Source organism: Mustela putorius, unplaced genomic scaffold (assembly GCF_011764305.1).
Source record: "Mustela putorius furo isolate JIRA1106 unplaced genomic scaffold, ASM1176430v1.1 tig00003845_pilon_pilon_pilon, whole genome shotgun sequence".
NCBI lineage: Eukaryota > Metazoa > Chordata > Mammalia > Carnivora > Mustelidae > Mustela > Mustela putorius.
Genome location: NW_025421998.1, coordinates 72,443,690 through 72,587,868, shown reverse-complemented (window position 1 = coordinate 72,587,868; position 144,179 = coordinate 72,443,690). Strand labels below are relative to the sequence as shown.

Genomic DNA, 144,179 nt, shown 5'->3' with positions numbered 1-144,179 from the left:
TATTCCTTTCCATTAGTTCTTATTTTAATTTAGTTGAAATATTCCATCTGCACAGGGCTGCCAAACATGAAAGGAAGAAATGTGAGAGGAAAAAATATTAGTTACAGTATTGAAGATACCTGAAATAGCCATAAGACAAATTTGAAACCCAGAAAATAAGAGAATTGGTGTGTAAAGCAAAATATGTTTTTAGCATTGGAGTGATGCAAAATGGTCAAACTTGATTTAAGACAGAGATAAAAATACTTACATTCTTAACTTTGTCAATCACTAATACTTTGGAATTGGTAATAAAACCTTCAGCTAATTGTGGTTTCTTTATTCTTTCATATATTCAGCAACTCTTGAGTTAGTGCCTATCATGAGCTAAAGACCATGCCAGACATGACAGAATTCTCTCTGTAGGGTGGGTAAGGGAATAGGAAAAAGGGCAATAATTTTCCTTATCCTTAATTCATACAACAAAATACTTCAGGGTATCTATTATGTACCAGGTAACTCTGGGAGTCTGTAAGCACAGCAATGAATAAAACAAATGATTTTGACTCATGGTGGTTATATTCTAGTGCCTCAGGAAATGTGAAAATTGTTATGTCCACAGTTAAAATGTTTGAATTTATGTTTTTATGTGACTAGCATTGGGATCATATAATTATTTTATGTATCATCAAATTTTATTTTATTTTGGGGGGGTTTTGTTTCCTTTATTTTTTTTCCTGAATTTTATCTTCTTGAGAACTTCCACCTCAGGTCTAGGGAAGTACCTGACACAGAGTAGTAACTCAATGAAGTTTGCTAAACAAGCGAAGTATTCAACTTCTGTGAAAATGGTGATTATAATGATGATAATAACAGTATTACTAATGTTTATATGTTTGTTAAGAATAACATATACTGTCTTTGAAAATCTTCATGTGATGCCAGGTGTAAGAAACTCAATTTGCCAATTTCATTTAAACCTGTATTTTAAAGCACTATTATAAGTGAAAATCTTGTGATGATGAACCCTGAATAGGAGAGAGTGTACTTTTAGTAGATCTTTCTTATGGTCTCTTGCATGTGCTCCCTGAGGAGCATCTGGGACGGTGCTCCCACCGTCTCTTATCATTTAAAAAGATCTAAATGTAGTTTTATTCCTGATGGTCAGATTCCAGTGTTCATATTTCCTTCCATCTCTGAGTAAATGTATTTATCTAATTTGTCTTACCTGCTTTTCTGTATAATGAATAGATCATCAATTTTGATATTAACAACCATGCCAGCTAGAATTTTTCTTTAATTAAATTTTTTTTCTACTGTACAGTAGTGAAATTCTTTAGCCATTCTCTTCTTTTTGAAAACAAACCACATTTCAGGGGGGAAAAAACGTGTTACACTCAGAATTTATACATGATAAGAAATTCATTCCACAAGTGGAGTAAGACCTTTAAGAGACCTTTATCTACCTCACAGAATAAATTTGATATGCCTTACAGACCATTATGCGAACTCACCCTCACTGTGCATGCAGATAGAACCATCTCTTGAAAGCACTAACACTATAATTTCCATTCAGATGATGAAATTGTAATAAAAACAGTTTATTATGCTACATTTGTATATGATTACACATTAGATTGTAGAAAGTTAACGTTTATTTTTCTTCTAATAATAATCAGTTTTTTCAAGATCTAATAAATCCAAGAAGCCTAAAAACATGTTTAATCCAAAAGATCTATTCCATAGAGAAGTATGCCCTGCTGGTGGTGCTACTGAAACTGCTTAGGAGCTAAGCAAAATACTTGTATGCTTCTATGCCACATATACAGGTTTCCTATATACTTTCCATTGTATAAGAATTGTTTGCTTATTAATAACTTAATATTTGGATTTGGATCCAGATCTTAATTCATTTAAAATGCTATCTGAGGGGCGCCTGGGTGGCTCAGTGGGTTAAAGCCTCTGCCTTCGGCTCAGGTCATGATCCCAGGGTCCTGGGATTGAGCCCCACGTCGGGCTCTCTGCTTGGCAGGGAGCCTGCTTCCCTTCCTCTCTTTCTCTGCCTGCCTCTCTGCCTACTTGTGATCTCTGTCAAATAAATAAATAAAATCTTTAAAAAAAATTTAAAAAAAATGCTATCTGATTCTAATTTATCCATTTTTTTATTCATTTGTGTGTTTATAACAAATAAGTATTTTCAAGACTTTATAAAACAATAAAGAAATATTATAAGATTAACCTGATTAGAATTCATGTCCTCTACCTCTTAACATGAGCAACTTAACAAGAGCTGTGAGGTACTTGAATTTGGTGAAGTCAGAGCTCTGATGAAGTAGTCCGGCTTGTTCTGTGATGGAATCTACAAAAACAACTTGTTAAATTATTATATTTAGAGATAAAAAGGAATAGGAATTTTCTTGTTTAATTCATTGATTTTTAGAGATGAGAAAACATCTAATTAAGGAACACATCAGTAGGGACGGACTTGAAATTTAGAACCCAGATGACTTTTCCCTAATTTAAATGGTCTCTGTACTGTTGTTCTTTACCTGATCATATTGTCTTATCTTTAATTAAAAGTCACATCTGACTTGTTAGAAAATGTTTTTGTGCCAAACATCTGAAGGAATTGGGCATCCAAAAAGCTGTTAAATCGTGAAAAATTACATAAGCTCTCAGTCAGAGGAACATGTTATATTACATTGTATGTGCCTTAATATCAATGAGAATTCAACACCAAGATCAAATGCACAATATGCTGTCAAATGTTTAATAATTCTTCAGTGTCTAATTAAGTCTAAGAAAGCTGCACTTATGAGTGAGTCATTGTGATTTCATATTAAGTACAATATAATGAACTGGTATAAATAGGATAACACTGAAGAGCCAATGACTTAAGCTGATTGTCTGAAAGCAGGTTTCATGCTACCACAACCTTTCAATATCAACTTGGGCTTCTGTATAAGGAGAAAGAAAAGAGAAATGCTATACTTGGTGCCGCATGAAGTGGAGCTGGATATTCATGGGCCTTAAGTGATCAATATCTTTATCAGATCTGTGTAAATGTTGTGGGCAAGTACAATTAAAGAGCAAATCCCTGGATCAGCTGCCTAAGCTAAATTTCAGCTCCAGAAGCAGATGATTTCACTAGAGGGCACTTGTTAGGGAACACAGGAAACAACACAGAAGACAGATGTTTTAAAGACAACATATAGATTACTCATAAGTATTCTGCAGTCAGAGTGGCTGGGTTCCAAACTCCATCGCAACATCGTCATTGTGTGATCTTGTACAAGTCACTGAACCTCTCTGAGCAGGAGTTTCCCCATTTGTGAAAGAGAATATCTTTTTCATAGGGCTATTATGAGTATTAAAATAAACTATACATGTTAAAATCCTGGGAGAATGTCTGGCTTATGGCATTCTAAGTGTTATATAAGTGTTATAGCATTCTTACTCATGGAAGAACATTTTCAAAGTAGCATTTAGACAAGGAGATTCCCATTTAAAAATCACAAAGATCTGTGCATTTACATTAGAAGGGAGCTCTATAGAATTTTACTGATCATTCTAATTTGCATAGGTTCTCAGAATATCAATTATGAACAGAAATAGAAAAAAACAAGAACAGTTAGTTAAAACAGAAAGGTAAAATTTTATTTGATGCAAAAAATAAATGTCAGCTTATATTCTATAAATGAAACCACGACCATTTGAAGACAGAGTAGATACGTGTACTTTGTAATTAATTTATCAATAATGATTTTAGAAAACAACCAGACCATTGTGGAGCCTAGAGGGGAGTGTAAACACAAACAAGAAGGCTGAAAGGAGGTCCAGACCTGGACCAGAAAAGAAGCATCTACCATTTCTAGAGAAGGGCTTGCCATTCCTTGGTGAGGAGGGGCTCATAACACCAGAAGTACTGGAACCATATGCATGTATTTATTGTTTTTCATACAGCATTTGTGGAGACAATAGCTATTAGTAATAATGTATAATTTATTTTACTGCATGAATTTTCAAGTTACTGTAAATTTATAATATAAATGGAAAGAACCTCTTCAAGTACTGAAAAGGGATGCTTTCTTAATATTTCCTTCCCAAGGAAATGCATGGCTCTCCTGATAGCTCAGCAGGGTAGGTTACTACCCTTGAACTCAAAGACTACTTCCAGGAAGATGTCTCATCTTGTTTGGATTAGTCAGCCTTTTCAGGCAGTTAAGCATCTGGCTCTTGATTTCAGCTCAGGTCATCATCTCAGGGGTCATGGGATTGAGACCCGTGTCAGGCTCCATGCTCAATATTGAGTATGCTTGAGATTCTCTCTCCCTTTCCCTCTGCCCCTCCCCTGCTCTGTATGCACACTCTCCCTCTTCCCCTTCTGAAATAAATATATATATATATATATATTTTTTTTTTTTTAAAGAAAAGGTAATTAGGCCCATGGTAAACAAGTATAAATAAATCTCCCAGAGGAAACCAGAATACAATGGAAGAGGAACACTCATGTAAATTCTTTTATAAGAATTCTGAGTTATTATATTGCTTAACCATACAGTTTTCCAGGATGTAGGAATTCTCATTTTAAAGCAGAGTAAAACACCTGCTCATTAGAGAGATTCTGTTTTGTTTTTGTTTTTCCCCAGATAGAACATTCATGGGCTCTCTCTAGGTACAGCTTCTAGTCACCATGATAACAGAGAACCCTCTTTTTTTGGTCTTGTAACTGAGTGATGGTGATAACTGAGATACCAGCAAATCATTGAAAAGTTCTCAGTGATGCTTACATCATGTTCTAATTATCATTCCTTATATTTCCAAAATGTTTTACATTTTCTAAAGTTAAATATAACAGCTTTCTTACTGTAATATCAATGGCTGTCAACTCTATGTGTATGAGCTGACTGATTCCAGCTGATGAATTGATTAAACTTGATTTCTCTCCCATAGGGATCTTTTTTGGAGCTGTTGCTCGAACATTCCCAGACAGAGGAGGACCATTTTTTTGGCCAAGGTTTTTTCAGTAGCTGAGACATACTTTGGAATAACTAAGTCTTCAAACAAGTTTCTGGGTTTCCTAAGAGTTCTTATCATTCAGAGCATCACCAAACAGAAACAGTCCATTCACTAGATGAGGTTTTTTACTGCCGTCTATGCAACTGGGGGTTCCAGTACCCTAACTAGAAGTCTAAGGTAGAGTCTTAGATATTCCAGTTAGATATTACAACAACATCCAGAGAATTCTTTAAGTAACTCAGATTTGGGATGGAAGGATAACATAATAGATAAGATGAACTGAACCCTGGAATGAAACCTGTGTACCTTTTTCTATACAATAAATCACAAACAAATCATATATATATATATATATATATATATATATATATATATTCACACACATACACACACACATATGTGTGTGTATGTGTGTGTGTGTATGTCTGTGTGTAAAAATAAAAGAAATAAATTTTATTTCTGATATGGTATGTAATTCTTATCTTTCAAATCCACCTAATTCTCACTTGCTATAATCATGTTCTTGTTCCATATATATCAAGGATTATTGTCTTTATTCACAGTACTTAATATTTATAAATTATTTCAGTCTTTTTTGTTGCCATTGTCCATAATTTACTTCTAACACCCATTCTTTTATAAGGTTATTTCTATAGTAGTTTATTCCTTCCCATCTATGCTGGATTATGTCTGCTATATTAATTTAATGCTTCAGGACTGGTGTTTCTTTTTTTTCTCCAGTTAGGCGAAAAGGTGCTCTGTTTTATGTCTGTATTCATCTCTCATCCACAGTGTTCTCTCTACCACACTGAGGCATGGGGAGGATTATTTTGTACTCTCTTGGGCTGAAAAGTAACTTTCTTTTTGAGGTTGAAGTTGAAAACTGATTCCTCCTTTATTCTGCACTATGATACTCCTGTGTGATGCTGTTAAACACTTTCCCTGGTTGCGGTAGCACAGAGGACAGCCTTTTGACCATTTCATGCCTACTGTTGGGTGGAATAGACATTCACAGACATTACCCCATTTTATCCCCACAAGAGGTATGCACAGCAAGAAACACATTCAGCTAGATTAAATCAGTTGCCTCAGGTCACATATCTAGTAAATTGCAGAGCCAGGACTCAAACAAAGGTCTTTTGACTTTAAATCCCTTGGTCCTTTCATTATGCCATATTGCTTTCTGTTGAGTTAGTAATTCATCATGATACATACATTCTAGTAGAAATAAAATGAAGCAGAATAATTGTTTACATGTTTTGCTATTAAAGGGCAAGATGTCCTATTTTGTCTGATGCTGATTAAAAACCACCAGAATTTTACAAATTATAGATCCTTAGCTGTTTAGCTCCTGATCAGTTCCTTAAAATAGCAGAGTGGAATGGTCTACATAATTTAAATATTTTTATCTTGGACAAACAATATTATTTAGACTATATGGCAAGGTAATAGTGTGGAGGGGGTGCAGTGGGGTTCAAAGTGTTAATGTTTTAAAAATCCTTTGGCTGTGGATTTTAAAAATTACTTTCAAAATAAAAGTAACATCACAAATTTATGACTTATAGTTAAGTAAACTTCTGAAATGTATTTTATTGGGTGAAAATACCTTCTATCCTCTTTTGTAAATAAAGTTTATAGTAACATCATCTGAATAAAATGTTACTTGTGAGAAGAATCAATTGTTCTTAAAACTAGTCATTGTTCTTCTACTTTAATAGAAAATGCCATTGCTGCTTTAAAAAAAAAAATGGACCCTGACTTTTACTTCAAATTAATTTTTGTATTTTGTTACAATTAATATTTGTATTGAAACAATATATGTGATAAAGTAGAAGGCCCCTGAGAAATTATGTTAGCTTTTACAGTGGCTGACTATCAGCCTACAAAATGCAGAATTAAGAGTGACTAGCAAAGCATGTGTGAGAGAATCCCTTTCATTTCTCAAGCCTGATTAGATCTTTTAAAATATTTGGATCCAATTTTAAAGAAAGACAAATATGGATGTAAATATTATATAGACATTCCCAATAAAGCCATTTCAAATGATCAGGAAATTCTGTGTTGTCATCTCTATTCACATTACATTCAGAATTTCAAGTTTGAGTGAGGATTGGAGAGAGCTATGATATCTTTTTCCTCCTTTTGCTCAGCACACTTTCTGTTTGGGGGTTCTTCATATTTCCATTTTGTGAAGTAAGATAATCCTTTTCAAATCTCAAAGGCTCTGTTCTTTCTGCTACATGGAAATGGCTGTTCATGGCAGTATTGCGTATAAAAACCTTCTATTTGAAAACTCAGATGATAGTCTAGATTTTACCTTTTTTCTGGTCAAATTGTTCCCTGTTTCTGTTTTCTCTGATGGGCTGTTTTAACAAACAGACTCTAAATTATCTTTCCCTTCTCCACACCCTGACTGTATCACCCTGGGGAGTGTCTGCATGTAGCCTTTGCCTCTTATGCTCAAGTATTTTATGCTGGCACAAATCAAGATACATTGCAGAATCTATGGTTTGAATTTGGTATTGCTGTCCCAAACTTAGAACATCCTGCCGATGAGATAGCACTTACAGGCTCCCGATGGCTGACCAGTTATGTGTGATTTCCTTGCAATTTGCTGCCAAGAAGTTGTGTACTGTTAGAGAAAAAATATATTGATTCAAGGTAGGCCAGTTGTTTCCTGAGACATAAAAATGGTCACACTGAGCTTTGGGAAAGATTTATATATCAGTCATTATAATCATCACCAGCTTCAAGAAGAAAAAGGCAAAAATGACAAATTCTCGCTTTTCTTATATTGCCATGACAGAGTCTGAGATCCCAGAGCACTACTGAACCATTATTTGATTCCTTCTTGTAATATTCTCTTCAGGTCAAGGACAAACATTGCCAACTTAATTTTACAAGTCATGGGTTCTTGGCAAGGAGGAGTCTTGGCAAAAAGAGTCAAAATTATGCCGGGTCCTATTAGAAACATAGTTGGGGATACCTCAATGCAGGAAAAATTATTCTGTCGTTAAAACTTCTCACTAGAAATGAATTCAAGTTTTAATGACTGATATGAATGGAGCTATCATTTTACATTGGATAAACAAATACATACTCTTCATCTATTATGCACAAAGTTCTGTAGTAACTCATATTCAGATTTTATTTCCAAACATTCAAAGAGACTGGCATTTTACTGTTTGCATTTTGCAGTTAAACATTTTCTCTGTATGGCTTTGTTTGGGCAATAATTTTATAGCTTATGTTTTTCCTCTATTTGGGATCATTGATAGTATTCTATTAAGGTTACTTGAATGAAACTTGTATTTCAAATAAAATATTATACTTCTTTTATATTTTAATGAAACTATTCATATTTTATTTTCACTTTTTTCCCTATACTGAAAGTAAGTAATGACTATTGAGATTCAAGGAAAATATGAACCATGAGACAATGTTCCCTATACACTCCTAAAACAATTTTATTTTAAATCGATTTTAGATTGAACAACTTATATAGTAGAGTTCTATATACCCATTATCCAGTCTCCCCTAATGTTAATACCTTACATAACCATTGTGCATTTATAAAACTAATAAATTAACATAAGGATTGGATTTTATGGGTTTTTCTATTCCAACCAATACAAAATATCTACCTTGCATTTGTCAAGCCTCCTACTTTCCTACAATCTTTGACACTCTTATTCTTTCCTTGTTTGTCATGACTTTGCTATTTTTGAAGCATATGCAAACCTTATGAATTGAGAAAAAAACATGGCTTTTATCTATGGGCTAAATGATGAAATATGTTATATTGGGGCACGTGGGTGGCTCAGTGGGTTAAAGCCTCTGCCTTCGGCTCAGATCATGATTCCAGGATCCTGGGATCGAGCCCCACATTGGGCTCTCTGCTTGGCAGGGAGCCTGCTTCCCTCTCTCTCTCTCTGCCTGCCTCTCTGCCTACTTGTAATCTCTCTGTCAAATAAATAAAATATTTTTAAAAAAAAGAAAAAGAAAAAAAAAAGAAATATGTTATATTTACATAAAGAACTTAATGCTTAACTCTTTTCCTCTCTTTTCAATGTTTATATTCATTTTCATCCTTGTTTCGGTTCACTTTTGTTACAATAGGTTTATAAGAAAAATGTTGGACTAAGAAATGCCAAAATTATACTTAGTCATGGCATTTCTATACTAGAATGGACTTCAGTTTTCAGGACTCACATTTAAAAGAGAAAAGATTTTTTAAAAAGACTCTTAGGTATAAAGAACAAACTGGTGGTTGCTAGAGGGGAGGTGGGTGGAGGGATGAGTGAAATAGGTAAAAGGGATTCAGAGTACACTTATCATGGTGAGCACTGAGTAATGTATAGAATTGTTGAATCATGATAGTGTACACCTGGAACTAATATAACACTGTATGTTAATTATACTTGAGTTTTAAAAATGGTAGATATAGAGAAATGAGAAAATGGAGCCAAGAGAAGGTTAACTTGCCTAAGTTGTTATGGGTATTTGTTGATATTGTAGGACTAATTATGGCACCATCTACTTTAATATATTACTTGGCAGCTGATAAATTGCCCACATAGACATGACTTCCTTTGTTTTTTCACAAAGATTCTTTGTTCCTAGAATAAACTAGGCAAGCTCCTTCCTCACACATTTTGCTCTAGCTATTTCCTCTGTCTAGAATACTTTTCCTGTTGATCGTTCTTGGCTGATTCATCACCGTTTTCAAATACTTAGTTCAATCTCAGCCACTCCTTGACACTTACCCAGATGGTCTACTTAGTGTTCAATCTGTTTTGGCTACTTTATATTCCATAAATATACTGGCTATCCTTATATCCATATCAGACTCTACTATTAACACCTATTAACCACCTCCTATATGATAGGCATTTTGTTAAGTGTTAGAAATACAAACATAATTAAGAAATGATAATAGTGCAGTATGGTTATAGAAATACGTATGAACATATAATATTACAATATGGTGGGAAATATAATAAAAGTAGACACAGAGAGCTTTAGAAGCAAATTACCTAGGAGGTTGTGGAATACTTCCTGGGTGAAATGGTCCGAGTTAACTACTTCAGACAGTGTCTCATTTCCACTGTCTCTCCCAGTTCCTCATAACTGGATCCATTGATGCTCTTCTTTGTTTTAATGATCTCTAAGCTGTTGATATTGTATTAACTATGTTTAGGAGTACTGATATTGTTCCAGCTTATTCCTTGGCATGCTCTGTCTAAAGGCCTAAAGCCAGCACTGTGGAGTTTAACATTGTGTCTTCCTCTTCATAGACTACACAAACAAGGAGTACATGGGTCTTTTTTTCCTTGGGATAGTGTCCCATTTCCTACATCCTAAATTCTTTTTTTTTTTTTTTAAGATTTATTTATTTGAGAGAGAGAGAACACAAGTGTGCGTATGTGACGTGGGTACAGAGGGAGAGAGAGAGAGAGAGAGGGAATTCAAGTAGCCTCCTTACTGAGCATGGAGCCAGACTTGGAGCTTAATCTCACAACCCTGAGATCATTACATGAGCCAAAATCAAGAGTCAGACATTTAACGGACTGAACCAACCCAGATGCCCCCTAAATCCTGAATTCTTGTATTGTAACATCTCTATTTGGATAACTGGAGTTGGAACCTATATCTTGTCTCTAGGAGGCCTTGATATAGTCCAGTTTATGGAAGGCTTATGGTAAAAAGGGAAAGAAAATGATATTTAGATTGAGGCAAATATAGATGTTAATTTTGTCTTTGCCATCTACTCTCATTTTTTCATATAGAGATAATTTGTTGAGAACTCAGTAAGTTCCAATCACCTTGTCAGTCACTGGGAATATTATTGTCAATAAGAGTCTTTGAATCTGGGGTTTTATTTTCTAGAAATAAGGCAAAGTCAATGACTATGATAGTGCTATTAGTTTTCTAGCCATAAAAAAGTACCACAGACTATGTGACTTAAACAACAACAGTTTATTTCCTCACAGTTTTAGAGGCTAGAAGGAGTCCAAGATAAAGATGTTGGCAGGATTGCTTTCTCTGAGGGTCTTTCTACTTGACTTGTAGTTGGCCATCTTCTTCTGGTAGTCTTCTTGCATATGTCTGTGGGCTAATTTTCTCTTTTTATAAAGACACCAGTCATACTAGATTAGGGCCTACCCATATGACCTCATTTTAATATAATTACTGCTTTAAGAGCCTTATCTCAAGTATAGTCACATTTTGAGGTATGGGTTTAGGACTTTGATATATGAATTTGGGGAGTGGAACATAATAAAGCCCGTAACAGAGAGTCAGAGATGTCTCTAAAATCAGTATTCATAGTCATATTCCTAAGAAATGGAGTAGGCTGGTGGACTGATTCAAATAGCATGGTCAAAGTGGTCCTCTCTAGGGAGATGAGAATTTAAATAAGACCTTAAATCTAAGAATGAGCCTGTTGTACTATTATCTAGGGGAAGGGTATGCCAGGCAGGGGAAAATGTAATGCCCATGAGTGAGCACTTAGGGTATTTGGGGGAACTGGAGAGTAGAAGTTGTGGTATTACAAGCATTGTGAATTAGGAAAAGAATCGTGTAAATGAGGTCTGTAATTTGTGTAAATTTCTATATTTTTCTCTTTGAGTTTCTATAAGCTATAAAATTCATACAATAGAACCAGCCACAAGAAATTGTTGAAAGAATTAAACTACGTAATAATGAACAATTCTAGCATCTAATTGATGCTCCATTTAAAAAAAAAAAAAAAAAAGAAAGAAAAGTAAGCTGAAAAAAAGAAGAAGCATTTTCTTTTTTTCATACATCATTCATTACATTTGAAATTACACTCCAGGACATTCATTACTGTAACTAATTCTGACCTAACTCTAGCAAAATGGAGGTGGCGTATTCACACGTTTTCCATCACCTGACCAGCTTCAATCACTTTACAGCTGCCATCAGAATCTGACAAGCCCATGATCACTATTCTAAAATACCTTCATTAAAAATATCCTTATCAAATATACTGTCAAAAAATCAGGATTTGATTTGCTGTGTAGTTAACCTCCAATTAGTTTTGGAAAAGAAAGTACATTATAATCACTCTTCAACTATTAAAATAATTTCAAATTTGGTAAATTTCTACTTGTAATTATATAAAAACAATGGCAAGTGTCTTTTTAGATAATTATATCTAATCAATTATAATATAATCTATTTTAAATGCTCTAAGAGATATTTCAAAATACCAAATATGCTATTCACTCACTTATATCACATGTATTTGGAAGTAAAATACAAGGTGTAACATTATCTGCAAATTGAAACTTTATTAACAAGGGTGGTAAATTAATGATGTTTTAGAAGATGTAATTTTTGTTTCAAAAGAGAGGGTAGACAGGTTAAACTGGATTCAGATATTATTTTTCTCACAAACTGTGATACCTCAAATTACCCTTCATTTCCTTCAATTATGACACTCTTTTATTCTAGTAGTGCTTTACCTTTCTAAAGCTGCCTTCAACAGAACATTCAATACCACACTGGATTGTCGGCATTGTTCCTGGGCTGTTTAGATAAGAATGAAATGCTGAAACTATGTTTTGGACTTACATGCAGTGTTGTCCACATAGATTCTGTAGTTCTCTGGGAAGTATTCCCACATACAGTCAGCACTTCTGAAGCCACATCCTTCTTTTCTTCCTTTCTACAAAATCATGTCAAAGATTCCAAAGAAGTTCCTTCCAAGAAGTATATTGACAATTTCATTATATTTTTAGAATCACAGTGGCTTATACAAAATAGGTTTCCAATAATTTTTTTGGATTGATAAATATATCCCAGAATGCCTCATAGTGTGACTTGCAGTGTTATTGTCAGGATGATTTTGCAACAAATTCTGAGTTATTCGCTGACAGAAGAATTCTAGAGATTAACTAATAGAGCAAGACAGGCAAATACAGTAACTGTGACTTAATTTTAAATTTTAAATTTGTTTCATAGCTTTTTATCCCCAGTTTATGTACATTCTTTATCTAGATTTTTAGTTTTTGTTAGGGCCTATTTGAAACTCTAAGATTAGAAATCTGAGATCATGCCTAAGCTCATTAGGCCTATGATGGTTACTGATGTCAACCACGGAAGCTGGAAGGGGGTGTTAATACAGCATTTGCTATTGCAAATTTAAGGAATGTTTTGTAGCAGATTAGATTTTTCATACTCTACAATTGTTTTGTCCTCTGATGGGATTCCTTTTCTTTATCATCCAGCACTCTTATATTTGTACTCATATTTTCCAATTCCGCTCTCAGGAAGGAATAAAAAACTCATAAAGTAAAATCAATAACAATAATTATTCTCACTTTAAATCTGTATTTTATGCCAGGAATTGTGCTAGATACCTTATGTGTATTTATGTGAATACCCAATAAAATGATCATGAAGTAGGAATTACTCCTATTTGACAGAAAAAGCTTGGGTAGTTGTGTAATCTCAGAGGTAATATGTACCCAGTTCAGAATTCGAGCCCAGATTTACCGACTTCAAAGCCCACAGTCATAATCACTACCTTTACCAAGAGTATAAATGACATTGAATCTGTTAAATAAGAAATTCAAGTGAGTAAAATTTAAAGATCTAATTGGTTTTATTGAACAGTCCACGAATCGAGCAGCATCCCATCCAGAAAGTAAGGGTGCTCTGAGGAGCTGTACAAAATGGAAGGATTTTGTAGGAGAGTGGGGCAAGAAAATTATTAGCAGAAGGAAAGGATTGTTTCAGGTAAGATGGCTTTCCTTTAGGAGAAGAGCAAAGGGTTTGACCATGTAGATTGCTTAGAGGAATGGAGAGGATCAATGTGGCAGACTCTTTGGCATGATAGAAAAATTCTTGACTGACTGGTTTAAGATTACTTTTCTGGAGGAAGTTGAAACTTTAGATTATGATTTAAGCCCTGGTTTGGGAACTTAGTCTAAATGACCCCATTTGAGGCCTGTGGTTTCCTTCTCAACAAAGCTTGGGACATATGAATATTAATGTGGTTTAAGGTTATCAGTAGAGTGGGCAGTGCTATGTATGAGATCTCACTTATTCTCAATAAATAAACAGTTATATTATATCCAATATATGACATTTCTCCAGATCAAAGCCAGTCCATACAGTACAGCAGTGCTTGGGTTATAGAATCAGAAGGCTTTAGCTCATTGAAAAATCTTAGGAATCATTCCTTTCAATAACCTCATTTTTCAGATGAAGTGACAGGGCTTGGGAAGGTAGATAGCTACTTGCCTTGGTTCATAAAGACTAGTACACATGTGGTCTAACTCTACATTCTGGATTCATTCTATCATCTCAGTTTACTTTTCTTGAGCACATGCAAAGTAATGTCAGAAAGGAAACCCATGATCAGGGCAGAAGAACAAACCTAGTGTTGGGGATAAAGTATTTTCCCTCCAATCTTCAAGGTCCTTAGCTGGACTAAGAATCAAATTGACATGAAGCAGATTAACAGAAGAAAATCATATTTAATCATGTTAGGTATGGGGAATCCACTCAGACGTGGGAATTCCAAAGACTGTGAGGAGATATGATGCTTATACAGCTAAGAAGATGGGAAGGGGTCTTACTAAACAAAGGGAAGAAAAACTATTGAAGGTTATAGATGTTTGGAAAACAAATTTACCTATTATGAAGATAAATTTTTTTTTGTAAAGAGGAATCTGTTAATAGCTCTTTTCCTGGTATAAGTAGGCAGTTGAAGGGGAGGTAAAGAGCTTTTTCTGAATTTGCTGGGTTTTAGTTTTTAATTAAATTTTTTCATTTAGCTCTTAATTCAAAATGTTTCTTATGCCAAAGTAGCCCATCATGGGACTGCCTGCCTTTGGCCCCAACACTAGTATTAAAATTATGTCATGGAATAAAGAAATAAAAGGCAAGGGAAGGGAAGACAAGAGAAAGTAAGGACTAAGATAGCTAACAAAGAAAAAAAATTCTCACCATATCCACTGTCTAAAATTTTACCTGCCTTTGATATGTATGATTTTATTACTCCAGATAACATTTTAAAGAAAGGAGCAGTATAAATTATAATCCCTCTTTTAAAAAATAGACCTAACATAACTTGCTTCAAGTGTCTCTTCACTCTACATAGTAGATATCCTAAAGGTTTATTATAGTGCAATTTGAGATCAGTGGATGTGCTATGTGGTCTCAACAAAGCCAGAGAGGAGTCATGTTGACCACTGAAAATCCCAAGAGTGTGACAACAGCACTTCTGAGTCTGTTGGAGAGAGTTCCCTGTAGTCCTGAGATGTTAAGATAGTTACTGAGTCAGATTTTAGGTGCTAGAACAATACCCAGTGCCCCGTAGTGCCTGCTGACATTTAAGGGAATCTAGTTCTTAGGATTCAAATGTAATGATCAAATGGACTTCTCATTCTGTTAATAGGAAGACAGATTGCCAAACTGCTGTCTTGCTAGTCTAGAAAAAGAACACCATAACATATCATGAAACTCCACTGTCTTAGAAAGAATTATACATAGCATATTCAATGTCAGGCTTCATCCTGAGTTAAAAAATTTGTAAAAATATACCTATGTCATTTACCATCTTCTTTGTTTTAAACCCACTACCCATAGGTATTCAACTTCATCCTTGGAAATGACTGACCACAGGACTCAGAGTTTTATTTAAAATAATGTGTGCATGTGCATACACACGTATGCATGTGAGTTATTATGGTGTGTTTTGACTACTTAAAAGTAACAGGCACTCATGTAATTCAGTTGCCATCAATTAGATGAGGCTGAACCAATCATAGATCTTTAGTTTTCAGGTTACTTTTCAGTAAAAAACTATAAATTACTTCGTGTTTTAGTCAAGAACTATAAATCTTAAGAGGTGAAGTGTCAGGTCACCTGGGTGGCTCAGCGGGTTAAGCCTCTGCCTTCAGCTCAGGTCATGATCTCAGGGTCCTGGGATCGAGCCCCACATCAGGCTCTCTGCTCAGCAAGGAGCCTGCTTCCTCCTCTCTCTGCCTGCCTCTCTGCCTACTTGTGATCTCTCTCTCTCTGTCAAATAAATAAAAAATCTTAAAAAAAAAAAAGGGGGGGGGTGAAGTGTCAAGTTTGTGAGGAAAAGCATCCCCTCAGGTGGAAAATTCTCTATAGTAAGTTAATGTTCAGTGATATTTAGGTACCCATTTTGGTAAATCTGTAGAGGCCACTCCTCATTGGGAAATTAAGAGTTAAGTGACTAGAAGGAAATGTTTTTAAATACAATTGAAGTTTTGTTTATTTGTTTGTTTTTTCAGAAGACCACACAAAATTAACCTATTTAGCAATATCTATGTCACATGGTAATGTTTAAAGCACATTGTATTTTGAATTCTCAAGTGGTGAGTATTCAGAAATGTACCATTGCACACAGCTAAACAAAAATAAATGAGTTTTCTAAAGGCGGCAAGAGATCAGTTTGGATATCAGAAAAATTGTGTATTTCTGTGGGGTCCCATTAATTTTACCTTCCAAAAGATAAAATTTCTAGCTTACCCTGTTTTTTTACCCAGATAATTTTGAAACTTTCCTTGTTAGTCTGAATATAATATTGTGGTAAATTTTTTAAGTTAATGTACTAACATTATATATGTCACAGATGAAACATTACTTTGCCATGAGATTCTGAATTGATGACTGAAATAATAGGCAAAGTCTTATAATTTCTACATAAGTTTAACTACAACAAAAGTATTTTCACTTCATACATTTTAGTATGTAAAGTGTTTTCATAAACAGCATACAGGCAACAAATTGCAAAGAGACAGAAAAGATCAGATAGCCTAGAAAAAATATTCCTGAACCTGACCAGCTTAAATTAGGTGTGGGTAGGTTAGACTTGATTTTATTTGTTTGTTTGTTTGTTCATTGATCTATAGTAACAAAGAAAATCTTACCTCACTGACAGCGATTCACTAACATATTTAAAAGATGCAAATAGATCTTTCAGACTTTTCCTACCTTAATTCTACATTAAATGCCTTGAATGCACAATGATATAACTTCATTGACTCATTCTGAGGACAATATATTATGCCTTCTTTACCATAATTAATACAGATTTCTTCTTTCAACCTTATGCCCAAATGATGATCATTTATCACAAGTGAACTTGTACACACATACACTAACTAAGCCTTTATGTGGTAAAAAGAATTTAATTCCAGTGTTAAAGTCTAACAGCAAATAGCAGAAACTTTCTTAGGGGTTTTGAGACATGGTTAAAAAGTGAGGAAATGGTATTGGGATTTTGTTAGCTGATAGGAAAAGAAATCTTTCAGCTATCACAAGTGATGTCAGGAAGATATTTCTGTGAACAGAGAACACAGCAGGATTTACTTACAGGTTGTCAGGGGCAGGGCTGGCGAAGCTGTTCCCTGTGGTATTCATTCATTTCTTGAGTGCTGTTACAATTATTTGCTTCAGCCAACATGATCTGAAATGCATACAAAAAAGCATACAAGTATTCAAATTTTCAATGAAAATCTCAATCCTAATTAACTATAAATCAGTAAAGCTGGGTAGCCTGAGGTAGGTTAAAATGAGAACTTTGTACATGAAAGGCTACATATGCCCCTCAATCTAAGAATTTCCTAGTTGCAAACCTCCAAACACTACATGCAACTTCCTTGACTTCAGTTATCTTCCTAAGGGAAGTGAGAATAGGTTAACCAAGCCAAACAAAAGTTCATGTCATCAGCAGTAACTTTTTTGGGTGTTTTTTTGGTGGGTTGTTTTTTGGGTTTTGGAGGGGTTTTTGTTTGGTTGGTATTTGTTTTATTTTGTCCATGTAGCAGAAGCCATAGATCTCAATGGGAGTAGACTACTGGCCCTGTCATTTGAGAATGTGCAGTGAACAGTTAGAATTTATGCCCTCCTGGTTTAGCTGAATTATACCCCTGGGGTGTAATTAGACCTAGAGGGAGCAGTGTTCCTTTAGCACTTTGTGCCATGCTTAAGAGACTAAGCATGTATGGCTTCATCAAGTTATTAGTATGATTCTATTATTTTCCCTTGTAATGCTTTAAGTGTTTTAAAGACAATGACTATGACTTATACTTCTTTTTTTTTTTTTTTTTTTTTTTTTAGGATTTTATTTATTTATTTGACAGAGAGAGAGATCACAGTAGGCAGAGAGAGAGGGGGAGGCAGACTCCCCACTGAGCAGAGAGCCTGATGTGGGGCTTGATCCCAGGACCCTGAGATCATGACCTGAGCCGAAGGCAGAGGCTTTAACCCACTGAGCCACCCAGTTGCCCTGTGACTTATACTTCTTATGCAATCGTGTTTTAGTCAAGAACTATAGATCTTAAGAGGTGAAGTGTCAGGGCACCTGGGTGGCTCATTAGGTTAAAGCCTCTGCCTTCGACTCAGGTGGGCCGAGCCCCGCATCAGGCTCTCTGCCCGATGGGGAGACTCTTCCTTCCTCTCTCTCTGTCTGCTTCTCTGCCTACTTGGGATCTCTGTCAAATATATAAATAAAATCTTTAAAAAAAATTTAAAAAGAGATAAGTTATGCTATTGAAGAACAGACAGGAGGGAAGAAATTCTCAAACACTTGACAATGAGAGACTATTTCGAACATTCACAAAGATTCCTGTCTTGAGCCTCATGTCCTAAATGGACTTTCGATTAGTTTCACTGGTTTTGTTTATTTTCATTTCTGCTCAAGTCAGAGGTAAGTTAACACTGGCAAATGAATAATCATATGTACATTTCCAGTGGGAAGCATAACACCTGGATATCCGAAGTTATATTCACCTCTTTTCAAATTGGAAGATAGTCATCAAGGCCATAATATAAATAGCAGCTTCCCAAACAGGACTGCGTGCACATTTGGGAAGACCATGGAAGTCAGGGGCTGGCCAGACCTCAGCCCCTTCTTGCTAATCTGATGTAACAGTCACATTGTTTTAACCAAGCCAGATGCTGTATCTGAACATTTCCCCTTTTTTGATTATTTTATTTAATTCTACATAGAAGTTTGAATAAGGTCTCATAATCCATATTACCATGTTTATATAAAAACTGAGGAGTTAAATAAAACAACTGAGTATGATTTGGCTCTGTACAATTTAATATGAAATCTTCTCTTCTCAAAATAGAAAGCTCTTTTGGTATTTGATAAATACCAGACATAACAGTTCACTATTTATTCACCCTTCTTTGAAAAGCAACTCAATGAAGAAAAGATTGACCATTTAGAATCTTTCTTTTTCTTTATCTCTCCAGTGAATTGACTGTGTTGAGTTTGAACCAAAACTACATACTATAGGCAAGTAATGGAGGAGTCTGCAAGTCTTCACTTTCTGACATCTTTTTGAGAGAAAAATATGATCCTGTCTTTCTGATTTTCTCCTTTTATGTTACGATATTATGGTAGTTTCTGCACACTGAACTACAGGATCCTAACATTACATTAGTAAAGGTATTTACTATAATATTTACAAGATTACCTTTATTGCCTATTGTGCAGAGAGTAGATTGGGGTATGTGGTTTCATCTCTTAAGCTTATTAAATGATAATATAGATATCAATCATACTTCAAATAAAATATGACTGGGAGATTAAAATATATGTAGCCTGGGGTTAACCTGTAGGACAATCTCAATCATGTTCTTCAATAGCTACTCTTGCCTGTATATTCAATAAATAAAAATAACATCTCTGAGCTTGTCTGGTGATTCCGTGATATGGTTATGCAGAGAAATTGATGTTCTACTTGGTAAAATGTTAGTTTCCTTGGAAATTACTTGTCTTAATTATTCTGTATTATTTCATCTCTCAACTATATAACCATCTCGTTTTCTTAAAGTTAACCTTTAACTTCTTTTTATTTTTAACAAAATATTTTAATAAAGTATTTGAATAAATTGGCTTTTATGAGTCTTTTATTCACAAAACAACTTTTGAAGATTGTATATCAGAATGTCGTAAAAAATTTTGGCAGCACATATTGAGTAAATCTTGCTCAAGATATCTGTGGTATAACCTGTGTTAGCTCAGGGTGCCATAACTACATACCATAGACTGGATAATTTGAACAACAGAAGTTTATTTCTCAGAGTTCTAGAGGCTGGAGGTCCAAATTCAGGATGCCAGCCTTAACTGTTTCTGATAAGGACTTTCTTCCTGGCTTGCAGATGGCCACCTTATCACTATGTGCTGACATAGCCTTTCACTACTACATGTGCATGGACAGAGCATGAGAGAAAGGTCTCTTCCTCTTACAAACCTTCCAGTCCTGCTGAATAAGGATCCTACTCTTAGCACCTTACTTAACTTTACCTACTAAAAGCACTGTGTCCAAATACAATCACATTGAGTTTAGGGCTTCAGCATATGAATTTGAGAGAGACACAATTCAGTCCATAGCATTCTGATTTCTACACATTTCTAATTTGTATTCTACTACTGACAAGTGTTTTCATAATTGACTGTTTAACTGAAAAATCTTTTGAGTGTGTTTTTATCAAACACTTGTAGAAAACTTCTTATATATCTGGCAGTATACTCGTATACTCGTATACTCGTACTGAAGTTATGAAGATTAAAAAGCATTATTTTGTCCACTAGGAGTCCAAGTATAGTAGGAAATAAGTCAAGTACAAAGAATCAATGCACTGTATCATTAATTGCTATAATCTAGAGACTTGATGAACAGTAGAATTCAGATAAATGAAAAAATGGAAGAGGGAAAAAAAGGTGTAAATCCATAAGGATGTAGAAGGCAACTTGAGACAATTGATGTTTATAGAATACTCCAACCAACAATAGCAGAATACTCATTCTTTATATGCTCAAATGTAGCATTTATTAAGCTATATTTATGCTGATATAAAAAGCAAGTCTGAAAGAATTTAAAAGGATTGGAAGTCATAAAGAGTATTTCTGTGATAAACCAGAACTAAATTAGAAGTCTATGACAGAAAATATCTGAAAAACCTCCAAATATAAGAAGAAATAATAACAGATATTAAAAATATTTTAATCCAAATAAAAAATTTTTTCAATATATTGAAATTTGCCTCATGCAAGCTAAATCAGTGTTTGGCCTCGGTCTTTTTCCAGGGTTATATTAGTTCAAATCCTTGGATGACCAAGGATTAGGGAGAAGTCAAGCACTTCTGTTTTTCAGGGAACCATTGGGGAGGAAGCTGATGTGTAAATTGTAAGATGGCTGAGTATAATTATCTTCACTGCTTTATTGGAAAATAATTTTCATCTGAAAAAAATGTACCCATTTTAAACATAGAGTTTGATAAGTTTTGGCAAATGAACAGGGTGATGAAACCATCATCACATCAAGATATGGGACATTTTTGTCATGTGAAAAATCCATCCTGGGTCACTTTGAACTTGATCACAACCCCCCATTCCCAGCCCTTGACACCCATGGACCTGCATTCTGTTCCTATAGTTTTGCCTTTTCTAGGATTTCTTATAAAAGTAATCATTGAGTATGTAGTCTTTGTGGTTGGCTTTTTATACTTAGCATCGTGTTGTAGATTTTCATCCATGTTCTATATATTCATATCTCCCTCTTTTTATTCCTGAACAGTGTTCATTTTTGAAGACCTATACAATTTATTTTGCTTGTCAGACATTTGAGTTGATTCTAGTTTGAATAATGCTCCAACATACATTTGTTTACAAGTCTTGGCATGGATATAAGTTTTCATGTCTTTTGAATGTGTTGCTGCTGGGCCCAGTGGTAAGTGTAAATTGCCCAGTCTCTTTTCCTGTCCTGAATTCTACCCTTGGACCCTGAATGGGCTGGGGAATGCATTCAGTCAAAAGTGAGAGTACTCAGAAATCTCACCGGGAGTTGGTTTCTCTTTCAAAGGTAGATCCCCTTTTAGTCTCTGTCTGCTTTTTCATAGACTTCAGGGAGCTCCCATGTCCATGGGTAGTTTATAGACAGCCAAGACTTTGGCAGCATTTGTATTTAGATGTCTAAATATCAGTTCTTCTGTGGCTATTTTGCTTATAGGATTTCCCCCTTAAATATCCAACTCGTCTGCTGCCTTTTACTTAATTATCAGCCACCTTGAGCTGCTAAGGCCATATTTCTTCACCTGGTTGGAGGAGGTGTGGTAACTTGTGAAGTTACTTGTGAAGTTCACAAATAGTAACTTGTGAAGTTACTACTCAGGATGAGAAAACTACAGACTCACAATTCTTACCCAGTATAGCAGTCATAGTTGAAAGTAAGCTATTCCCAAGATTTTTCACAACTTCATATTTTCCAGTGCCTTCAAGTAGTTTCTTTTTAAAATAATTTTGTTTAGATTCATAATTTTTATCTGTAGGAAGGATTTCCCATCATTAGCAGAAAAGTTTAATTTCTTTTTTTAATTTATAGTACTTAACAAAGAAGTGTCTAGAAAATATTCACCAAATAGTAAGTAGTAGTTATTTTATATTGGAAGAATTTTAGATAATTCGGATAATTTTTCTTTTTTATGCTTTTCTATATTTTTTGATCTTTCAATTATACTGTTACAATCAGGAAAAAAAAGAACATTCCATTTTATTGCTTTCATTTTGTAATAGTCTGCAAGAACAAGAACACTGGAAGTTGGAGCTGAGATATAATTTTAGAGACTGCTTAAGTGCTTTAACAAACAGGAGAGAATTATTTTGTAATTAGTATAGTTTTATGTCTAATGCAAAACCTCCTGTTAAGGTGGTACTTGAAAAGATTTGTTGGGCTTTCACACCTAAGTAGTTTAAAATTTTGTCTTATTTATGCTATTAATTTGTATTAGTATAACACATTTTTAATAATAGAAAATAATGTAGGTTCGTGTTGTCTGATTAATTTTAGTTATTAATATAATTTAATAGCTTCTGTAAAGGTCACAGTATTATATTATATCTATGGGAGCATCTCTGACCTGAGAAAAAATACAAGGAGATTTAATAGCTATTACTCTTTGAGAATTGACCAACTACCAGCCATTGCTCTAAACACTTTACACATTTCTAAACCATTAAATTTAAGAATAAAATCCTTATCATGTGGCTTCAAACCTGATTCTCTTTTTATAGATTAAAAAATAGATTTAGGGAGACTGAGTATTGTTCTAGGGTCACCAACTTGGTACATGGCAGAGTGGCAGTTCCCTAGATTTGAAACCAGGCAGACCGGCTCTGTGTCCACCATCTTTACACCCCACCACATATACGTGGAAAAATGTAGATTTGTGGATGGGGAATGGGATCTCATGGTCCTTCTCTCTCAGAATTAAATGGGAGAAATTTTCCATATTTCCAAAGGAAGGTAGAGATTTCCTTCTTTAGAGATCTCAGAAGGCTAAATTGGGCTAACATTTTCTCAGGATGCTTTGGATAGGTCCAAATTAAAGGCAATATGATTTTGAAAAATTCTTCCAGATCTATATAATTCAGTATCTTTGTTCACAGCTCTTCTGGCCCAAGTAAAAATTTAGAAGTAAATATTTTCTAACACCCTGCACCCCAGAAGCTACTTTTTTTTTCTTTTAACCTTGGCAACTCAATTCTCCCTTAATTTAGATTTTATTATGTCTTAAGGTCGATTTAGTGGAAAGAGCACAGTTGTAGTGTATAGCAGTGTACAGAAGCCTCTCCTTTTTCTCCATTAACCATTCTTTTCTCTCTTACTAATAAAATCTTTTGAGTTTTAACCACATAAATGACTGCCTGGCCAAATTACATTTTCTTGCTTCCCTTTTGGATGAATATGTCAGTATGACTAACTTCTGACTGAAGTAGTGTAAACATAAATGAGATAGTCAATCGAAGTCACATCTTTTAAAAGAAAAGTGCTTATTTTCCCCATTACCGCCCTTTTTTTCCCTGTTCTGCATGCTCAAAAAATGGATGTAAGTGGTTCAATTGCCTTGGACCTAAGATCAAAACCATATAATGAGAATGTCAGGGTCAACCTATCTGCCCTGGATAATTTTCTGTACAGCTAAATGAGAAAAAAAAATATGTCCTTCTATGTTATTTAAATGACATATTTTAAGTCTATATTATTTCAACTGTGTATTTTGTTATGTCTTTGTTACAGCAGTGTAACCAGTATCCTAATGTAAAAGTTAGTACCTGAAAGTGGGGTATCATTCCAATAAATCCAACACCATGTGGCTTTGCCAGCAGGTGGTGGAAGCCAAGGGGACATGTATTGTAATCCAGAAGGCTGGTGGCTGTTGTCATACTAGGGCAAAACATTTAGTAAAGAGTTACCTGTGATAGTTTTAGAGGTTGGCCACATCTTTATTAGAGCTGCAGCTCCAGTGAGAGTGGCTAGAAAAAGTAAAAGTGTTGGTGTACTTTAGCAGATGATTTCTGCTTTTAGTAACTAGGAGAGAAATGGATTTAGTCAATTAACCAATTGGCAAGCAAAAATTGAAAGTAACAAAACCATTCTAATGGAGTATTCTCTGCCCTATTAATCAAAATAAGCACTGATCCTAAAGTATAAGGATATGATATTTTTTTCACAGGAAGGTGTTTTTGGTCATGAAACCAGTGTCAGTGTCACTAAAGAGGCCACAATAATGATCTTTTGAAGTCAAGATTGTATCTGGATTAGAAATAGAGAGGCCATCTCCAGTTGAGAGAAAAGACTGATTGGAAGCTTAATTTTTATTCATTCTTCCACCTGCCAGCTCTTTTGGTAATTTAATTGTCAAAGGGTGAATTTATTGGAAAGAAAAGGGTGAAAAATCAAACTGATTTTAAAAAAAGAAATGTTAGTGTCTGTGTATGAAAACCATTGTTAAATCACTAAAATTTTAAATAACACAAATACCTTCTATTACCAAAAAAAAAAAAAAAAAAAAATTTTCAAAGAGTGCCTGGGTGGTTCAGTTGGTTTAGCATCCAACTCTTTCTTTTTTCTTTCTCTTTTCTTTTCTCTTTTTTTTTTTTTTAAGGTTTTATTTATTTATTTGAGAGAGAGAGCATGAGCTAGGAGAAAGTCAGAGGGAGAAACAGACTCCCCATGGAGCTTGGAGCCCAATGCGGGCCTCAATCCCAGCACTCTGGGATCATGACCTGAGCTGAAGGCAGTTGTTTAACCAGCTGAGCCACCCAGGAGCCCATAGCATCCAACTCTTGATTTCAACTCAGGTCCTGATCTCAGGATCATGGGATCGAGCCCCATGTCAGGCTCTACACTGGGCATGGAGCCTGCTTGAGATTCTCCCTCTCCTTCTCGTTCTGCCTATCCCTGTGCGTGCGCTCCCCTCTCACCCCAAAAATCAATCTAACTCAACTGAGTTCAGTAATTTGGACCTTAGGAGGTTTGAAAGCCAAATACATCTGAACCCCAAATAGCAGAAGAGAAGGTGGTTGCTGGGAGCCTTTCTAGAAATTTCCATATTAAGTGTTCTTTGTCAGAAAATCGGAGCAGCTGGCAACCAAGGGCAGTTTAAACATACTGTCCTTCCATCCAAGCTACTGTTTCAGATGGCCTCAAGGTAAATGCCGTTAAATTGAGGTGAGTGAGAGAGTAGTCTGAGCCCAGAAACTAGTATATGAATGAAAGCCTAGAGTCCTAAAAGCTACAACCAGAGAAGATAACATTCATTTTGGTTACTTCAGATGGAAGTCACCAGAATCAAAGTGATGAAATCATTGCTAACCGCCAGTCCTGACACAAATCTGGCCTATGCTTGCTGAACTTCTAAAACAACCTGTATTCCAGAGTCTGCACCAGCAGTATAAGGCTACAAGGACATATACCTCAGCCCCACTTTCATTTGAGACCCCAGAGAAAAACTCTAAGAAGACAAAGGAAGGGACTAAAGAGGACAAAGGACAAAGGCGTTATTTCTAGAACCTGGCAACCTGAGCTAACCAAGGAATTTACACAGCATGAAGTCTTCCAGATCCATGGCCAGTGGGATTTGTGACTTGTTTTTCCTTCTTCTGAATTCGAGTATTTGTTGTAGTTAGATTGTTTCTACCCCCCACCCCATCGTATATCAAGTATGTATGTGGAGGGCACATGCCTTTTAGTTTATAAGTCAAGGATCACAGGTGGCCACTTCTCATGCTGGAAAGCACTGTGCTTCACCCAGTTATATGGACTTCTTGTTGGCTATAACTGGATTCTCTCCATTGAAGTAAGCATGAGAATGTTTATATCACAATAAAGATGTGTATTGACGTGTGGGTGGTATAACACGATGGAAGTGACTGCTAGTTATCCTTTCTACCCTCCTCCTTTATTAATAAACCTTCACTGGTAAAATGTGAATGGTTCGGTAGAGGCTGCATTTCCCAGCCATCCTTGAAAGTAGGTGAGAGCACATGGCTAAGATCAGGCCAATGGATTGTAAGTAGATGTAATAAATGCAACTTCTAGTCGTGGCTGTTAGATGAAAGTTGCTTGCTATTCCCTTTCTCAGCTCTGGAGGTCTGCTGTATGTGACAGAAAGTCACATGGAGTTTGAGCAAGTAAGGATTTGTCACAAGTGAAGCTCTCCTATAGAATTCTAGTCTTTACCTGAAACAGTTACTTCTGCCCACAGTTCTTTTTTAACTGGCCACATGCCTTGTAGGCAAACCTTTCTGAGCCCGAGTATGTTCATCTCCAAAAGGAAATATCTTCTCTTTCTATTCTCTGTAGGTGATTCATATTCTAAGAAGTCTGAAAGCATTTTACATTACACAAATATAACATCATTTTTAATGAGATACAGTTTAACCACTTTAAAAATGATATAGAAACACAAATTAGGACAACTGAAGTTCCTCACGTTAAACTGTTCTTTTCCTGAGAAACAATCATACAATTTTTGGTGTCATTTCTTATGAATTATTCAAAAGAAATATAGCTAATATATAATGAGATGTTCGTAAAATGTTGCTCTTTCTTTCTAACAGAAAAAATATAAAAGCTCCATAATGGAAGAGTAATTAAGCAAACAATTGTAAGTCATCTTTATAAAACATAATACAGTCAAGTGGTGTTAGATATATTACTTTTGCCATCCAGATCCTCCCTTCTTTGTGCTCCAGGCAGCTGACCTGCTTGGACTTTTTCAGCAGGTTTCCTTTTCTGGTCACGGCGATGAGAAATACTGGCAGGGGATCAGAGGGAAGGAGAGGAGTGGGGCATGGGGCTGTCTTTCTCCAGATTCCCTCTTGGCAACATCACTGCAAACTGTGTGATACTCTGCACCCAAAGTGAGGGCTCCTGTCACGCAGACCTCCACACAGAGCACTTTTCACCTGCAGGTTGAGTAATTGTTCTCAACCCTTGTCTCTTTAGTCCTTGGGTTGGGAGCATTCACCTGGTTAGTAACCCAGGGTTCCTGTACTCTACCACCTCCAGCCCACATTTTTCTGAAGTGTCCCTTTATTGAACTATCCCTAGATGACCTAATTTGAGTGTGCCCTCTGTTTTCTTCTGGGACTGTGGCTGGTGTACAGGTAGAAAATAGGATTTTATATACTATGACCATTATATAAAATACAGTATGTAAGATTGAAGATCAAAAAGAAAGAAAGCAATGGAATACAATGTTACAGTGCTAAGATTAAAGGTGAACATATTTCTTTCTTAATTACGTTTCCTATTAGGTTAGAGTTATTTTATTAGTTAAAAAAAATGTAAAATTGTTGCTAGGATATTTTGTCAGGTGGAATTTCTTAGCTTTGCTTTACTACCTAGATAAGAATGAATCATTAACATATTGAATTTATGTAAATCACCTTAATCATCTGCTTTCCTTTTTCTGTTTCTGTGCCACAGAGACTTGCTAGAGAAAGTTTTGGAAGCAAGCTGACATGATTTTAGTCAGAGTTTTTCCACTTTGAGAGCAAAGGGAACAGATTCTGGCTGATTTCACCAGAGACATTTATTAGTTATATATCAGGAGCATATGCATTTGTCGGGAAAAGAACAAAGCTCAGGACTAAGCTTCCAGGAGCATGCTCCAAATTGCAGAATGTCCTAGTATGTCTTTTAATGTGTCCTAATGTCTTTTTATCATAACTCACTGAAGCTAGATCTTCCAGCTTATCTTGACTGATGATGCCCAAGTATTTAACTTTGCTACAAACTCAAATGTTGCCTTGCTGTGTGCATCTGCCTAACAGCCACCACTGCCTGGTAAAGCCAAATGGCCCTGCCACCATTCTCACTGCAGAGTGGACTCAGGGTGCACTCCAGCTGCACATGGCTCTCTCGCAACCCGAAGCCATTCCCTCCCACACAGTTGGTGCAGTCTGGTGATGCACTTGCATTTTAGCATGGAGGGCAGTGGGAAATTGAATTTCGGTTTCTTTGTTGAGGAAATAATAAATGGGTAGCCCTTCAGTATGGAAGGTACATTAGTTTACACAGCTGTCAGTACCATAGACTGGGCGGGCGGCTTAAATACTGAAAGTTAGTTTTACAGTTCTTGGGGTTGTAAGTCAGTTTCTTCTGGGAGCTTCTCCTTGGCTTGATGATAACTACCTTCTCTCTGTCTTCACATGTTCTTTCCTCTGTGTGTGTCTGTGTCCTAATCTCTTATAAGGATAGCAGTCATATTGGATTAAGGCCCACTCCAATAACCTCATTTTAACTTAATTACTTCTTTAAAGACCCTTTCTCCAAATACAGCCATCCCATGAGGTATTGGGGGTTAGGATATCAATATGAGAATTTGGGGCTGACATAGTTCAACCCATAACATAAGGGTATTTGAAAATTATGGCAACTAAATGCAATTTAGGATTCCAGATTAGACTTTGGATTAGAGCAATATTGCTATGAAGGACAGAATTGGGACAATTAGAAATTTTTTTAAATAGACCGTATATTAGATAATTATGTTTTATCAGTGCTAAAGTTACTAAATTGGATCATCGTACTGTGGTCATATGAGAGAAGGCCTTTGCTTTTAGGACGTGAATACTTAAATATTTAGAAGTAAATCGTTGTAAGATTGACTTGCAAATATTTCAGAAGCAAAGAGAAAATATACTAGGTAATGTCCTATTGTAATTTAATTAAAGGCTCAAATTTTTTCAAAACAAAGTTTTTAAAAAAGGTACTAGAAAGTTGCAAAGAAATGGTACTGGAAAAATGAAAAAAACATTACACTAATCTACCATTGATTTCCTATCAATATATACTGTTTTTCCATGCTTAAATTTCTGAAATAAACTATTCCTGCTAAATGTAATGCAACTGTCACTCTTCTGAGTAAGTATGGGGAGAATTAAAGGTTTACTCAGTGATAGAGAAATTCCAGGTGATGACAAGGTCCGTGGAGACAGATGACAGAACTCCAGTGAGGGTGAGGGCATTATTATTGAGCAAATCAGCAAAGTGTGAGGCTGAGGTATTAAAAGATGTATGAGGTACTTTACAGGATAAGAGGATGCGTTTTGTTGGCTGGCAGATAGTAAGACAGGCTTCAGAATACCGGAGGAACGTGAAGAAATGACCTGGAAGTTAGTCGAATTGAATGGTGGAAAAAATGTATAGGAGGGTGAGCTACTTATATGTCACGTATGTCAAAAGAAAGATGTAAAACTGGAGGAGAAATACCAACAACATTCTGCTTTGTAATATGTTGGACATGAGAGAAGCAGGGGTCCCCATTTTGAGAGCACCACAAGAGAGGCAGTGGAAAGATCAAGTTTCAGGTCAAGAAAAGAAAGAGGGAGAGGTGGACATGTTCCTTGAACTTGTGAGCTATAGGAGAACTTGTTACTGATGGGTCAGAGATTATAAAAATCACTGAACAATGTTAAATAGAAATATGTATGCAAAGTGTCCTCTTATCATTAATTTTTTTTACAGTTGCCCAAAGAGATATTCTAACTTTATTTTAATCCTTAAATAAGCTTATCTTTGAGACAGTGTTGTGTGATGCTTAAAGTTTCTCCAAAACAATCAGGGAAACATTAGGATTTTCTTTTCATGGTTGTTAGATTATATGTCTCAAAATTTTACAATTTAAGGTTTTGGTCTCTTTATAAGAATTAGAACATTCTCATCTGAATTAATTTGTTAAAAATTTGATGGAAAAATAACAAAACACAGCACAGCATAAACTTGAAAAATATATGTAGATTCATTGGCAGAAGATTATTTTGACATCAGCAAAGAAGAGATCATAGAAGACGATTTTAAGGAAAAGCTAATGTGACCTTCAAGGAATTTGGTCTCTACACATGTGCAGTTATCAGAGAGTTCCCTGACTCCAAGTGTTTATTCACATCTGTCAGCTAAATCATAGATCCAAATGCAAAACGTAACACTCAGGAACATTATGTGGATTTGTGACACTCCCTGGAGGACTTTGGGTCCATAAAGCAATGAATGGATTATAAGAAGACATAAATATGGTATTTTCATCTATGACAGATGCAATCTTACTCCAATGTTATTTATATTATATAAAGGAAAACTGAACCTATTTTCCTCAGTCGAACTGAGAGGAGGCACCCTTAGGGATGAATAAATGAATAGCTTGCTATTAATTTCCAATTCCTATGAATACATCTTTGAAAACGTCATGTTTTAGAGATTTTTTTTTAGATGGCTGATGTTTGTTTATTTATTTATTTATTTATTTATTTTACATGTGTGGGAGAGAGAAAAAAATGGAACCAAAAGGAAATGTGAGATTGAATTGTGATGGTAGCTGAATAATAATTTTTTCATTTTTGCCATTATCCCAAATCATGAAAAATTTATCTAACTTTAGATTTTAATGGACAAGTGAACACTCAGACTGGGTTCTATGAAACCTGCTTTGAGTCTTTAACATTCTCTGAATCCTTCTCCTTGGTTCATTTTAGGGAGGTGGGATTCATGGGATTATGGAAAGAGCCTGGGTCTTGAATTTAGAGGATCAATGTTCTATTTTTTTTTTAAATTCTGTTATGTTAGGCACCATACAGTACATCATTAGTTTTTGATGTAGTGTTCCATGATTCATTGTTTGCATATAACACCCAGTGCTCCATGCAATCCGTGCCCTCCTTAATACCTATCACCAGGCTTACCTATCCTCTCTTCCCCCCTCCCTTCTAAAACTCTCCATTTGTTTCCCAGAGTCCATAGTCTCTCATGGTTCATCTCCCACTCAGTTTCTCTCCCTTCATTTTCCCCTTCTCCTAATGTCCTTCATGCTATTCCTTATGCTCCACAAATAAGTGAAACATATGATAACTGACCTTCTCTCTTTGACTTATTTCACTTAGCATAAACTCCTCCAGGCCCATCCAAGTTGATGCAAATGTTGGGTATTCATCCTTTCTAGATGGCTGAGTAATATTCCATTGTGTATATGGACCATATCTTCTTTATCCATTCATCTGTTGAAGGGCATCTTGCCTCTTTCCTCAGTCAACAAAACAAAGAGGCAACCCACAGAATGGGAGAAGATATTTACAAATGACACTACAGACAAAGAGCTGATATCCAAGATCTATAAAGAACTTCTCAAACTCAGCTCCAAAAAACAGATAATCAGGTCAAAAAATGGGCAGAAGTTGTGAGCAGACGCTTCTCTAAAGAAGACATACAGGTGGTTAACAGACACATGAAAAAGTGTTCATCATCATTAGCCATCAGGGAAATTTAAATCAAAATCACACTGAGAGGGTGCCTGGGTGGCTCAGTGGGTTAGGCTTCTGCCTTCGGCTCAGGTCGTGGTCTTGGGGTCCTGGGATCGAGCTCCACATCGGGCTTTCTGCTCAGCAGGGAGCCTGCTTCCCCCTCTCTCCCTGCCTGCCTCTCTGCCTACTTGTGATCTCTCTGTTAAATAAAGAAATAAAAAATCTTAAAAACAAAACAAAACAAAAACGCACACTGAGATACCACCATGTATCAGTTAGAATGGCAAAAATCAACAAGGCAAGAAACAACAAATGTTGGAGAAGTTGTGGAGAAAGGGGAACCCTTTTACACTGTTGGTCAGAGGAGCCAGGTTCTGGTATTAACTCTACCTGGCCTGTATCTTTATACACACTTGTAGACCTAGGATGGACAGAGGAGATGCTGTAAACCTCTCTGACTCCTGAGTTTGATACTTTGATCTAATCAAGATGTCCCACATCTTTCTTAGTATGTCAGTCATCTGAAAATTTTGGAAAACAATCATCAGTAGAGCAGTAGGGGCTTAGTCATTGTATAAATGCTATTTTCATAATATTTAAAACTTGGGCCAGATATTAAAGAAATTGCTATGAATAAGTTTTCTGTATTAAAGCTGTTTTTTTTTTTTTGCTCAAAATAGAGAAGAGCTGGATACATAATTCATAACTGTTACTTAAGATAAGCACAGCTTAGATTAGAACTTTAGCTTTATATCTTGCCAAGAGATGGATAAGAATATGCTCTTTCATTATTACAGTTGTGAATGGCAAAATGCTAATCAGGTGGAATTAGAGAACAATTTAATATTCTTATTCCAAAAATCAGAATCAATCAGAATCATGGTGTTTTGTGATGTGAAATTGTTTGGTTTCAAATAATTCTCTGGTGACAGGTGGCAGTCATATTTTGAATCCCTGAAATCTTGGTAAAATTGTTAAAAGGTATTTCATTAAATCAGGATTACAAAATTAAAGATACTCCCATTCCTTTAATCTCCAACTCTCCAACCCTCACTTAAAAGCTCTGTTCTAAAGAAAGCTACCAGGATTTGTCCACCCAGGGAAAAAAGAGTCCTCAATTAAATTCTATTCAGCAAAGTTATTGGATCTCTTTCACTTTGTTAGAATAATATCCTTAACTAATGTCTGCTATCCTGTTGAGGCAATAAAACACAACACATGCAAATAGGATGGGTTTTGCAAATAAAGGCAGTATAACTAATTTGAAATTGACATTAAAAACTGAGACAGTTTTCAAAAATGAATTTCCCATGGTCAGTTTTGATTGGTGGTTTTAGCCAATGAAGTGGCCAGTGTGAAATGTTCTCTTACTGTTGTGATCACTGCAAAATGATGGAAGCAGCATTGGACTATTAAAACTTTTAGAATGCTAGAGTTCATATACTTTCATGAATCATTAGTTATGTTTATCTCTGAGTGTATCTGATGAACACAAAGTAGTTCTGTAAGTAAAATAAGTGTATTTGAATAAGTCCCAGGTTTCTGTTTTACATAAACACTAAATTATTGGTTATTTGTATATCTTTAATATGGTTTTAAGCTTTTTTTTTTTTTACCACTATTTGTACCAATTCTGACTTTACTTAACAAAGAAAGTTTTAAGTTCTCTAATTTTAGGTGATCTGCTAATTTTATCTTCATATAAAAGCTTCAGTGCCCTTCCAATTATATGTCAATTTTAAAATATTCTTGTGAACCCAATAAAATATTTAGGGAAAAATATAGTCCAAGACGGATAAATGTTTTGATTTATTGGCTAGAAATGATTAAGATATCATGAATTTATTTGTGTGGATAGTGTGGCACAATAGAAGAACAGTAGCTTATTAGTATATCCAAGCTTCAATATTATCTTTGGTAATATGGTCAGGGGTCTCCTAAGGACCTTCCTAAGGACAGGGAGTACTCTATACGCTATAGAAAGTATCACCCTCTGAAAATGTTGAGCTGTTTTCTTAAGATTATTTCTGATTTTTTCCCATTATTTTATAATTTTTACATTATCCTGAATTATTTTTGAGTATCTACTGGGGTCTTAAATAACTTGGCATCTGGATCTGCCATTTTATACTACCTTTATTTCCTTCTCTGCTTTTTATTTAAAATTCAAGCAAATAAACACCGAGCTTTATTGTCATTACATTTTAATGCCATCATCATAGTTTTAACTATAGAGAGCCCTTTTGTTGCCCCTCTTTTTTTTAATATTCTGTTGTATTATCATACATTTCTGGATAAATTTGAAATAAAGAATTTGTCGTTAAACCTATCATTACATTTTGAGAAAATTGATATGTTTATCTTACCGTTTCTACTTCAGTAATGTGGAATACCTCTTCATAGCTTTTTGACATTTTTATGTTTTTTAATTGACCTCTTTGATTTTCTTAAATCTCTTGTGCACACACACACACATCCTCATTACTCTCAAATTAAGGAACATCCTTAAATGCTTAATTTTGTTTACTGCTCTTCTGACCAGAATTACGTTTCATTAAGAATGGTTGGCATTGTGGAATGCTTTGGATTGAAATGTATGTGTGAAAGTGTGTGTGTGTGTGTGTGTGTGTGTGTACATGATAGTTTACAAGTAATGAAGTCTTACTATTTTTCATAAGTGTATAAAGTAGTTCACAGCGGGGCATCTGGGTGGCTCAGTGGGTTAAAGCCTCTGCCTTCGGCTCAGGTCATGATCCCAGGGTGCTGGGATCGAGCCCCGCATCGGGCTCTCAGTTCAGCGGGGAGTCTGCCTCCTGCTCTCCCTCTGCCTGCCTCTCTGCCTACTTGTGATCTCTCTCTCTGTCAAATAAATAAATTAATTTTAAAAAAATAAAAGCAGTTCACAGCATCACAATTTCCCCCAAAGACATAGATTTCTCAAAGACATAGAATTTTTTAGGATAAGGCTTAATAGCTCTACAGAGTCAATACAGCTGCTGCTGCCATTTATAATGTTCTGTAAGATCTATGAAAACTGAAAATAAGCATAAGATGTATTTGGGGGCCAAGAGAAAAACAGGCTAAGAGAAAATGGAAGCATCAGAGCAGCATGAACTTGCCAGAAAATAGCAGGCTACTCTAGTGGGAGTAAGACTTTGAAAGACATAGGAACATATTATCATAGGACAGGAGACATCTGATAGAATGAAGGGGGTTTCCTCACAATAAGTCTGAATTTCTCTATTTCTCTTCGATCTTATCTGTATATTCCCACTCTATTCCCCCTGTCTGAAGACCTCACTTCCTATGTAATACGGAAAGTTCATGTTCCTGCCATTCGCCTTCTTTACTGTTGGTCCTCGGTGTCCTCAGTGGGTTTAAGGACTAACCCTGTTGATGCCTTCAGTGAAAAGGGAAGCCTGTCCCTGCTGTGCTGGCGTCCTCCCACAGCCCGGGAGATCTCACTAACAAACCTGAAGATCCTTTAAATAGTGTCACGTTTTTCAAATTGTATCGCAGCTGCCTTGATATAGAAACAGAATAGTGTCAACAAGCCCTCACTTGTAGTGATAATGTGCAATAGTGTGTATGAGATTCAATTCTTAGCATTTGATCTTTTTTGAGAGGCACTTCTCCAACATCACAGGTTTAAATATTTCTATTGATTTTTATGTCTAGATTTATTGTGAACATATAACCTCCAGTTAGCCTAAAGCAGCCTTTCTGATTTCTTAAGCAAAACAACCAGTTAGAAAGACCTAACAACAGCACTCTAAATGTACATGAGTGAGCTGTGAAAAATAATTGTATTTATGGTAGGCATTTTATATTGGAAATTGTTGTCAACAGTTCAGTTTTCAGAATATATTATTATAATAAATGGCTGCGTTTGGGTCAGGCAAGCTTGTGTTAACTTGAAATTTCTTAAAATGATCTGCAAATTATTTATATGGATATATTTATTTATTGCACTGTATATATAACAAAGAAAATCATTTGGGTAGTTGAATTGCTCAGTCCCACAGTATAACTTTTCCTGGTGTTTGTGGTTAATATTTATAATTAAATAAAATATTTAATTGGCATTTTTCTGATATTTACAGTTACTATTTAATTCTTTCTAACTTATTTACTTCTACCTCAAACAGTAAAATTAACTGTAGAATTTAGAAGATTACTTATTTACCCTATAAAATTCATATTTAACTCTTTTGGGGGAAGTATTGGACATCTTATCTGAACTCTATGTTGTTACTGTTGGTCTCTTACTTATAAAGTATTGACTTTATTATTTGAAAAATCCTTTCTCTTTGTTCTGCCTATTCTTGACTCTGCTCAGGTCAGACCAAGTATAATTGGTATAATTATATATGTCTAGAGCTCCTGGCTCTAGGCCAAGCACATAGTGAGTGCATAGTAATTGATACTATTTTATTTTATTTTAAGGTAATCTTACCTGAAAAAATAAAAAAAAACTTTTAAATTATGCTCTATTTCTTTGTTATGGTCTCAAAACCAGAATATTTTGCAAAAATAGCATGTATAGGGGCACCTGGGTGGCTCAGTGGGTTAAAGCCTCTGCCTTCGGCTCAGGTCATGATCCCAGGGTTCTGGGATCGAGCCCTGCATTGGGCTCTCTCCTCAGCAGGGAGCCTGCTTCCCTTCCTCTGTCTCTGTCTGTCTCTCTGCCTATTTGTGATCTCTCTGTCAAATAAATAAATAAAATCTTTAAAAAAAAATCGCATGTATATTTTTTCCATAAACCTAAATATATATATATGTATATATAGTCCATAAACCTAAACTTTTTGTTAATTAACTCTGATATAAACTATTTTTAGTAGTTTTCAAATAAGTAACTTAATTTAGAGTAAGTAAATAATTCTGTAGTCAGGTAGAAAGAGGGTTTATTTGTATATACTATGCTTTATGTTATTTTAAGTAGTTGAAGTAGAATTTTCTAAATAATATTTTTTTTTAAGATTTTTTTATTTATTCGACAGAGAGAGATCACAAGTAGGCAGAGAAGAAGGCAGAGAGAGAGGAGGAAGCAGGCTCCCTGCTGAGCAGAGAGCCCGATGCGGGACTCGATCCCAGGACCCTGAGATCATGACCTGAGCCGAAGGCAGCGGCTTAACCCACTGAGCCACCCAGGCGCCCTCTAAATAATATTTTATTGAACCAGTAGAATTTTCTAAATAATATATATCCAGACAATTAATGTGGATGATTTAATGCTTACCTTACAGGGTTTTGTATGTAAAATGAGATAAGAAAAGTGACCCATGACTTCTAGAAACCAATAAGTGAACAGTATGGATTATACATAAAGACAAATAATTAAAATTCTAGAAAATCATGGCAAACAAAATGAAGTAAAGCCAAAGAGCTCTAAGAATTTAAAGGAGATCAGAATAGATCCATCTTCCAGGAAGAGAGGAAGCTTTTTAGAAGAGGAAACTATTGGGGTGCCTGGGTGGCTCAGTCAGTTAAGCATCTAGCCCTTGATCTCGGTCAGGTCTTGGTCTTAGGACCATGAGTTCAAGCCCTGAACTGGGCCTACTTAACAAAAAGAAGAAGTGGAGGAAGCTATTAAATTTGATCTTACAGTTCAGTAAACGGGGCTCATGGTTATTTAATACCTCCTACTATGGACTGGAAGTTTTTGTCCCCCAAAATTCATATGCTATAATCAAATAATCCTCAGTCTGATGTATTAGGGACCTTTGGGAGGTGATGAGGTTATGAGCATGGAGACTTCATAAATAGGATTAGTGGCCTTATAAAAAAGACTTCAGAAGGGCGCCTGGGTGGCTCAGTGGGTTAAGCCTCTGCGTTCGGCTCAGGTCATGATCTCAGGGTCCTGGGATCGAGTCCTACATCGGGCTCTCTGCTCAGCAGGGAGTTCTCCCTCTCTCTCTGCCTACTTGTGATCTGTCTCTCTCTGTGTCAAACAAATAAATAAAATCTTTTAAAAAATTAAAAAAAAAAAAGACTTCAGAGAGCCCCTTGGCTACTTGTACCACATGAGGACTCAGCAGAGAGCAAGCTGTCTATGAATCAGAAACCAGGCCTGACACCTATCTGCTAAACTGTGAGAAAGAAATGTTTGTATAAGCCACCCATTCTGTGGTATTTTTGTTTTAGTAGCTCATGCAGATGAAGATGTATACTAAGTTTTGAAAGTAAAACAATATTATCTCAAAAATTTAGCATATATTACTATATCTGAGTTTAAATTTTCAGAAATTCAAAAGATATATCAGGTCGTATTCTCAGTAAGCATAACAATTGAATTATAAGATCTATGTATATGAGAAGTTTATACAAATTAGTTAGGAAATGATTGTTTCATTCTAAATGGACAAGTAACATGAAGAAAAGATTTCCAATAACAAAAAATACTATTAATAAATTAAAAATATAGAATCACGTTAGTGAGCTAAGAAGCATAAATCCATGTATGAGTTTAGCAGATAGTTGCATGGGCTATATCAATATATTTTAGATGTTATATTAAAGCAACAATCAGGCACCATTTCTTTTGTTATTTGTGTATTAAGATGTTCCTTCCTTATTAATAAGGAAATAAAAAACAGACATGTGTACACTCATAGAGGTCATGAGAGCCAGAGCTAACATTCTTTTTTTTTTTAGAGCTAACTTCAAATGCATTATTTATTATGTTACTTTAAAACATTAAATAGAAGTAATAATACTGACAGAAATAACAAAATAACCATGGGTTACTTACTGTTGTTGGCAGGAAACGTTGGTTAAAATCTTAGAACACAATTTGGTGGTATGGGGCAAAAGCGAGCACATTGTTTTCTCATGTGAAACTTAACTTCCAGTAATAATCCAGGCACAGGAAATGTGGACAAAATTCTTTGTTACTGTGTTATTTATAATTGCAAAATATTTAACACCTAAAGTCCAAAATTAAGGATAGGAGATGGGGGGAAAGGGAATCTGAATTCTGCGTGTCATGCTGAGCATCTGTTGTCTCCCTCTTTGGGTTCACTCTCCACCTCTGTTCTTGCAATCCTGTGCTCTGCTGGCTTGTGTCTTCCACTTGAGTGGACTCTGTTACCCTCGGGCTTTGGCCTGTGTTCAGTCAATACAAAACATACTCAAGAGACTAGGTGGAAGAGGAGAATGAAGTTGGAATATATCCCACAATTTCCTCCTTGTTGATGGAGGTGGTTGTACTGTGTACTCTCACCAAGTGTCCCAACTCCCATCATTCTCTCCACGGAACCATCTCTCTGGGCTCTTGACACTGCTCACTGCCTTTTCTCTAAAATCCTCTCATTAGTAAAGGCTCCCAAGGTTGCTAGCCCAAGATATATAATATAGCATCTCTTGTTTTCCTAAACACTGAGCTTTGACTCTTCTCAAATTGCCCACATAAGGGTGCCATATTTTATTTCATGCCAGGATTCTAAATGAGGCTCTTCTGAATTTTAAAAATTTTAATTTCTTAATGCTGCATTTTTTCAATGTTGATGATATGTATAAAAAGCAAAAGAGCAAATTTTAAAAATTCTACTTCATTGCCTTATTACCATCAGTATTTACTTACTTTTTCCAGAAGCATTTCATGTTTGCCAGCTCTATGCCAGGTATTGTCTTAGACACTTAAATTACAAGGTATCTCAAGAAGCTATAATATCATTATATATCATTATCACTAGTGATAGATCATAATATCTAATATATCATTATCACTAGTGATAGATACAAAATGTAATCCTACCTGTTTATGATGTAACTGTGGTTAATAGTGATACTCTCAATGTATTTCCAAATGTTATTTGCCAAGGATGGGATATTTCTGTTCTTTAAGATTTTATCTTCTATTTATTATTCCTTGAAGTTACTGCATAACTTTGAGTAATATGTTATGTTAGTAAATTTTACACATTAGAAAAGATATAAAAGTGTGTATGAGTCTTCAAAAAAGATGATGAAAAATGCAAGAACACACTCGTATCACGAACTTTCCAGTAATGTGTTAGGATTTGTTTGATGGAACTTCAAACACCTGAAATTTGAATTCAGCTTGCAAGACTCCTCAAACTGCTTAGAGATTTTCAGCCTTCGGTTTTATTTTTGTTTTTGTTTTTTCATTGAGGAACTATATAAAAAACAGATCTCTTGACAGAATTTGCCTCTGTAGGTGATAGGCCATAATACATGTGAGTAGATCAGTTTACTGTTGTGGCTCACTTTGACTCTGGGATCGAATTATCACCATTCAAACTCCCACATGTAATAGTTGTGTGACCTTTTGCAAAGTTACCATAGTATTTATCTTGTGAGGCTATTTTGAAGGTTAAATAAGATAATAATACCTGTAAAACTATCAAAACAATATTGGAAGATAATAACCACCACTAAATGTTAGCTCTTCTTCCCTTAGTGCCACCATAATTGCAGAAGCAGTAACATCAGATATCTCTAAACCCACTGACACAGTATCAAAACCACCACCATTTTGGACAAAAGATTATCTTAAGTGTGCTACTTATCCTGGGAATACAGTCATATCAGCAATTGTTCTCCTCCTTTGGTTTTTCCTTTAGAAGGGCAGATAGGTGTTTATTTCACAGTGTTTAGATTTAAATAAAAATGTCCTTCCTCCCTCCCTCCTACCTTCCTACTCTTCTTTTCTTCCTCCCTTTCTTCCATTTGTCCTTCCTTCCTCTATCGCTTTTGTCTGTCTTTCTTTCTTTCTTTCTTTCTTTCTGTGTTCTGTCTTCAGCCTGTTTCGTGGTTGTCACTGGCCCAGTTAGCCTAGTACGTATGTGTTTTGTGTGTGTGTGTAAATTTGGAGATGTATAGAAATGAAAGTCGATGCACTGAAAAGATTAATGAGATATATCAACACAAACTAGTAATAGGGATGTGTGTTGTTTGTGCAGAATGTTACAGCTATATGTTAAATATATTATAAGTTTATATTACCATAATAATGCATTTCTCCCTAGCTATTAATCTGAGCTACAGAATATCACATGTATATTTAATTTTCCTTCAAAGGGATCTAAGCTTATTTACATGTTCTGTACGTAGCCTAGTTTTAAGGACATTTTAATATTGGCTACTATTTTTATACTGTCAGAATGTTTTAATCTAATTACAAAAGATTGTAGCTACAATATAACCTTATTTAGTCTACATTCTCTCTGTTTGACCTTTCTGGTAGGAACCTATGAAAAGAAATCCATACCATTCTACAAAATTCCCAGTGTGAGGAAAAAGGCAAAAATAACAAAAATTTCAGCACGGATTATTTTATGTAGCAACAACTTGCAGTCCAAATCATATGGCAGTTAAAAAAAAAAAAGAGAGAGCGAGAGACAATAACAAAGCTAAGCAAACAGCTTTCTTGTTGTTCACTTTCTTAATCCCTTTAAAATAAAATAAATATGGAATTTCAATGAAATAAATTATTTCCAAAGAGCACAGTACCTTCTGTACGATGACTGTATTTACTTTCAAGTAATAATGCTTAAAGATAGTATGTACAAAAGTCGACATAATTATTTTCTTTATTTGACTATACTGTCTGGATCTTAGTCAAAGGACAAAGTGCAATTGGTTTGTTTTTCAAGTTATTCCTTATTTCAGTTGCATGTCGGAAAGATCATAGTGTTACTGTTTTAATTTTGATTGTTAACATAAAATTGGAATCCAAAGTAAAGGAAAATTGTGAAAATTAACTTGTTACAAGTATAAGAGAACAAAGCATGGGCATTATGATAATGTAATCATTGAGAATCTGTGAAGTAAAATGTATTTTTAAAGACACAAAGTTAATGCTTTCCTTTGAAATCTCCATGTAAAAATTGAAAACACAACTTTAATAGAAGACATGCACAGGTAGTATATGAAGAATTACAATGGGGAAATTAATAAAAATAGTATCTAAAACAGTATTAGTAAGATATGAAGCTCATTCATTAATGGTCTCTATGATAATATATCACTGAAAATGTTGCATGAAGGACAGTCTTTGATAGGATTATGTACAGTGTAATAGCAAGACACTGGAATTAAAATTCACTGAGAAGATACATCTTGTGAACTGAAGGGTAAGAAGATAATAATAGTAACATTAATAATAGTAAATAACAGGAATAAAATGATTCACATAAATAGAATTTCCATCAGCAGCCATTATTGTAATTATAGGAATGATAAGCTAGTAATCTACAGTAAATAGCTAATCTTTATTGATTCACTGTTTAATTTCTTTTTATTTTAAAGGCTTTAGAACTGCTGTCAATAACAATAATGTGTACACGGGAAAAAGTTACACTAAGAAAGAATGGGAAAAGAATGTACTGCATTGTGCAACATTCAGCATTACTAAAGAATCTTTTTAAAAATACATTTATATTCTATTGTTAAGGAAAAAGAAAAAAAGGCATTCAAAAGACCCCCCCCCCTTTTAAGTGATTGCTGTGGGACTTATTCTAACACAGTTTATGGGGTTTTCAACGACAAGGTGGGAAAAAGCAGGGATCTCAGCTCTGACTCTTTAATCACTGGGAGTTGAGGATTATTCTTCATCAATAACACCTGGGAGAGAAAGACAGGCCGTCAGCGGGCTGACCCTACAGCAGCCCTAGGGGCAGTTCCACCGCCACCAGCAAAGTTAGCACTAAGGGTAACGGAGCCATTATCCAAGGTCCAGAGAATAGCAGGAGCAGAGAACTCACTTCTTGATGGTAGAAAATAAATTCCATATTTAGCTCATGATTTCTAGCAACCAAACCTTCTTCAAGAGAACAAAGGTTAATTTTCTTTTAACATACATGAAAGATGAGAATGTGAAAGTGATGAGTCACTGAGGCGTTCCATCAATGACATTGCAAGAGGAGAAGTTGCAAGGAGACGGTTTTCCATTCTACTGCAAGTGATACAAAATTCACAAGAAAAATTCAGCTAGAATCTAAAAATCGTAACATGCCATGATAACAGAGAGAAAAAACATCAAATTTATTTCTGTGTTCAGTTAGCTTTTGGTTAAAATCTAGATGGACTATTTAATCAATTAAGTGCCTATGTGATGACTGTCCTTTAGCTATCTGTTCATTATTACCCTTTGAGAAGTCTTTTTAAGATTCAGAGTTAAACTATTTCCCTTTATTTCGTTCTCCACACATCGCTCCCTGCCCATTCCCCACTTCAGAAAAGCCTGAACTCTGTAAGGAAAGAATGGTACTGGGTGCTGTAAAGCAGAGTCAGATGGAACCTGGAAGTTGGTTAGTTCTATGCGTTCTTTCAGTATAGAATGTCTGACTTTTGTCGTTAAATAGGAGACCCACAGGTCTTCCCCTCAGCTTAGCTGCAGAGCTGCATATTCCCACCCTTGCCCATTTTCACTTTCTCTCTAGAGCCCTTTGCCTCTCATCCCCACTCCCCCATTGACTTTCCTCTGTCTCCAGTAAACCATATTTTAGTGTTGACAACCACTTTTATATCATCAGATTTTTCTTTAAAGTTTTCTGTTACTTCATTAAATACATTGTTTCACCCATAGAGCACCATAATCTTCACCACGGTCTCCGTTGGCAGTATATCTTCCTGGTCTTGCAGTCTCATGGGTTAAGGACAGGTGCCATTGGTTACCACTCTGGTTTCTAGGTAACTGTCCAGTCACTGTAGAGTCACACTCTTGCTCCTTTGAAAGTCAAAAAATTTCTCCTGTCACCATTTCCCCTGTCACTGTGGGAGGTCAGTCATCCAGGTTCTTCCTCAAGACCTCCTTTAGTGACTTCAGCACATTCTCTGTATCTCTACCACATCCTAATCAGCTATTTCTCTTTTTTAAATGTTAGTTTTTGTTTCTTTAACATTTAAATACCCACCTGAAAAATATTCTTTCTTTCCAGCTTTATTGAGGTATGGTTGACGAATAAAATGGTAAGATACTTAAAGTGTGCATGTGATACACGTATACATTGTGATAAAAGGATGCCTCCACTAGTTAATTAACACACCGATCACCTCACATAGTTATCCGTCTTTTGTTTTTTTCTTTGTAGAGAACACTTAAGCTTCACTTTCCTGGCAAACCTCAGTTGTACAGTGCAGCGTTACCAACTGGAGTTGCCATGCGATACACCAGATTTTCAGACTTTATTTATCTTATAGCTAAAAGTTTGTACCTTAAGGCGAGTTTTGCAAGGCCAGTCTTGAAGCAGTCTAGATTTGAAGCTAAGGAGGAAAGAGCTCAGGACATAACAAAAGGTCACACTGAAGAATAAACATGGCCATCAATTTTTCTTGGATTCCAATCTGTGATGACCCTGCTTCAGTCATTCACCCCAGTCATTCATTCAGCTTTATTATCTACTGTATAATCTGGTGACTGAGGGACAGTTGCAATACATATGTTTATACACTCCAATAAAGGTATGCAACTGAGTACAACAGCAGCCAATAAAAGGGAGGACCCAGTTTTGCCTGAAGGGATGGCAGGGCATCACGGAAGCCTTCCCAGAGAAAATGGTGCTTGAGGCAAGACTTTGAGGATAACAAGAATATCAAACAGTAGAAAGAAGGGAAGACCCTTCAAAAACAGGAAGTAGGTCGTTTAAATTGTATGGCCATATGAGAGAGTAAGCCAACATGGGTGACATGTAGGGTACATATGTGAAAGTCACAGGAGGCAAGTGACAAGATGCTTCATTTCCTGCCGCACTCTCTCTTTGACTTCACCGTGCTGCAGGGTTGATCTCATGCTTCAACCGGGTGCCATCAGAGTCAGATCTATATTTTAGAAACATTAGGAATAGACAGATCACAACAGAAGACAGACAGTCTCATGAGTCTGAATTTACTCTGTGTGCTTTGGTACTGTCCTTATTTCCTTAAAAATCTCTAATCGCCATTCTCTGGGCACTGGTTCTGGTCTTTATCTTCTCTTCCCTGGCCTTGCAGTTGTTGCCTCTCTGGTTTCCCTGACTCAAATCTTCCCCTTTTCCAAATTATTCTTCCCATTCACTCTTAAAAACACAAATTTAATCATCCTTTAATTTTTCAGTGGCTACCAACTATAGGATAATGTGCAAGCTCTTTAGTTTGACAAAGAAATATTCTTCGTGATAAGGCCCTGTTAATTATTCTCAGCCTCATCTCCTACCACTCTTCCTTACCCTTTGTGGCTTTATCCCATGTATTCTAACTGCAAGTCCCCAGAGACAGGCTGTTCATGTTCCTGTATTCTTGAAAGTGCTGTTTCTCTCTGTCTTAGATGCCTTCTTCCCCTAATGTGGTGAAATGGCAAACTCCTATTCAGTCATCAAAACCCAGACCAGATGGTTACTTTTTTATGGCATTGTCTCCAAGCTCTGTTAATGTGTAGAATTTGTAGGTTAACTGAAGTCGTCTACCCATTTTCAATGCAATTTGTGCACCTTGTACATGTAGTTAAATTACTAGTTTAATTCTTGGCTTAACACTGTACTGGCATATAAAAAGCTTGTAAGTAAAATATTGAAATGAATTGAATTGCATTGAATAAGAGAGGAAATTGCTCTAAGACTGGTGAAGACTTATTTTGCTGTTAAAATATATCATATTTCAGCAGTCATATGTCTTTCTAATCCACTTAAATGAGTGTAAATCTTCCAAGGCATTTATCAGGAAAGAGAAACACAAGCAAAATTGTCTCCAAATGATGCAAAACCTATAATTAACCTAAAACTCCTTGGAGAATGTATTCTGCCTCCTCTTATAGATTCCCTGCTTCCTCCTTATCTAAACTTCTACAATTTTATAACAATAATAAGTGTTTTTAAAATAATCAATTGAGGTGAAGCACAGCTCTATTATTTGATTTGTATTTGGATAAGAATACCGGTTATGACAAAATTCGTGTGATGACACATGATACATGTTTCCTTCGGAACATCCTACTCTTACTAGAGTACTTTGCTTTAGTGGAATAATCAATAGCGTTTAATAATGCAAACTATATGTTTTGCTCTCAATAAACTTCAGAGTATAGAGAAGTTATTTTAAGAGTTAAACACTAAGGGACACTTGGGTGGCTCAGTCAGTTAAGCGACTGCCTTCGGCTCAGGTTATGATCCCAAGGTCCTGGGATAGAACTCCACATCAGGTTTTCTCCTCAGTGGGAAGCCTGCTTCTCCCTCTCCCTCCGCCTTTCCCCACCCCGTGAGAGCTTACTTTCTCCCCCTCTCTCTCTCCTCCCCTCAAATAAATAAAATCTTAAGAAAGAATAGAGTTGAACACTGAAAATTTCTAGGGTCCTTAAAAGGCAGCTATGGGTCTAGGAGCTGCATGCCATTTTCTTACACAGCTATCAAATCCTTTTCTTCTTCCCTCATCCAGGGGGAAGTAAAGACTATGTCTGGTTCCTTTGAGGGGGGCAGAGATAGACCTGATTAATTTATGGAGACAACTTTCATGGTCTTTGAGTATTAGTAATAATTGTAAGTGTGATGCTAAGCATCACTCTTGCCCTGAACATGTAAATGTGTTTCCTTGATTTGCCCCCAATTCTCTCCTTCATTTCACAGTTTCCTGTTTGCGTGCTATCTGATGGTATTTACTGGAGGGCCCTTTAGCATTTATCTCAGCTCTTGAATGATGTTTGTACGTGTGCATGTGTGTGTAAACACAAATGTTTTATTTCTCAGTAACACATGCATCAAGAGTGGGAAGGGAGGCACACATAGAGAATTGAGGCATTGTGAAAATACGAATAGAAGAGTCTGTGAATACGTGTGAAAGAATGATATACTCTAAATGGAGCATGCAATTTTGGAAGGAATAAAGCTCTAAAATTCGGCTATTCAGACTACTGTTAATTAGATAATTTATGTATAAAAATTAACTACTGGATTTAAGCTATTTCTTTATCTATATTTTCTGTCTGTTGTTGATTTCCTGCAAGAGCAAAATGATCTCACAGTCCCTTGATTGCTCTACACTTTCGTCTGGGTGCTTTGTATAAAATATAATACAGTACAGATGTCAACTCAAGAACTAAATAGCACATATTTCTAAAGAACCATAAAAAAATATTAACACTATAGAAACAATGACTCTGTAATTACTTTTTGCTGTGGAGTGAGGTTAGGCATTTATCCTTATAGAGTCCTAATACACTTAAAGTCAGCTCTGCGCCTGTGGTCCTTTTCCCTTTGTTGATGAATGCATTGTGCAGGTACCTTGTATGGCCACCACAGCACTTGAGGTCATCCAATACTGTTAGCACAAATGGTGTGAACAGTAGTTTATATGCCACTTAACTCCTTGGGAGAAACGGTTAACCTTGCTAGAGAGGACAGATCAGTCATGTATAGTTATTAAGGTCTAGAAGGTTTTGTTATGCTCTAAAATACTTTTGTACAACCACAGTATACTTCTGTATGAGGCCTATTTTAGCAGGAAAGCAAAGGAAGGAGAAATCGTCTTCGGGATTTTTACAGAATATGTACAATGAAAGAGGTGATGGAAGTTTCTCAAAGATCCATTTCATTAATGACACCTCTACTGCAGAGGTGGCAAACATTTTCCCCTTTAGAAATAGACTCTCTAGGGCGCCTGGGTGGCTCAGTGGGTTAAGCCGCTGCCTTCGGCTCAGGTCATGATCTCAGGGTCCTGGGATCGAGTCCCGCATCAGGCTCTCTGCTCAGCGGAGAACCTGCTTCCCTCTCTCTCTCTCTGCCTGCCTCTCCATCTACTTGTGATTTCTCTCTGTCAAATAAATAAATAAAATCTTTAAAAAAAAAAAAAAAAAAAAAAAAAAAAAAAAGAAATAGACTCTCTAAAAATATGTTAATGAATTAAGAATAAAGGCTTTGCAGATGTAAAAAAGCTTTTGAAAATTTTCAGCTTGCTAAAAGGAATTCAATCTGATCACTTTGTTTAAAGATTTCAGAATCATCTTATTATGTTTTAAGTGACTGCTTTTGCTATGAAATGAAGGGCCCTTATTAAATTTACTCCAGGTCATTACCAGACTTCATTTAAAATTAACTTTCAACCACTGCCCTTAGTAACTATGTATTTTTAATCTCAAGGGTCATCTGATGATGATAGTCTCAAAAGGAATCAGCTGAGAATACCTAGAGAGAATCTTCAGTTCTCCCCTACTTCTAATGAAATCATGAGGAGACTTTATCTCCTTATTACTGGTGAGCGAAGCATATGTAGGAAAACAATCACAAATTTATTTTTTTATATGGAGCAGAACCATATTTCATGCCTTTCTATGAAATAAAATTTTCTTTTCATACTTTACTGGCACTGGAGATATTTTTTTAAAATTATAAGAAAAGCACGAGATGAGCAGCATTTTTTTTAAAGGTCATTGTACAGAACAGCAGATGATTGAAAAACCTTTGTTTCTTAGAGCCTCAATAAAAACAGTTGTGTTAGGTTTTTCTTGTATTTCATTAAACGATTAATAAGAAAAAGTACACTTCCACAGCTTTTTCAAACAGTAGAAAAAGAAATCAGTTTACCACTACTGCTATTTAAATATCTTCTAACTGGCAAAATTAAACTATGTCTCTTTATTTATTTATTGCACTTATAAAAAGATTAATGGGGATGTGATTCCTTGAGGCTTTTACATATAACCCCTTCACAAAGAACAAAATTATACAGTTTGGCAAATGAACTAAATTAGCTACATTTATTTAAATAATCACTATAGAGGAAACAATAAATCAACAACATTCTGCACAAAAAAGTGTTTACAGAGTGTCTTGTAATTTGTTTTATCAAGGACACAGACTTATTGCTCTTAGCTAATCTTGCTTCTAACAGTCTATTATCACATCAACCATTAATGAGTATTTGCAATAGAAATTTAGCTGAAGCTCAGGACCAGAAAAGTAAGAATAACTTCTGCCTTTGTCGCCAGCACAGTTTCTCTGAAACACATTCTTCTAAAAAACATTTTGTCAAAAGGTTCCTAATAACTTCAGAGACAATCAAAATTAAATGGCAGAGCTTTGTTAAATCAGGGAAAGGGATGATTTGAATGGTCATAATCGTGCAATTATCTCAGCCTCTCTATATTTCAAAGGACTTTGTCCATATCTCAGTCTATATCAGAAGTAAGTGAGTAGGGGGAGCTCTAATGCTGAACCTGTGATATATTCATAAATCAGGACTTTCAGAGCCTGTCACTGGCACCATAATGAGGGTCATTATTCAGGCAGAGTGTCAAAACTACTATCAAAGGACCTTCTCAGAATTACAATCATTCTGTTTCTTGTTAAATAAGCAATGTAGTACACAAAAATGGCAAACAAGAAGCAGGTCAATTTGATACAGTGTGAGGGCACAGAGATCTCTAGAGTAATTTACCCTCTGGGAATTCTGATGGCTGGTGAGATGAATTATACACACCCTCAAAAAAGATTAATGGTAATAAAACCCCTTGAACATTTTCACTAAAAAAGCCCTACAAATTGCTCATAAGCAACTTCAGAAACAAATCTGGGAGAAAAGTGATTAGTTTTATTGTTGTCAGACATAAAACTCTTTGCAAAGATAAAAAATATCATCTTGGAAAATTGTCAGTGTACCAGCAAAATGTTACAAATCTGATTAACTTTACAGTATTAGGTCAATTAAAAAAAAAAGCAAACCTTTAAAACTGGAAAGTTTCCATTCCTTTTATCTTCGCCACATCATATGTCCACAAATGTTCTTGAAGACTCACACATACACCAGGATGCACGCACATCTCCCATATACACATAAAACCCAAACATTGCACTGTAATACAGTAAAGAAACAATTGCCTGATATTCATATCTCTCTGGCAAGCACAGTGATAGAGAAAGATTTAAAAAGTAAGCTTATAAATACTTTCATTCTTTGTACGTCAAAAGGGGAGGATACAGTCTTTAGAGTCAAATGGCTCTTGAGCAAGTAAGTACGTCTTTCCTCAGTTTTCAGGTGAAATTAGCATGCCTATGTCTTTATATTTCCTGAGTAGTAAATGGTTCAGCCCCACAGACAAGCATGTCATCAATTAGAACTAACATAAAAATATATGAGACTATGTGGACAAGAATTTGAAGAAATTTTCATATTCTCATGAGTGAAAATTCATATAAACTTGTCAGCAGATAATTTTGCAATGTAAATACAATGTCATAAAAAATCAATTCAGATTTGAATCCAAAGCTCCACTTGTAAAAAACCATCTGAAGGATATAATTTTGTGCAAATATAACAAAAAGAACTCTGTATCTCAAAATAAAAGATTGGTTAAACCGGTTCCATTTTAGCCAAATATATATATATATATATATATATATATATATATCCATTGAAAAGATGCTGTAGAAAAATATTTATGATTATGAGAAAATATTTCTTAAGCACTGCTAAGCAAATAAAGAAATTTGCAAATAAAATGAGGCATCAGATGATATTTTTGATGCATATGGTAATTTTTTTCTTTTTGCACTTTTCTGCATGTTTCTAATTTCCTACAGTCAACATATATTATTTTGCAATAAATATAAGCCTAGTACACGTATATTTATGTATATGATAAAGACACATGCCTATTTTAAAAGAAAGCTTTGATTTCAAAATATATTTAAAGACTGTCTCAATAGAAAACAGTTTTCTATTAGAAGTGAAGAATTTCCTTTTGCAAGTTTTTCAATGAAATCGACATTTATTAGGAATGAATAGATGCATTTAATGCACATTTTCAATTGGCATTACTTACAATCCATGGAACTTCAGAGAGTCTGGATCTGGCATGGACAGTGGTCTCATATAAACATTTATATGAAAATTTTATTAATGTGATTTTGGAAAAATTCATGTTGACAGGAAGGAAAAGGGAGATCTTTGATCATTTTAATTCTTACGTTTCATCTTCATATACTCTTGTTACTGAATTTAAATGTAACAACTCTTATTTAAAAACAAATAAACAAACAAATAAGCCTAAGGAATCATTTAGCGATTTTTATATCCTCCTACTTTTTATTTTGTGCTTATTGGCTACAAAATAGGATTAAACACTGTCAAATAGAGTGGATTTTACATAAGAGGGCAGAGCATAGAGTTCTGTAGGATACAAGCTATTTAAAAAAATAATACTTATGTTTAACCCTTTGGGCTAGTTTGCTAACCAAAAAATTAAAGTCAAAACCAATTAAAATCTTCATCTATAAAACACAGAGCTATTTCAGAAGACTTTAAGAAGCTTCAGGGCAAGTGCTGGCAGCATTGCTTTAAAAAGAGCACACAGATTTCACAATGAAACAAAGTAGATTCAAATCTAGGCTTCACCATTTGTTAACTCTGCACCTTTGAACTACGCAATGCCTTGAGTCCAACTTTCTTATTTATAAAATGGATATGATGCCATTCTTTTTCCTACATCTGTGTGTGTGTGTGTGTGTGTGTGTGTTGATGAGAGAGAGAGAGATTTCACTGTTACACTCCTTCAAATTCAAATTTCAGGTTTTATTTAGGACCCTTAAAGAAAACATCCAGGATCTCTTAAAATAGAGTGATTTAACGAAGACTGGGAAGTATAGCAGCTTTTTAAAAATAATCATCAATAATTACTTCTCATGTTTTTATAATTATTATTCTCCAGCTATTCCGAAGAATTTGTGGTAGGTTGGTACCTACTATGAAACCAAGAAACCCTTAAGGAGATCTCAAGTAACGATAGAAGATAGACTTTAGTTTTATCAGTTTGTATTGTTAGCTCCAAGCAAAGACAAAGCCAGTGATTTGGTCAAGATTTCTGTTCTCCCCAAGCTTTCATGTGTGGAGGCTGAAAGTGGATCACTGAATCCCTTAACTCCTCTCTGTCAAACTGAATATTCTGTGACAATAAATCCTACTTGTCCAGGCTTACTCTTTAAGTAAATTGGCATCAATGAAATAATCAAAAGCAAACCAATTATGTTCTGGCATCTTTTATCCATCTGTTTGGATTTAACTGCCTATTAAATGGTGTTTGCATATGAGGAAATGCTCTTTTGTAGGCAGAGGTACTCAATTATTTAGATTATACATTTGAATAAACTGTGCAGTGGAAGGACCACCCTTGTAATGTAGGACAATTACATTTTCTTGCATAGTTTACAGATTATTAAACTAATATCAATTCGACCCACACTACCAGTTGCTGGATTCTAACCTTTGCCTTCGAGACTTAGCTACTATGAGGGTCTAGTTTCTACCCCAACAATTAGCAACCTGTGTCAATCATTTCAAATTATACCAAATTATGTAAATTGGTTTTGGGAAAAGGATTGTATGAGATGAGACCACAAAAATTTAATTTCAATAAAGATCATAGGTGAGATTTGTAGCTGCTTGCTGCTGCTTGAGGAATCCCAGATAATCTGTGATTCATAAGCAATGGTTCTCTTGCTTCAGAATGGCTTTCCCTGCACATGCAGATCAGGGGAATCCTCTGCCTGAGCCTTCCCAGCACATATCACTGTCCACTGCACCTCAGCTGGGCACCTAGGAGCCACAACAAAGATTTCCTATGTTAGAAATATCTTTATTTAATTTTTCCGGAAGAGGCGTTAGGTTCATCATTATGTGCGCTGTTTAATAAATATAACAAACCATCACATTTGAACTCCATCTTCACAGAATTCAATTTTTATAAGATTACTCAATGCAGTCCTCTTTTCTCTCACTTCTACATTTTAATTACAAAATTAAAAAGTACTTTTTAGTTACAAAATACTACCAATTTGCTGTAAACACACAGAATGCTCCTTTCTGTAATCCTCCCTGCGCCGCACTGGGTAATAAAATTGGCATGGATGGAGATTTTTGTCTATGTTTATAAATGCAGGCATAATTTTGAAAATCTCTATTTTATAGAATAAGATCAAACAACTTGAGAGAACATGAGATGCACACATAGCACACTGGTAACTTGATTCCCCCAATGCGGTTCATTGGAAAATTTGTTAAAATACTCTCTATTCTCTGGGACGCCTGGGTGGCTCAGTTGGTTAAGCAGCTGCCTTCGGCTCAGGTCATGATCCCGGCGTCCTGGGATCGAGTCCCACATCGGGCTCCTTGCTCGGCAGGGAGCCTGCTTCTCCCTCTGCCTCTGCCTGCCACTCTGTCTGCCTGTGCTCCCTCCCCCCCCCTCTCTGATAAATAAATAAAATCTTTAAAAAAAAAAAATACTCTCTATTCTCATAAACCCAATTTGCATGACCTGTTCCTGCATCCTACCAGTCCACAAAAAGAATTTGAGTTAGAGTGTAGACCCTTGATTGTGAACCAGTTTTAGTTTTAACAGATAAATTGAGGGTCAGAGGGTTTAAAGGAATACTCAAAATCAAAGGATGATCTAATAGCCAATAGGGAAGTAGAGCCAGGTACTCTGAATTCCTTGTTTAGTTCATTGTTCTCTGATCTCCAGTGGTTTTTATGCATAAATAGGCAAGCTGAGTTTTTCACATCATGTTTCTTTTATGTTTCAATACAACATAGAATTCATACAAATTTTAGAAGTTTTTGTAATCTAAAGTGTGTTCATTCCAACCCTCATATGAATGTAGAACACAAATACGTTTTCCTACTGGAACACCTTGGTGGCCCAGTCAGTTAAGCATCTGACTCTTGATTTCTAGTCAGGTCATGATGTCAGGGTCATAGGACTGAGCCCTATGTCAGGCTCCAAGCTCAGCCTCAGATTCCCTCCCTCTCCCTCTCCCTCTCCCCCTCCCCCTATGCATGTGTGCTTACACTTTCTCAAATAAATAAATAAATCTTTAAAAAAAAAAAAAAAACTTTTCCTTCTAATAAACTCTGAGTTTCTTCATATCACAGACCACATTTATTCATTTTTATATGCTAAGCTGTTAAGTATTCAGTTATTCAATCAAACAGGAATCTAGGGGTATTTCGAAGGTGTGATTAACATCTGCAATCACTTGACTTTTTATCTAAAGGAAATCATCCTGGAGAATCTGGGTGGGATTGATCTGATCAGTGTAAGGGCCTTAATAGCCGACCTGAAGAAGTTTCCCTCTATGGGCTGCAGTGTCAGCTTCTACCCAAGAGTTTTGGCCTGCTCTTCCTGGCTGCCTCTCTTAACAGATTTGAATTTGCCTACCCACCCCTGGACAATCTCATAAACTAACTCACTGATCAGATAAATAAATATATATCTCCTACTGGAACTTTGATTGATAATAAGTGAGTAACCAGCTGCAGTAATCAGTAAATGTTTTCCAAGTTGGTAAATATAAGAAGGAGTGTTTCATTTCATTAAAAACTATGTATTTGACTTAAATTTGTCATGTTGCTTATAAACATTTTTTTAGTTTTCTAGTATGTTTAAACGCATTACTCTTAATAAACAAGACTCCCTCATGATTTAGGGATTAAATGTCTATTTTTATTTCTTTTGTTAGAAAATATATCTCACTGCCTGTCCTGAGTAAAGTGGACTAGCTTCCTTGGTTACAGAAATGGAGAAGACTCTTTAAAAAATAATATTTGTAGGAAAGAGTGTACATTTATTTAGCTTGTTCTCAGTTGAAGAAAAACCTGGTTAAATCTCCCCAGACCATTATGAATCCCTTATTTTAAATCTCTAGCGCTGTAAATAATGAAAAACAATATCTTGCAAGCGTTGTATTGACTATAGTATCTCTTTGAAGTGAAGATTTGGCTTACCGGACTCAGATCCTGTTCTTCCATTAATTAAAATTCTCATATATTTTTTGAAAGTGTGGAGATATTTTTAAAAATTTCTTAGTGACAATTCAATTATATATTTTTGTTATTGACCAACTGTTCTTTAGGTGTAATGACAATGACAGCATCCTCACTACAAGAAAAAAAAAGGAAACAAAACAAAGAAAAACCCTCTTTCATAGCTAAGAAAAGGAAAAATACAGAATAAGTCTTTTCATGTAGTTGATCAAATATAGAACTTTTTAAGGGATCCCAGTTTCAGATTGGTTCAAGCCCATAGAATATATAACTCCAAGTAAAAACTCTCCTATATTCATGGGTGACAGAACCTGCGACAGATAAAAGACTAGCTGCACCATCAAGTCTTTTACAATTATTTGCATTTCCAATGAATGTTGACTGCAGTCAAGTAATGTCAAGGTGACAGGTGTGCAGGAAATGATTCTGATTCATAATGCATGTAACTCAAGGTGCATATCGACTGTATAACACTATTTATCAGAAATGTTTTGGGACAGCAAAACATTTAGGTAAACAAGGTTTTGTGTAATCAAGGGAGTTACAGGGTAATTGATTCATGTCAGGAGACATAACCTAGATTTGGAAAGGAGGTGGTTTTGAATTGAGGATTTAGGACCTGTGGAGTTTTAATTACATAAATGTAGGATTCCCAAATTTCATTAGCAATATTAATGTGTATTTTGGTTTGCATTTTAAACACATAAAAATAAGTTATCTGGAATCCTTGAGAAAATCCCAGAGACAGTAAAAAATTTAAAGCATGAATATTCAAATGTTTGAATAAATATTGTTTTTCAAATATAATTTGTCTTGAAGTTAAATACTGGCCAATGTTAAAAAAAAGAATCTACCAGTATGTGGGAATTTGGGCTCTACTCTATGTTCCCCAAGTTCATATTTTTGTCTTCAAACACTGAAAATAGCTCTGTACACAACCTACTTTTTATATAATTACTCATTTTGTGTTTTAGTTTTTTCCTGTTTGCTTCTGATCCAGCAACACAGGCAGAACCATGTAAGTTCTATTGTGTGGTTGAGGATTGTTTCTCTGATTTCCTGAGAAACATGGGCTTTCTTATTTTCACTATATGCTTCCCTTCATAGATAAATAGTTGTTTCTCCTATAAGGAATAGTAAAGTATTCTATATTGCTCTTATGGTAAGGATCATAAACATTGAGTTGGAGATTGACCATTTAGAGTTTGTAAATTTTACTTAAAAGGATCCCCATGTGTTAATGAAGCCTCCATACTCTGGCAAAGGAATGAGTATCCCTTATCTAATTTCACAGCCTTTATATCTGCCTCTGGGAGGCGTGTTCATTGAATTCCTTGACCTCACCTAAAGGGAGTCCTTCTTTGAGGCGGCACAGCTTTAGCAGGAAGCTTATTGTTGGGGCAGGTTTGGTGGCCTAGGAATTACTTTAAACTTGGAATTGCAGTCTATTCTTAATAGAATTCTCTACTATTTTTTTAAAAGATTTACTTATTTATTATTTGAGAGAGAGAGAGGGAGAGGTGGGGGAGGGACAGAGGAAGAGAGAGAGAGTATCTCAAGCAGACTCCCCACCGAGTGCCAAGCTTGATTCTGGTCTTGATCCCACCACCCCAAGATGGTGACCTGAGCCGACACACAGAGTTGGATGCTTAACTGCCTGAGCCACCCAGGCTCTCCTAATTCTCTTTACTACTAAGATTTCCAGTCTATTTACTTTCTATCAAGTACATTGGATAATAACCAAAGCCAAACATCTTGTCTAAATATAGAGTTTTTTGATTCCTGTCTCTAAGCCACTGGCCTCAGTGATTTGCCCATGTATATTTTAACTCACATTCGTTAGTATAATGGCCCCTGATTTAGTGTACTGTTTCTTTTATTTTTAAGGTAAAATATATCATGGCTTCATATTGATTTTTCAATTCAAATTCAGAACATCAGGAATTTAAAAAATTTCTTTGATCTTGTATCTATCTATACCTACTTTCTTATTACTCAGGAAGCCTGGTTCTTGATGAGATCAAGAATAACAGAATTAAAATATTGTCTTAAGTACACAACAGTCTCAGAATGCCAGTATAAATGTTATGACCCATAATATGATTACTGAAAACAGTTTAAGAATTTGTTGCAGTTCCTTATATCCCACTAAGGATATACAGTCAAATCACTGGGTTTTAAAGTCACTTATCATAGTTTCTCTTTATTGTAGTTATTCTAGCAACTTGGTATATATTAAAGATTTTCCTATTCTTTTCAACAGTTAAGAATTATTTTTCAGTTAAATTTTATACTAATTTTAGACTTTATTTTATACTTATACTACATTTTTACTAATGTATAAAAGAATTACAAAATTAAACCAACATATGCAGGTACATTCAAAGAAGACAAGCTTTTAACACTGTCTCTTTTTCCCTATTTTACTTCAGGTGACCAAATTTCATAAGTTATCCCTTTTTTTTTTTTTTTGTGATACCCAAAACACAAATACTTGTATACCCCCTTTGTTAGATAACATAATTGCATACTACACACTTTCCTCCACCTTGCTTGTAATCACTTAATATTTTTAACGATCACTTCTTGGTAGAATACAGAGATTCTTTATACTTTTTTATGGCTGTCTAATCTTCTGTTGTATAGAACTGCCATAGAAAGTTCAATCCTTTTTCATTTACCTAGTAAGAGGCATTTAAGTTGTTTCCTTTTTATACTATAAATAATCCTATGCATATGTATTTTCGTATTTTTGTCAGTATATCTTTGGGATAGATTCCTACAAGAGGGATCAATGGATACATAGCTATCCAGTTTCCATTTTTTTTACAACAATTTGAGAGGTCAAATTATTTTGTAATACATATGTTATTTACATGGTATCTATTTATTATATATTAAATTCACTCATGCATGCAGCTGTGTTTATTTCTGAGCTATTTCATCTATCTTCATGGTAGTTTTAAAAAAATATGACCACAAGTCTTTTGATACTCTATCCCCATTCCACGAAGTGGAACTTAAATTTCCCTGCCCTTGGGTGAGGATCAGGCATAGTGACTTACTTATAAACTATGGTTTGTGGCAAAAATGATGATATGTCACTTTGGAGATTAGATGATAGAAGAGGCTGTGGCTTCCATCTTGAGTTTGTGTTCTGTCTCTTTCTGTCTCTCTCTCTCTTTCACGTTCTCTCATCACTCAACCTGGGAGAAGCCAGCTGCTGTGTTGTGTGGCTACATGGCTCAACTTCTGATGACTGCATCCCTAGCCTACTATTTGGCTACAGCCCCATGATAGACCCTGAGTCAGAACTACCTGGCTAAGCCCCAGCTAGATTCCTGATTCTGAGAATAAGAGTGAGGTAAGAAATAGATGCTGTTTTAAGCTCATCAATTTGGGGAAATTTGTTACATAGTAATAGATAAGTAATATATTCTATCTATTCATGAGCCCACCTCATACAGTTTTCATTGCATAGGCTTTATGGTATGCTTTTATTGCTCTTCATTTCCCAAGTTTTTAAGACTACCATTGTTTGTTAAGTCATCAGATTGCACCATATAATTATATTCTCTAGATCCAGACAGAAACATAGTGGTAATTTTTTTTTTTATTGAGGCTGCACTAAGTATAGTATATAAATTAAGAACTGCCACTTTTACATTGAACATTCCTATCTGAATACATGATATATTTTCTCATTTATTCCAAGTCTACTTTTGTGTTTTTATGAATGTTTTCTAGTTTCCTATAAATATTTTGTGTATTTCTTGTTAAATCTATGTTCATGTATTTTTTTTTCTCTTTGCTATGATAAATGGAGTCTTTTCCTCCATATTTCCTCCCCCCTCCCCCTTCCACTTCTTTTATTTTCCTCTTTTGGTTTTTATATATGAATACTTTTGATTTTTGGAAATTAATTTTATAACCTCCTGGGGTAAGCAGAGTCAAGCTCCCCATCCCACTCCTAGACATGTTCATTCTCATCCTCAGAATCTGAATCTGTTAGGTTGAATGGAAAGGGGAATTAAGGTTGCAGGTGGAATTAAGGGTGCTAATCAACTGACCTTAACAGAGGGAGCTCATCCTAGTTATACAGGTGGGGCCAATGTTATTACAAGAATCCAACAAAAATGGAAGTGGGAGGCAGGGAGGTAGGAGAGTCATTGTTTACAGAGATCTGATGTGAGAAAGACTTGATTTGCTATCTCCGGTTTCAAAGATAAAAGGGGCCACAAAAAAGGAAATGATGATGGCTTCAAGAACCTGGAAAAAGTAAGGAAACAGAATTTTCCCCTAGGGCCTCCAGAAGAGGTGTAGTCCTGCCAACACCTTTATTCTAACTTAGACTGAGAACTCTAAGGTAATACATTTTCATTGTTTTAAGCTACTATGTTTTGATAATTTGTTACAGCAGCAATAGAAATGAATGCACCTGAAATTCATTAAATTTTCTTACTGTTTTCAGTGGTTTCTCTATGATTCCTTTCAGTTTTGTAGACATATAATCATGTCATTTGAAAGGTATGCCAGTTCCAATCTCTACAATTCTGAATGCTTTGGCTGAATAACCCCTAAAACAATAATATATTAATATTAACACAGTAGGCATCTTTGTCTTATTCCTGGCTTTACTTGGAAAGCCTCTATCTTCACATTAAGGGCCTGGCTTTTGGATTAAAGGATATACATTTTATCATAGTAAGAAAGTATCCATCAGCTCCAATTTTGTCCAGTGTTTTAAATAAATGGAGTTACATTTTTGCAAATGTTATTCTGTATCCAGGAAAATAATCATATAGACTTTCTCTTTAGCTCTATTAATAAGATGGTAGGATCCTGTTTGCAAGTATTTCATAAGAGATTTTCACTTTGATATTTAAAAGTGTGGTTGATCTGTATCTTTATTTTTTGGTTAATTTTTTTGTCATATTTTGGAACCGCTATCATACTTCCTTTTGAAAATTAAATTGATAAAAGGGAAATGCTGATATATACTATAATGTGGATGAACCTGAAAAACCGTATGCTAAATCAAAGAAGGCAGACACAAAAGACAACATATTGTATGAATTAATTTTATGAAATGTCTAATAAAGTCAAATCTCTAGAGCTGGAAAGTAAATTAGTGGGTGCCTAGGGCTAGAAGTCAGAATGAAGATTATCTATAAATGGGAAGGGGATCTTACTGGAGTGATGGAAATGTACAAAGAGTAGATTGTAGTGATGGTGATAGCACAAGTTGGCAATATACTAAAAATTGTTCATTTGTACATTTAAAATGAAAACAGATTTTATGGTAGAAAAATTATAGCCTCACTAAAGTTGTTAGAGTCATAAATTTAAAAAAAATAAAAATAAAAACCTGAAATGTAGTCCTCCAAAACAATACAGTGGTGCTTAATAGAGAAAAATGAAGTTGGACGTTTCGCTCATTTTCCATACTCTGAAATAGTTCAAGTAGCACAGACATCATCTAAGATATAAATGTGTGGGAGATACCCGAGGTGAATATTGGGCTTGGTGATCTACTGTGTGCATTAGGGGTGGGGAATTAGAGTGAGGTCTTTATGATTTTCTCTACTTTTTCTGTGGTGATTGCCCTGTTTAGACTTTTTGTCTTTACTGAGGTCAGTTTTGTGAGTACAAGATTCCTTTAAAAATGAATTTCTTTTTAAATTTAAAGCATATACAGACAGAGATAAGTCAAATAGATCTTTACTTTGTGATTTTTAAAAAATTCTTTAGATATCTTCCATTTATGATTTTTAATTTTTGTGTTTTCTCCCTTTTGCCCTTCATTATCAGGTGACCTAGGAGACTATCTGCTTTGCTGATCTTATTTTATACAATGATAATTGGACTTACAAAATATGCCTTGGTGTTGGTTGTTCTGTGTAAGTTCTTCTAGATAGGCATTGTGCTCTTTTAGTGTGTGCTTTCAATATATATTTTTTTAATTTCAAGAGGTATTTTTGAGCTACCCATTTCAGTAATTGTTCCATTCCATTGCTTTGGTTTTCTTCTTTGAGGACAACTATTATACATATATTTCATGGTCTTTTCCTATATTATATATCTGTGGCTGTCTCTTAAAACCTGCTATCTCTTTGATATCATTTTAAGCCTATTTAATGGGATATAATTTACATACCATAAAGTTCATCCACTTTAATTTTTACTAAATTTATATAGTTGAACAGTAATCAACTGTTTAAGACCATCACATTATGCTACAGCATAAAACAAGCCATGAGAAATTAAAAAGGAGGGAGATAATACAAAGAAAAATATCCTAGTAAATCAGAATTAAATTAAGAAATCAAGAACAAAAAAAAGTTGGGAAATCCTCCAAATATATGAAATATGCAAGTCATTTGTAAATAACTCAAGAATCAAAGAATCGTTCACCTATAAGATGTTTCACAAATACCTAGCTTCTTCGAAGTCTTTGCTAACTGCAAAATCTAAGATCAGTTGCAAATGGTTTCTAATGAAGAGTGTATGGGTAACAAATTGCTGGTTCTTTGGACTTCTCCTAATTTTGGGTTGAAATCTAAACATTGTAGACAATCTATTTTAGTAACCCCATATTTTAATTTATTTTTCTAGCAACTTTTTGTATGTGGCTTTTTGATTTGGGGGGATGTTTTGTTTTGTTTGTTTTGGTAGCTTGTCTTACTCCAGAAATCTTTTTCCTGTTATTTTTAAGTGCTGATATGTCTGCTCCATTCTTTTATTCTGATTTCCCTGACTTCCTCCTATAACTACATGGCTTATGAGGCAGTCAATGATGTGGGCAGAGGTTGTGTTAAAATGTTTCAAGTTCATAAGGCTACCACCTTCTGTGATCCATTTGTGTGTGAGTTGGAGAGTACATTCAATGTTCATCCAGTCCTCACATCTCTTTCTTGCCTTTTAATTTCTTCTGCATTCCCCTGAGTCTCCTCTGTAGATGTTCAGCTTCCCAGTCAGTCAGAGATGTGTGCAGAACTTACCAAGCTCTGTGTCCTTTTAGGATCTTCCTTCAATTCTGGCTGGTTTGCCTCTCACACCAACTGTGGATTTTCCCATGTCTTTTCTATGGAAATTTGTTCCTTACCATAATTGCCACATTTATCTGACAAAGCTAGAAGTTTTAACCTCCTGCTCCAAATCAACTTTGTCCTCTCTGACAGGAAAGCTGTTGGTTGTGTACTAAGCTATTGATCTTGAGCACCTAAGTTTGAGGGTGTGTATGTGTATGTGGCCAAGCCAGAAGAGGGGGAAGAGAAGGACCATAGCACCAGCAGACGGACGTGCCATGCATTACTGCTGTTCTTACCCAAAGACAAAGCATTTTTTCCAGAATTAATGCTTGGTGATCTGTTTTATATCTTCAGTCTATTTCAACACCTTGGATTAGCTCTTTCTGAGAATTATATTCAGCTAAATGGATTCACCTTTGTAGGCCACCATTGCCACAGTACCTCGTGTTCTTTCTTTGGGTTCTAAAATTGTTCTTTTTCACCATCCATTTTTCTTAATATATCTATTATTGATTCACTCTTGTGTGTGTGTGTGTATATGTGTTTTCTAATAAAATTTATTTATATAGACAAAAGATGGGCCAGATTTGGCCCCTGAGCCCTGGTTTTCTTTTCTTTTCTTCTTTAAAGATTTTATTTATTCCTTTGACAGAAAGAGATCACAAGTAGGCAGAGAGGCAGGCAGAGAGAGATCGGGAAGCAGGCTCCAAGTGAGCAGAGAGCCCGATGCAGGGCTTGATCCCAGGACCCTGAGACCATGAGCTGAACGGAAAGCAGAGGCTTAAACCACTGAGCCATCCAGGTGCCCCGAGCCCTGGTTTTCTGATCTTGTTTTGAGTTTTCATTTGTAGCTTGGACTGATAAAAGCTATGAGTGGAATGAAGAATACAGTTTGATATACATGGAACTACACAGTTTCATGGTTTTGTTTTTTATTTTGTTTTTGCTTTTTTTTCCTGCGGTGGAACTAGAACTATAAAATCTGCTATTCCTTCTTGGGAATGGGGAATGGAACCAAATTTTACTGAACAGTTGCTGGTGCCAGGCATTAAGCCAGATATTTAATTCTTAGGGCAATCCTATCCAACATGTGGTATTAAAGGGATTATGATGACATATTTAGATTTAGGGAAGTTAAATTAGACTGTCAGTTCCTTGAGGGTGAGGAGCTCAGAGGGCTCATTCATGGCTGTGTCTTGAAGACCTAAAAAAATGTCAGCATCTAACACTAGATAATTCATCAGGCTGCTTTATAGTATCAATAATGGGGACATTCACAAAAAGAGAAAAAAATAATATTAAAAAATATAAAGGTTATTATATGAAAAGATATTGTATATGAAAGATTAATGTAATCATCATAAGAAAAATTGGAATATCATTGAGTTTACTTGAACTTCGGTTATGATATACTATAACTTTTAAATGCTTCAAACATTTAAAAATTGTGAAATATACTCTATACATAGGGGAAAAGCGTGAATGTATAGTTGAATGAGTAATAAGCCTTGCAATTATTAGCTAGATCAAGAGATGAGTTCACAATATCCTCCTTACCCACTATTCTGACTTTTGTGGTAATAATTTTCTTGCTTTCTTTCTTATTATTCTTAAATTTGTATGCCTCCCTGAATTATGTAGTTTAGTTTTGCCTGTTTATTCAAGTTTGTGTTTCTTCTCATTTAACTTTCCTTTGTGAAATGACTTTTTATTTTATTTTTTTCTACAGACGTCCTTCTGGCTGAGTGTTTCTAATTCTTATTTATGGTGCTCTTTCCTGTCTTCTATTTATTTTTTTTTTGAGCTCATTTTGACATATTTGGTTACTTTTTGTATCCATTTTGCAGACAGGTTTTGTGGCATGCTTTTATTATCAGAGAGGATGCTATTCTCTTTGTTCTCATTTCTTACAATGTTGTATGGGATTCCTTTTATATTGCACATTCTTACATAAAATTCGTTTACTTAAACTTTTAAGAAGGAGTGGTCAGGGTAGTTTTTCTATTTTCTCTAGAAGAACTGACTCTAGAGATCCTGCTTTGGTTCTTTTTGCAGAAAGATCAAAATACTTTCTGAGATTTGCTTTCCCTGCTGTCCTTCTTCCTTTTTATCTGGACCTTGTCTTTATTTCGCTGTTATTCTTCCCCTCTTGCTTGATTTACATCCGAGCTTCAGTAATTTATTTTGTTATCTGTGTGTGTTTGTCTAGGAAAGGAACTCGGGTTTTTGTCTTTGTTTTGTTTTGCTTTGCTTTGGTTTCAAGTATTTGCCTGCCTGCCTCAGCCTGCTCACCTTGAAATGAATCCCGTGTTTTCACTGCATTAAATGTGCAAACTTCTCTCCATTTGCAGCTGCTTTTTAAAAGGGCTTACCACCCTTTCTAATAAATGTCTTTGGGTATTTTGGGGTCCTCTCTGTTGCTTTTCTTTTCCTACAGAGCTACTGGTGCCGCATTGTACTATTTATATTACCATTATATAAGAATTCTTACTAGAAGGATCCCTAAGACTATTTGGATATTGAACACCTCCTTTTTAGGGGAGTTGACTCCATGAGCTCATGAACAGTATCATAAGGAAGCCAAATAAAAGTTATACGTAGGCTCAACAATATGGGTGTCTACACGAAGGATGACTTGATTGTGGAGTACGTACAATGCACGGTTTATCCATAATGTCTAATCCTAGACACCAGTTATAGCATTGTATGTGTGCATTAGGACCTGATGGCAGGTTAATTATACTGGACCATTCCATGGTGAAGGAGAAGAAATTTGTCTTCTCCAGAGTAAAGTTGCATTCTGCATTTAAATTTTCTTTCTCTGCTCTTTATGCCTGTGTTCAAATATGTAGACTTCCTGAATGCTTTTAATTTACTATAATGGTATACCATGTAACTTGCCTTCAAACAAGACACTCACATGAAAGGGGAAGACAAGAGACTGCTGGCCATGCCAGTCATAAGTTCAAGGTCCAGCTTCATTCTCATTTCTTTGAAGAAGTCTTCTTGAGTACAACTCTTTGGTAATCATTACTTCTTCTCAATTTGTAGTGCTTACATTTTTATATCATCTAATTTATCTTAGCACTTACTATCTTGTTCTATCATTCAACTTCCATGTGTACATCCTGCTTTATTATTAGATTTGAGCTTTTTATTTATTATTTTTTTATTATTTTCTTAAGATTTGTCAGAGAGAGAGAGCACACAGGCAGGGAGAATGGCAGGTGAAGGGAGAAGCAGGCTGCCCACTGGGCAAGGACCCCGATGTGGGACTCAATCCCAGGACCCTGGGATCACCACCTGAGCCCAAAGACAGATGCTCAATTGACTGAGCCACCCAGGCATCCCATGATTTGACCTTTTTATTTATTTATTTATTGACCTTTTTAAATAAAATCTTATCTCACTGTTTTCTTTTGGTCTAACAGAATATTTTACACTTAAAGATTGTTTGAATATTTTGCACTTAAAGATTGTTTGTTGATGACAACCATAATCACAGAGCCCTAAAATTGCATGTGGTTTGCAAGGGCACTGAAGCCCCAAGCCCTCCAATAAAAATCCCCTTTATCAAAATGTTTTATTTTTGTAAAAAGGTTAGAATTGGCTGAAAGAAGTCAAAACCTCTCTTACCAAGTAGCAAGGTCCAGGAACAGTGTAAGATCAGCAGACATTCATGTGGTCTTAGACTCTTCCTATCACTTGCGTAATTGTGTGTCAAATGTTTATATTGAAAAAGCAGACACGTTTTTTTTATCTTCTCTTGTGAAAGAAAAATAGTTCTTCCTCTTTGTAGCTTGCACTAATTTCTAAGAACATAATAAATATAAAAGTTTATCTACTGACTTCCTAGAATGTAAGCTCCAGAAGGACAGGAATTTTCTCTCTCTCTCTCTATTTTATTCTAGTATTTAGAAAACTGCCTGCCATATAATAGGGATTTGATAAGTAGGTCCTGGTTGTTTAATTGTGTGTGGTTCAGTTGTGTTCAATTGTGTGTGATTTCAGTTAAAAACTCTTATCAAAACCAATACACAAAACAAAATTAACACAAAATGAGAGCTTATACAAGTAAATGTACTTATTTTAAGGTCTTTCTCTCCATAGAGAAAACCAAAAGCATTCTGAACATTGGTATCCATCTAAGAGACATAGATTAGCAGCCTGTTTTGTAGACAAAGGCATGTGGGAGATAGGAATATAAATCTCCAAATTCACAGATTTGCTGAATCCAAAAACTGCTTTTAGTTCTTCAATTCAGTTCTTTCCTTTAGTGAACTAAATAGAGTATTCCAAATAAATTATGAATAGTAGCTAATGCCATAAGCTTATTTAGGGAAACCCAAACCTGATTTTCAAACCTGATGATAGCCCGGCTTTTTAGAGTGATTCCAGTTAGTCCTAAATGACTTCCCTAAAAAATCCTGTAACAGCAGTTTAATTTAAGATTTCACTTAACCAGGAGGTCAGGGAAGTCTACTTCATAACCTCATTTCTGAAAGTTGACTACTCTGTATACATGCTTTTGTACTACTTGAAACACAATTTGACAGAGGGCCTTGAAAGAGTAGAACAGGATAATTCCTAACTAAGGGAACAATTTCAAGAAATGACCAGTTTCAGTTCGGAGTTCTCTAAGGGTCTATTTCACCTTCGTCATTGATCTTTCCGTTTGAAGTGTTCATTTACCATCCTGACATAATCTAGGGCCGCCCTGCATGATGTTGATGATACTTTTGTCAACGTGAAGAATGCGGGGCCATTGTTACAGAAATCGTACAAGAAACAGAGACCTTAATATGTACCATCTGTTTTACAAAAAAGCTCAATGTGGTAATGCATTTGCAATACCAGAAGCAATATCTCTAAGACATGAAATGAACATATGTTGTCTAAGAGCCTTCAGGCTGACATTGAAAAAGAGAAAAGATAGTACTTCAAGGCAAAGACTGTCCCAGTAGAAAGACTGCCAGATCCAATATGGCTCAGCCTATTGACGAGTCTCTGGTGAACAACTTCATATAAAGATTTTCACATTGTTATGGGTCGTACAGCTCTCTGGCCTATCTTTTTCAGCATGGGTAAAATCGTAGAAAACACTCTCTTTGTCACGCTGGGTACTTTTCTGTTTCAGAGCAACAGATGTTGTCAGAAAAAGTCACCACACAATAAAGTGCTTGAATGATTATTTCTTAGGCTGGAGGGAAACTGAAATGGTGTCTTCTGATGAGGGGGCAGGTAGTTTTAAGAACACAGCTAAAAACGCAACTAACTGAAAGCTGTACAGAAACATTGAGCTGTTTAGCAAAAGTTGATGAATGGTAGCTTTTACAGTTTTCAAATATGTATTGAATACAAGGGAAAGTTCTGACCTAATTTTTCTAGATTAAACTCTAATGTAAAATTATATTTCACAGTGTAATTTTTTAGAGTAAGAGAGAGAGAGAGAGAGAGATGGGAAGCAAGGGCAGAGGGAGAGGGAGAGAGAATCTTTAACAGGCTCCAGGAGCCTGACGCAGGGCTCTATCTCGTGACTGACCCTGAGATCATGACCTGAGCTGAAATTGGGCATTGGCTGCTTACCCAACTGAGCCACCCAGGTGCCCCTACAGTGTAAATTTAAAATGTATGTACACTCATGAATATTCAGTATGTACATAGCCCATAAGTCTGTGTGTGTGTGTGTGTGTTATATTTGTATACGTGACCATCAAAAGAAATTGCAAAGGTCAAATGATGGATTATTAAGGCCAGTGGAAGGAAGAGTTAACAGCTTAACAACTGTAGTTTGCTTATATTTCAGTTCCAAAGATTCAGTATGGGTTTAAGTTATATTATGCCATAATCAGGCTTAGTTCTTCATAACTATGTCCATATGAAATAGAAGCTTTACATTAAAAAAAAAAAAAGAACAGTTGAAGAAATATAGCTGTGGACCAGGAGCCAGGAGATCTGGCTTCGAGTCTCCAATATCCTTGTAGAATGTGCATAACCTCAGGTAAATCTGACCCAGGTTCCCCTTCGAGGCCTTGGTTACTTTAACTATGAAGAAGGAGCATGAACTAAATGACCTCTAAGGTCCTTTCCAAATTTAAAAATTAAATTGTAATTACAAAGAGACAATCATATAGTGTAAAATAGCAGAAAGAAAAGGTGTTTTATGTATAAAGTCAAGATAATTAACCCACTTATTTTATGTAATTTATGTTTAAAGCTATATGTTGATCTATAAGAGATCTTATTTTTTATGTCTGTCATTTGCATGACATTACATAAAATTGTGTTCATGTTCATCCTAAATCTTACATACAAAAAATGTAAAACACTTCATTGTTACTGGCCTGTTAGCTATTGGGCAGGTAAAAGATAATGGCCAGACCCAGTTACAACCATAGTCCTATGTATTCAGAAGTAGTTCTTAGATGATCATTAATGTAAAGTTATTTTTTAAAATGATCTTATCTTATGTAGAAATGGACTCTATATGATAGCTCTCATGGCCTGCTGAAGATCCAGGATTCATTCCAGACATCCCCAATGCTTTTCAAGTTATGATCCAAGGGTGGCTTTAATGAGGAAAGTTTGGTTTTGCTCCAGGGTGTTATTCAAGGCACTGGGTCCATCCTCTTTTCCAACCCACCAATCCCTGCTGCAATAACTCTTTGGATTATGCCTCTCATAAGAAAAAGCTGGATGGTTCATTAATTATTCTCTGGTGTATGCTACAGATAGAAACTCCCAACATAAAAACCAACTTCTGAGCTGAGATTTGTGTGGCAGGCTTTTCCACACCCTCTTCTGAAGCTATACTCCTGCTTTCACTACTAATTTTTAATTCCCTGATCATACCCTAAATCTAGTTTCTGGTCACTGTCTCTTCCTTACTATTATGTTACATAGCTTCCGGTATTTCTGTTATATATTCTACCTAAAAAGTTACAAAGAGCAGTGACTGGTCTGGATACCCTTGAATTTAGAGCTTTATTCAAACTGCTGCCAGGTCTCTTGACCTGTCAACAATCAGGAGTGGACCAACAGGAATTCTTCTCTTCATGGTGGGTCAGAGGAAAGCCACTGGTGAAATTCACTTCCAACCACACAAAGTTCAAAGGCACTGGCTTGAGTGGTGTGTGTGTTTATTCAGGAACATGTGGATCTGATGAGTGTGAGGAGATTGGTGCAGTATGGCTCAGATGCAAGTCGTTGAGTATAATTGATTTTTAATGGGCTGGCTACCTGCCACCAGATGTTCATCAATTAGGTACGCTTTAAAAACCAACACAGCTGCTTATTTCATGCTGACTATCCAGTGGCTGAGATAGTGTTAGCTCAGCATAAGAAGTCATCTCTGTGTCGAGTGACCATACATTCCAATTTGCTCCCGACCAGTAATGATGTAAGCCAGTAGTTATTAGTAGCGCCTCCTTTTTCTGTCTCAAAATGCCCCAATTTGGACAGTTAATCCCATGGGGATCCTACCTATCTGTCATGCTGTTCTTGGCCCTCTACACATTTAAGTTAAACCTCGATCTTGCCCTGTAGCAGCAAGTAATCCATATTAACATCATACACAGGGTAGGTGTTAACCTCTGTCTTCCATGTCTAAAATTAAAATAACATTTTAATTTTAGACATGGAAGGACTTTATGGATTACATTTAGTCCAGTGCTTCCTAAGACAGGTTCATGAATCAGTGAGTTAATTTTCATCAACTTACCTCTGATTCTCCAGTTTTCTTCCTTTGTTCATCCTTTCTCTTTCCTCTTATAGACTGTCTCTGGGGCTGGCTGATTTCTTTATCTTACAGGTAGTGCTCATGCCCAGAGAAGGCCTTTCTTTCCGTTGAATCAGCATCTACCCTAAAATAAGGTGATCAAATGACCTTGTTCTTCACAAAGGAATAATCACTTTTAGGCAAAAAGCAAATAACTATCCTAAAATATATTATAAGATAATTTAGTTTTATGTCTGTAAGAAAGAACACAGTATTATTATAAAAGGATTTTCTCCCATCCTATTCATGTCATTTGAGTGTCATAACTTAGCTTTAAAAAAGATTTTAACCTTCTTTATGTTGTTACACGAGATACTTTAGATAATTTGCCTACTGGTAATTTTGATTAGAGCTGACCCAGCCCATACCTATGGAGACCACTTTTTCCCTGAATCTCTACTAATCTCCAGGAAATATTTATCCTACCCCCAGCATCTATTTACACTTCTTCTTTTTAAAATTTAATTTTCATTTTTATCAACGTAATAGATGTAGAGTTTTTAAAAATCATAAAGTTCTAAAATTTGTATGAAATATAGCACTCCTGTTCTCCAGTGACAATAACTTTCAATTTTGTTTAGTTCTTTCTTTGTGCCATTACCTTCATGCTTTTAAATAACATATTTAATTTGCTGATTTTTGACTTTTTTATTTTAGAATATTTTAGATTATTTTAGACTTTTTGGTCTATTTTAGATGTTTTACAACACTCCTCCACTGCTAACATACTTTTCCCATCTTTATTCTAATATCCCACAATTCTTGTTAACTACAGAATTGGTGTTTGCAGTGTTACCAATAGGTAAATATTGCTAAGGTTTAAGCTATAAAGTATATTATGACCATATTTTCTTTTTTATATAACTTTTTCTTAATTTGAAAATATGACTGCCTATTTTCCTGCTGTTTCTTAGTTTCAGTGTTGTTTAGTTTTCTGTGTATTTGTCACTAATTTGACAGCTCTAGCTTTCCCCCAAAACTGTAAATCTCTCAACCCACTCAAACATTTAAGGTAATTGATAGGTTAATTGATAATTTTTAACTTGCCATTTATACAGCAATGTATATGTTCCTTTTTATTTTCCTTGAAATCGCCTCCTGGGGACTTGGTCCTTTGACTCCAATCTGTAGCCTTAGGAAGGAGGCATTGCTGCTATTGCTGTTGTTATTCCTTTCATCCACTGTTAATGTGGAGACATCCAAGGCTGTCATGATGTCTGACTTACCACAAATTTAGTGCCTTAAAACAACACAGAATTATCTAGTGCTCTGGAGGACGGAAGTCTACAATGGGTCTCCTGAGCTAAAATCAAGAGGCCTGCAGCCTCCATTCCTTTCGGGAGGCTCTAGGGACAAACCTTTTTCCTCACCTTTTCAAAAGGCCTCTGCATTCCTTGGCTTGTAGCCCCTCCCTCCATCTTGAGAGCCAGCGATGGCCTCTGAAGTCTTTGTCACATCACGTCACTCTGACAATGACTCTTCTCCCTCCCACTTCTGCATTTATAGACCTTTGGGATTTTGGGGGGCCAACCCTGATTATCCAGGATAATCTCCTTATTTTATGGTCACCTGGTTAGCAATCTAAATCTGCCTTTGCTATTCACAGGTTCTGGGGAGTAGGGCACGGACAGCTTTGGGGGGCCATTCTTCTGCCTATCACAGGCTCTTGGATGTAAATGCAGACTCTTAAACATTCAATTCTTTCCTCAGTATTTCCACTTAGATTTCTGATGGGCATCTCAAACCAAATTCAAAACCAAACTCTTCATCGTCATACTCCATAAACCTGTTCTCCCTTTAGCCTTTCATATCTCAGCAAATAGTCAAATAGTCAAGAAATGTTAATTGCCAAAACAAATGATTGATACCTTACATATTCTTATATCTCATCATGTCTTTCAGTAAGTTCTGTTTGTTCTGTTTTCAAAATATATCTAGAACTCAACACTTCTTCCCACCTTGCTTCCATACATCTAGTTGCCCATGAGAGTTCTTCTAACATTGTAAATGTTAGTAAGTATTCCATGAATGACCTAGTGAATGGATGTAGTCCTCCCAATAACATGATCACATGAATAACTATCTTCTATGCTAGTTTATGGTTTTCTCTTTGTTTGATTATGTTTTATCTGTAATTCAGATTTATTAGTCTAATAATAATAGTTTATTAGTCTAATAATAGTGTAATTCTAATTTATTAGTCTATATACATCTTTGATAAACAAATATTTCTTCTCAGTGCAAATTAAGGAATACATGGTTCAGTCAGAATTCTTAACTAAAAGCAACAGAAATTATTGACTTAAGTAGTAATAAATTTATTGTAAATACCTGTGGCAGAAAAAATTGGCTAGAGGTTTAGAAAAGCAGGTTCTGAATGTAGGTAGGAGCAGAGCAGCTACATTATCCACTCTGACTCTGCTACAACCCTATTATTTAAAGATAAGTGCTTCGACATAGGCTTTTCTTTTATGATTTTGGATTTTTAAACTTTATTATTTATAGAATTTTCTTTCTAGCAATATTAGTTTTATATGACAACCATTCTTAATCTATCACATCATTAAATTAAGGGGGAAACATGATGAATTGTAAATGAAAATGACACAAAGGATAAATGCACATGATTTGGATTTAATAGAACTTCTATTTGATGTTTTAATCATCTTAAATTTCTCTGATGTTATAATCAATGACCTTTTATTTTTGTATTTCCTCTCATATGAGTTGTGTTGATTTCAAAGAGAAGTTGAACATTACATTTGATATTTTTGAACTTTGATTACCTAAATATCAAATGTTTTTGAAAATTAAGATTTCCAATAATCAAGCAACTCCCTGGGAATGAGGAGGACACTAAAGGACAAGATATGGCCCTTACTTCTTCGCAGTTGAATGCTGTTCGTATTAGATTACATTTATTCTAAATGGCCAAACACGGTGCTGTTCCAACCTAGTTTGCAATGCATGTGACTCGCACAGTTAATAGTAGTGGGTCAAACAGTGGTGACTAATAAGGCTAATAAGACTTATTCTATGTTGGAGCTAACAAATCCTTTATCAGTACTTCAACCACTCTGCTTATGTGGCCTCATTGTTAAGATTATGCCTTTCATCTATGGAAACCAATCCCTTTCATATACAATTTCAGCAAGAAGCTTATAAAATGTGTATTAAAGCAGTATTGACTTGTCTAACAATAAAAAGTACAATTAGGCTTCCAACACAGAGCATTTCTAATTTGCATAAAAACCTCTCTAACCTATTCCTTTTACTGCAGAATATAACCAAAAGGTTATATTCTGTTCCATGCACCAGTAATTACTCTAAAATCACTAGATAGATGTACCTATGTAATATTGTTCAGTTCTTTATGCAGATCATTAAAACTGAATTTATATGCAAGATATATCAATAGGAAAATACTATTAAAATCATTAGAAGAAATGACCAAGCACAATGGATTCCTTTTACATAATATCACATAATGTAATAATTTAAGATAGTTTCTTCCTGAGAGCCACTGTCTTGATAAAAATCATTCCAAGGGTAAGACTAAAGACGTACTTTCATTCCACCTTTTTATAGGGGCTTCCAGTTTACACAATGTATAATTTTAAAAGATCACTTTTAATCATTGGAAAGGGTCATTATGAACAGATTTTATGTTAAAAAAGAAAAAAGTAGGTAAACTGATCTGCATCTTGTGATTACTTTAAGAATACTAGAAATGTTCATAATGGAACATTTTTTATTTCAGAGCCCAGGTTGTTCCTCGGCCATGTATGATCCTTGTCACAGAAACACGTCTTACCTTAGAATTTTCATTCCTCTTTTAAAACAATGGAAACTTGTGTGATTCTTGTGTTCTTTGATTTCCTTAAATGACTCCCGGGAGGAAGAGTTCAGACCGTGGCTGATTCTCTACTTCTTTGCAAAGGCGGCATGAGAGTGGTTTGTGACCACTGCTGATGAGCCTTCCCATGGCTGTTTAATGAAGAGCAGCGCCACTCCACCGGGGTAACACAGAATGACATTGCCTCAGGTCACTTCAGGGCATGTCACATCATGTAACACAACATAACCTGATGTAACCTGATCCAACAGGTCAGGTGCCTGTTGCGTATTTGTAGGAAATACTTTTTACTTCTCCTCCCGAAGAGGGGCCGTGTCACCACGCATAACGAAATGTCAGTTCTAGCTCTGGGTGCAAGGAATACCAGTGGAAATCACTTCCTTCCTTATGACAGTGGACTCTGTTCAGCTTGAGTTACTTAGAGTGCATGTCATTAACAGGACTGAAGTTGTGATTATTGAAAGTGAGTTGAAGGAAATCTGCCTTAATTAGAACAAATTTAAGACTCGACCAAAATCATAGTGGAAACAGAATGCTGTATTTTTAAAAACAGCAATAGCAGCAGGAAAGGGGAGAGAATGAGTTGTGAAATAAGTTATCATTTTAACAAAACAGCATTTTTTGCAAAAGAGAATTCGATTTTCTAGAAAAAAACAAAGGAACGGTGAAGTGAGGTTTTTTTCTTTTAAACCCGATTAATCAATGTACTTATCCACTGTGCTGAGTGCATTTAGGTATGTAAAGAGGTGTGGTCCTTGCCATTTGCCTTCAGTAGGCTTAAGCGAATATAGAAACAAGACAGGTATACATTGTACACCCGAAATTGTAAATGCAACCTCCAGGCTCTCGGCCGTATGTTCTAGAGAAAGCGAAGAAAGAACAGAACATTGCCTGGAGTAGAAAAGAAGGTCTCAGGGACTTCAATTTATTATTACCTGCTTTGAGTTTAATGTTCTAATCTCACAAGGAAATCCAAGTCAATTACAGGGTTCAAAATACATGTAGCTGACTAGGAGTAGTGAACTTTAAAAACATCTAACCTAGGGCACCTGGGTGGCTCAGTGGGTTAAAGCCCCTGCCTTCAGCTCAGGTTATGATCCCAGGGTCCTGGGATCGAGCCCTACATCAGGCTGTCTGCTCAGCAGGGAGCCTGCTTCCTCCTCTTTCTCTCCTACCTCTCCCCTACTTGTGATCTCTCTCTATTAAATAAAGAAAAACAAAAAACATCTAACCTAAGTTTATCAACAAAGGTAAATGGAATTTGCCTTGAATTCTTTGACTTGCCTTAGAAATATTTTTAATTATTTAGAAATAAAACTATAGGATTCATCAGTAGAAAATATGAAATGAAAGGAAAATCATATAGCAGTACTATACAAATTCACTTTTAAAAAGTTAATGCATGTTTATCTATTAAGGATCGCCCATATCACCCGTTCTTTTTAATGAATTATTCAGTTGACATAAACCTCATGTTATATGGCTCTAATTAGTTAGATATTAAAGGAGAAGAACAGTAAAACAAACAGCTTAAGAAAAGATATGAATGAGCTTTTTATGGGACATAAGAGTTTCATATTGTGTTAACTTGAGGGGTGATGCTTTTTCTTCCTGTATCTAGATGGGGACACAAGGACAAGTATGAGGGGCAAACATGGTGAAGGCATTTATATGATCACAGAATAGTCTTGCTATTTCATCAGTAGTACTATAGATTTTCCAGATCAAAGAGATAAATTCTGTGTTTGCTGGTGTGTTTTACGAAACCTAAGTCAAATATGAGTCATTTAACAATTATCCTTCACTTTTATTTTTTACTTTGAGAGAGAGAGAAGAGTGTGAGGGTATGCACATGTGCTTGATCAGTGGGGAGGGGCAGAGGGAGAGGGGAGAGAGAATCTCAAGCAGACTCTGCACTGAGTATGGAGTTGAGGGTGGGGCTCAATTTCATAACCCTGAGATCATGACCTGGCTGAAACCAAGAGTCAAACCCTTAACCAACTGAACCAGCCAGGCACCCCATCCTTCACTTCGAATAATTTGTCCCATTATTCACAAATTTCTTCCATCAGTTCATATGCTCAAGATTTGACTGTACATATGTTAATAGGTAAAGGACCATAATAAACTAATATATGCATCAAGAACCATTAATAACACAGATGTCAGAATTTAGTTCATAATTTCATTTTGAAGGACAGTTGGTTTCAGCTTAAATAAAACCTGGTGCCTCCAATATAAGCGTATAACTTGTTACTACCAAAATATAACATATATGAAGTCTAAGATATATTTGACATACTGATAGATTTTATTGCTTCATAATGAAAACTAAAAGCTTTACTCCAAACAAGACATTTCCAGAGTTGAGGGGGAAAAAAAAACTATCCAAAGTAATGGGATGTTTTGGTTATCTGTTATCTGTTCATTCATCTCTACCGTGCCAGTGTTCCCATCTACAATTTTAATCGATTACCTAAATAATTCTAGTTAGATTGACACTGATGAATACAAAAATAAAATTATTTTGTGCTCTGGAAGCAACCTGGCATTAACTTAAAGATTATTAAACTATTTGGAGTTTATTTCTTTGAGTACCAAACCTGAGCAGAAATGCCCAGAAGCTATAAACCATAGCTAAACACTACTAGAGGAGTTTTGTGGCTCATGTTTCAGTGCATGTGTCCCCTTTTGGACAGTCCCTCCCCCTCTCTTTTTTGGCCTTTTTTCTGTCTTCTTTTCCCCAAATGTCCTAAGAGGAAGGTGAATGGAAGCCATAGTTGGGACTAGATCAGGACATCCGGGATTAGTTGCTGTCTAACCCGCCTTGGTCACTGGATTTGGCATCACACACTTTAGGTTGTTGACCAATTACCAAGTATGATGGAACTATAAAACCACAGCTGCTGGAACTGAATTAGTTTTTGATAGTCGCCAAAGGCGAACCAAAAACCACTCTCAGATGATGATAACGCTAATGGCACAGGAATTCCACCCCCCTTCTCCAACTTCATTGCCCTCAAATGAACTAAGGGGATAAAGAACATTCCCTCCTAAATTTCACAAAAACTTTTCTCTAACACAGTACCACAATGAGAAAATGTGAATAGTTGTTCTCTTTTCCTTTGGCTTGAAACTTAGCTCACAAAGAGAGTTCACACTATGTAAAGATTTTCACAGTTATGTACTAACAAGTCTGCAGGATTTGCTGTACTTATACAAGGAAGTCAGATTTGAAAATAAAACCAGTTTTCTCTTTGTGGACACATGATGAACATATGGCCAACACCTGGAATTTATAGAGGCCTTTACCTAATAAAACCTTCTGAGACATTCCAAGAATGACAACAAAGTGATGGCATGAAGCAGAACTGCCAAAGGTAATCTTCTTCACCTTCTGGTTCTTTTAAAGCAGAAAACATAAAACTAACAACTTAGTGCCCCCCAAATGCTTATGAAATGTGCATTAAAGAGGTGGGAGCCCAAGTTCCCTGACAAAAGTGCCATTATATCATGATTGTGAGTGTCTTTCTGGATTGTCTCAGAAAGAGCTGGTTTATGAGGAAGATGACTGATTGGGAAGCATACTATTAAAAAGTAGAGTAAGACAGATTGCAAGATCAAGTTCAAAGTTTCCAAAGTTTCACTTGGAATGTTTTTATAACGGAGTGCATTCTTAAGTGATAAAACCACATACAACATGGACTTATGATTTTATACAAATCTCTTAAATTTAGCTGCAACTTAGGGAAATGGCATTTGCAAGGTGATTCTAAGCTCAATATAGACATTAAAACTGAAATTCCCAATTAGGAAAAGAAAAGTTGATGGGATTCAAAATGAAAACAATAAACAAAAAAACCAAGGTTGTTAAAAGGCATCAGAATAAGACAGCTTAACTTTTAAAGGAAACTAATATCTTTGTAAATCAAAATAATATAACTGAAATACTTTGTGTATTGCAATATTTTGCACATAATGTTTATTATTGAAGGTAATCACAAAATCAGAATTAACCCTAATCCTGAGCTTCACCTGACCCCAGTTCAGACTTCAGCAGTTTATGATATTGTAACCAAGATTCACAAAGCATTTAATGACAAATCTCCAAGCCACTCAATTCTCACACCCTACACCTTAAGGGTCAGTCAAATGGGGCAGAAGAAAAATTATTTCACCCACAAACATGCACCATTAAACTAACTGACTATTGGTTATCAGAGTTATGTGCTATAAATACCTGTCAGGGACCACAAAACAAAAAAACTCTCCCTACTGAACCTCCCAGAAAAATGAGCCATGTGATACCCTCTGCAATTAACCACATATATGCCATTATCAAAGGAAAAAAACAAAAAAAAGTTGCTGCAGCCTAGAGAAGAAAGCACAGCCAGTTCAGCAGAGCTGGTCTTTCTAGAGAGGAGTCTACAAGGTAGCTGGGATGGGCATGCTATGGACCAAGCAGAAATAGAGAAATAACAGAGAAAACTATTTGAGGCTGGGCTGATGGGTGTCAAGAACGGTGATTACAACCTTAAGTTATTTGTCCTGAGAGTTCTTTTAAAATAGTACTCTTGGGGCGCCTGGGTGGCTCAGTGGGTTAAGCCGCTGCCTTCAGCTCAGGTCATGATCTCAGAGTCCTGGGATCGAGTCCCGCATCGGGCTCTCTGCTCAGCAGAGAGCCTGCTTCCCTCTCTCTCTCTCTGCCTGCCTCTCCATCTACTTGTGATTTCTCTCTGTCAAATAAACAAATAAAATCTTTTAAAAAATAAATAAATAAAAAATAAAATAGTACTCTTATGTTTAGAATGCTCTCTTGTACTAGAATACAGGGAAATGGAATTTTTTTTAAGTCTTATTGTTTTGCTCAAAAAAGAAAAATCTATGAAAGTTACCCATTGAGGAAATCATTTGGGGCATTTAGTTCATTATTGTGTAGAAGTATAAAAGCCTGACCAGTCTGAGAAACAATCATTCCTCTTTATCATCACACCCCTAGTCTATCTTTTGCCCTGGAGAATAAACAGTAAAATAACTTAGAAGTCTTTCTTACGGGGCACCTGGGTGGCTCAGTGGGTTAAGCCTCTGCTTTCAGCTCGGGTCATGATCCCAGGGGCCTGGGATCGAGTCCCGCATTGGGCTCTCTGCCCAGCAGGGAGCCTGCTTCTCCTCATCTCTCTCTCTGTCTGTCTCTCTGCCTATTTGTGATCTCTCTCTCTGTCAAATAAATAAATAAAATCTTTAAAAAAAAAAAAAAGAGGTCTTTCTTACAACTTGTTGATCATAAATCACTGCTTGATAGCTGAAGTCTAATAGAGGAGCATTTAACATTAGTCGGGAGCTGAAATTTTGGTCATCAAAAATGCTGTAAGATTCTATCTAACCTTGTGGGTTTTTTAATGTCTTCCATGACACATACATCATGCATTTAGAATTCCTTTGTTTTATAGGTTCTAATTCATTTGGGTTAAACAACAAAAAAGTAGAGACTTCACAGCAAATGCTGAATACTGTCCTTTGGCAAGAATTTAGATCTTTAGCTAACCATTAAAAATAAAGGTAAAATAACAGCAAATAGAACCCAAAACAAAATCATAGCAAAGAGTGACCAGAGAATTAGGAGGAAAGTTTGTAGCAAATACTGGTCATAGAAAGCATTACAATTTCATAGCCAATGCCGGTCATTCAAGCTAATGGAAAATTCAAAGCAACTGCTAATAGTTGAAGTCAATACAGAATTGATAGCACATGCTGATCAGCAATGTTAATGGAAAATTCTCCCACCAACCTGCTCGTTTTCAGATGTCATCTCAGAATAGCAAAAAGCCGTAAGTGTGAGTTTTGACTCTTATGTTGACATTTTCCATTTCTTTGTATTAATCACATGTACGTAATGTGAAATAGGCACAGCCTATTGTGGCAACAGGGGTTTAATTATGACTCCAGATGTATTTGCAAGAGTGTATTTCTTATGACTTTGGTGCCCCGAAAATGGCAGTGATCACCTGCTAATTGTGCACAGGGTCCCTGAGAGCTGTCTAGAATGATAATCTGGTCTGCCGATTTGAAATTGCGAAAGACCCCTATTCTTAGTGAGTATCAAATGCCACTGGTTTTCTCCGTGCATAAAGAAATCAACAATCCCACAGATAATATATAGTATGAAAATGTAACCTTTCCTGTCCTTTCTCTAACCAAACAAGGAGCTTTTTTTGTATGTGATGGTAGTTCTGAATTTATTCCTGTTATTTCAGATTTCCTGGGTTCAGTGATTAGTTTGACTGTGCAGGATAAGCTGTCCAGTGAGCATGATGACCATCCAGGTAATAGCATTTAGAGCACAGAATTGTGTGGGCAAACCAGGGGCAGAACCGAGGGCATGCAATTAGCTATTACTTGCCAGCACACCTTTCACTGCAATTGCACAGGTTCATTTTCCCGAACTATTCCTGTCTCTTCCATATTTTCTACCTTTGCCTTTCTTATCCTCCTTCCTATTATGCTACCCTCCATCCTACTTGTGTACTCAAAACTCAATTTTCCTTCAATGCCCAGTCTTAATCCCACTTCTATGAGACATTTTCTGATTATTCCATTTTTACTTATTGGCATAAACAAGCACTCATTGTTGTATTGCAGATTTGAGATACTGTCCTGTATTGTTTGACATATATTGTTATTTAAATCTTAATCAGGCCAGCCAGTGTCTCACAATGAGATATTCAAACCCTTTTAACAAAAGGAGTCAGCAGTGTTTTTGTCTTGCTCACAGTGCATTCATCTCTATGGCTTCCACATAAGGAGACAGCATTAAAAAATAAAAAGTGAGAGGACCACTGAAGCTAGAGTCAGACATCTGGGTGTAAGTATTCATTAGCTCTGCCGTTGAAGAATGTTGGGAGATTTCCCATGCTTACCCAAGCCCTACGAGGATCAGTTTTCTCATTCAGGGAAATGGGAGAATTCCTGTCCTATCCACTTCACCCTACAACTTCTGATTGTCAAAAGCAAATGAGAGCATGCACTTGTGAGTAGACAGAATTTGCATGTGAATGAATGTGTTGCAGGTATATCTCATTGTTATAGTAAGGGCTGAATACATATTCAAGCTCAGTTTTCAATATAGAGTTTTCAGTACATAATTTTTAATTCATAGTTAAACTATAGTTTTCAGCTTCTGAGCGAAGGCAGAAAAAAAAATCTCCCAAGTATGTAGACTCAAAAAAATAACATAATACAATGTAATGAGTACAGGGAAGATGAAGTGAGAGATGGCAGCAAATCGAGCCAGTAACTGTCAGGGGAGAGATGGCCTGAATATCTGGAGCCTGCAGTAAGCCCACAGCTCAGTAAGACGAGGATTTGATTTCTCTTTCTCCATAATATTTCTATACAAAAAGGCTACTTTAAATGTAAATTCTTTTTGAGTGCTGGTATGTTGTAATGATCTCATTAATTGCTCTAATAAAAACTATATTCTTGTCCTCAAGAAACTTCAATCTAAAGAACAAAAGAGTCTTATAGAATAAAGATTTATGAGCTATAACATAGGAAATAGTTCAGATTCCAGACTTAGTAACTCTTTACTTCATGCTCTAAGACAAATAAGAATAGCTAAAAAATACTCCAGTTCATACACTGTACTGAAATTACAAAGTATAGGTTAATAATTCACTTAATGAGAGAAAACTCATGAACACAGGAAGTGAAATTAAAAGCATTCACCTCATTTGAATATGGTACAAATCATCTTTTACTTACATTTTTATAAATAATATGACCTAGAAAGGGAAAAAAGTGAAGGAATGCCAGATAAAGATTTCTTTAATATGTAGAAAGGTGAAGGGGTGCCTGGGTGGCTCAGTGGGTTAAGCCGCTGCCTTCGGCTCAGGTCATGATCTCAGGGTCCTGGGATCGAGTCCCGCATCGGGCTCTCTGCTCGGCAGGGAGCCTGTTTCCTCCTCTCTCTCTCTCTGCCTGCCTCTCTACCTACTTGTGATCTCTCTCTGTCAAATAAATAAATAAAATCTTTAAAAAAAAAATTAAAAAAAAATATGTAGAAAGGTGAAGACCAAGAATGTATAATGGTAGACACAAACTCAACTCCTTCTGAGATCAGATGAGGTATGTAAAGCAAATGAAATGGTAACTTACAGTGAGTGAAAGATGTGGAAAATGTGGAAAATGGAAGGAAAAATATCTATAAACAAGTGAATTCAAACTTTGGAAATGCTCTGTGTACCATGCAAAAACCTCTATCGTGAAAAGCTATAAATGCTGGATAGCCTATTACAAACTTAAAAAAAAAAAAAAAAAAATTGTGACTGGGAAGGAAAGAAAGAAAAATCTCCAAAACCAAAAATGAGAGGGAGCAAGCAAATTAGAACTGACATTGTGCCCGTCTTTGGAGTATATCCTGTACATGATAGCCCAGAGGCTTGAGATTAATGTCCAAAAAAAAAGGACAGACAATAGGACCCTGGGCTTGCAAAAGTGAGTATTATGACAAAGGCCCTTTGCACTGAGATCCAAAATTTAAAGCTCTACAATCCTTTAGAAAATAGAAAATTAGAGGGAAAAATCATTAGCACAGGGAGACAATAGGAATTCTCTCTTTCAACCTGGGCTCAGAGTGATGATAAATTGCTATGAGAATATATAACCTTGGAACAGTACCCCTCATGGCTTTGGGGTGAAATTTTATATTACCTGTATTGTGTCCAAACTCCTTTATATAAATTTTATATTAAAAGTACATGAGGGCCCTACTGAACCCTGTGGCACCTAGCGGAAACCACCAAAATACTTTTTGGAGGAATCTGGCTTTATATTATGGATACTCCAATTGAATATATACTTACAATCTGAAATTAGAGAATATCCAAGGATAAAATAGCAGGCATATCCCATGGCAGAATTAGATTCCCAAAAACTTGATAAAACTATTGGGAAGGTGCTACAAAAACTGAGTTTAAAGTAAATAAAATCTTTAAAATATTTTAAAAAATTCAAAATTCTAAGACTAAGATACTCTTGGTAAAGAACAGATATTTTAAATAACCAACTAGAATTTCTAGAAGGAACAAATACCATCATAGGAATTGAAAAATTCAACATATACCTTAACAATAAATTGAACACAGTGAAAAGAGTAAACTAAAAACTATTTTTGAGTAAATTACTTAGAATGCAGCATGGAGAGCAAAAGAGATAGAAGATGTCAAGGAGAAATTAAGAGACATGAATGCAAAACAAGAAGTCCACTCTGTGCACAAATGTACTTCCTGAATGAGAAAATAGAATGGAGAAGAGATACCGACAATAAACCTATACAGAAATAAGGAGAGAAATGTTTTCCCCAGTTGAAAATGTGATTCCTCAAATTTGAGAAACAGAAATCCCAAGGAAGATAAATGAAAAGAAATACACATCATAGTGAAACTACAGAATACCCACTACAAAGAGAGAGTATTTGCAGAATAAGAGTGTACCACTAATAGATCTTTGCTTGAAGAAGTAGAAGGATAAAATTCTGGAAGAAGGAAAACCATGATAAGGAGTTAGAGTTTTATTTTGAGTATAACTGGAAACCACTGTAGAGTTTTGAAGAAGAGAGTGATGCAACTTAATTTATACTTTAAAAATATTGCTGTGCATGTTGTATGGATTATAAGGGCATAGTATTTCTTAGGAACATACCAGTGACAGTGGGGTGGTGTCAGTGAGAGAGGTACCAGACAAGGATCACAGTTTGAAGGCAGACAGTGAGTTGTAGTAAAGGACTGAAAATGGAAAGTGAATTGAAAATCAAGACTTTTCTTTGCCTTTCACTGAGTACTTTCTATCGGCCAGTACTTTCTATTAGCACTTGGATATGTATTAATTCATTTAACCTTAACTACAACCCTGGAGTGACCCCTGACTAAAGGTCACACAGCTGTTTGACTTCAGAGTCTGTATTTTCAAGCAATACTTTCTCTTGCCTCTTAGGATGACTCATCCAAATTGAGATACAGATTTATGACAGGAACCTTAAAAAAAGAGATTTTCCTAAAAATGTCACAATAAAGAAGTTTAAAGAGAGAGAAAGCTAGCACAGTGGTTCTCAACTTTGGGTATAATGTTGGCCCATTCTTGAATCCTAAAATCTCTGGCAGGAAATTTGACAGGAGTCAGAGACCAAAGCAACACCATCATCCTGTGGCAGAGCTATGTCACACAGTGCTAACAAAAGCTTCCAAAATCATGGAACTTTCCTTTGATTGCCCTTCAGCACTGTGCACAACATAAGCAGAACTCTTTATGGACCTGCACATTTCCAAGTCTCCATGAATGAAGCAGGAGGAAGGTGGCCCAGATGTCAGTCCCTTCCCAGCAAGTGCATCAGAATAAAAGCTACGTGAGTTCAGGGAATTTTTTCTGCTTTGTTTCCACTACATGCTCGACCTAGCCCAGCATCTACTAGGCACTTACTAAACATTAGTCGTACAAAGGATTGAAAGTTGTAATGTGCTCTAATCCCAAATGTCTGGCCACTCTGAAAAGCCTCACAGAAATTGTTCTTCAAAACAAACAAGCAAACCAAAAAAATTCAACAACAGAAAATGTAAATTACATACATCAATCAAGATCCACAAACCTGTGAAGGTTTGGGGGAGTTCATTAGTAGCAACAGGCCAGGTGAGTATCATCAATGTAGGAGATAGCCCTTACCACCTTCAAAACCCATAAAATGTAGTTTTGGGGGTAATAATCAGGCTGTGCTTAGTAAGGCTTCAAAGAACATACTGTCTTGATTTAGAGCCTATTTTCAAAAGAAGACCTGGATGGATGAAAGGAAGAGGTATGGGAGATAGGGGCACTTGTTTTTAATGAACTGATGACTTCAGAAAGGTCAGTGGAAATAGTCACTGGAAAGAGGTCAGTAGTGAAAGGAAGAAAATTAGGGCACTAAGTAGCTGTAGGAGAGGTTTATCAGTCCATGACATGATAGCTAGCCAGTGGGTTTTACATCTGGAGAAATAGCTCAAAATGATAAGATTTAAGGACCATGGTTATGATGATTTTCCTTGAAACTAGTGGATTGAAGAAGCTGAATTGTATATGCCTCCTGATGATGTCAATCCCTGGGTTAATTGCTCAGCACTCAAACGGACATGTTCTTGAGTTCTCTTGGCATCTTTTGAAGATAGTTCTGCCAATCCATGCTTTTTGCCATAGGTCTTAGAGGGCAAAATATGAGTCTTTTATATTTGCTCACCTTTGAACTTGGGCCATTATTTGGATTCCAGAATTCTCTACACCAAATCTAACCAAGTGTTCAGTTTGCTAGGAGGCCTAATGTTCTAAGTGCTGAAATTTGAAGTGCTTCTTAGATCTGGGAGTAAATGCACATTGGATAGAGTTCTACACAGATGGTCAGAGATAAGATTTGCAGGATTCCATATGCCTCTTACCTGCTGGAGTTATAACAGTATGTAGTGAGGACAGGTCCTATGGCTTTGAGTCTTATGACTAGGAAGCCCTAATGAGGTGTTGAAAGAATTTTCCTCCAATGGCTGAGGTGAGGATTAAGTGGGGCCTTAGTTGCCCACATTAGGAAGAGTCACATTAGTTCAAGATGGCTTGGAAGTGGAAGCAGTGATCTTCAACCCACCTTACAGAGCATATGTTTTAAAGAATAAATATTGCACAATACTGTATTACCATGTGTCGTTAACATAACCATTGCAAACTTCACTTTTTTTACCTACTGCTGGAATAGTTTGCCCTTTTCCGTAGTCATTTCTTAATCCTTTAGAGGATCACTGTTGTACCATATTTTTAAGAAAAAAAAAAAAAAATCATTCGCACTCTCTATACGGTCGGTTGGCATAGGGATTCACGTTTTCTTAATGGGTGAGTGATTATGTGGGTGTGTGTGTATGAAGAGCAAAGTATGTGGACATAGGTATATTTACATGGTACTCTCAGTCCATATTTTTGTTGTTCCTTTAAAATTTTAGAGAAAGTGAAGAACAAGATAAAAATTAAAAGTAATTCTATAAAAGGCATTTTAACTAAAACTGTTCTCAATTCACAAATGCTGAGACATTCTAAGAAAAGCACCACAATTCAACATTTCTAAAGAAATGAACCAAGCTTTGCTATCACTACTTTTTACACTGGTTCCACGTGGGTGGTCTTTTATTTCACAGGACATATTAATCTCCTGTTATATGTGACAACCACTACTGTGTGTCATCTCAGTTCAGGACAATAAAGTGACTCTAGAGTTTCCTTCTAAACTTAGCGATCAGGCTTTTCTTACTGTGACAAATGTTTATGGATTCTTCTAATTACACGTCTGGTTTAAAGCTAAGATACCAAGAGAATACAGTTCTCTTTTGTAAAGTTCCCAAGGTTTCTCTATAATAATCAATTACCATAATGAGTTTTTTTAAAGCTTCCATTCATCATTTTCTTAAAATATATAAACTACTAGGATAAAGATAAATAGCCATATCCAGCATACCCTGAGGCACTCTACCAAAGGTTTCCTTTAAATCAAGATCAACTGGAAAACATGTTGGGTTTTATTTCAAAGTCAATCCTGCTTAGGTTTAAAAAAATTGTGTAACACAAAAAAGGAGTAAAATAAAATCCATGACAAGTAGGCTTCATAAGAGGACCCTAGACAGTGCATCATTATCACAGTCACCCCTGTGGTCCATACTTGTTAAATGGGTCTCACTAGCTGGCTCCTGTACCATTAAAACTAGAAACTAATTCTCTACATGGGCCTTTTCTCACCTATTAACCTATTATCTCCTTCTGTTCTTAGAAAAACATACCTAAACTAGGAGTTATTTGGTACATCTTTAATCTAAACCAGGGTTTCTCAACCTTGGCACTATTTCTATTCTGGGAGGAACCGTTCTTGGCTGTAGGCAGCTATCTTGTGTATTATAGGATATATAGCAACATCCCTGGCCTTCATCCACCAAATTCCAGGAGCACATACCCCTTCCCCTGAATTGTGATAACCAAGACTGTCTCCAGACACTGATAAATGTACCTGTGGGACAAAGTCCCCCTCCCATTTGAGAACACCTGCTCTGCACTTACCCATGAGCATTCCGGTAGTATAAAAATAGTCTGAAATTGAAAAAACTGGGGCAAAGAATAGTGAGATGATTCAGCTGGTTGCAGTTTAGAAAGGATGATGTCAGGTAAGAGTTGGGTGATGATGGAAGGGATATTTAATTTTTTTTTATTCAGTTTGTGAATGGAGTTTCTAAAGAAAAGAGGAAGATAAAATAAAAGATTGATAAAATTGACCATATTAAAGTTTCTAAATTGGCTCTATTTTACCTGTAATTTTTAAAAGACAGGCGGTATAAATTTCCTAATATTAAAAGTATGTATATATGTGGATACATGGAAAAAAGGAAAAGAACTCAATGTCCATCCAATATATATTAAGAAATAATTCACAGAGATGAGATAATTGATTTTTATATTTCTTTTCATACTTTTGAATTGCTCTGAAATAATAATAAATTTGTAACATTTTTGTAGACAAAACAAACTGAACAAGTATAATTTTAATTGTTTTGTGAAGGCAGGTAAGCAAAATTATCTGCAACTGGAGTTTTTCTTAGTTGCGATTCGGCAAGTTCTCTATTTACTGGATACATTCAGAAACTGATGATAGTGATGGTAATTTTTAAGTGAGCTCTTTAAAGTATTATCTTTAATATTTGGTGGTTCTCAACTTATAGCATGATAAAATACTCTTAACACAGGTCCTTAGCGAGAGTGCAATTGAAAAAACACTAGGCTGGGAACTAGATGAATTGAGTTTGATGTCTGCCCTCATCACTTATTAAAAGCTTTTCCTTAGGGGCACCTGGGTGGCTCAGTGGGTTAAGCCTCTGCCTTCGGCTCCAGTCATGATCCCAGGGTCCTGGGATTGAGCCCCGCATCGGGCTCTCTGCTCAGCCGGGAGCCTGCTTTCCTCTCTCTGCCTGCCTCTCTGCCTACCTGTGATCTCTGTCTGTCAAATAAATAAATAAATAAAATCCCCACTCCCCAAAATAAATAAATAAAAGCATTTCCTTAGATTAGCTCACTAAGATTGTATGGTTCAGTCTTACCTATGTAATTAAAACATTTCTATCTTCCTTACTTTGTGGATATGATAGAATCAAGAGAAAAGATTCAAAAGACACTGCCATGTAGTCTTACCTGTTTCATTAATAGTTTATTTGCCTGCAGAACTTTTTGTTTTCAAATGAAGTGTGAGACATAATGTCAAATCATCATCCATAAGAGAATGCTCCCTTAAAATATTGCATATGATTACGACCAAGAACAGTGTTTTCCCCTATCTTATCGTTATTCTTTGGCTTCTTGACTCTGAAATCTTATTTATAATTCCCATATGTTTCCAAAGAAATATTTTAGATAATCCTAGCCAGAATCTTGAGTTCCAAACGATAACATTTTAGTTGTTGCTAAGAATAGATGTAAATCTGTACCATCTCAACTGACCTTTAAACAGAAGGCCTCATTTATATATTTGAAGGAAAGTAAGAATCATCTTAAAAGATGGGTAAAAATAAGCACAGTCAACCTCCCCTAACTAGTATCTTTGGCATATTATAGACCTTAAAAGACATAATTTTTAGATAAATGATACTTTATTTGATACTTATTTATGGGGGGAAAATGACTGGGTTGCCTCAAAATAAAATATATCCTAAGACAATGACTTATACAGAACATTGAGTTTATGGAAAAAGCAGTGGTCCAGAGAAATAACTTCTTTATTTATGTCAAAGATTTTAAAAATGCTACATTTAATTTTAATATCGTGAGGAGCAGTATCCCCCCTGCCTGATAGACCTCATTACACTGCAGCAGGTACAGTATTTGCCTTATTTAACAATTTTTATCAGTCATTTAAAAATGAGCAATGCTCTCAAAAAAGAAAAAAAAAGTGATAGATGTGTAGTGTACAGCTTCTTATATCTACAAAAATTTGCACTCCATTGTGAAGAATAATAAAAAATAAAAACAAAAAAGGGTTTTATTAATCCTGGGCTCATGATTTGATACATTCAGCAACCAGAGACAATGATTGTTAATTGTATAACCGTAGTTCCTATTCATTACAAAAATCTCTCTGCTTTTCTTCTTAATAAATGTTCACCTCCATCCACCTACTTAGATTCATCAAATTTGTGTGAATATCACCTTCCTGTCACTTTGGACTCCCATTTTGTCACCAGCGCTGATCCTTCCCATTTTTTTGTAGTGTAAAGCAATCTCAATCAGGGACTCCTTTCTAAAGCCCTCTTAAAATGTGAATATCCAAAGCAGGTAAACAAACACAGCAGTGAAATGGAAAGTTCCACCACCCCAAATAATTTCTGGACCAGTGAACAGAAGAAGAATTATGAATCAAAACCTTTCACTTAAATCGAATCCTTCATTCTTCAACATGTCATGTGTTTCGTTTATTTCATTATCATAGTTTAATTCCTCATCTTCTCTTTCATGGATTCCTGTTTGAATTTTATTAATATTTACTTCACTCTTGTTCTTAGTCATATCATTCATAGCATCTTATTTTATACATTTTTACTTGTACTTTTATATTATATTATTGTTTCAAAATTATTTCTAAAACACTGGCCTCAAACTAGGTGATATTAGGGAAATATAAGCCCTGGCTCTGTCTCTCCCTCTACCTCTGCCTCTGATCAAGTACTGTAACTTCTCTGAGCTTTAGCACCTCTCCTATAAAAGAAGAATATTTGGGGATAAATATTATAAGAAGAATTGGCTATGAAATAGTATATCTTATTAAGTACTTATTACATCTCTTTTCAGCAGGAAATTTATGATTTTGTGACAAATGGAATATTCAAACAATATCTATTTTTCTTTTTAATTTGTTTATTATATCTCCCTCTCCCCCACTAAATATAAGCTACTTAAAGAACAGGAACTTTGTTTTACTCATAGTTAAACTCAAAGACATAGAAAAGTGTTATGGTATCCGGTAAAAGCTCAGAAAGAATACACAGAATTAAGTAAAATTAACAGATGCTATTTCCATTTCTAAAACACCTTAGCAACTCTCATCCATTGAAAGAACTTTATTTTGTCATTTAAATATTTTAAAAACTTCTTCACTCCTACTTAGGAATGGGGTGGTGGGAAATCCTGGGGTAAGTCAACTGTCTTAGATTCTTAAAGGGACAGCTTTTATTTTTTTAAAAGAAATAATGCCTATAACCTACTCTGCCACACCAAAGAGCTATTGGAAAATAAAAGGATTTGCATGAGTAAGTCATAAAAAGCCATATTAGAGCCCTCTGGGATAATTTTTCAAAATGGTGTACCATGCTTTAACCATGTAATTCTCATTGACCTTAATGGGAGTCATGCAGCTAAAACCACATATACCTCTTTTAAAACATATCTCTAAGTGTTCTGTCACTAATGCTAGTAAGTAATAAAACGGTACACTTTTTCTAGACATATAAACATTATCATGTTTATATCAGCATAATTATGAACTTTTTTGTACCATTATAGCTGGGTTTTCATCATGCTATCATTAGCTTTTTGATAGCACAAAGACCCAATTTTCAATGGATGTTGTTAGGACATTTTTCTTTTAACCATATTTGATTCTAACAAGATAGCATTGTCTTGATAGGAAAAAAATATCCTTTTAGATGTACATTTGCATGAGAAATCATGCACTAAGATACTTAATTTGTGTCCTTCTGAATACAGCCTTCTAATGCAGAGCTCTAGTTTGGGAAACATATGGCAGTGTGATGACTTTTCGTTACAAAACAAATATAGTCTCAGCACCTTTCTGGCCTACTGTAAATATATGATTTTTAATAAAAGAAGAATAAACATTTAAACATTTTTTTGCCAAAATATATTAGTTATGACCTGCAATATGACTGTAGTCCTAAATTTCTTCTACATATAAGGTGTCCACTGTGCCAGATTGTATGATGACTTCACAATATGGGCAAATGTTCACCAGAAACCAGAAGGTGGTTTCTAATAAAGTCAGCTATTACATAATACAAAAAGGTATTACATAGTAATTCATTTCAACAGTTTCAGAATAGAAAATGATTGAAAAAAATGAATAAGCCGAATACATTAGGCTCTCTGGATTTTTTTGTTACTGTTTAAGCAACACTCACAAGGTATTTTATTATCATAGGATCTTAGCCCTGGAAAGAATATCAATGACCTCACAGTTCAGCTTTTCCTTTTTCTTCCCATTTGCAGATGAATGAATTCTGAGAAAATGACTAAAATATGTTTTCTCCTAATTAAAAAACTTCTATGAATATGTGGTTCTAAAAACATCACTTCACTTTTGAAATTTGTTTTTAAAAGTAATTTGTACAGAAAGTTTGCAATTTCTGGGCAAGTACGGACCTCACCCCTTCCCCACCCACATACCCACGTGAACATAAAATGATTAAACAGTCATCTACCTGAGTTTTTATTCATAAAGAATGTTCATTTGTTTTTGAGCAAGTATTATGAAAAGTTTCGGGTTAGTGAATATTCTATTTATAGTGACTCAAGATAGTAATTAAGACACCTACATCATAGTCACAGCTCAGGCAGAGACACAGGAAACTGCCTCTACCTATCATCTCTGAGCATAAAACAACAGAGGCTCTTTTCCCATAAGTAGTGTGTGGGAGCCGCGTTACCTACTTGGGTCTTAGGTGGTCCACTCAGAAAACTGCCAGCTAGGATCTGGAACTTCCACGGCTAAGAAGCAGTAGAACATCAAGAGCTCTCAGAGGTGAGCGAGGAGAAGAAAAGGTGTATGTTATGTGGGAGGGCAGGGCCTAAGACAATAGGTTTAGACAAACTGAGGGACCATGGAGGGTAGGGAAAAAGAGATGGGATAAGGACAGGTTTGTTTACCACTGTAAGAGGCGGTCACCAGGCGGACCCCAGAGTCCAAACAAAGTTGAGGGGATGAGTGAAGTCAAATAGTGAACACATCTCAGAAACACACACGCACATGTACGTGCATGCTCAGAAAGACTCAGTGTAGTTGGAATTATCACTTGAATCTGAAGTAAGATTGTCCTTGTGTGTTGAGTGAGTGCTTGGCTGGCTTATGGATGGACCATTTCATTTGGGACTGTACAACTACTTCCTTCTATGGTGAAGGAACAGAGCTAGAGTTAGATGTTCGAGGAAAAAACGTTAGGGGTTATAAGGGAGAAGATGAGCAGAACACAGTTGATCCAAGGATGAGGCTAGGGAGGAGGAGATCTAGAATAGATTTATTTTAGAGAAATTCTCTAACTATATTTGGTGAAAAGTTTTATCCACTTTGGTATTAAAAACTCATAATAGATCCCACTCTAAATAATTTGTTTTATATGCTTATGGTAATTGTATAATGGATGATGTATGCCTATCTCTTGGTATACTTGGCTAGATCATTTATAATGAATATTTTTATTATCTTCTTGAAGCTTATGAGGTTCTATATTATATTATATAGTATATCTTATATATAATATTATATACAATTATCCTATATTATTATAGAAATGCCCTCGACTGACAGAGTGGGATCAAGCAAATAGCAATTTTGTGTAATGAAAACTTATCAACGATGATCTTTTTCTAAAAGTGATACTTTACTGTACATGCAGACTAAAATGTTATTCAGGTTGATTAACTTAGATCAATACTCTTTCTAACCAAGAGAACTCAGCATTAAAGGCCTAACAAAAACACTACCAAGTAGAATGAACTGTTAGAAGTCCTGTGCTTGGGGCACCTGGGTGGCTCAGTGGGTTAAAGCCTCTGCCTTCAGCTCGGGTCATGATCCCGGGGTCCTGGGATCGAGCCCCACATAGGGCTCTCTGCTCAGCAGGGAGCCTGCTTCCTCCTCTCTCTGACTGCCTCTCTGCCTACTTGTGATTTCTGTCTGTCATATAAATAAATAAATAAATCTTTAAAAAAAAAAAAAAAAGAAGAAGTCCTGTGCTTGTTTCAGCAGCACATACACTAAAATGAGAAGTCCTGTAAGACACTTCCCTTCTGTCCTACAAATCTATTTCTTGGGTCATTCCATGTAAAGGCAATGACGCATAATGCTTAATATCATGGACTCCAAATATGTTCTAACCAAATCCTGCTTCCATCCTTCATTACTTGTGTGACTGAATGAGTTACTTAACCTCTCCAAGCCTAGTGAAATAAAGGTAATAATAATAGTTGCCTCATCCAGGTACACTGCTTAGCCCAGTGGACAACATATACCAAATGCTCATTAAACGTCATTATTATTGTGCTACTAATATGACCTTTCTGTGGTTTCTCCTATACCTCTTTATTTATATCTCTGGATTCTCAACCTTGAATTTACTTTGGTGACCTGATTTAGTTCTTACGTTGTTGAAATGACATCTTTTTATTTTATCTTCTGCTCTATAAGAAAATGATATCTTACCAAACCCACCTTGACAACCCAACCTTGATACCTTGGTACTCTTTGACCATATTACCCTCTGACTTCAATTAATTCTGCTGTACTAAGCAAGTAGAAGAGGCCCAAGTCCTTCTGGTTCACACTATTTGCTGGTAGATGAATGTTTTATTAGCTTTTCCATAATTTATATAATAATAACAACATTTACTATATTCTGCCACAGACCTAGCAGGGAAGCTCTAGATAAAAGGTCTCAGTGGAGATATTTTTGACACAGCTGTGCCATCAGTTATGATTAGCTCACCCTGAAGAATAATCCCAAAATAGGTCATCAATTGTCACTAAATTCCTTGGTCAGGGATTATAGCCCCAACCCAGCATGCCACCTAGCAAATGTCTATACTTGGAAGCAGAAGACAAGAAAAAAAAAGAAGAAGAAGAAGAAAAATGCAATGTTAAAGACCAAAAAAAAAAAAGAGAGAGAGAGAGAGAGGATGTAATGAACCCATGCAAATCTATCACTGCTACTGGGAAAGATTTCTCAAAATGATTGCCACAACAATAGCAACCATTTATCTCTGTCACCTAACCATCCTTTTGTTTGTAGTTTTAGCCACCATTTGTGTATCTTGGATATGTAGACATTACTTTGTAAGAATTCTGCACAATGAGTAGTCAGATAAGCATTCACAGAGGTTTTGTAAAACCACGTTGTTTTATGAATCTCACAAACTTTCTGCTCCAAAGTGGCATGGAATGTGGAGATATAAAAGACAACGTCTAGTATGCTTGCTTCCTAAAACTTTAATGCTCTACAGCTGTGTCAGAGTTTGTACTCTGTGTCACAGAGTGGGTTCTCCAGACTTTGAGATGGAGACTTGTTTTGAGTAGAGGGTGTTTATTAGAGGTCCATACCTATGGAAGGGAATAGAGGGAAGTAGGGTTGGATGATGGGCCAAATTGAACTATAATAAAAGCCCAAGAAGCTTTGGTCAACTGCTAGAATATATGTCCCAATAAGCTGGCAAACCTGGACTTCATACTTCTGCCTTCATCAGTGGTGGGATATGGACCATCCCAGGAAAGGTGAAGCTTGGCCTTGACAAGGGGAGGCTGTGTAAAGACAACATTCCTGGCAACTGGGCAGCAACTCTCTTCTTGCAAATACAAGCAGTGAATGTCCTGGTCTGCCACTATGGGTTTTCAGACAACTAATCACTTGTGTTCTGAACAGTCTGAATTCAGTTGTTTTTCTCTTTTCACCCTTCCCCCTTTATACCACTACCACTCCTTCTCCCTTTTCCACCTAGCACACACTTCCAGGGGAGCTAGAGGGCAGGCCCTGTGCTAGTCATCTTGCATAATTCCTTTATTCAGATAAGAGAGGATCCTATTAAGTTCAAGGTCATACATTCAGTACAAAGTTACAGCCTAAACCCAGCAGATCCAAGATCTGTCTGTAAATCCCATATATGAGCCACTGAACTAACTATGTTGCCTCCACATGAAGTCACTCAGACACCACATCCATGAAGGTCAGGGTTTTAATCTGGCACGTTTATATGTAGACACAATACTTTTCAAGTCAGTCTGTCAAAAGACATGCTCTGTTTCCTCATTTTACTTTTCACTTCCTTGGTTAGTCAGCAGAAATTTCCATATACATTGCCACAGTTATAAAAAATAAATGACAGTTATCAGAAGTATATTACTGATAAAAAAAAAAAAGGAAAAGGAAAAAAAAGAAATTTTGGAGTGTGTGCAGTATTTTGCTCATAAAGGATGGCATACATTTCTTGATACTTCAGATAAATTCGCCAGTCTTAAGGACTCTGATGACTATACTAAAAGTCTGAAATCTCTCATATCACTTTTTTGACTGTGTATTCCTGGAGAGCAGTATTCAAAATCTATTATTTCTGTGAATTGAAATTTTCCTATGGAGATGCACTAAATAACCCCCCAACACACACTTTTTTTTTTTTTTTTTTCCAGTCAGATCTTCCTTTTGCAGATAGGTATCTTCAGCTTCTCTGTTAGCTGGGAGGACCAGAAAACCATAGCCAAGTTTTATAAAACACCTGTCAGCCAGCCTTTCCTCAGAATTAAACTTCTATGGCAGGATCACAGATAATGTGCCTGTGCACCAGGAGACACTTGAGCTAAAGCTATGGAAGAACTGGTCTGTGTTCCATAATTAAACGCCATGCCCCCCACCCCAGCCCATTTAGATTGTAGTAGAAAATAGAAAAACCAAGTAAGTTTGGGGCCTTTTCTTCCATTTATATATAAAACGATTTGGAGAGCAGAAGGCATAGAGAACATTTATAGCAACTAAGGTCTGTTTTGTTAAGGCATTATCATAACTCGTTCAATTTTAGAACTCTCTGACACATCTTTTGGCAGAGGGACACACACACACACACAAACATAAACATGTAGAGTGATCTAATTGTCATTTCCCAAGGTTAGGTCTGTTCTTTTGCACTAACGTTTCACAAGATGGGCCTGGAGCCATTTAGCCACTGCAAGCCAGAAGATCCTGAGACTAGTCACTCACTCGTTTTATAATTTGACATGCAAATAGATAAAAAGGCTTTGCCATTTTATTGGTGGTGAGGAACTTTCACATCAGTATAGTGAAGAATTCATCAGCTACCTGTTATGTACTGTTTCTTCATTGTTTCATATCACTGTCATTAAGCCACTTATTAGTCAAGTTCTCTTCAGCATAAATATAACACCTTAATCCATCCAATTTTAATCCCCATAAAAGATTATTTCATAGAATATCGTTGAGTAATGTAATCTCTTTCTGTTTTTCCATACTCATGGGCATTTCTAGCATATAAGACAAACATTCTTACTACAGTTATATTAAGATATTAAATAGGAGTACATTAAACTTCTATAAAATTTTTCCTTTGTGTTGCATCTCTGATTTAAGATACCCTTCTGTTAACCACGCGACACAGAATTTGACTGAACGTGCTGGCTACGCTCCTCTCTGTTGCTCCCATTGGAGCTATAGTCATTAGTGTTCTTTCTTCCCTTTCTTCACAGGATGTCCTGATTCTTGGAGGGTCACACAGATAGCTGTCCAATGCAGAAGAATAGAGTTCTCTGCCACTGTAACCAGCCCTCTTCATGCTGGAATTGTAATATACTCAAGCTATTGGTTTCTGAGAATCCATCAATTATCCACTGTTGGAACAGACCAAATCACTTCCGTGGATTAAAACTGTAGAAGTGTAGGCTCCACTCCCCTCCTCCCACCCAACCATATTGAATTAGTATCTCTAGAGATGGAGTCTGGGAATCTGCTTTGTAACAAAGACCTGAGTGACCCTTAGGCATATGAAAATTTGAGAACCATTGAATCATCAGAGGATAGTTAACCTATTTTCAGTCTATGGCTCAATATCAAAGAACTCTTGATAATGTACGGACCCTGGGGACATCTGGTCACAATGGCTCTGTCAGTAGCTATTTTGAAGCATTCCTCCACTCTTATCACTTAAAAGTGAAAGATAAAATATAAAAAGAAAACACCCCAACACAAAGCCTGGTTCAAAAACAAACCAAACATTTCCTTGGACTAGAAAAATTGGAAAGTGTGGCTGAATATAAATGACTTTTGGGCCCCTGAGCCAGAAGCTGGTAGTGGGGGTAGGGGCTCAGTTCCTCTGTTCCAGCTCTACTGCTTGAAGCAAGGGGATGCCTAGGGCCCTGAGCTCATGAAAGAAGCTAAAATTCAGAGTATCCGAATTATGGTTTTATGCAAATTATGGGCTTAGGGAAGCAGAAGGATAAAGAACTGTCCTGTGATCAGAACTAAGCCAAGAGAAAGAAAAACCCAAAATGAAATCAAACCAAACCAGCCAACCAAAAAAACAAAACAAAACAAAAAACCCTCCAACTCATAATGACCCTAAAACTCATATCTAAGACAATTGAAAAAATTGCATTTAAAGGAGGACAACACCATCCACAGTTAACAGAACCATTAATTAAAACAACATCTTCATTTCAGAAAAGCAAGGTTAAGTGCTGATGACTGAAAAATGAAAATAAAAGTAATGTGTGAAAGATGCTAGTTTCAAGGGCCCAGAGAGGAAAACAATCTCCCTCTCCGATTCTCTCTCTCCACCCCTACTTCTCAGTGTCCTGTTTTCTCCAAGGTCTTCAGTGACTGCTCAGAATTTACCTCCTGTCATAACAGCCCCGTATCGTAATTCTGTTAACTCACCTCAACAGAATTCAAAGATAATAACAAAGACTTAAAGAGAGAGCAGTATTTCGTTTTTAGAAATAGGGTCACTGAGATGAAATTAATGCTAGAAGCTAAAGCTTAATTCTAAGTTTAAAGTAAAGCAACAACAAAAAGTTCTCCTTGTTCATTGACTAGTCATTAGGCTCATTTATCTCTCTTCTCTAAGACTGAGCACGCTTCTTGGATGATACTGCAGTATATAGAGCCCAAAAGTGTTTGGTCCGTCCTTTGTCTGCAGATGGGGAATGAAGGGTGTTCTGAGATTTCTCACTGCCAGAGGCCACGTTTTGCATAATGTGCCGCCTCTTTTGTAAGTAGAAACAATACAGGAGTTTTTTTGACTTCCCTGGTGTCAACAGTCAACTACATAGGGTCCAATACATAGGGTCCAATAGCAAATCATGTTTGAAACTGATTGCAGAGCAGGTGACCAGGAGATAAACCAGCTGAGATGACTCAGCCATTCAGAAGGCAGCAACATGAATGATCTACCTATAAGTGATGTCTTTTCGTGTGACACATAATAACATCATCCCAGAAAATGGTTTTTATGACCTCTTACTTGTAGGATATCCAGGAATTATCTGCATGAAGGCATTGACAAAAAGATAGTTATGGTGGCTCAGGCTTGATTTTCACATTAAACATGATAAAGACATGTAACACATGATGGGATGTCTACTAAAATATTTTAGAGTTACCTAATTTTTCATGGAAAGTAGTAACAAAAAAATGTTTTTAAAAAATTAAAGTAGGATCAGTTTTTATCTTAATCTCAGGTCCTACCACAAAATCTTCAGCTCTGTGATAGTTTTTTGGGGAGTACTTATGTTGTATATATATATGTACATATACATATATATATATCATATATCACATTGTTCTCAAGTTTAAGAAGCTTGTAGGTAAATACTTTATCATGTTTCATCCTCTGAGTCAAATGGGAAGGATAAAAAGATTGTAGGCAGCTAATGATGTCCAAGAACAGGTTGTAGAAAGAAATTAATAACCCTTTTCTGCTTTCCTTCTACTCTTCCTTGTTCTTCCTTTGCTTCCGTCCCTCTTTTCTTTCTATAATTGAAAAATTCATTTGAATCTTCAAATTTTTACTCTATACTAACTAAATGTGTGCCAAGAATATAAAAACAGAAAGGGACAATCCAATTTTATATGGTTTGCTTTCAAGAGGATTATACAAAGCACTGTTTGAACACAGGAGATGCACTAGATTCTGTGTGGAATAATAATGAAAGTTGAGCAAAGAATTTAAGAAATTACCTGAGACCTGGAAGATTAGTATAAGTTTGCCATGCAGAGGAGTAGGGGCAGATAAAGCAGAAGGTGATCTGTAAAGGAGACACAGGCAAGAGAAAGCACACATTTTCAAGCAATTATAAGGAAGTCAGTTTTGTTCCTTAGTAAAATAATACCATCTTGGTTAATTTTGTGTGTCATTTGGCTAGGTTAGAATTCCCAGGTGTTTGGTCAGACTCTAGATATGCTGCTATGAAGGTGTGTGGATGTGATTATCTTTCATAATGTGGGTGGCCCTTATCCAATCTGTTGAAGGTTTCTTAGAGAAGACAGAATGCTGGAATTCTTCCTCAAGATTATAACATAATAATGCTGCCTATATTTCTGCCCTATAATCCAGCATGCTGGTCCGCCCTACAAATTTCAGACTTGAAACAATTGTTTAAAATCTCTTTTCCTCTCTTTCTTCCTTTCTTCCCCTCCCCCGCTTCCTCCTTCCTCCTTCTCTCCCGCCTTCACTCCTATTGGCCTTTTTCTCTGAAAACTCTTTACTGATACAAATACTAATACATTGTGAGTATTGGTTGTGTTCTGCCCATATCCATTGCTTATTTGGTTAACTTCTCATTATAGCCATTTAAGTGAGGTAAAGACAAAGAGAAACTGAGACTTACTTAAAGAAAAACAAAAACAAAAAAACTTGCCTATGACAGCTAGTGATAGAGCTGTGATTTCAGCTGTTTTGTGTGACTCTACCTTCACTTATAATTACTATACTGCTTCTTTAGAATCTAAGCTGTGGAGGGGCACCAGGGTGGCACAGTTGGTTAAGCGTCTGACTCCTGGTTTTGTCTCAGGTCATGATCTTAGGCCATGATCTCAGGTGGTAGGATCCAGCCCCGCATCAGGCTCTGTGCTGACCTCACAGTCTGCTAAATTTTCTCTCACCTTCTCCCTCTGCCCCTCCCTGTCTCTCTCTCTCTCTCCCCCCCTCAAATAAATAAATCTTAAAAAAAAAAAAATTCTTAGTTGCCAAGAACCAATACATAATATTCAAAAGGGGGACGATATACTCAGTATGATAAAGATCATCTTCCTACAAGATGAAAGATTGGAGACCAAAGAAATTGTTTAAAAATCATGAGTTAGTCTTTTTGACAAAACTTTCCAAAGCACTGAAGGTCCCATTTGACGGCTCTCAGTCATGTGATTGCCAGGTAGCTTCTCTTTAGCATATTCCGTATGCTTCTCTTTTCTAAAATCATTTGGCCTGATTGTTGACTGACTCTAAAGCCACTGTCTTCTTCCTCAATACCTTTATATTGCAAAAATGATTTTGGAAAAGAAAGCCTTTCTTTTTTTTTTTTTAATTTAATTTATTTATTTGACAGACAGAGATCACAAGCAGGCAGAGAGGCAAGCAGAGAGGGAGGGGGGAAGCACGCTCCCTGCTGAGCAGAGAGCCTGATGCAGGGCTTTGTCCCAGGAATCTGGGATCATGACTGGAGCAGAAGCCAGAGGCTTTAACCCACTGAGCCACCCAGGTGCCCCAAAAGAAAGCCATTCTTGAGAGATCAAAATGACTATAATGGGATTGGCCATGCACAGAAGTGTGTTTGTATGTTTTCAGTGAGTATTAACATTAACAAGTAAATAATAACACTTATAGCAAGGTATTTAGTTCTGCTAATGCAGCCACAGACCCTGCCCTCCACAGGTTATAATCTAGTAAAACATGTTCAAAAGTAATTACAAGTACAAGAAGTATCTAATGAGAATTGGATATAGTAGTCTATTATTAAAAAGAGACCACCACATCTTCTGTAGTTAAAAATTAAGAAATCAAGAAGGTATTTTCAGTATAACTAAGATTTAAACTTTTTTTTCCCCCTGTGATTTTGGTGTCTTTAACCCAGAGTGGTTATTTCTTTTGCCTATTTCATTGCTCCCCAGACAATAGGAAAGGCTTTGACACTTCATAGCATTCAGTTCTTTAGATTCCCATCTCTGGTGATCTGTTCTTCTACTTCCTCATTTTCCCTTCTTCCTTCTTCTTCTCACACTCATCTTACTTTGGCTGTCACTGCCAGATTCTTCCCACTCCTCTGTTGCATGGATAGGGAGACGATGTTACATAGAGTCAGAGGATGTGTTCTAGAGTCCCAGCGCCACCACTTACTTCCATTACAACCTTGACACAGCCTATAAGAGATTCATGATGGTCAGTCTTTGATATATATTTTAAGAGCTCAATTAATATTCATTCTTTTAAAATCTTTTGGTGGTTTCCCTTTGCACACTGGATAAATTTTCAAGTGACTTAGTATTTTAGTATTTAGTGTGAAAAGGAATGACTTAAGCAGTTTGGTCCTAACCTATTGACTTTAGTCATCTTGGGCTGTTACAACAGAATACCACAGAGTGGATAGTTTATAAATAACAAATTTATCTCGTGGTTCTGAAGGTATAATGAGCAAGATGAAGGCACAGATGGTTTTGGTGTCTACTGAGAATCTGCTTCCTCATTGATGGATGACTCCTTTCACTGTGTCCACATGTGGTAAAAAGGAGAAAGGAGATCCCTATGATCTCTCCTATATTTAAGGGCACTAATTACATTCATGAGAGCTCCACCCTTATTACTTAATCACTTTCCAACCCTTCACCTCCAAATACTATCACATTGGGGATTAGGTTTCAACAGATGAATTTTGAGGGGAAATAAACAGTCTAGAGACTTCTAGTCATTGCCCTGGGCCACTTTGATCAAGGACCTTCTGCTAAATGAAGACTAGTCCATTTATTGTCCTAACAGGAAATCATTTTTCCCCATCAACTTTGGTTCTTTATCAAATAAACAGAGGTCTAAAGTTCATGCAACTTGGGAGATCTTTAAGAAGGATCAGAAGGAGGGAGGGGGGGAAATTATGAATACAACATAGAGTACAGATTTGGAGAGGGACCCATGCACCTTAAAGTTCATTTGCTTCCTACTCAGTCTTCCTCTGCCCATTGCACCTTTTGATCAGATACATCCTTTCCCTTTTCTCTGCTTATTAAATATAATCTATTGTCAACTGAAATAGTACCTCATCTCTGAAGACTGCCAAGTGTTTCACGCCCACTGCAGTATTTTTCCTCCTCTGAATTCTTCTAGCACTTATTATCTGCACTCTTAACTTAGACTGCATTGCATACTGACTTACACAGTTACTTACGTTGATATGTGTATGTCAATTTACAAGATGTCTAATTTGATTACTGATTCCCTGGGAATTGGTTCTGTTCCAACTCCCACCCCACCCCAACTTAGTGTTTTGTGTAGGTAGGTGCTCACTATTTTGTTTGTTGATTCATATCAAAGATATTTCCAAGATTTTTTTTTTTTTAGTGGAAAGAGAGTACAAAATGTTTTTGTTTTATTTAAATGTAATTTGCTCCAATTATAATTCCAAAGGCACCAAACCCACCCAATTAAGATTAAATAAAGTTCTTTTTATTTACATGTCATATAAAATGTGTTAAGTAAACTAAATTGGTATATACAATAGATTTCTTCTAAAAATTAACACTGAGGATAATTATGGGGCATCTGCCTTTCATTTTTTGTTACATTTCAGTACGTTTATATGAGGATAATTTTCTCAAATTTTTTACTAAACAATCAGCTCAATGCATTTTATAGTGTTTTTTCCTAAAGAAGTCTACTTTGAAAATAGTGTTAGCCATATGAAAGAGGGTGTATTTCTAAATGAAGTGTCATTAAAAGCGGCAAGAAGGAGAGCATTTATGCACCATGTCTTAAACCATCCTTCCTTCATTTGTACTGCTGTGGAAGTATATTCCTTAAGCCCTTGATGTGACTATATCAGCAAAATATAATAAATTAACATGAGTAATCCTCTACTTTTATTATACTGTATCTTTTCACATGAAAAGCATATAAGTAGGCATGAAATACCATGAATTTTCTACCCCTAACTGCATTATATAAAGAGCTGTCGTAGGCATATGAAGTGCTTTTAATCTGAATGAACTTCATTAGCTCTGGATTTAGTTGTGCATTCAGGGTACAAGTTGAAAGGCCTACCTGTTTGCTCAGGCTCTTCTTAGAGTTTGCCTGAGCAACGCAGAAGGAATATAGTCAGATGGGACAGAGGTAGTTAAAGAAATAATTAGAAGAAGAAGCCCTTTTGAACATTGGCAGGAATCTATTTAACGCAAGAGGCATTTCCTCTAGAACTGATCAGGAATTGTCTTCTGGGAGCTTCTAGTCAGACCTTCAGGAGAGTCTCTATTACCTTTGGACCATGAGGGACCCAAGGCCAGGGGAAATGTGTGGGAGCATGTGGGGTCCAGGAGAGATGGGAAAGGCACCCCCAGCACGACAAGAACCAAGGACAGGTCTCAAGGGCCTGCTCGGGGCAAGGCATGACCCTAGCCATTGTACACATAATATTTAAGCCTCACAACAACCTGGCGAGGTTGGACATGGTCACTTTCCTCATTCTACAGACGTCCTCTGAAAGTCAGAGAGGTGAACTGACTTGCCCAGGGCTACAGCATTAGGTGCAGGCAGAGTGGAGATGCGAAGCCAGACAGTCTGGCTCCGGAGGTGCTCTGTAGCCCCTCTGGATGCGGAGTACCCAGGACAAATAAGTGATGAAAAAGACAAGAACTCTATGTTAAAGAAGTTACATTTGATTGAGGGATGGCTATTAATCTAAAAGCAGAATGATGCATTCCTATTAATATACTATGTAAGCACTGTTACAAGTAAAGGCAAATTAAAGATAAAAGATATACAAAGATAAAATAAAGATACTGTCCACATGGAAGAACAACTCTGCTCACCTACACATGGTCCTGTGGCCTCCAGTAGCTGCAGAGTGCTGCCCGGCCAAGCACAGGCATGTGAGATGTACATAGTGGCGGGGGGGGGGGGGGGAGATGCACAGTCGGGGGCAATTACCGTTTTTAAAGAATTCCTAATCCGACAGTGAGTCGTTCATGTAAAAAAATAATTATGTGACAGATCAGAATAAGTCCTGGGAGACGTGAATTGAAGCCTAGAGCAACAGGAGTTTTACTAATGATGATAGTCAGGAAGGACATCCTGGAGGAGGTGATGAGGTTTAGACATGGAGTTGGTAGCATCTCATTCTATATTAATGGGAGGAAGAGGAGGAACACCAGGCAGAGTAAGAGCAGAAGCAAAGTGAAGGAGATGGCTGTCCAGCACGTACTCAGTGCTTCTGTAAGGCCCAGTGTAAACGGCTGTCAGAACAGCACCCACGCAAGTGGGGGGCAAGTGTGAAAAGGTAAGTAAGGGGTGGGAGATCAAAATCATGCCATGCTGCAAAGGCATTATAATGCCTTGCCAATGCCTTGCGTCTTTTATTGGAAACTATGGGGTTTACCTGGGGTTCTCCTGTCAGGAGGCTGCTTGCTCAGAGAAGTGCTGTGGAAAGACTCCTGGTAAGGAGTAACAGGAAAGGTGGAAGGCCAGAGACAAAGTGAACCAGCTCCCACGTTAACATACTGATTTAAATGAGAAGCAGCGATAGCTTGAATTCAGTAACGGATGGGAGTAATATAGAGTATGGAATAGAAAGTTAAATAGCCCGGTGGTTCTTTTCCACTTTAAAAGCACACAGGAAATAAACACAGAGAATCTCACCTTCTGTATCAGCCCAGCTGAACTAGGGGAAATGTTCTCCCATTAGACTTGATGGACAGTTGGTTCACTCGGCCCAATGCAGCATTAGGTGTTCTTCCCACGAAAATCTCACCAACTAATAAAATAAATTGTGATAGATGAAGGAATCACACCATTCCTTTTCAAATTCTATGTCAAAGAACAGGTCAGAGTCAAACATACTCTGGTAGGTCAATGTTGGTATTTCTTGTGCATTTAAATACTTCTCTGTTATTTGCAGAAATGTGATGTCTTTTAAATAATGATCTTATTAAACGGCTCTTATTGGGACATATACAAACTCCAACAGTTTTTGGTGATGATTAACTGAGTTTTACATAATATATGTAACAGTGTCTGACATATAGTAAGTGCTAGAAAACTATAAGCTATTATCATCATTATCATTTTTATTTGCAGTAGTAAGGTTAGTGTCCCTGGGTTAGGATGTTTAGTCTGATTTATTGCTGTTCCTATGATCAGCTACAGATGTTTGCAAGGTGGCTAGCCCGGGTTTTAGATACAGTACAGTGTTGATCAGTGGTGCTAACTAGAATCCACTGAGATTCTCCAGCATCTACCATCAGTGACTTAACCACCTTCGCAATACAGAAACCCAGAAGCTTGTTTAACAAGTTTATTTTCACAGGTGAACATTTGCAAATATGAATACGACTTTAATTAGAAAAAACAACACGATAAGGATACTCAGCACTGTGATCCACAATAAAAGCAAATCCTGCTGTCTTCAAGCCAGTGGGTGTTATCCTTGCCTAAGAACCCTAGGATCGTGCCCTTAATTAGCTAATTATTTAGAAATTAGAAAGGAATCACTTAACAAGGAACACACACCCCATGATACAAGTGACATGAGTGGTGAGTAAATTTACTTTCAAGAATTAATAAAGAGTGTCAATGAACTACATATGGTATTCATGTGTAATTAAAAACAAATTACAGTGTAGAGAAACATGAAACATGCTAGTAAATTAATCTCCTCAATTAAACAAAAAAATCTCCCAAAATTTTGATAGAAAACATATGTATTTTCTGCATGAAATATGGAAATGATTTCCCTCTGTCTGACTTAATGTTTGTTTAAAAGAATCAACAAGATTGCAGCCATATATGGGGACTATTTCACTGACACGTGAGCAAGAAGACCTTGAACAACAACACCAGAAAACAAGCCCCTCCTCATTTGCTTTGGCAGCGTTCCCCCCACCCCCCACTAATTAAACACGGTATAGTGGAACAAGTAAAAATAATCTACCTTGAATACTACTCCACTTTTTTTTTTTTTTAGTTTTCTATACAATAATAAATACAACATTCCAGATGTATAACAGGAAGCACAATCACTTAGATTTATGAGGTACTTCCCCACCTCCATTTCCTTGCAAAAGAGAGAATCCTGGACCTGGTGGGTTGTGCTCTCCTGGAAAGCAATCCCAGTTTATACTCTGTGAAACTCAAGGTAAACCTCAATTAGCAATGAAATACTGCAAACCTCACTGTTGAAGAATAGTGGGACTCTAACCAAGTAATAAGGGTAACACTCCAGGGAAAATGCAATAGATCCCCAAATTCTCTATGTTATACTCAGTGGAATTTATTTGAACCTCATCTTACTAATTTTGACATCATCTGGGTTGTCCTGCATTTATCTGTTTGATGGCTAAGCTGGTTGCTAATTTCATAACCTTTATCATTCTTCTCTTCCAAAATAAGCAACCCTATAAGAATACAAAAAGGAAAAACATAAAAATAAGAGGAGGTTGATGGGGGGAAGGAAAAATCAGAATAAATAATAGAAGGTAGAGCCAAGTATAAAATTAATGCACAAATAATTTAATTCCTCACATGATTTATTAGAAATTGGCTATGCATTTGCCTCTGGGCTTCCTAAGAATCAACCCAAAGACAGAAATATGGTCAGTTACTCAACACACAATTCAAAAATGAATTTTTTCACATGCAGAAAAATGAGGGTTTTCACGTGCAGAAAGAACACGTGTAGGATAGTTAACAATGTGCCAAGGTATAAAAGAAGCCAATTAATGTGAACCATGTGTGCCCAGCATCTTTACAATAAATCTAAAGACAGGTTCTCCCAGACTTTTTAAAAAATGTTTCAGTATGGCCTGCTGTCCTAAGCCTACATACCAGTCAAAATAATCTCGTTTAGTTTTCCATGACTTGGATTATTCCAAGGACATCATTTGGATTTTGGAAGGGCTAAAAATATTTTAATTAGTAGCTCTTGAAGTGTGGTCCCCAGACCAGCAACATTAGCATCACCTGGGAACTTACTAGAAACACAAATGTTTAGGTTCCACCTCAGACCTTCTGCATAAGAAATTCTGGGAGTGAGGCCCAGCAATTAATCTATTAAATTGCACGTTGGAGAAAGATAACAAGGTGAATTTATAGTTGAAAAAGGCAAATAAAACATGTTTATACAACATATAGCTTTTAGTGTTTCTGGAATATATACTATGAAACGAATGACTTGGTCAAAGGAAACTGAATGAACAGAGGAAAGAATTTATGAATTTAGAGGGTGTTTCAGAAAAAGAGTTGTTATTTTAGGAAATCTTAAGTACTTAGTAGAGAAGGTGAGGAATGGAGTGATAAAAAGACTGTGAAGGGGGATAGGTTAGGTGACTCATAACAAAACTATGTGATCCTGAGTGTAGTTGGTTCTGCTTTTGCATGAAACAAAAATACACAACACCAACAGCTGTATTTTAAAAGATTGCATCTGCTCAACCATAGCAGAGTCAGTCATGACTTCAGTATTCTGAGAAATGCTTCATGAAATTGGGTGTGTTGATTTGCAGTTCTATATGTTTAAAGGGAGAAAACCAGCCACAGAAGTTCAGAAATACTCCATTGCTTGGTCAATGGTCATTATTGTCATTATCATAATTATTATTATAAATATATAATTATATTGTCATTATAATTATATATGTATATTCATATATTACACACACACACACACATATTGAATTTAAAATATAAAATTCAAACATAAGTGCCATGGGCTGAATTATTTTCCCCCAAATTCATATATTGAAGCTCTTACCCCCAAATATTATGAGTTTTGGAAATAAGGCCTTTGGGAGGTAACTAGGTTTAGATGAGGTCTTGAGGCTGGGGTCCTCACGAGGAGCTTAGTGCCCTAATGAAAAGAGAAACAAAGGTCACCCTTCACCCTCTCTCTCTCTCCCTCCTCCCCTTCCCACTTTCTTCCTCTACCTCCCTGCTTGCCTTTCTCCCTTTCTCATTCTTCCTCCCTCCCTGCTTTCCTTCCTCCCTCATCTGCCACCAGGTGAGGAACAGCAAGAAAGCAGGCATCTACAAGTCAGGAAGAGAGCTTTTAACAGAAGCCAACCATGCTGGCACCTTGATCTTGGACTTCTAGCCTCCAAAACTAGAAGGTAATAACCGTCTGTTGTTTAAGCCAAGCAGTCTTTTGAATTTTGTTATGGCAGCTCTAGCTGACTAAGATAATAAGTTTGAAACAAATTGATTTTAGTCCTTTAAAATTTAGGAGGAATTTTTAGTCCTTCAGAGATTTGTGATGTAATTAGTAATTAGTAATTAGTAATCTTCCAATTACTAATCTCTGATAATTGAAGTGATTATTGGAGGCTTTGTTTCAGACAGTAAGGCACACCAGGTACTCTGCCAGGTCTTCCTGCCATTGTGGAAAAATTGGACATTGCATAAAATACATCTGACTCGTGGTCAGATTTGGCCCATGGCTGTAGGTGGCCAGTCCCTTCTCTAGAACATTGAAAACTAATGATCACGTAGTACATCATTTTTGTAAAACTCCATAGCAGCCAAATCTAAATAACACATTTTGTTGTGATGAAACTATTTTTAAAAGGATTTGGTAAACACAAAATTCAATGTAGCGATTACCTCCTCTGATTCCTCTAGAGGAAAAGGAATGGGAAAATAGGAACAGATGAAACACCTTTAGTAACTCTAGTTCTTAGATTGTGTGGTAGAATCGTGAGGATCTTTTCTTACTGTGCTTCCTAAGTCACATAGATGTTTCATATGTTCTTTTTATATTTCATATTTTACATAATTACAAATATCACTGCATCCCTAAATGATTTAGTTTTCTAGAAGCGACTCTACTTAGTAGTTAGGTCACTGGTTCTCCATGACATCATGTTTCTCACCACCAAAGGACCAGTTGTGAAGCCTTTCAGGGGAAATACATGAATAAATTAATTTAGACAGACTTACATAGGCAATCATGAATCTCTTTAACATGTATAAATATTGTATATATACATATCACCATAAAAATTTTAAAATTTGGCATACGGGATAAAGTAATCTGTTTCCTGAAGTTTAAAACAGTTCATAAGATCATGTTTATATGAATCAGAGACAAAGGCTCAATGGCTCTATTGTATAGCAGGGATAGTTATAATGTCTGTCAACCGTATGTATATATTTTCTAAATATACACATTACGCAAAGAAATTATAAAACCTCAAAACTATAGTTCACCTAAAATAAATATGGCATTGTATACAGGGTGTTGGCCTGGTGCTAAGTAATTATGGGAAATAACCTGAATGTGATCCTTAAGTTATACAGGCTTATATCAGGTTTCTGCAAAAATCATATAAAATTCCTCTTTCTAAGGGTCTGCAGGGGAAACACAGAATATTAATTTCATGGAGTTCCATTCCAGTATTTCTGTAAGAATTATATGTCTGGATAAGGCAGTTACTACATACTGCACTAATATAGTTGAAAACATTCCATGAATTGAATAAGAATATTTCCATCCAAAAAGTGCCAAATAACAGGTCACCTCAAGTGAATGGAGAAAGGTATAATTATGGGTGCATTTAATACCTGTAATGAATTCAACTTTGAAAGCTTTCCATTGTTTATATGTCATATACTGGTTATAAATAAAATTTTAAAAGGTATAGCACAAAGAGAACATTAAAACTTCAAAGATTATATATATATACATATATACTGTATTTGTTATGTTGCGATGACATACTGTATTATTCAGTTATATGAGATCTTGACTGCCAAGCAAAATATATTTGTCCAATCTCAAACTATGGATTTTTATTTTCTTTTCTGTTCACATCATTTGGATTTAAGCTAGCATTTATAACTATCAGAGCCTGATGGATGATTAGAAAAAGACTTAGAAAAAAATGTTCACATACTGTAAGTTAAAATATGAGATTTTGAAAGAAAAAAAATCACTACTTTATAATAAATTAAGGTGATAAAAAGAATGTCCATTAAGATTTCATGGAAAAAGTGAAGTAATACTACTTTATGTTATTCAGATAAACTTAACATATTTCATGAGCAATGTTTTAACTTCTAAAAAAATTGTAAAAGTAAACTTTTGGGTAGTGTTGTAGATCCCCAAAGGCAAATTTTTTAACGTTTAAGTGCCAATGATATTTAAGAATTGGAATGAATAGCGTGGTAGGTGTCTTTCAAGTTATGATAACAACCTGTGTAATAGTCTCTGAATTTTCAGCCATTTTCTTGGATTTGCTCATTATTGATTATGTTGCACATTGCTAAGAATATTAGAGTAAATGGACTTTTTATGTATTTATTCACTCACTAAAAAGCAAGATTTAGCAATTACACAGTAAGTGTTTAGAATGTATTGGTCACATAGGTGAAAAGATAAATAAAAAATCTGGAGAATAATATAGTCTGTTAAAAGAATATGTTTTTAAAACTTAATTGTCTTTCACTGTAAAAAATGCAAAACTCTGAGTTCTATTAAGTATACTTTCATATTGAAATATCATTTTACTTCCTTAATAGCCAGGTTTTATTTACCCCATCTCTTCTTACACGACAATCAAAATGACATTTTGTGTATTGTACCTTGACTGGTGTATGTTGCCTTTTTTCATGGATATATTTGTAGTATATATTATTTCTAACCATCTAAGATAAAAAATATTTTATTTAGAAAATTGACACATGCTCAGTGAAGAGGATTGATGAACAGTGAACTACACAGATTATACTAGATATCCTCTAGATTTCCACCATAAATAAATGATTCCTGCTAATATGTTGGCATATCTGCTTCCAGATACAGATTCAGATACAAGTATGGGTCTGGGTATGGGGATTATAATTCTATATAATATATATGTAATAGAGTGTGAACCACAGTGTGGTCCACAGAACAGCAGCCTTAGCATAACCTGGGAACTTGTCAGAGAGGTAGAAGCTCATGCCGCACTACATACTTACTGAATCAGAACCTGCATTTTAACATTTCTCTGATTTTTGTACTGATTAAAATTTGAGAAAACACCACCCTAGATGACTTTGGGAGCCTGCAGATACACCAAGTCGAGTAGATGAATCAGGGCCAACTTACTCATTAGAATAGACAGTGGCTAGAACCCACGATAATTTACAGGGTCTGTCAATTTGTTAAAAATAAAAATTAACAAAAATGGTTAAGAATAAAAATTTAAAGAAAATTAAATAAGAATTTTAAAATAAACTTTTAAGTAGAAGAAAATATTTTAACACATGATCTTAATATATTCAGCTTTATACAAGTGCAACTGTAAAATATAATTTTTCATACAATATTTTTAATGGAGGAAGGCACCCAGGAAGACAAAATTTCCTAGGGCCCACAAAAGTCATAATGTAGCCTTGTGATGATATTTTTCATCTTTCTAATTAAGTATTTAGAATAATTAGGGTAACTAATTATTGGTAACTCACCAGAATAAATGTATATGCAAATTCAAAAATCTTAGAAGAACTAGGAATGGTTCACTTCTAAACCAGAAGGAGCCCTAGAAATCAGAGGATAAAGTCCAAATATGACGATAAAATAAAATATGTATTTATCTGATGACAGATTACACTGATGATAATTTTCCTTGTTATGTTTCATTTTAGCCTTGTTATTTTTAAGCTGGGACCTGATGTGTAAAAATTTAGTAATATCTATGACCAGTGGGGTAATATTTTTGATAGTGAAAGCTGAAGGTGTACAGGCAATTTTCTCTGCTCTTCCTTTTTATATTTCAAATAAACTATATAGAAATGAGTTTGTTTATTCATCTAAGTTCACTTCACTTTCAAGTCCCCAGACTTAAAATTTTGACACTGAACAGGGGAAATTTCTTTAACATCCATTAGCAAGCAGTTGAACATGTTTGGACGGCAGCCTCCTACCCAAGTACCCTTTACATTATATGAGATAGCGCATTCGTTGCCAAACGTACGTTTTAGAAATCAAATAAATTTTAGCGTAAAGCTGGTTAATGAAACTAGCAAATTTAGACTTGTTTAAATGTCAGTATAATATTAAGTACCATAAGCTGCATGCCAAGCAGTTAAAATTGTTTTTGGAAGGATATGAAATTAATTGTTAGAAAGAGAATTTAGTGACTTAAAGTACTCCACAATCAGTGTTATCATTTAATGCATCTTTTGGCAATTATTAAACCCTTGGGAACAGCATGAATATCCTTATCAAGTCTGGAAAGACACTAATGGGGAGGAGAATGGAGTGATGCTTGCATTTACATGTGGGCCTGAGCCCAGAGAAAAGTGAAGGGGGAAAAAAAAAACATAAAAACACCCTCGGGCTCAGTGCCCTGGGCAGATACATTGTGCAGCCACCAGAATTTCCAATCACACCATTTCCTGCATTAATCCAGTGTTTTATTCCTTTTCTTCCTTTTGTATTTTTGGATGCTTGTCAGTTTTAAGGATAGACAGACATTTTTAAATCCCCGTGCATCATTTACTTTGTAGATTATTTACTCAAATCCATGATTAATAAGAAAGTCATATTAAGGCCAAAAATGTGTTGGAGAGTTTGGGTTGGTTGAATTTATAAGTTCTTAATGACAACAATAGAAGAAAACAAGTATTAAGCACTTACTGCTAGGCATTGTTCTAAGCATTTTATTATTTTATTTAATCCTCAAGGATCTTAAAAGAGATTTACTATTTTTGTCTCCTCTTTACAGATGAGGAGACTGAGGCAAGGTGAAATTCAATAACCATCTGTTTGTTTTTTAAGATTTTATTTATTTATTTATTTGTCAGAGAGAGAGAGAGCACAAGCAGGCAGAGTTGCAGGCAGAGGCAGAGAGAGAAGCAGGCTCCCCAATAAGCAAGGAGCCGGATATGGGACTTGATCCCAGGACCCTGGGATCATGACCTGAGCCAAAGGCAGCGGCTTAACCAACTGAGCCACCCAGGCGTCCCAGTAACCATTTCAGTTTTAACTTGATGGGAAACCATCTCAAATACCTACTTTCCTGGCTTGGGAAATGCAGCTGTTGGATATAATTGTGCTTTTATGTCTCGGTATCGAAAATACCTCAGTTATCGTGTAACAGAAACATGAATTGTACTGAGACTATCCGCAGACAAAGGAAGTTATTGGCAGGACCAAGTCCAGAGTTTTGTTTGTTTTGTTTTATTTTGCCTTTGCTTTTAGTTCTGATTTTCTAGTGTCCAATTGAATTCTCAATCTAAAAATTTGATTAAAGAAGGAAAAAACCTTTTCCGATACTTGAAGAACCTGAGCGGTATCCACCTAATCGAGGTGAGTCAAATGTTGAATGAGGGCAAGATTACACCTCACTTGGATAGAGGTGAGAGGTGGGTTCCAGGGCTGTTCCATGGATGTAAAGGGAAGGGGCGAGAATGTCTGCCCTTGAAATGTTTGAGAAACAGCAGTTTGTGCCAGAGAATACTTCCCTCCACATTCTACGGCTGCCGTTAACCACATTCACACCATCACCTACTAACCAGCAACATGAGACCAGAATCCTAGGATTTCTTCACAAAACTAGAAGGGAGGGCCTTGGCTGATTGCTTAGCCAAAAATGGGCCATCAGAAGAGCTTGAAATAGTCACTGCCCCAGTTAAATAACCTAAGCTACCAGGTTTGCCAGCTTGAATTAATATTTGCTCCAATGTTTTAATTTATGACTACATCACATAGGTCATGTTTTTAAGTGTTCCTGTGAAAACCACGGCAGGGTTATATTATTGCACTGGTATAATCACAAAGTCTGTGCTTTTAAGGAGTGCATGTACTGTGATTAAGCTAAGTAAGAATTATATAATTTAGGACAAGAAATGATTTTTTTTTGATAGACCATGGAAGTAAACGATGGACTTAGGTGAGGTTGAGAAGTTCCAGAAAATTCTGTTCCTGCTAGGTCTATCTTCCACTGAAAGTTCCATGTGTCTCCTTTTTGTGAAGGCTCTGGGTGTGACTGCTGAGAGAGAATTAAGACAAGAAAAAGGGAAAGAATTCCTGTTAGCTGAGCATCTTCTACCAGCTATGCACAGGAACAGTGAAGGTTCCGTAAATCCTCACATGAACCAAAAGGGAGGTGCTGTCATCTTTCAGAGGTGAAGAAAATAAATTTCATAGTGAAGCTAAATAACTTGTAAGTTCACAGTGCTGTTAGGTAGTAGAAACAGGATTCAAACTCAGGTCTCTTTGTATCCTAAGGTTTATATACACTTATGTACTCTTTAGAGCTGTAGTTTAAATAATAAATCAACTAGTATATCAACTAGCTTAGCTACTTAGCAAAATCCAGGAAAAATGGTCATGGACAAGGCAGATAAATTTTGGTCACTAAGGGATAAAAAGGATAGAGAGGAAGGGAGACAGTCATGGACTTGGTATTAAGTTTTCAACTACACTTAGAAAAAGCTGTTACGGATTTCCCTCCTCAAAGGAAAATACTCTTATTTTTTCTGGAATGCCAATGCATGCCAATTCAACTTTGGCTCATATTACTATGAAAATACTATGGGTACACTACACAAGTGAATAAAACCCCATAGAAATAGAATAGATTAGCAACAGTTCTATACATTTTCCTATGTTTCTTTTCTTTTTTATGCAAGTACATTTTCTTTCAAAATTATCTTTGTTGCAGGAACAAAGAATTGAATGGAACTATTGAAATGATTCTAGAAATTACAACGCTAGAAAAGATGCCCACAAACATGTTCTGTTCTCTAAAGTAAGAAGACCGTATAACATTTTATCAGTTTAATTACAAAGTCCATTTAAAAATAACTCCCTAGGGATCACAGAAGTTGAATCTTTACAGTGTACAATTATCTTTACCCAGTCAGCACATGAAATAACTACTCTGTTCCCAGTTCTCAGTTCAAAAAAATTTTTCAGTGTGGTAAGAGATAAATATAGCTTGTGAGCAAACATGGTTTGCTGCTCAATTGTTCAAAACTGTGTTCACACAAACAATTGTGGGGGTAATTATTAATGCTAAAAATATGTGAAGTTGTGACTCTGCATTTGAAGTCTAGAATGTGTCATTTGTTTTATTCATGATAAACAGATCATTTAGTTGGAAAAATCCCATCTGCTTAGATATATCTCTTATTATTTATGAGAACCATGTTTAGGAATGCAGGCAGCACATGTGCATAATTAATCCTGAAGAGAATTAGACATTGTTTGATTCACAGCTGAATGCAATTAGCATTAGGAAGTTTACATATGTTGGCAATAACACAGATTAGCAACTAAAGTGCTTGTTAAAAAATTTAACCTGAGGCTGCTGGAGCAGACCTCTCTTAATGATGCTTTAAATGTTGTTGATGAAGTAATAATCAATTTTGTTTTATAAATAGTAAATCAAGAATTTAGGTCTAATTAGCAGTGCTACAGATCACTTCACTTACGTATCAGATGTACTTGTGATGTGTGCTATGAACTTTCTTGGAGTCTTGTGTGCAAACAGTTGTTCTGGAGAAGACGTGATCCCTTCTTGGAAAAAGAAATCATGCCCCAACTAGAGAAGTGTGCGGTGTCCACCTTTTGGAAGGACTCCCCTAGCAATGTTGAGTGAGCCCCAGAGTTCTGGCTTTGTCGCTCAGCAGCTTTTAATTGCAGGAGAGAGAAACAATGCCCTCTCTTCTGCAAGCAGAGCCATTAGCCAGCTTTACAGACTGTGAAACGGAATCATCTAATGGGGAGGGAGGAGAGAATGGAAATGCCGAAAATGAGGCCGAAAGTAAAATTGAGCTGTAATTGTTTGCACTTCAACTTGGAGAAGTTCACCATTAATTAAAACATTTCTGCACCACTCACCACCAGACTGGCAAGAAGGAGGCAAGGCTACTCCAGAGGCAGCCCAGGAACCTGCAGGGAGAGCAAGGAAGCCTTTAGGGAGGGAGGGAGCATCTTCAGCACACAGATGCAAAGGGTCACAGGAGTGCAGGCGGACCATGGTCACCTGACTGTTTCCACAGGGCCACCCAAGGTGAGGATTTTGACTCTTCCTGCGCCTCCTTATAAATTTCTATTCTACATGTTCAGAATGAATTGGGATAGAGAACAATTTAGCTAGGAAACATTTGCCCTGTTCCATAGAGTGTATCACATTTCTTTCTTTCACATTTTAACATCTCTGAAACATGGGTGCCTCTCTCCAAGATGACCATCTTACAGTTAATTGGCAACAGTTTTTCTCTTTAGTACATAAAATAATGCTACTAGCACATTGGTTTCCTTTAAATGTAGTACTAAATGTCTCTTCTGTGCCAGACACTGTGCTAGGGATGAGGAATAAATGACATGTAATGTAATGCGAGAAGGATTATCATAAAGGTCTGTACAAAGAACATGCTTGCCATTGAAGTCAGGGCCCTGTGTGGGTGTGGCCCTGATGTTCTGTAACAGGGTCTGGGACTTGCACCCATACCCATCATCACTATAGTTAACTTTTTCCCGGATGATAAGCGATGGCAGGGGACAAATGTAGAATGTAAGCTCTGTGCAGGCAGGGAAGTTTTCTGTTTGCTGCAGAGATCCTTGCTCTGAGAACACTGCGTGGCACATGCAGACACTCAGTAGTTTCTCCTTGAGTGAGAACCAGGCCAGGGTTTGGCTTTGCCCTATGCGCAAAGATGTTTGTACATTTATAAATGGTTGAAAATAAAAATCAAAGGAAGATTGTTTTATGACATACTAATGTTACCTAAAATTGCAGTTCCCATGTACATAAATCCAGTTTTCTTGGCACATATCCAGAGTCATTCATTCTTTCATATTTTGTCCATAAGTCTTTTCTCATTACAGAGGCCCCATTGAGTAGTTGTAATGGGGTTCTTACGTGCACAAAACCTAAAGTATTTATTGTTTGTCCATTTACACAAAAATGTGCTGGCCCCCATACAAGGCTGCTGTGGGAAGGATCAGCTGTGAGGAGCTTTGGCGGAGCCCAATTGTCCCGTGCCCTCACTCACGCCTTCCTGCCCCTCTTCTCAGCGGATTAGGAAACCTGAACATCATCACTGCTGACATGCTCTATGATGAGGAAGCCAAACCCCATCCTGAGCCCCCTCACATGCACACACGGCAGTTGTCCCTTGACCCTCATAAAATTAAATTAATTTTGGCTCTCCTGGTAGAAATGCATAAGCTGAATTGTATATATTAAAGCTTAATGATAATACCTCCTGGTACAGGATCAAATTTGGTACAACTTTAATCCATTTGGCTTCTATCCAAGAAGAGCCATTATAGGGAGAGAGTACCAGCTGAATTTCATTATCAAAATACTTTATGTGTTATGTGGTCCTGAGACGTAAATCTAGAGAGTGTTATGCTTTTAATTAAGGATTATCGGTTCTGAAGATCCTCTCCTCATTCGCATCTGCTACATGCTAAATGTTTTCACTTGTCCATTAGAGTGGACTACAAAGAATCACAAAGCACGACAAGCAGGCAGGAAGCCAACACAGGCTGAGGGTATCTGACATCAGGGCAGTGTTGTTAGTGTTCCCCTGGACGTGGGTATGGTCACTGATAGGACACAGAAAGCAGCCTTTGAAGAGGAGCAACCTGGGCACAGAGATAGAGAAAGCACATGTATCCATTCTAGTGTTCTGGGTTCTCCCCCTTTTACTCTCAACAGCACAACTTGCTAGAGACAGGAGTTCATTTCTTCTGGATGCAGAGACACAAATTAGCCCATTATTATAGTCTTTGCAAATCTCTAAGCACCGTGAAAATGGATCCAGATCTGTCTCGCTCATGGCTCTAGGTACCCCCCGCACCTTGGCATAGTACGTAGCCAACACATCTTTCTTACTAAAGGAAGATGCCCTGGCCGGGTCGTAAGCGGGCTTTCTCTTAGATCTCTCCTTAGAGCATGCAGTTCTTTCTGTCTCTAGACCATCTGTTGATGTCATGGAGTCTTTCTGAATGTGGGATAGATGCAAGTGTGCAAGAGGAAGCCTCCTCTCAACAGAATAAATGGGAGGGGGAAGGGGACAATTGGTTAAAAAATATTAAGACTTGAAGATGTTAGTCATTGTGTTATCTTGAAGGAGTAAATCCTAAGTCTAGGCAACAACTTCTGCAGTATCTCAGTGATACTGAAAACAATGGCCCCACATTTCTTCCTTACCTATCTCCATGATTCATGTAGATTTTTACCAATTTAGGTCAAGATTTAGCAATTCCTAAAGGTTTATATTAAAAATAAAATAAGTTATTTGGGAGAATTATTACCCAGTAGCCACTAATTTATCATCTATTAATATTTTAGTATAAACCAGTAAGTTCAGCACTAAGAATATAGAGCTGAGGAATGCAACAGGATGGCAATGGGGCACCTGGGTGGCTCAGTGGCTTAAGCCTCTGCCTTCCGCTCAGGTCATGATCTCAGGGTCCTGAGATCGAGCCCCGCATCGGGCTCTCTGCTCAGCGGGGAGCCTGCTTCCTACTCTCTCTCTCTGCCTGATTCTCTGCCTACTTGTGATCTCTGTCAAATAAATAAAATCTTAAAAAAAAAAAAAAGAGAGAGAGAAACAGGATGGCAAAAAACTTTGAAGAGCTGGATCAAATATCAAAGTTCAGAATATAAGGAACTGTCTACAGGAGAGTTCTACAAAGTTGGGAAGCTTATGAGTCACTAAGAGACACCTATGAAAGAGATGCTAAAATTGGGAGGAAGATTGTTTGTTGCAGAGACTACTAGGCCTAGGCCCCCAGTGTACATTTCCCCCTCCTGCCTTTTAAATAAACTAACACACACACACACACACACACACACATACACACACACAGAGTTTTAGCAAGAAGCAAGGTAAACCATTAGATATTTTCTAACCTTCCTTATGGCTAGGCGTGTCCATGTGTCTAAATTCTGGACAAGGAGAAGTTAGAAGAGATAATATTTGCAATTTCTATATCATATCCTTAAAAGGAAGTTGCTTATTTTCCAGTATGTCTCTTTTCTCCTTCCTGTGTACAAGATTGAGAATGGTGCTAGCTATCTAGGGTGTTAGTCAGCTAAGGCCACCATAACAAAATACCACAGTATGGGTAGCTTACATCACAGATATAGATTTTCTTACCAGCTCTGCAAGTAGAAATCTGAGATCTAGGGGCCATGAGGCTTGGTTTCTGGTGAGGCCTCTCCTGGCTTATAGATGGTGCCGTCTCACTGTGTCTTCACGTGGCCTTCCCTTGGTGCACACGTGGAGAGGGACCTCTGCTATCTCTTCCTCCTTGTGCAAGGCCCCCAATCCTGTGGGATTAAGGCCCCACTCTTATGACCTCACTGAATCTTTATGACCTCTTTCTAGGCCCTACCTCCAAATCCAGTCACATTTGGGATTAGAGCTTCAACATAGAAATTTTGGGAGGGACACAGTTCTATTCATAACAGCCGGTTTTAAGGACACCACCCCAGGCCACAGCAGAGCACAACAGTGGAAGAAACCAGTGGGTCTGGCTGACTCTTGACAGCAGGAGGTGTGAAACCTCCTGCTTGCCTGCCCCTCTCAGGGCTGTTCTTCCTCAGCCTCTGGGTTCTGGATGTGTTTGTTATAGCAGCTGTATCCTAGTGGAGTGTGAAAGAGGAGAGCCAAAAGGAACCTTCTCTTCACAAATCTGCTTGGGGAACTACTCATAAAAGAAACCATACACACACACACACACATACAGGGAGAGAGAGAGAGAGAGAGAGAATGAGAACAGGTCATCCATCCTCTTATCTGAATCTCTTTTTGAATGTGCTTTGACTCCATTTAATACTAATCTAATTACATCCCAATAGGCAAATGCTTAGAAATCAGAGTCTCATCTTTTATATAACGACTCTATCTAATCTGTGGCAGTGGAATTCGTTTTGGTCCTACTTTGTGATAGATGTGAGGATACCAAAGGTATAAATTTAGATATTGGCTTAATTATATTTCTTGCCAAGTTCACATTGCCAAACTTAAAAGACAGTGCGCATTTTTTAAAGTGCATACCTCTGTAAAAATAGAATTATTTGCCACGAAATTAAAGTACATTCTGTAAATGCCTTCTTTAGGATGCTGAGAAAACAGAGGAGTTCTTGGGTTTCTTTTAGGGACAGTAGAATATTCTAAAAATAGATAAATGGTGACGGTTGTACACCTCTCTGAACTTAACAAAACCACTGATCTGTACACTTTAATGGGTGAATTCATGTAGCATTGAGTTGTATCTCAATCAAGCTGCTAAAAAAAAAAGTAGAAGTAGGAAGTATATGGCCAAACACATTGAGAAACCTTCCCTACTTTATCCACCCTAGGAAGAGTTATCAGTGCTGGAAGAGCAAACAAACAGAAAGCCATATAACTTTGCTTACCCAGGGTCTTCCTGAAATTATTTAACTCTGACTCACTGTATCGCGTAACCTCTTGCAGCTGAGATGGGTGCTCAGCCAAAATAATAGAGCACTCTGAACCCCTGCTTTCCTGGCTTATTTAAAAGTTTCACACACCATATCCAAGAAGCCCAAGGGGAGGGCGTCCAAGCCTCGCCCAGCAACTCAGCAAGGGCCATCGTGAGACTCATATTGACTGGCACGCTCCATTGTCCTCATCCCATAGGCTTTCCTTTGTCATTTGACTTTGTGGTACAAGTACTTCCTTCCCTAGCTCTGCCCTCTGAGCATGAAGAAGGGAAGGACTGGACCCAAGTTTCCATTTATCTTTTCTGGTGCAGAAATCTGCCATGTGGCCTCTCCTGACTGCCCAAGATGGTGAGAAACCTCAAAGGAAGCTTTGCAGGGTGTACTCTGCAAGAGGAAAGGGGACAAGGAGATGGTTAATAGCTTTTGGCTTTCCACTGCAGCATTTACAAGTCCATCCCCTTGACTAGTCAACAGATATGTAATATATATTTCTAGGGAGATCCCATGTGGCTTGTTTATTGAGGGAAGTATTTAGTGATTGAGAAGGATCTTCTGTATCAGGTTTAAACATAGAATTAAATTAACAGTGTGTCAAATTGTCACAGAATATTTGAACATTGATAGAGAATTATAATTGTGAAATTATAGGATTTTGGAGTTGGAAGAACATACACACACTTGTGTGTGTGTGTGTGTGTGTGTGTGTGTGTGTGTGTGTTTGTGTGTGTATGTTCTGCTACCTTCCACCCCCAGGCTCTTTTTAAGGAATGTGTGTATTCTTCTCTTCGGGTCTCAATTCCCAGGCCACCCCCAGTAACTGCAGCCCGCTGGAGGTCCAGTTTCCATGTCATATCCAGCCTTCAGCACTAGGTCCTACATTTCTCCTTAAATATCAGTAAGCTAAAAATGACACATTTGCCCTGAACCAACCTCAAGACAATCTCCCTCAGGGACAAATCTATTTATTATTAGAATAAGTAGTGGTTAGAACTGATCACCAAGTGTGACAATACAAATGCATATCCCCATGAGACAGCTTCTAATATATAAATGGACAGCTCAAGACACAGATCTATCATCCATCTTTTTGTGTATGTATACATGTATCTCATCCCTATATATGTGTGTGTGTGTATATATATACTAATTAGTATATATATCATTATATATAATAATATATATTAGTAAGTTCTTACTATTTTAAAATAGTAATATTTTAAATATTAATATATATTAGTATATATATTAGTACACTAATATATATTAGTAAGTTCTTACTATTTTAAAAATCCAGGCTAAGGGCACCTGGGTGGCTCAGTGGGTTAAGCCTCTGCCTTCAGCTCGGGTCATGATCTCAGAGTCCTGGGATGGAGCCCCACATTGGGCTCCCTGCTCAGCGGGGAGCCTGCTTCCCCCTCTCTTTCTGCTTACCTCTCTGCCTACTTGTGATCTTGATCTCTCTCTGTGTCAAATAAATGAATAAAATTAAAAAAAAAATCCAGGCTATATCCAGTGTTTCCTGGTTCTATAAGGTAGCCAAAATTCAAAACAAAAAATTGGATTGAAAAAAGGAAAAAAAAAGAAGGAAGGTCAAGGGGGAAAAGCTAAGTAAAAAAACCATATAGCCTTAGTATTGTATTTGAGGGATAACCACGTGTAAGGGACACTTAGAAAGTCAAGTCATCCTTTGCTCTGCACACAGTTATTTTGTATGTTGTATGCTGGTGGAACCAAACAGTTCTGTGTTTGTGGAAAAGCAGTTACAGAAGGAGCCCTCTGGCATGCATGGGAGCTAGACTGCATACCAGGGTCATGAGCATGCCCAGGGATTTTCCTACAAAAGTCACTGAATTAAATAAGCATTCTCAAGAAGATAAGACACACATAATGCTGGGGTCTCTGAACCTGCATAATCTGTGTTCTGCCTTCTGAGGGGTCCCTCACATAGTGGGTCCAACACACACACACACATGCACACACACATATCTTCTTTATTTGTTTCCTTGTTTTTTTTTTCTTGTGTTACTATAAAATGGAGAGGAACATTAATTAAATACTTTTACCAAGCCAGCTGAATTCATTGGTCTCCTTTATCCTTTATTCTAAATTTGATACTTCTGAATAAATGGAAGTCTCTATACCTTTGATGGGGGGGAGTCTTAGGGTCCTAAACAATGAGTTAGTTGAAGGGATTGTTCAGACCCATACCTTCTAAATCTGAGTACCCAGTTGGCCTTACTTTGTAAGTTTATTCCTTTTTATGAGAGTGTTGGTGAAAGACAGAGTTGGTGCATCTTACAAAGTTTCACAATTTCCACATTTTACTATAAGTCTAATTCCTTTTCTTCTGCTTTCTTTAGATGTAGAGAACAGCAGGTGATTATTTTACCATACTGTTCTTGAACTGTAGATACTGTTAGACCTTTCTCTTGGCTAAATAATCCAAGTTCCTTTCCTCGAATTTTCCTTTGTAGCTCCTATTTCTCAACGCTTTAACAACACAACTTTCCTTGAGGTCCTCAGTTGATACAAATGGTCATTTTCACTTTTTTTTTTCTCTGCATGATTACTTGAATACTATTTCTAAGAAAAAATTAATATAACTCTAAATGGTCTTACACTATGCACGTTACAGGGTCTAAAGAAATACACTCCCAAGATTCAAAAAGACTGGTGATTAATTTTGAAAATTTAGGCTGAACTAGGTAGCTCCAGAAAATGGGATAAAATAAAACATGTAAGTTTTATTTGTCAGAACAAAGAGATTTGCCGTGATAATTACAATTGGGCAAGTCTAATGTGAGGTCCCTGGGGCAGAAAAAGAAAAGACCCCTACAGCTTCTATGGGATAATAGAAACAAGAACAATAAGCAGCATGGGATTTTATAGGGAGAAAAAGTCACTCAAAACACTAAAGTCCTCCTTTCTTTAACAAAATTACAAAATTAGTAGATGAAGGGAAAGTATTTAGTTTAATGCACCTGGTCAGCTCGAAAGCTTTCAATAAAGTTTTACCTCAAAATGCAATTCAAATTATCTTATGAAAAAAGTATAACTTTGGAGACAAGTGAAACCTTTTACCTAATAAAGTGCTTACCAAAGATTTGAAGCCTAACATCAGGCAAGGAAATATGAAAACTGGGCTTGCATCAGTGTTCAGAGAACAAGGTGACACCTGCCACATACCTCCGGGCTAGTTCTTCCTTATTGACGTTCTCCTCAAAGACCAGACCTTGAGTCTCTAAGGGGGAAAAAAAAGGCACCGGAAATGTTACAAAGTCCAGCACATCAGGCACTTTAAAGGGTAAAGATAATGTGGGAGAGGCCAGGGAGATGCACAAGATGCCTGACAAGACACCCCAGCTGCCTTCCCCTGGCCGCCCATTGTATGGCGCCCACACCAGTCCTGCGCCCTCACAGCCCTCCCACCCACACCCCCCCAGGAGGTATACAGGACTCTCCTCTGCAGAAAATTAAGAACCCTGGTGGAAAAAAACATAGACTCTGACATTTAAAGTTCCCATCACATAAATATCCATGTCAAAATTTTTCCTACACACCAAGAGATGTTATCCAGTTTTCCTTTTTCAATGTATAAACATGTCTCACTCCCAAATTTGAATGAACAGTCAAGAAAGACCAAATATTTGAGGAAAATATTAAAATACAGAGTGACACAAATAGAATAGAAAAAAACAGAGGCAACATAAAGCACAAAAGAAAACTTAAAACATTGTGTAAGTGACCATTATTATCCTGATCAATGAGAGAAGATAATGTACCTAAAAGAAACAGGTTGTAATAATAATAAGGACTAATCAGAAAGCAAAGAATAACACTTAGAATTTAAAATGTGATTACAGAAAAAAAGAAAATTCTCAAAAGATATAAAAGATAGTGTCAAGGAAGGAAGTGTCCCAGCGGGGGTTGGGGGTCGGGGAGAAGACAAACACTACAGAAGAGAAGTAGAGAACTGAAAAGCTACAAAATCCAGAAATAAAGAACTAAGAAAACAGAGGCGACAAAATTATCAAAAATCAGTTCAGAAGCATTTCACAGAACGGAAGGTCATACGTCTCCACATGGAAAGGGCCTACTGAAGGCCAAGCACAATGGAGAAGGATTCTCACCAAAGCAGATTGTTACGAACTTTCCGAAACAAAAGGGTGGATAAAGATTCTAAGAATTCCTGAAAGAGCAGAAGCAAGTTGTGGAGAAATACGTAGGAGCAAGAAATTATATTCGAATTTTTAAGAGCAACCCTGAGTTCCAGAAGACTGTGGTTCGGTGCCTATAAAATTTCATTATAAAGTGATTTTAAAGTTAATCAGTCATGTATGACAGTAGAATAAAGGAGTCACCAGATATTCAATATCTAAATTAAATGTGTTTCCTGTGCACTCTTTTTTAGGAAGATACTAGAAGATTTGCTTTAAAAATACAAGAGAAGAACAAAAAAAAAAAAAAAAAAGCACCACTAATGAAGATCCAGGAATCCAGGTTTCAAGAACTGGAGACTTTCAGAGGTAAGGACCACTATGTCGGCTCTACACACCTAGAAAGAATATCGAATAGAGCAAGAGACAGAGAACTGGTGTGGGGATGGGGAAACTGCTTAAAACTGTGTTTCAACATTAAATAAAAAAAAATGTTAGGGATGGCTGGGTGGCTCAGTTAGTTGAGCATCTGCCTTCGGCTCAGGGGTCCTGCTCCTGGGGTCCTGGGATCAAGTCCCACAGTGGGCTCCTTGCTCAGCGGTGAGCTTCCTGTTCCCTCTGCCTGCCAATCCCCCTGTTTGTGCTCTCTTGCTCACTCTCTTACTCTCTCCAAAAGAAAAAAAAGGTGTTAATAGCCCTTTGACATATTTTGGGGTATTTATTTTAATAGGTTTATTTTGAAAACTACTTCATAGGAAATATAAATAAAAAATAGAGAAAAACAAACAAGGAAATAATGAGAGAATATTAATTTCAGGGGGAGAAAAGCTTTATTAGGAAAGAATTGTTATCCCAGAGTGAAAACTATTTACATAACAATAAATAGTTTAAATTTATATAAACACTATTACCTTAACCAGAAAATTATAATTTAACTCTATCTAGAGACTGGGGAGAGCAAGTGATGGGAAGCATAAGAGAGGTAAATTCTATACTTCCAGAACAAAAAGTCAATATATTATTTCTATAATTGTTAAATTAAGAAATGGATATACATGTGATATATGGGGATATATATCTATGAATCCCAGAATATATATGTCATATATAGGATACATAGGATATAAATGACACTTATGGACATATATATGACACATCTCTATGAATACCGTAGAAGTACCATACCAAGGAGAAACATGTTAATGGCATTGAAAGTGGTTGTCTTTATAGAGCAGAGAAACTAAGGGCTGTAGTAAGGACTGTTGGATTGTGACATAAGCCTTTTTAGCCCTATATTCATGTATTTCAGAAAGTTGAACACATACTCATTAATACTAATTGGAAGAAGGAGGTTGAGAAGATTGTGCTGAGTTTTCTCCACATCAGTCAAACTGTTCAGGTTAAGTAGTGTAGTGGTGACCTTGATCTTTGGACTGGTTGTTTTGTGGGGGTTTTTTGTTGGGTTTTTTTGTTTGTTTGTTTTTGTTTTTTTAATATCTGGGAGTGAACCCTCCGGGCAAATTCAGACTTATTTGCAGTTACAATAAGGTGCATAGATTAGGCCACTATTTCTAAAGTGCTCTTTATAAATAAGATGTCATTTTATTTATATGCACATAATTTTATTTTTCAGCTTGGTTTTCTCCAGTGATTTTGTTTGGCATACAGGAGGTACAAATTTCACTGTAAGAATTAAAACCACACATAAAATCCCTGAAGGTATTAGAGGAGTATATTTTTCATCTAAAACTTTCTGTCTTTATATCTTAGGGCTTCTAATCTCTACTCAAGGCTTTCTTGTTCAAATTTCCTTCCTCGTTTTTGATAACTGTTTCTCTTTCCCCACATGGTAACAAAATTTCTACCAGCCCCTCAGGCTCTCTAGGACCTCCTGTAGCCCCTGAGAGCAGTTAAGGCTAAGAGAGGCTAACCTGAAAGGGGCTTCAGGAATTGCTGCAAAGGGGATATCTGGGTGGTAGCTCGGTCAGTGAAGTGTCTGCTTTTGTCTCAGGTCATGATCTCAGGGTCCTGGGATCAAGTTTCATGTCAGGCTCCTCACTCAGCCAGAGTCGGCTCTCCTCCCTTTATCTCTGACCCCACCCCCCACCCTCCATCCCCCATCTTCCTTCCCCTGCTTGCTTGTACTCTTTCTCTCTCTCTCTAATAAATAAATAAATAATCCTAAAAACAACAAAAAGAATGGCTGCAAAACACCATTCCTACAAATGCTGAAAGGCACTGTTGGCTCTAGACTTCAGGAAGATAAACTTCCCAGAAATAATCTGAGTCAAATACGGACAAAGACTGTTAGACATTTGGTATGGACTGATGTCCGCAGGAGTCAAAAAGAAAAAAAAATAGTAAGTCTGTGTAAAAACAGTCAGATTTTATGGCAAATAAGAATTTTCACCAAGAATTGCATGATACAGTATAAAACAGAAGTAACACACATGCATTTGGCATATTCGTGATATCCAATAGAGAAAAACATCAAACCGGTGATTTGGCAGGCCGAATAAAATAATAAATAACCAAAGAAAAGTTTGGCGTGGTTCTTTTACTTTGTGGACAGTTTTGTTGCCTTCTCAGTTCAAACATCATAAAAATAAACTGCTCTACCTCAGCTTTTGGAGATACCTGCTCCGTGTTATTTTTGACAACTTAAAAGGGAGCATACCATTCCAAATTTCACAGTGACCAGCGCATTTGTAACACAACGAGCCCCTTTTATTTCAGGAAGCAGCCAAAAGCAATTAAGGAAGACTGTATTCATCACAGCAGAATGCATCCTGTTCAACTAATTGGAACATTAGACACTACAATCTTGGCCAAACGTACCAACTATGAAGAGCTGTCACCGTCTTAATAATTCTGTGACGGCCAGAGGAAGACAAACAGTTGTTGTTGACAAGTGTTTGATCTTCATAAGTCTGCTGCTGGGACAAACTACAAACTGTATTTTATCCTGTACTTCTGTGATCCTTCACCCAGATAAGAACCAACACCTGGCATCTTTTCAAATTTTCTTTTTTTTTTTTCCTTTTACATCAGTGGCAAAAGTTAAAAAGGTAACATGAAAAGAAAGATGAAACAGGAATACTGTTCAAATTGAAGGACTGTAGTTTCAAGTTTCAATCCTGTATCAAAACATCTCCGCCTTATCTTCTTTTCCAGTCATCGCAAATGATGAGGATAAAGAGATACACAAACATCAGTACAATGCTGCATGTGTACTGCAATCCAAAAATCACAGCTACAAAATTATACCTGACATATCAAAACCCGACAGTCACATCCTCCAGATTTCCTTCTCTCGTTCCCATGGACCTTCTTGATTAATAAATCTGACACATAAAAAGCATCTATATGACTAAAGTGCCAGTTACTGGAAAGACCGTTTTGATCTATTTCTCAACTTTTAGAAGAAATATTCTCTTTTTCATGAATACAGGATCCGTTCACTGACTGCCAGCTTTCAAATGACCACCTCTTGAAGTTTAATTTTAAGTTTTAAATAAATATTGTATGCATGCAGAATAATTACGATGCTCTAGAGAGATACTGTATAATGACATTGATTCTTTTTTATCTGAAAATGCCAAGCCCTTAAGGCAGCAAAGTCTGCATTTGCTACAGATGTGGAAAGGTTCATTCCATGTGTTAAATTTCAGAAGGGGCACGCATGGCACTTTCATTAAGACGCTAGCGGTATTTCCTGAGTAAACTCCAATTTTCTTGAGTGTAAAACTTATTTCCATAAGACTCCTCTGGTCTGAGCTACAGCAAGGAGCTCACTGGCCTTCAAATGAATGTATGTGTCTCTGTGTGTATGTGTGTGTATTTTTTTTTTTACAAAAAAATACATTAAGCGAACAAAATGTTTCTTCATTCTGAAGTGAAGACTAGTTTAAAAATTATTCGTCAGGCTGTTTCCCGAAATACAATACCTTAGTTCCCTCCCTCCCAAACTTCATGGATTCTACCCTGCATCTTTTTCACATATAGAGAAACATGATGAAGCTAAGACAAGGATCAGAGATAGACATCAGGACTATGTCTCATCTTTTGTGTCCTCTGCTGGGATTCCTTGGAGAAAAAAAATGCATTTTGTTTAAATATAATGACACTCATAGGGTTTTCCATGACTCCCTGTTCCCTTCCCTTCAACAAAGAATTCGTCTCTGTCCACCCCTTTTTAAATGTCACTTTCCACACTGTTTCTTCCTCCTGCCTTCTTTTTCTTCATTATGTGGATTACTCTCTGGAATTATGCTATTTATTTCTGTGTGTTCATGGTGAGTTTTGACCACTCTAAGCTCCATGAAGCCTGGGACTTTCTCCACCTTGTTTGTTGCGATTTTCCTAGCATCTGAGATAGTACCCAGACAATGAGAATAAAGGAACAGGTATGTGAATGATAATGGCTAATCTCTGATTTGATATATTTTTTTATTTTTTCAGACATATTAGGTTGGCTTCTCTGAGAACACTGAGCTAAAGAACCATTTGTCCATGCCCACTGAGCTCAGGTGTATTTTGCCTCAAACTTCTGATTGCCACATTTGTAGCTCTCTGCTCTGAAACTTGCCACAGGTGCTCCTTTCAACTTTGTCCATGGTGGCATAATTTACACATCCGAAACACTACAGCCTAACAGATAGATATGTATACTGATCAAACATTTCAAACCATGGACATAATTTGATTAATGCAAAAACTCTGATACTGCCCTTTTCTTCTGAGCCTTACCTTTCTGTATATGCAACTGATGTCTGAGATCTTTTCATGTATAACTTGGAGGCACATCAGTTTCAACAGGTACAGCACTGAACTCATTATTCCCTCCCGGACCTTTATTTCCTTGTATTTGTTATTTGAGTCAAAGATACCTTGATCTAACAAGTTACCAAGTAAAAATCATGGGAGTCATTGGACAGTCCAACCCCATCAAGTCCCTCCCCACAGCCCAGCCTCAAGTCAGTGTTTACTCTGTCAATTCCACCCTTGACTGGTGCTCCCCTGCAGCTGTCTTGGGGGGGGGGGTAATGATGATCTCATCCTCTGGGGTGTTTTTTTTTTAGCTTTCTGTAAGGGGTTCTCTGTCTTTGTATCTGAACCTCTCTGATATTTACTTCCTATGTAAACATCATGGTCTTAGAAAAAGGTAAAAGATATTAATGTTACCTTCTTTGAACTCTTCTGTTCTTCCCAGGGTCTGGAAGTCCAAATTTCTTGTCTCAGCTTTAAAAACTTCTGCTTTTTGCCTCCAGCTAACCTCGTCCCCTGCAGTGTCCACCCAAACCTTACTCTTCATTTAATATGGACAATGCAGAGTTCCCTGAGGAAACTCTGTTCTTCCATACCCCAAGACACTGCACACAGTCCCCTTCCCTTCTGGAGTAATCTTCTTTTTTATACCTATAAATTACCACACATTCTTGAGGGCACCCATTAAGGATTTTCTCTGACTCTTCTCTTCTTTGTGTACATAACTCTTATTATAATAGTTCCTATTTACACTGAATTATATTTATGCAATTATATTCCTCTCTGATCTGTCTATGAGCAACTTGTGGCTAGGTGGCGTATTTTACTATTATGTCTGCTACCTAACAAATGTTGAGTAAATATTTGCTAGGTTAATGAATAAACAAGTGAATGAATGTACATTCTCTTTTCATGTACTTCAGTGAATTGGAATTTTTGGCAATTGTTAAGAATATACACTGAGAATAATTATTAATTAATTCATATCTATATGAAATCAGAATTTTCTTAGTTCCTTTAACAATAAACCCACTATTATTACTTATATTCAAGCTTTCCCTATGTATTATTTATTTCCTTTGGGACATCCCTTTCTTTCTAATTCACTCTGTATCCATTAAGTTAATGCTGATTAAAATTGATTGTTTTGATCTTTGCGTAGATGTCACATGGACTTTTATGGACATTCCATTATAATTAAACATATATTAATGGACATTTAAAACATGCCACTATTTTTTAATAAAGCTTGTGTCTGTGGTCCACTGCTGGTGAAATGACCCAATAATATATCAGAACCGTAGCTTCTAATTTTGATAGAGAACACATTTGGCTTCCAAGTTTTTAAATCAAGGTCCTTTTCCACTTGGTTGGGTACCAAATGCATCACACAGATTCTCTTTACATATAAGAATATTATCTACTGTTGTGGGCAGATCTAAGTGTAGTGCTAAGACAGCCTAATTAAATTAAGCCTGTCCTTACTGCACAAGCATAAATTTAAAAATTATGTTAAGCCGCTGTTGGAAATTTTAAAGTTATAATTGAAAATAAGTTTTAATCCATTAGCAAGTAAATTTTACTTTTATCTTGACCTTTCTTGGTTGTATTTTGTTTTGTTTTGTCTTTTAAAAAAACTCATCTTCTTGCTATTATTAATAAAAAGTCTTATTTGTTTAAAACTTCCTCCTATGGGGTGTCTGGGTGGTTAAACATCTGACTCTTGATATCAGCTCAGGTCATGATCTCAGGGTTCTGGGATGGAGTCCTGGGCTCAGGGGGGAGTCTGCTTGAGATTCTGTCTCCCTCTCCCTCTGCCCACCACCCATGCATGTGTGTGTACTCTCTCTCTCTCTCTCTCTCTCTAAAATAATGAAAAAAATAAATTTTAAAAAATTTTTCATTTGTTCTATCTCAAGGTTTTGCATCAGTGTCTCAGATTGGACTAAAGACATTTGCCATTTCACATTTCAGAGGCTCCATTTGTGTATGTTTTATATATTAGATATCTGCTGTATATAGCAGTTATCTGTTTTGGGGAAAGGAGGGGTTCTATGACTAAATGGGGCTTTCAAACAGTTACAAATTGAGAATGTTTTTAGTCATCACTTCATAAAATTTTGGAAGGAGTATATTAGCTTGTATTGAATATACGTTTCCTATAATAAAGTTATCAGGCATTTGGTCAAAATGTCTTTAGCTTTTATATTGGACTATTTAGTAAATATAACCATCAGTTTTATAGATCTATATAAATGTAGTGCTTGCTAGCATCCAAATAATTTTTTCTTCTTTCCTTTGAAGGCAGCAAGTTCTCTAACCAGTTTTATTGAATTGCTTAGACAAGTTCCAATGTATATGGTGTTTTCAGAGAGTAAGAAGTCACAGGGGCACCTGGGTGGCTCAGTGGGTTAAGCCTCTGCCTTTGGCTCAGGTCATGATCCCAGGGTCCTAGGATTGAGCCCCGCATTGGGCTCTCTGTTCAGCAGGGAGCCTGCTTCCTCCTCTCTCTGCCTGCCTCTCTGCCTACTTGTGATTTCTGTCTGTCAAATAAATAAATAGATAAATAAATAAATATGTAAAAAGAAATCACAGGTATTGAGTATATCCAATCCAATTTCTGGGAAAAAAAAAACTGTATTAAACTAAAATCTATTTCCAGGAAAGTAAGCTTTATTTGCATCACTGGACAAAGAAGTCTGATTTTTATTTTTTCTATGGAAGCCCCACAGAGACTGGCTCACATGACCTCTTCTTATGTACTCTGCATGGAATAGGGATACCTTTCAACAGATTCATCCTGGAGATCATGTGAGTTGTCACATGCTTTCCGTACTCCCATCTGGAACCCCTGAGTACTCTGGTGACCAGTCAGTTTGAATGGTCTCCGTTATTGATACTTTAGGAAGGGAGTCTAAGAATTAGGAAGACAGATACATAGGTCTCCTTCCTGCTGTATGATTTTAGACAGTTCATCTAACTTCCCCGAACATAGGTTTCCTCAACAATGAAAGAAAGGAGAGAGTAAAGCTTTCTTATGAGCATTAAATTGGTTCATCTATCTTATGACTCTCATATGGGCCAGGCATGAGGTAGGTCCTCATTAAGTTGGTGAAGGTGGCTGGTATTGTCGCGTCACATTATAATGCAACGTGTAATGCAATGTCTCGCAGGAGCACAACTAGAGAAGAGCATTTGTTGATCCAAGTGTTAAGCACCCATTTAAGCTGGAAGGAGAAAACTCTCAAGTTTCAAGATGAGCTTAATATCATAATAGCCCCAAATATTTCTTTATGAATATAGTATGCTCAAATTATATAGTTATTTCTTTAAAAGAGAACAAAAAAATGGCTCTAAGTAAATTTTCACTTGCTCTTCTTAAAAGAAAAAGCCAAGTTAAAAAAAAAAATACCTAGTGTGCTTGAGTCAATATATATTACTATTTTCCATAAACTCAGAGAGCCACTTTCACAAAGTTACTTACCTAACTCTTGTGGAAACTGAACACTGACATGCTATTACTCCCAGGAGCCTAGAGGAATCTTTCTAAAACTGTGAAGATGGCATATTTATATTTATAATTATGAGTGTGAAATCTCCAGCATTTTTCTTAAATTTGAGCCCCGTCTGTGGTTAATCTGTAGAGCTTAATTTGTAAAACAGAATAGCCCACAGAATTGCTCACAGGTAAGTAAGATCATTTGGGGATAAAGACAGAAATCCCAGCCATGAGCTAGAAGTTATGCTCAGTTCTTGACCAGTCTTTCCTCTATCAATGATTCTATCTTCTCAAGTGCCCAGGATCCACATCAAAGTGACCTTCACAAGTGTTTCCTCAGCTAGCTCTTTATAGTACACTGTTTTACGTCCACCTAACCTCCTCAGCTCTACCATGACCTGATTTTTCTGGGACTCTTTGTTTCATGGATTATGTGTGCTGCTAGTATTAACTAACTAAAAATCTGAATTAGTTCCTGTGATTCCTTTCCCAAATAATACAGATAATTGTAATAAATCGCCATAAGAAAATGGCCAGAGTTTCCAGTTTTAGTCTCTAGCAGAGTTTCACTAAAAAATAATATAGAGCAACCCAAAATTTGGAAAGTAGTTAATAATAATCAAAGCCACCTTCTTTAGTCAGGACTTTCTAAGACATAGTGACATTTCTTCCCCATGCTCCTGGTGTCTTCTGTTGTAGAAAAATCATAGTGCTGTCTATGTCTCCTGCCTCCCACCCGCCTTAATACATCCAGTTGCCTGGGAGAGTGTCAGGTACAAAAAATGTCAGCAACCAAATATTGAAATCATTACAAGGGAGCATATGGTTAAATTGGGGATATGTCTTTAAGGATCATTCAGAGACATATAGTATCTGAAGGCTTTATGAAGAACTAAGTGATTTCTCTTATTCTCCGTATGGAAAGATAACCTTAAAAATACTTGCCCTCAAGAACTCGAAACACTTGTCTGATGAGATCGTGCCAATTGGAGACAAAATGGAGGCACAAGAGGGCTTTAGGCTAAGTGAAATAAATCAGATGGAGATTGACAAATATGACTCCACTCATGAATGAAATGTTAAAAAAAAAAAGAATAAATGAACAAAAAGCAGAATCAGAACTGTAAATACAAAGAACAAACTGACGGTTGCCATTGAGGGGGTAGGAGTTTGAGCAGAATGGGTGAAGGGGAGAGGGAGGTATAGGCCTCCAGTTGTGGAATGAGTAAGTCATGGGAATGAGTTGTGGAATGAGTAAGTCCTGGGAATGAAAAGCAGATGATACTGTAATGGTGATACTCTACTGGTGATGGAATGGGACAGATGGAAGCTATTCTTGTGGTGAACATAGCATAATGTGTAAACTTGTCAGATCATTAAGTAGTACACCTAAATGTAACATGATGTGTCAACTGTACTATTTTTTTTAAAGGTCATTATCAAAAAGCAAAAACAAAAACAAAAATCTTATCCTAAAAAATTTGCTATCTTTTCCCCAGGGGAGCCTTTGTTGTCCCTGTGTTAACTCATAAAGAAAGAAAAAAAAATCAAAACAAGTAAGTTATCTGGATAAAGATCACTTTTTAAATGTTATTTTTTTTTTAATGTTAATCAAGATGTTTGTCCCTTCACATTTTAGTCCATTAGGAACTCATTCTAATAATTTTCTTTCATGGGGAAAAAGAAGGCTTAAACAACTGTTACTAAGAACCATCTCCTTGTGTTGTGCTGTTAAGGAATTTATAACTATTATTGAAATAATACCTTTGTAATTTGTCAGAGGACACTGAAGAAGAAAAAATCTGGAAGTTGTTGCCCAAAACATGAGTTAGAGCTTGTCTGCTACTTTCACCATTCGCTTTAAAAAGTAGAATTGTGCTAAAAATAGAATAAACACTAGAATCAGGTAGACCTGGGCTTAAATAACACAATATCGTCTACTTACTCACTGTGTGACCCTGGAAGAGTTACTTTTAATTATTATGCTTCTCAATTTCCACATCTGTAAAATGGAAAAAGAAATAACTATTTCTCAGGTGATCCAGTAGATACTGAAGTTGATAATGTGCCTGGCAAGTAGTAAGCAATTTATAAATGTCAGTTTCTTCACACTCTCACTCCATTAATTGACAATTAAGTACATTTAATGTTTAAATTTGCATAGGAGTTTAGTGTTTTTCAGTTACAAGTTAAAATCATGATTCATAAATGTTTTATAACCACTTTAATATCAATCAAAATATTCTTACCAGTAGATTCCCATGTTGACAAGATTTCATTTTAGATATCTCTTTCACTATTTGAGAGCATATGTATGGAAAGATACTCCAAACTTAATTATATTTGCTCAGTTCAGATGGATATATGCTGCAACTGCCTCAACTTGGGCCTTTTCTCTAGGTTCCTGCAGTAACTTCCTGGCGGCTTTCCTTGACTACAGAGCCAACACCGCCATGTTCATCTGCTCCACGGTAGCCCTCCCCTGCATTGGGTCTCCCAGATACATGGGATTGTCTCTCTAGAACCTTTAAGAGCTCCCCATTACCAAAAGTTTACCTGGCATCCGCAAAGTAATTTCTCATCCTCCCATTCCCATCGAACTGACTTACCTGTCAGGTATCCTCACATTCTCTTTCACAGCCACTTAAAGAACCAAGTTCCCACAATGGCTGTTTCCAGTGCTGCAAACTCAACATGTCTTGACTGTTCTCACCAACATTGTACAAAGAATGCCTTTGGTAGAGAAGTCCTCTGAGGCACCCCGTCCGCAGCCCGATTTTTGTCAGGGTCATCAAGGTCATTTAAATCTTACTATTCCAAGAGGCTCTGCTGCCACTGAAGGCCAAGTGAGCTTTCAAACCAACCCTCCTGTAGATACGAGCTCTTCACTGTATCTATGTACACCAAAAACCAAAAGCAGGAAGACTCTGAGATTGACACTTGGTGAAAGGAAATAGCACCTGGTGAGTTTTTATTTTTATAGGTTCCAGCCAAAGAAGAGGCTGCAGTCTGCACCAAAATTGGTAGGTGTCAAAATTCTGAGAGAAGACCTACAGTCTGTATGGTTTGAAGAACCAGGATAGAGAATTCAGGGAAACCATGGTCACTCAAAAGAAAGAAGGAACCCAGAAAGAAGAGAGCCAGAGAATAGGAACTCCAAATTCTCTGTGTTGACTCTGCTCTAGTCTTTGACTAAGCCACAAACAACTCATTTACTGGGTGGGATGAAGAAGCTGAGTCTGAGGAAAGGAACCGTGAGTGGCTGCCAAGAGTCTGAGTCTGCTGTTTGAATCCAACCAGGTTAATTGTGTGCAAAAACAGACAAAAATATGTCAGTACTTTTCAGGGGAGTATCATCAAATTTAGTCTTCAAAACAACCTTCACAGTGTCCAGGATATAATACAGAATTGCTCAGATAGGAAGAACAGGAAAATAGGGCCCCTTCTCAAAAGAAAAGAAATCCACAAAGACTGAGCTTGAGACCATTTACATGTTGAAATTGGCAGGCCAGATTTTTAAGTCAGCTATTGTAATGCTATTTGAGAACATGAAGAAAAATATGTCTGCCAATGAATTAAATTATAAAGAATTATTTTAAAAGAACCAAATGGATGATTTTAAACTACAAAACAAAATATATGAAATCAATTATGCCTTTCCAGTAAACTTACCTAGATTCTCATCTTTTAGTTAAAATTAACCTTCACTTCACTCACAGATTGGTATTTGTCCTCCTATTATTGCCATTTGTGGTCTCTCTTCTGTGATTTATTTATGTACATCTCTTACTCTCTGATTATAATTCCTGGCATCATTCATTACATATCATCTTCCAGCAACAGAAACCTAGTATTTGCGGGATCGGCAACACTGGGAAATGGTTGCCATCTTGGGCACTGGAGTTAGCAGACCTGTGTTTGGTTTATACGTCCAACAATCCTACTTAATTCATCTAAGTCTCCACTTCCACATCTATAAAACTGCAATAATAATAATTGTGAAAATTAAATGAAATAATGCATAGAAAGCACTTAGCACATTTGTTAATTTATTCTACAAAATGTTTGGACCACCCAGCCATTATGGAACAGGCATTCTGCTAGGTATTAGAGATAGAGCAGTAAGGACCTTGTAAGGTCCCAGGCTTCCTGGGAGTTCATACATGAGAGAAGGGAGACATTAAATAAGTAAAGAAACAAACATAATTGCTCTGTATTTCATAAGTGCTATGGAGGAAATACACAAATATTAACAGGCTAGCAGTTAATTTAGTTACGGTTCAATGAATGGTGGTTATTTTGTTATTAGTATAGCATTTTTTGTTGTTGTTGTTGTTCCCCACAGCACTAACGCCCATGCTTTGGAGAAAGCATATGTGTAATGAACTTTTGCTAAACATACTTTCTAGTTGCTTAATTTGCATTAACTAAATCTTATAATAATATGAAAGAAAGGGCTATGGGCTCCGTGGTATGTCCATAGTCTGCCTGGCCCAGCACAACATGTGGCATCTGCTACTCTTTCCCTTCCAAAGGTCTAGACTTTTTTTTTTTTTTAAAGATTTTATTTATTTATTTGACAGAGAGAGAGATCACAAATAGGCAGAGAGACAGACAGAGAGAGAGATGAGGAGAAGCAGGCTCCCTGCTGAGCAGAGAGCCCGATGCGGGGCTCGATCCCAGGCCCCTGGGATCATGACCTGAGCTGAAGGCAGAGGCTTAACCCACTGAGCCACCCAGGCGCCCCGGTCTAGACTATTTTAGAAGGGAGAAAGTATTTGCTTAAATGCAATGTAATAAATTCAGTAATTAAATCTCAGAGAACTGAGATGTGGTGCTCAAGGGAGTGACAAATTTGAATTTGACTAGCCAGATTGTTTGTCCTTGGAGGAAGCATTAGCAGCTAATCTAGGGAGGGAAATTTGTTGTTAAAAGCAAACATTAGAATATAATAACTAAACAAGTGGTTTGACATGTGGTGCATTAATTGTGCTAATTGTAGGTTAAGAAGAGGTAGATCTCACACTGATAAATGTTGATTACAAGCTGGAAATTGCTGCACAGGAATTGTGGTTTTGTGCTTTTGCGAAGGAGTTTTGCTCTTGTTTGAGTCTGTTTGGGTGCGGGGTGGGGAAGCACTGCTCAGAAAACAATTAAGTTAGTTTGTGACACTAGACCCCTTAGGGAGAGTTTCAGAGGACTGCTGTGATTAAGCCCTTAGGACACAATTTCAAACAAGCTTTTCTCCAGTTGTGATCTCAAACATTTATCCCACTCCCTCCCTGCAACTTACAAGGCACACTTAACACTCACAAACACAAACATAGACTTAACAAAATAATAATAATAATGTGTGCAAAGCCAGTGTGTTGTCGGGAATACAAGTAAGCACCCATGAAGAAACAGAACAAACATCTAATGTTTGTTTTCTTTTGAAAAGTACTAATGTAGAAACACCACGGAATTACCTCTGCCTTCTTTCTTTTAAGGCAAATATGTAACCCACTAGGTCTAAAAGGGGTTTTTGTTTGTTGCTTCTTGTTTGTATTCTCTTTCATGGCTTGATGATATTCAGAAAATTTTTAGTAAGTCTCTCTGACTAGACACTGAAACTTTAAAATGGACCACAAGTTTCTTCTGAGTTTTTAAGTGGCCCTTCCTGCTCCGGGCTCACGTACATTTCCGTTGTTCTAAGGGTTAAAAACTGCACTATCACAATGACAAGCCTTATTACTCAGTCAAAGTAAATGGATCACCACATAACCTTACAGAAATGTTCTTCCTTAAGCTATTAAAACATTCCATGCCCTTAGATGACAACAATTTCTCTGCCTTTTGAAATTTCTTTTCTATCCTGCAGAGTTCATAGAGCTATGCTTGGTTAAAATCAACTTATATAAAACTATGCACTGTAAATTCTGACACTTCCGTTTGAATCTCTTTTCAAACACTTGTCTTTGCTCACCATAATAGATGTCAGTTCTTCTGATGTAGTTCAAGCATGAGCTTCATATGAAGACTCAGCTATGTCTGTTGCATTTCTGAAGCCACTACTCACTGAAGTTTTGTGCTGTTTGACATCAAAGATAGGCAAGAATCACCTGCTGAGTTCACATGCATGGAGCAAAACATCTTCAAATCACTTTTGCTAGACAAAAGTTTTTTTGTTTTTTTTTTTTTAATATTAAGCTTTCACTATCGTGTGGACTTAAAGACAAATGCAGTCCTCGTTAAGGTCACAACATTGTATTATTAAAATATGCATCAGGAGCTCTGAATTTAGCTAACTTTAAAACCAAAGGTAATTTGTGTGGTGGTTTCAGATTTGAACTCAGCTGCAAAGAATTCAGCATCATTCAGACATTCAAAATGTGATTTTTATTCAACACGCAGTTACTTTGCTCAAAGGTAAAAAGGCGCTTTAAACATTCTCAAACCAAGAGAATCTTCTAATATTTCTAACTTTAATAGTTGTCCTTGACATCAATTAAAGAGATAATTCCATTCAAGATAAATACTATATACAGAGTATTTGAAAACTAGAGATTTTTATTTTTAAAAATTCTACTTAAATTTCAGAGTTGCAGCAAGTAATACAGTGTATATCTTTCCTTTTTCTTTACCCCCAAAACCCAATAACCACAATAAATTTGAATAAAATTGAATCAGCAACGTAACTTGGCATTACTTTTGTTAAACGTCAGTATTTCTTACAACAGAATGAAAACGATGTTACTAAAGAGATGTGAATGTGGTATTTTTCCTGTCAGTGATGTTCTGGATAAAAGTTTTAAAAATTGAATTCCAGGGGCACCTGGGTGGCTCAGTCAGTCAAGCATCCGACTCTCGATCTTAGGGTCTTGGATAGAGCCCCATGTCAGGCTCCGCGCTCAGTGTTGAGTCTGCTTGAGATTCTCTTTCCTTTTTCCTCTGCCCCTCCCCCTGCGTGTGCACTCTCTGACTCTCCGTCTCTCTCTCTCTCTCAAATATATAAAATCTTTAAAAAACGTAAAAATAAAAATAAGTAAAACAATAAAATTTGGATTCCAAATTACTGAGTAATTAAATTCCATGGAAGGTTAAGTACGTGATATTAAAAATGAGGCAAAGGCTTGAACATGCCCAGGGTGAGCCCTTTTGGTAATTTGCTTTTTAGATGCCACTAGTTTACAAATTTTGGTTTTTATAGGAAATTATTTTAAAACTTTGGGAGTATATCATACATCTGTAAATTCTTGTTTGTGTACTTAGGTTATGCTTTTAAATGCACATTTATATGGTTTAAATGCATATGGTTTGCCATTACCTATATATAAATATCTATATATATATAATATGTATATTTATATATTATTATATTTCTATAAGCATTTTCATTAAAAAAAACAGAAAACATCTAACTTTAAAAATAAGTCACCAGATTGTTTTACTTTGCCATGAATCAGTATTTAGAAATTTCTGCACTTTTTTTTCCAGCCAGTACAGATATGCCTTGTGCTGATTTGTGGTCATACATATCATTCAACTCAAATCATCTCAGTGATGAAGGGTTTGAATATAGCACAAGGACAGAAGAGAAATATATAGAGGGTTTTTTCCCCCCCAATCCACAAAAAAAAAAAAATGCAGTGGAGAAAGAGATAAAATGTCATGTCGGTATAATCCCTTAGCTAACTAGTCAACCAGAGAATGACCATTCAAGTTGAGTACCTATGCCTTTCTTTATTGTGATCACATTTTGAATTATCTTCCTATGCTATGAGAGACTCTGATTAAAGAAATGTTCTCAGTTTCACATCCTGGAAAGGGTGTAGTTAGGAGTGGAATCAGTCCAGACTTTTGCCAATGTTGTCATAGAGCAAATATAAGAAGGAAAACAACAGAATAGTGGCTGTGTAGCACTTGATTCTATTCTTGTTTCCTAAATCATCACTATTAATAAATATACCAAATTTAATTTTAATGCATTATTTGTGTTTGAGACAGAGATTTTTGGCTGCTCACCAAAGTCCAGGTTCTTTGCTTTTTCCTGGGTATATAACTATGCTACAGTTTCCCTTGCAGTTAAGTAAGTTCATAATATTGAGTTCTAACCAGCAGAATGCAACCAGGAGTAATGTGTGCCACTTTCAGACCCGTATCTGGCCCATAAAATCCTCCCTTCACGTCATTCCCCACAGTCTTGACTTCCAGTTTGAAAGACGCGTTGAAAACTTTTGGGCCTCTAACAGTCTAGGCCCCTGAATGACTGCGTGGAAGGGAACCATGCTTTGACCTATTTACTCACCAAAATAGTTACATGAGCCTGCAGTACATGTCCATTGTGTTTGTACTGGTATACATTTGGGCTCCATTTGTTATAACTGGTAGTCTGCCATTGACCTACATGTCGGGGTCTACTAGTGCCAAGAGTTAGTCTACCTCTAACCTCCAATTTTGAATTTTATTTTCAAATTATCTAACAAACTTTTATGTTTTAATAAATACAGGTGTGTGTTTTGTGATAGACAGTCCATGAAGGTTTAATTGTCACAAGGCATTCCCACAGCTCTCTTCTGAGAACAACGGTCTCTGAGATAATACTCCACTGACCATAACTGACTGGATGGAGAACAGACATTGTTGTTAAGCTTCTGCTCTAAGAAACCCGTCATGCGGAGGAATGAGAGAGAAGAGTAAGTGGAAATACAGAAAGAAAATTAACTTGTATCTAAATATTAGTCATACTATATAGATTCTCCTTGACTACTTTTAAGTGCAAAGCATTAGAGAAGGTTTTTTTTTTTTTCAGTTGCTATTGCTATGTAATAAATCATCCCAATACTTAGTGTCATAAAACAACCATTTTATTATGCTTATGAATTATGAGGTCTGGAATTTGAATAGTCACAGAAGGAGTAGGTTTTCTCTGTTCCACAGTGCCTACCATTCCAGATAGAAAGATAAGAAAGCTGAGAGCAACAGAGCTGCAAGAGGTTAGAAGCATCTAGAAGCATCTTCATTCTCATGGCCGGTGGTCATGCTTGCTGTCAGCTGGGAACTCAGCTGGGTTGTCAGCCAGAACACCATCATGTGGACTGCAGGTAGCCTCTCAGCATGGGCTTGTTTAGGCTTCCTTGCAGAACAGTGGCTGGAGTTCAAGAGCGAACATTCAAAGAGAAATAGGTGAACACTTTCCTAACTTAGCCTTGGACATGACATAGCAGTCTGGAATCTGGACAGGTTTAAAGGGAGGAAACAAAGATTCTGTTTCTCAGTGAGTGGAGTGGCAAAGTCATATTAGAAGAAGATTATGTGGAGTGGCACCTGGGTGGCTCAGTCAGTTAAACAGCTGCCTTTGGCTGGGGTCATGATCTCAGGGTCCTGGGATCGAGCCCTGCATCGGGCTCTCTGCTCAGCATCTGCTTGCCCCTCTGCCCCTCCATCTTGTGTGCATGCTGTTTCTCTTAAATAATGAATAAAATATTCTAAAAAAAAAAAAAAGAAGAAGATTATGTGGAATGGGAGATATTTTAACAGCTATCTTTGGAAAATACAATCTGTCACGAGGTCATTGAATGGAGGATATACATACATTAAATGTAGTATAATATTTAGGCAACAGAGAAGAAATTATGCAGAATAGCTACGACAGAAAAATGGAAAAGCAATTCTGCTTCTGTCTGTGGTAGACTTGCTGCTACAAATGGAGTTAGTTTGTAAAAATTTTTACATACTGAGAATATGTATGTGTGTATATGCATATGTATACATACTCATATGTGCACATATAGGCACGCACACATATGTACATATACACACTATATTGTGTGTATATATATATGAATTTGTGTACACAAAAGCTCTATATTAAGGATTAATAAAGAACTGCTATAAATCAATAATAAGGCAGTCAATTCAATTTTTTAAATATACAAAAGACAAGGGCAAGCACTTAAGAAAAGTTACCCAAATGGCAAATAAGACTAATTTTAGTACTTACCAGTGAAATGCAAATTAAAACCAGAATGAGGTGCCACCTGAATGGCTAATATTTTTTTAATGCTTCTACACATGTTGATTTCTTTCTTTTATTCAGGTTTTTATTTTAATTCCAATTAGCTAACATACAGTGTTATATCAGTTTCAAGTGTCCAATATAGTGATTCAACACTTCCATGCATCACCCGGTGCTCCAATAATCATAATGTAAGTGTTGGTAGAAAAGTGGGGCAACCAATGAGAATATACATTGCTAATACCTCTTTAGAACATTCATTGGTTGTATCTACTAAAGCTGAATGTATGCCTAGTTTATGTTCAGAAATTCCAGTCCTTGACATTTATTAGCTGAAATGTATACAATGTTTCAAAAGACATGTATAAAAATGGTTATAGAAGTATTACTCATAATAGCCCATATCTGGAAACTACCAATTCCATTACCAATAGGATAGATAGATAAATCATCATATGTTTGTGAAATGGAACATTATACGGCAATAAAAACCCAGTGACTATGGCTACACAAAATGACATGGATGAATTTCACAAACCTAACATTAACTGAAAAAGGCCAGACACTAAAGGCTGCATAGGATATGATTTGAATTATATAAAGTTCAAAAACAGACAAAGCTGATTTCTGGTTATACCTGAAAAGGATGAATTTTTGGTATGTAGCTTATATCTCAACCCATCTGACTATAAAGTAATTAATCTGTATTCATAGACCAGAAGGTTGCTCACCTTTGAAAGGATGTTTACTGGGATGGACAAAATAATGCTTCTGGAGTCCTAATCCTATTCCTTATTGTTATAAGGATGGTGGTCATCTGGGCATGTTTTCTTGTAAATTTCCTTGAGCTGCTCGCTTAACTTACGTATGTTATACATCAACAGAAAGAAAGTTTTCCTTAAGAAGAATAAATGGAAGTACGACCTAGAGGAAGCAAATGAAGTTAGATTTTGAAAGGAAAGCAAGATGCCCTGTTGCAAGCTGCTGCAAGCTGAAAGATGGGATGGACCTCTGTGGGGTTCTGTGCCTCCTGCGCGGCATCCGGTGCTTCTAAGAGAGGTAAGCTGAGCACAATTCCCCAGGCCTGTGGCAACTGGAACCCCGCTCGGTTTCTTGCAACTTGAAAAAATGCTAACGATAAAAAAATTAAGAAAACAGGAGAAATTGCAGAAGAAGAGAAAAGCAGTGAGAAAACATGATTTTTTTAAATATTTTATTTATTTATTTGACAGACAGAGATCACAAGTAGGCAGAGAGGCAGGCAGAGAGGGAGGAGGAAGCAGGCTCCCTGCTGAGCAGAGAGCCCGATGCTGGGCTTGATCCCAGGACCCTGGGATCATGACCTGAGCCGAAAGCAGAGGCTTTAACCCACTGAGCCACCCAGGTGCCCCAAGAAAACATGATATTTTATGAGTAACAACTTAGAGACACAGTTTGAAATATTCAGTCATAATTCTATGATTTTTTTTTGTGAAAGTCCAGGCATGGAGCTTTCCAATGACTTGAAATACTAGCAGTGATGAGCAACATTTCAATCAAAAATAGTAACCATGAGGTGGAAGAGTATACTGTGCTCTGTCTTTCGCTGAGGCATTAGTTAATGTCCATATGAATGAGCTGACCCATTGGGCTTGGTGGGAATAGAATGCCATATAAGAATACAAATCCAGTTTTCAGGGAATAGACAATGAACCACATTTAAAATCCTGTCTACCAAAACTGTTGATGTTTTCTGAAGTATTTGGTGGTGTTCAATTCATGTGATTCATCCATTAATTCATTTATTCATTTATTCAATCGCTCAGTGTTTACTAGGTAGCAGGCACTACTCTAGCTACTGGAGTGAACAAAACAGAGAAAGCTCTCTGCTTTCAGAGGGGTTACGTTTTAGTTGTGGAAAGAGTGGGTGATACATAAGAAAACCATCAATTAGTGAAATATACTAGTAAGAGAATAAGAAGATTTATGGAAACATATGAACATGGAAAGGGAATGGGGAGTTCTTGAATATGGGTGAGGTTGCCGTGCTTATTGCAGTGGCCAGGAGTAGAGTTTACAGACAAGGAGACATTTGAATAAGGAGCCAGAAGAGATGAAGGAGCTAGGCATGAATGCAGACACCTAGTCGTTGTTTAGTGACAAGCACTTGTTCTGAACACTTGTCAAGACCTTGGGAAACCTTGAAAGTGCATGGGCTTTGGGCAAGAGTCCTGTTCTTGATCTTGGGTTGCACATTTCCCCATTGTTCATATGGACACATTCTCCGTC

General features: G+C 36.4%; 1 long non-coding RNA gene across 8 annotated transcripts; it reads right to left on the bottom strand.

Moving 5' to 3' along the window:
• Positions 1 to 51,914: 51,914 nt before the first annotated feature.
• On the bottom strand, positions 51,915 to 118,344 carry LOC101679517. 8 transcript variants are annotated; one of them, XR_001177391.2, is made up of 9 exons: positions 118,179 to 118,344; positions 114,904 to 114,954; positions 110,520 to 110,593; positions 106,828 to 106,923; positions 103,719 to 103,833; positions 100,111 to 100,240; positions 98,063 to 98,130; positions 69,101 to 69,242; positions 51,915 to 52,123 (listed from the first exon to the last, which is right to left on the bottom strand). It is a non-coding gene; the product is annotated as an uncharacterized LOC101679517 (long non-coding RNA). The 8 variants fall into 8 exon arrangements; XR_001177390.2 differs by lacking the exons at positions 51,915 to 52,123; positions 69,101 to 69,242; positions 98,063 to 98,130 and adding an exon at positions 105,369 to 105,472 and having other exon boundaries at positions 99,560 to 100,240; XR_001177392.2 differs by lacking the exons at positions 51,915 to 52,123; positions 69,101 to 69,242; positions 98,063 to 98,130 and adding an exon at positions 110,161 to 110,205 and having other exon boundaries at positions 99,561 to 100,240.
• Positions 118,345 to 144,179: the final 25,835 nt, after the last annotated feature.